At 43.0% G+C, this 144,179-nt stretch overlaps 1 protein-coding gene and 1 long non-coding RNA gene across 3 annotated transcripts; one reads left to right on the top strand and one right to left on the bottom strand.

Annotated features, from left to right (window-relative positions):
- Positions 1–33,011: 33,011 nt before the first annotated feature.
- Positions 33,012–123,582, bottom strand: PRKX (protein kinase cAMP-dependent X-linked catalytic subunit). The gene is made up of 9 exons (XM_069944444.1): positions 122,887–123,582; positions 66,997–67,165; positions 59,280–59,543; positions 50,357–50,476; positions 47,337–47,432; positions 39,893–39,950; positions 39,011–39,088; positions 37,312–37,441; positions 33,012–36,139 (listed from the first exon to the last, which is right to left on the bottom strand). The coding sequence occupies exons 1-8, from the start codon at positions 123,068–123,070 to the stop codon at positions 37,316–37,318; spliced, it is 1,095 nt and encodes a 364-aa protein (XP_069800545.1). The 5' UTR covers positions 123,071–123,582; the 3' UTR covers positions 33,012–36,139; positions 37,312–37,315.
- A 421-nt stretch (positions 123,583–124,003) lies between these two features.
- On the top strand, positions 124,004–138,214 carry LOC138768116 (uncharacterized). 2 transcript variants are annotated; one of them, XR_011358937.1, is made up of 3 exons: positions 124,004–124,076; positions 137,212–137,357; positions 137,902–138,214. It is a non-coding gene; the product is annotated as an uncharacterized lncRNA (long non-coding RNA). The 2 variants fall into 2 exon arrangements; XR_011358936.1 differs by lacking the exon at positions 124,004–124,076 and adding an exon at positions 124,161–124,300.
- Positions 138,215–144,179: the final 5,965 nt, after the last annotated feature.

Here is a 144,179-nt window from a genome sequence, read left to right as displayed (position 1 = left end):
ATGAATGCAATAGAGTGCACAAAACTATCCATATGACTCTTGATGTAGGATTGAAAACACATTGCGCTCAACAGATACTATAGCATGGGGACTCTTAGAAAGTTACTGTTTTTGTTACTTTGTTCTGCATTTATGGAATCTTTCAGAATTTTTGCTTTATACTTCTTGACAATACACTGTATGGCTGGGTTCACACTATGTATATTTGAGGCTGTATTTGGTCCTCATGTCAGGTCCTCATAGCAACCAAAACCAGGAGTGGATTGAAAACACAGAAAGGATCTGTTCACACAATGTTGAAATTGAGTGGATGGCCGCCATGTAACAGTAAATAACGGCCATTATTTCAATATAACAGCCGTGTTTTCAATCCACTCCTGGTTTTGGTTGCTATACAGCCTCACAAATACAGCCTCAAATATACATAGTGTGAACCCAGCCTATAGATGGATAAGTATTCTTGATAGGATACCCCTGCACCTGCAGTTCCATTTATACTTGGACTATGTCCATTCACACATGTCGGCCATAAAGTTGAAATAATAAAATATTTTCTATGAATCATTGATTAAGCAATAAATGAAAGCTATGATTCATCTGTTCACCTGATGCTCGTGGATTTTTTGAGTATGCAGAGTTCAGTTGTAGGGCTACGGACAATGTGGAACACATTTGTACACCATTTGTTGCCTACAAGACTAACATTGTATTTGAAGCACCGTACTTTCAATTTGGCAGTTTTGAACGTGAGTTCTCACTATCTGCTTTAGGCTTTATGCACATGGCAGAGCTGCATGCACAGAGCTAGCATGAAGGTACATAGAGGCACTCCATTAAGACACAAAACACAATAAGAATAGTCAGCAATCCAGGTCACAATGTACAGGCAGCAAAAGTACAAAATCAGGATCCAATAGGCATAGTCAAATAACAGGCAATAAGGTAAGGGGCAGGCAGCAAGCAAGGTAGATCAAAGATACTAAGCAAGAATCAGGAGATACCAGGATACAGAATCCACAGGCAGGCAGAGACTAACTCAATACCCGGCAAGGTATAGGCAAAAACAGAGACCTCAAATTGAAACCAAGAACCTGGTCCAGAAGGCAATTGGACCACAGACAGAACAGAAACGCAAAGGGAATGGAGAAACCAAATGTCAATCAAAGCCAAAACAGAGGTTAACCATAAGGTGGCCAGAAGGGAACTCAGCAGAGCAGAAACGGATGGGGCAGGGGAAACAATTAGCAGAACAGAAGGAGTAAGACAGAGTTCAGACACAGCTCAGAATGCAAACACAGAATTAACACAATTTATAGCCAAAAGCGGATTCTCAGTTGTACCTTGCGCCCTGAGGACCGCGCCAATGTCCCAACAGGTGTAGTCATTACAGCTACTTTTTAAAATGCTCTTGGTGGCTTTTATCATGCTGATTTGCTGGTGGACAATAAACGAATATTGAGTCATCAACAATTTTGAAATGTTTATTTATTTTTTACCATGTATTGAATTTTTGAGAGTTTTGAATCACATATTTCAAACAAATTAAAGAAGCACTTTCTATAGAAATTAGTGAGCGCCCGGGGAGTGAATCACACAGCCACCATGCTCTCTCCTCGACTATATCTCCTGGGCGGACCACTATGAAGAGGACTGTCCATACCATACTGTCCTCTGATGGAGAGGGTCCTGACAACCTACAGTCAGTTGTGGTAACTTAAAAGAGACTAGACTAGAGACTTGATAGTCATCAAGCTGTGATGAGTACATGGTAGTGCTTGACTCTAGTGTGTCATTAGAAAGAGTTGACTTTCGACCCTTGGATAGTAGGACTCAGAAAAAAAAAACACCGAGAAATGCAGGATTTGACTTGAAGACTGAAGACTTTAATATGAGGATGATGACCCTCTCAGTATGGAAAGAAGGTTCTCCTCAGGCCTAATCCGACATGGAGATAGAGGAATGGCTGCACATCACACCTATGGCTGATACTAATGCTGCTAAGCCTATTGTAAAAAAACAACTTCAGGATGTTGGAATATGAATTGATCAAGCCATATCGCCCCGTGTACCAACGTGCAGGTCTCCTGGTTCACACGGGTCCCTACGCTAACTCCACACCGTGTCGGTCAGTGAGCCCCCCCCACCCGCAAAGCGTGCACATGCAGGGAAGGGAGGTCATGGAGTGGCCCTGCAACCCCCATGTCACAGGACCAAACCCAAAGTGCCCCCCCAAAAAGTCCCAGCAGAGCATATACCTGTGCTCACACAACAGTACCTCCATGTTTTTCCCATTCTGTCTGCAGCAGTTTTTGGTGAGTGTAATACCATATCCATACTTGTGTTGTTTGGGGGCAGCCTTCCTCGCCGGTGGTGCTGGCTGGGACTTTTTGGGGGCGCTGTTCGATAAGTGGGTTCAGGTTAAAGAGGATGTACCAGGTGGTACATCCTCTTTAAGTATTACATCTTCAAAATCACACTAAGCACAGTAACAAATAAAAAAAAAATGTTTATATATATATATATACATACATACACACACAGCTATATATATATATATATATATATATATATATATATATATATATATATATATATACACACACACACACATATATATATATATATAGCTGCATGCAAGGGTCATCACAGGTAATACATTTAGTGACAATTCAAAGTAATTACAGTGAATTCAGAATACTGTATCAATAGGTTGGTAGCAGACATGAGAGGAGATGGCAACTATACATACAGTACATCAGCTATATTACACAAGTGGGTGTCCTCCTAAGCCTCTGTAGTCATTCTTGGCCCATACTTGTTGTGTGACCTTGTGACATTACAGCCATATGTTGAATTTTATGTGATTGTTAAAATGGCCATTTGGGAGACATCCTGGTATTTGTGTGTGTTCTCTCTGTGTTTTTCAGCAGTTTTGCAATAGGTGGATACAATGCAAAAACATTTCTCAGCATCATTATTTCTCATTAAAAAGACCCAAACTTCTGGGACTGTGGGCCATATCAGAAAAAGAAGTATTGCTTGCTAAAGATGTCAGTAATAGAAGATCCTCATCCATCACATTGAGCAATTTGGAATGCGAATGGACCATGGTCAGTAATAAACTAGGAGTATAATATGGATCTGTTTCTATATACAGTAACTGGTCCCGCAATACACTGTATTGTCCGAAATAACATTGAAACTAAACATTCAACTCTCATTACATATAATATTATAATATATAATGTACCTCCTGCCATAAATAGAAACTTGGCCTTGCTTCTGAATCCTTACAGAGACTAATCATGTGCAGTCTTCCTCCACGAAGTTCAGTCTTTTGTGCTTTAAACTTTCGGAAGGATCTACTTCCTGCCATCTATTTAAGCTGTCATAAGGCTGACATCAACCAAACAGCTATAAGCAATGCAGAGGCGGCAGTCGTATTCCAGACCGGGCGCCTGAAGTTTCTCAAAGGCCCCTCTGTCACGTAAAACACCAGTATTATAAATGACACATGGTAGGCAGAGGGCCTGTTACAGATTTATCATCAAGGTCCAGAAATTTCAAGTTACTGTATATCTAAAACATAGATATACATGAATAATATACTGTATTTATTAGAGATGAGCAAATTTACAGTATTAATGAAGCAAATCACTTTGTTAGCTTGGCAGTCGGCTTAATAGCCGTCTGCTTTTGAACTCCATGCCGCTCCACGCTGGGTGCCTGGAAAAGCTGGATCTAGTCGTGGATAACTGGAAGACGTTTTCCAGGACAGGATCCAGCTTTTCCAGTGACCCTGGGGAGAAACAGCATAGAGCTGCATGGAGTTCAAAAACAGCAATCTGATAAGCCAACTGCGAGCTAACAAAGCTATTCGCCTAGTTAATACTGTAAATTTGCTCATCTCTAGTCTGTAGCCAAGAACAGAGCTTACTAGTCTGCCAATATGCAATCTTGCTAGTAGTTACTATAGCCAATTTATTTTAGACTTTATGACAAGAAATATACGCAGCTCTCTGAAACTACCTTTTGGAGGTAGATTTACTGTCAAGTCAGTGTTTGACGAAGTTAAGAAGCCTTAGAACATGACTGGGGGTTTAATAAGCCAAACCAGAAAATCCCCAAAGGAGAGGTTACCCATCTTCCTAAGGAGTCTTCTGGCATGGCTTATTAAATCCCTAGTGGTAGTAAAATAATAGTAAGAGGGATGTTCACCTGTAAACCATCAATGCCATTTACATGCTGAAATGCCCATGTGGGCTAGTGTATGTAGGACAGACATCACGGGAGGTTAGAATTAGGATTAATGAGCACAGATCTGCCATTCGCACTTATGCACAGAAAATGTATGGTGAGACGTCAGTGGCACATCATTTCCATGACCATGGTCACAAGGTTTACGATCTTAAATGGACAGTATTGGAAGAAATCTATTTTTAAAGTAATTGTCGTTGTGGACCATGTGATATACGGTAATGGGCTATTTTAACAACATAGGCTACTTTTTAGTAAACAAGTGATTGACTTTGACAGTTTTGGTATCGCCAATGAGAATAAGTATTATGGAATAGCGTAAAAAGGATGAAATTATGCAACTTACCAGACTGGGTATGATGGTGTTATCTTCTGATAATTGTTTTTATGTTTTGTAGTGATATCATGTAATTTGTTTCTGCTATAAATATGGTGAAGGGTCTAATCTAATCAACAGCGCTTGACAAAGGAGGAACTCCCCGAAACAGACGTAGTGTACTGATGTCAATCACCTGTCTGGAGACGGAGGATACTGACCAGCACTGCCGCTGTGGTGTGAAGACCAGAACCTAGAACTCCTGTGCACTGTGGTGACATGCTTTAAATTTGCTGCTTTTGCTATATTCATGCGAATATTTTTCTAAATACAAAGTAACAAGATTTTTACAACTGAGAATTGGTTGTCCTGCTTTATATTTATACATTGCTAAATCCCTAGTCATGTCCTATAGGCCCCATTACATGGAGGGACAACAATCCGCTGAGGAGTGAGCAAGTGTTTGCTTCTTGGCTGATCATTGTCTTTCAACAAGTTTAAAAATTATCAAGCGCTGCATTGCTCCATGTATTAGCTGATGCTCAGCCAGAGGCTGACTAAAGGGGTACTCTGGCGTCGGTATATAGGAAATAATAAAGATGTTATGCTTACCTCTCCATGCTCCCCCAGTATCCTACTGCCCTGTCTCTGGGTCCCCGCTGACTGCAGTCACCACCAACGCTTCTGCAGATGAACTTGTTTCTGCAGTGACAGCGGCACTGTCCTGTCTAGGTCAGTGATTGGCTGGTTGGGCCATCATTGTCAACATGCGTTTATCTGTGGCGTCAGTGAGTGACCCAGAGACAAGGCAGGAGGACACCGGGGGTGCGTTGAGAGATAAGCATAACATCTTTATAATTTTCTATTGACTGATGCCAGATTACTCCTTTAAAATAAGGGCTGCACGGACATCACTAACAATGTCCATGCAGCCCTGTCCGGATGTTTATCCCTCCACATAATGGGCTTTCTAGCAGATAGACACCAAATTACCCAGTGGGTCGGGCTGTAGCCCTAAGTCTTCTTGTCGGAGTCAAACACTGAGTTGAGGGGAATAAAAGGTGACGTCAAAAAGCTGATGTATAAATCCTTTTTCCCAGAATTCCCAGGGCAGCATGAATGGCTTATAAGTCTCCATATGTCTTTTTTGTTGCTTTCTTAACGGAGAACCATTACCTCTGTGGTCCCAAAGCTTTATAACACAAAGCCAGAAGCTTTTCTTGTCCAGAGTACTGGAAATGTAACAATAAGACTAACTGCATTATTAAAAGAAACTTGGAAGAAGAACAGTTTCTCATTCATTTAACAGTCAGCATATGTTTTCTGTAATGCCACTCAATAGTGGACACAGAAGAAAGAAGGCCCCAAAGCAAAACTCAAAATAGGCCTCTTCATTTTTAACTTACTTATGTATACAGAAGAGAGCAGTCCGGACCCCAAACAACCCTCCCTGTCCAGTTTTATCTAAATAACGCTTATGAATTAGTAACTTTCTAACATAATTTAGATTTTTGGCACCTACCATCCTCACTGAAACTGGATAACAAACAATAGCAACTGGTATATCTACTAATGGGTTATGACTAGGGATGGTCTGAACTTGCCAAGGTTCGGGTTCGTACAAACCTGAACTCTCGGCAATGATTCCCGCTGTTTTCCACCTCTGTGCAGCGGGTGGATACAGCCGGAGGACTACCTAGAAAACTGGGATACAGCCATAGCCATAGGCTGTATCCCAGTTTTCCAGGCGGTCCTCCGGCTGTATCCCTCTCCATGGAGGTGGAAGACAGCGGGAATCATTGCCGAGAGTTCAGGTTCGTACAAACCCGAACCTTGGCAAGTTCGGACCATCCCTAGTCATAACCCATTAGTAGATATACCAGTTGCTATTGTTTGTTGACCATTAGTAGATATACTTATTGCTATTGTAGTTGACTAGTCTGCCATAGTGTAGTTCGTTTTTGAGCAAATGAATTTTACTTTAAAAGACAAATAATAGATAAAAGTAATGATATTTCTGGTGGAAAAAAAAAAAGGGATCAGCCTATGCAGCGCAATTGTGTCATGAAGCGATCATTGAATTTCAATGGAAACTTTAAATCAGGAGAGCATGGCAAAAGTAACACGTCACTTCTTGTTCTACACAGTATCATGTCTCTCAGAGGTATTTTTTCTTTTTTTTTTTTCAAGCTAAAACGTGGCACACTTTCAAAAACAGAGAGTTAACATCCACATGGTATTTGCACATGTGAACAAGGCTAAATACCACTCCTCATGCTTTTCTTATCTATAGTATTTTGTGGTCTCCAACATTTTTAGATGATGACAATAATACCAGCTATTAGGCCCCGTTCCCACTGAGCAAAACTAGCGGAATTCCGCCGCAGAATGCCGTTAGCCTCCTGCTCATAATGGGAGTCTATGGGAGGTGCGTGCTCCTGCTCTGTCCGCGCTGAAGAATGAACATGTTCTTTCTTCAGCACGGACAGGACAGAAGCACGCGCCTCCCATAGACTTCCATTATGAGCGGGAGGCTAACGGCATTCCGCGGTGGACAATTTCGCTGTGGAATTCTGCTAGTTTTGCTCAGTGGGAACGGGGCCTTACAGAGCACAAAGGAGCATTTGTCATTATGCGCCCCTGTCCTACGCTAGAGAAGTGGTACAGATTTATGTCTTTACTGTGGCGTACCCCTGGGGTAAGCCCTGCTTGCCTGATGGGCAGGCAGGGGGTGCACGGAAAGGTGGGGAGGAGGTGTTGCTCCCTTTAATGCCTAAGTCATGCCTGGAAACAGACCTAAACCATGTAGCACTGTACAACTGCCCTGGAGCAGGTGTAGATTTCTGCACAAGCCTTGCGACATGCAAAGGTCCCATCGGCTTTACTAATAGGCGTGCATGTCTTAGTAAATCCACCAAGGAAAATTGGAGCAGGGTTTTATTAAAAACCGGCATACAATTACATGTTCCCGAAAGAGTCTACGAAAAACTGCATAGCAACCCCTATGACCTATATAAGGGCCGACATCAATGTTTGTCACCCACGATATGATCTCCTTGGGAGACCATGAGAGTTCAGAAACAACTGAAACAAATAGGAAAAGATCTCCTACAATGAAACTTATTGATATTTACATTTAATTTCAATTTATTCAAGAAGTAGATCAAGACTAGAAAATATGCTAGAAAGAAAAGTTGTCAAAGAAAACTAGTAAGTCAATACTGTTAAATATAAAAATAATAACTAAACGGCTGTTACATGAGACGACAGAACCCTGGTCATAAAACACTACATGGTTCTTTATTGCCCTTGACGCTTACAAAACAAATGGGAAATACAAAATTTATCAGTGGACGTCCCCTGGGCACAGTGGGCTTCACTGTAATTGCATTACTTAAGTTTCCTGGAACGTTCTTAGAGGTGTTATGTGGTGTAAGTCAAGGTCTGGATTTCATAAAAGAATCTAATTCTTATACTTATTTTAAGCTCAACCTAATAGTCCTAGCTGATTCCCAGTCTTTTTGACAGCTTGATATGCATAAGACACACTTATCTGGAACATTGAGATTATGTTGTTGTTGTTGAGGATCACAATGATCAGTGCTATTTAGCAAATGTGAAATCGGTTGCAAGGTTTTCGACAGTGGTTGTGACTATTGATAATGGGGGAAATAAACTCTATTCTACCTAAAAAGTTTGTATTATTTGTAACAGAGATGCAACAGATGACAGCTTACCAGCTGCCATGGGCTATGTTTGCCAGCTAGGTGATGTCTCAGTATATTAGTACAGTACCACCTGGTGGGTGGTAAACCATAAAAAAACCCTGTATTAACAGTCTTCAGTCCAGTTCAGAATCAGATATCCTTCAATTTGCTATAATTGTTTTAGTTGTTTTTGTCAATCCAAAAGCAAGACTTGATTCTTTGAGTCAGTCACACTGCGTCACTCTGGCCCGTGGTTTGGCCAACATGAAAAGCTGACAGGTTCTTTTTAAGGCATTTGAGCCATGGACAGCATAACATGTCTTTACAATGGATTATGATTTCCTCTAAACTGTGGCATTTTAGAGAATCCACAGTGTTATTGATAAAGGCTATTCCCCGCAGTGCTGGGATTGGTTAATGAGATTAATGAGTATCTTTATAAGTTATATTCACAGGCGGAATGCCTGTCTATGGGAAAGCTCGCGCGCCTCCGCTCTCCACTCAAAGAATTGATATATCATTGCTTTCCCATAGACAGGCTATGGCACACAGGCGGGGTTCTGCCGCGAAATTCCGCCTGATTTGCTCAGTGTAAAAATGCGGCCCAGGCATGATAGGAGTTGTAGTTTTGGAGAGACCTATCAATGTAACACAACTGGGTGAAGGGTAACTGTTGGACAGCCTGACTAGTCTTTAAAATAACACATGATTAGAATGACTGGAAAGTCATGATGTAGATGATGTATAGAAAAGCATGCTCTTTATTATAATTATGACTGGATATGCACCACTGCATGGTTAATGGATACCTGTCGGATATTTCAGATATCCATTGAGACAACCACACAGGATCAGTACTGTGCGCAACCCATGTCTGATCCAATTGGCGTCTAACGTATTACCGACCCGTGGTCTGTAATGCATCATCTCCATGGATTCCTGAATTTCCAGCGGGAAATCCATTGCATACTGATTAAGTCCAGCATAATTTGTAACAAGTACCATTTAAAGCCACGCACTGTCAAAAGTTATAGCCACCACTAGGTGGCGCCAAAATTGGAATATAACAAACTCAAGGCACCATTCTGCAAATGAAATAGCACCTGCTACACAGTGTTACTAGGTCATCTCACGGATACTCCTTCTTAAAGGGTTTTGTCTAGCGACAGATCCCCTTTGAAGAGATATGATATTCTTAGTGGATGATGTATTGTATAAGATTTCCCTTTGTTTTTGCCTGTGTCATATGAGAAGCTGCTTTGTGTTTCCTTACAAAGTACAAAGTGTTACACAGCTCAGACGGGCCGCCGGCATCATGTTTTCTTTCAATTGTTATTCACTTACCAGATTCACAAATCAACATCCATAAGGTGTTATGTCTTGCTGCTGGAATATGTCCTTTGTTTCTTCATGAAAGCTAGCACTGTAACCTCTCATCATGTCACACATTGGCAGCACCAACTTCCACTCCGCTGCCATTTATAAATCCAATCAAATCGTTTTTGAAGATTGAAGAGAAAAATGAAAAGTGTTGAGAAGATAAACACAGTCCTTTCATCTGGCGTCAAATTCTACATGTCTCCAGTCAGCTGTGTTCCATCACTAAGGAATTTATTGCATGACATACAGACTTTTCTATTGTAACGTTATTAATACTTGAAAAGAAATCAGAGCGTTATGAGAAATGACATATAAAGGTGAGAAAATTAGGTGAGAAATTGTACATCTAACTGTGGTAGTCATACAAATAATAGACAATTGTTGCAATGGAAGGTTTTCGGGTAGCACAGGGCAGTTGAAACTTTCATCTGTTTGTAGTTTGAAATATTGTTGAATTTTGCCCCTTTAAGACCCATTGCCTACCAATATGCTTTGTTCTTGTTTATTATTATCACTGTACATAGTAAAAGGCAAAGAAGACAAAGATCATGTCCCCCTGTGTATAACGTTTCTAATCCTATAAAATAAAATCTCTCAGCCCTTTCCCATGGAAACCCACATCAGTATAAAGAAAAAAAAAAGTGCATGGGAGAGAACTATCTAGGACTTAAGAGTAAAAGGGTTTTAGTGAATTATTTTGTTACAAATCAAGGTATATTCAAATCATGAGATTTTTTAATTATTTGAATTAGACATGTATACATGACATATGATATCTTAATAGTGCCGAGGATTTAAAGGGTTTATCAACACATACCGTATTTTCCAGTGTATAAGACAACTGGGCATACAAGAAGACCCCCAACATTCCCAGTTAAAATATAGAGTTTGGGATATACTCGCCGTATAAGACTACCCCTCTTCCAACGCACACCAAATAAAAATGAATAAAAAACATCAGACCGCAGTAAGATCTGAGAGGCAGAGAAGGAGGTAGAGTAATACCAGTAGGATACAAGTGCGGGCTAGATGGATGGAAGAGGTGTGTTTTTCTGGGCACAGCGCCACTCTACCTTATATCTATTTTCCATACCCTAGACGCCTCCAGCTTGCTGCGTCCTTCATATGGTTGCTGCATACGGCGGAGATGCGGCAGTTTTTAGCTCCTCCTCCCGTATGCAGCTACCGCAGATTCTCTGGTTTGGTTCCGAAGTTCTTCAGCACCTGACATACAGTATAAGACGACCCCTGACTTATGAGAAGATTTTCCTGGGTTAAAAAGTAGCCTTATACGCAGGAAAATATAGCAATTCTTTTTTTATATATTTTGCTGGAGGTGTTATAAAAATATACTTACCAATCTTGGTCCCCCCTAGCTCCTGTTATGTCATCCGGCGCCATACTCATCTTTTCAGCAAGGAAGGCCTGCTAAGGCAACTGGCATCAGTGGTGTCATAGTCATAGAGAGGTAGGTCACTGTTGATGTCATTTTGGAAGTCAGAAGCAGATTGATGAGAAGAGGACCAGGTGGCTTCACAGCAGGAGACCAAGGTACCTTGTTTCCCCGAAAAAAAAGGGCATGCTCCGAAAATAAGGCATAGTCGAGGATTTACAGGATAGCTTAAAATAAGGCATCCCCCAAATGAAAGATCCCTGCCATCATGCCATCAGAGTTATGTCTGGTTATGCTGGTTTGTGATGGCAAGTACTATACAGTATATAATAAATGTTCTTTTTTTTTCTTCATTTTTTTGTTAATTCCTTATGGAAAAATAGGACATCCCCTGAAAATAAGACATTGCACATCTTTGGGAGCAAAAAATATAATATAATAATATAATATATACACCACAGGGGCGTAGCTAGGGGTTCAGCCTAGGGGGGGGCGAGTGAGTCTTAGTGGGCTCCCAACCGATTATGTTACCCATAGGGAACCTCAGCAGATGACAATGCTTTCCGAATAACAAAGGGTATTTTCTTCTACATTATTCATAGTGAACAGGGACTGAGCACAGTGGAAAAGACTTTTTACATTTCACAAACTGTATATAACCATGTAAAAATTACAGAGGTAATCCAGCATTGCAAATACATAGCTGCCTTTTTCCAGAAACAGCACCACTTTTCTCCAAAGCTTGGATGTGGTAGTGCAGCTCAGTTCCACTAAAAGAGAATGGAACCAAGTTGTAATACCACACACAACATAGAGGAAGTTATGGCGCTGTTTTTGTTTTCTAATTAGCCATCCATCCATTCTTCTATCTCTTTATCTCATATCTATCTAATATCTATTGGGCAGCATGAGGACTACACCATAGCTAATGGTCAATGACCAAATAGGCAACACCCAAAGGGTATACCCGCAGTACCAATAGAGTAAATGTATAGTTCAAATGCTGGGTAATAGCAATAAATAGTGCCATGCAGTTCAAGGCAACTGTACTAAATAACAAAAAAGCCAGACTACTACAACATAACTAAATGGAATAATTACTTTATTAATGCATAGAAACAATACATGACAATACATTAAATATGTAGGAGAAATCAGCCCCGATAATCATGGTGTATAGAGTTTATGAGAGCAGCCAATTCATGCCTCCATGTACTATTTAGACCCAATTTTAGCCCTTATATAGTTCGCAGGGTCACTCTACGCTCTCATATAGTATAAAGGCCACCATCTATACCCTAACATAGTAGATTATCCCCCCTTGTTTCTCCATATAGAAGATAGACACACCCTGTCCACCCCATATAGTAGTGAGGCCCCTCTGTACCTTCATATTGAAATTCAGCTTCTCTGTGCACCCATATGGTAGTTAGGCCTTCTGTGCCCCAATATAGTAATTATTTTCCCCTGTTTCCATGTAGTAGTTGTTAGGGCCTTCTGAGCCCTCATATAGAAGTTAGACTTCCCTCTGTGCACCTATCTAGTATTTAGACCGCTCTGTGCAGGCAACTCCCCCCCCCCACACAAAAAAAGGTAGTATCCTCCATGTAGGCATCCCCTCCAGCACAATCTCATGTAGGCAATCCCCCCGGTATGTATTCCCCATGCAGCCACCCCTTCCCCAGCAGTGATCTCCCTGGTAATCCTCCTGGTGGTTAGACACCACCACTGTGAGTAGAAGGTACCTCCAAATTAGGTACCCCCTTTTCAGTTAGCCAGCACATACCCCACCCCAATAGATAACATCCTTCCCTGGAGTTAGCCCCACCCACCTACATAGGTCTCCTCCTCTATAACCGCTGTGCAGTTGCAGTACTGAAGTCTTCTCATGTCAACTCTCCTGCTCTGTGAGCGCATGAGTGACATCACTCATGGCCCACAGCTCTAAGGGAGGAAATGGCCTCTTGTGGCAACAACAGTGATTGGCAGGGTGGAGAGCCAATGCTCTCCTCGCCTTGTCAATCACCCTGCTGCATTCAACTGTATGTTATCCTCGCATACAAGCGCATACAGCTAAATGGTCAGACACAACATTTGATAGCCGTGTGGGCCTGGCCAGGGGCCACCTACAGCCAATAGACATTTGTTAAGTCTGTCTGCAAAAGCAATAGCTTTTGCAGACAGCATTAACTGGCAAAATTTTCAGTGGGCCCCCAGCCTGCGTGGGCCCGGGAGCGTCCGCCCCCTCTGCCCCCACCAAATTAGGCTACTGATACACCATCTTATTTTCAGGGAAACAGTAGGTAAGTATGCCTGATTATATGCCTGATTTTAACCCTTTAACTTCTTTACCCACAATTTAGAACTGTTAGACTATAGACTATGCAAGAGAGCAAAGGATTTTTTTTTTTTTTAACAAAATCACCTAAAAGTAAACACAGAAAAAAATTAAGATACTGTAGTGTTTAGGTCTGAAAAAGTTCTGGGACCTGAGTCCACTGACAGCCAGTGACCCATCTGAGATTTAAGAATCATTGAGTTTAGCTTATAATACCTTTGAGGGACCTTGTACACTTGGTGATCCAACTTTTTAGCACTGATGATTGATAAAGGACAGGACAATGCTGGGGATACTGGTGCAGCAATGGACTATCTTTGTGATTAAGTAATTAAGCAGTTTATGGTCATGCAGCATATATTGTGTTTATAATTTTATTTATATATATATATATATATATATATATATATATAGCAATGTGTGTGCTGGAATGCCTATCTGTATGTGAAAACTATTCCATTAGGAATGTGAGTGTCTGTCTTTGTGGGTGTTTGTAGAGTATTGTTGTACCGTGTTAGCCGTAGAAATCAGTAGAATAGAGAAGAAATCAGGCGATACCTTTTGGAGGCTAACTGAGTATATTTGAGTGTAAGCTTTCGAGAGTCTAGCTCCCTTCGTCAGACAAGATGTTATACAGAACTGAAAAAAATCACAGACTTATATACACACTAAACAGAACTCATCAAAGGATTTTAGGAAACTTTGGAATTAACAAAATGTAATATATACACAGGGTCTGCTATTTACAACAGGTCCATAAACTATAGCTCATGAGGCGTGACAAGAGGATGGTGATCTCTTGTTGCTATCTGATTGTTGTCAGATTAATGGCCTAATAGTAATTAATGGTCTTCATAGCCAGAACAGGTCACACATAGGCCGACATGAAGCTGGCATGGATATTGAGACCATGTTGCAAAGTTTTAAATTTGAGCATTAGTTTATATTCCCATTCCCTTCTTTCTCTCTGTCTTAAAATGTCCCATTAATACTGTAACCCGCAGGTCTTCTACTGTGTGTCCCTCTCCAGAGAAATGTGCAGCCACAGGGAGATCTGTCCGGCCGTTGTTAATAGTAAATCGGTGTGAGTTCATACGTTGACTCAGTCTCTGCCCTGTTTCCCCCACATAGAGGCCTGTAGTGGGACATCGCACACACATGATCAGATACACCACATTGGAAGATCTGCACGAAAATGTTCCCTTGATTGTGTGTCCCTCCTGTGACTGTGGGACTGGTACACTGTCAGAGATATGGATATGTGTGCAGGTTTTGCACCGGTTTTGTAGGCAGGGTGAGGTGCCATTATCCGTTGGGGCCTTCAGAGCACTGCGGATAATGATTTGTCGCAGGTTTGGTGGTTGCCGAAATGAAAGCAGTGGGGGGACTGGGAATATTTCTTTTAGTCTGCTGTCCTTGTGTAGCACAGATTGGAGTTCCCTAGAAATCTTTCGTAGGATCTCCAGCTGTGGGTTGTAGGTGACAACTAGGGGCACTCGGGGTTCATCTTGGGTCTCCTTGTATGTGAGGAGAGTGTCCCTGTTGATGGCTGCTGCTTGGCTGATCTGTTTGTCCGTCATGTTTGGTTTGTAGCCCAATTGGAGGAATTCAGTCCTAAGATTATTGGTATTGAAAAGCTTATAAGGAAACCCACTAAGAACTCTACTTGGACACCACGACCTGGAACCAATTCAACACTTGATAAATACATTGACTGCTTCAGAAACAAAGTAAAATCTGAAATCCTGGAGAAAAGAAAAAAACAAGTACATAACCTTACTCTGCAAGAACAAAAGGCTATTAAGTCACTTAAAGGGAATCAGGACATAAAAATAAAACCTGCTGTTAAAGGGGGCGCAGTAGTCATCATGAACACCAGTGACTATATCCAGGAAGCAAACCGACAACTATCCAACCCCGTCCACTACTCTAAACTTGAAGGTGATCCCACAGAGGCCTACAAAAAACAACTCAAGGACATGATCAAGAAGTTTCCTAATAACATCCAGGAACAAATTAAACTGCTCCTTCCAGAAGATCCCAGACCAGGCTGCTTCTACATGCTCCCCAAGATCCACAAAGAAGGCAACCCAGGTAGACCCATAATCTCAGGCATTGGGACATTGACAGAAAATATCTCTGGTTGGATAGAAAATATCCTAAAACCCCTGGTCAGAGACACTCCCAGCTACATCCAGGACACTACTGACCTCTTAAACAAACTAAAAGCCTTAGGCCCACTACCTGACGACACCATATTGGCCACCATGGATGTAGAATCCTTGTACACTAACATCCCCCACAAAGATGGAATTGCAGCATGTCGAAAATACCTGGAGAAACAAGACCTCCCAATAAAACCAATCACACAACTCATTCAATTTCTGCTAACCCATAACCATTTTGCCTTTGGAGATGACCTATACCTCCAGCAAATGGGGACATCAATGGGCTCAAGATGTGCACCCCAGTATGCAAATCTTTTTATGGCAGAACTGGAAGGATCATACCTATCCACATGCACCATCAAACCTATGACTTACCTTCGATACATTGACGATATCCTGATTATCTGGACTGCAGGTGAGGAGGCCCTTCTTAAATTTCATGAAGACTTCAACGACTTTCACCCCACCATAAACCTTAAACTAAGCCATTCCCATAGTGAAATCAATTTTTTGGACACAACTATATGCATTAAAGACCACCGGATACTAACATCAATATACCGCAAACCGACAGACCGAACTGCTTACCTGAGAAGCGACAGCTTCCATCCCAAACATACAAAACAATCCATTATATACAGCCAGGCTATTCGATACAACCGTATCTGCTCAGAAAAAGCAGACCTGGACCAGCACCTCCTTAATCTTAGGACTGAATTCCTCCAATTGGGCTACAAACCAAACATGACGGACAAACAGATCAGCCAAGCAGCAGCCATCAACAGGGACACTCTCCTCACATACAAGGAGGCCCAAGATGAACCCCGAGTGCCCCTAGTTGTCACCTACAACCCACAGCTGGAGATCCTACGAAAGATTTCTAGGGAACTCCAATCTGTGCTACACAAGGACAGCAGACTAAAAGAAATATTCCCAGTCCCCCCACTGCTTTCATTTCGGCAACCACCAAACCTGCGACAAATCATTATCCGCAGTGCTCTGAAGGCCCCAACGGATAATGGCACCTCACCCTGCCTACAAAACCGGTGCAAAACCTGCACACATATCCATATCTCTGACAGTGTACCAGTCCCACAGTCACAGGAGGGACACACAATCAAGGGAACATTTTCGTGCAGATCTTCCAATGTGGTGTATCTGATCATGTGTGTGCGATGTCCCACTACAGGCCTCTATGTGGGGGAAACAGGGCAGAGACTGAGTCAACGTATGAACTCACACCGATTTACTATTAACAACGGCCGGACAGATCTCCCTGTGGCTGCACATTTCTCTGGAGAGGGACACACAGTAGAAGACCTGCGGGTTACAGTATTAATGGGACATTTTAAGACACAGAGAGAAAGAAGGGAATGGGAATATAAACTAATGCTCAAATTTAAAACTTTGCAACATGGTCTCAATATCCATGCCAGCTTCATGTCGGCCTATGTGTGACCTGTTCTGGCTATGAAGACCATTAATTACTATTAGGCCATTAATCTGACAACAATCAGATAGCAACAAGAGATCACCATCCTCTTGTCACGCCTCATGAGCTATAGTCTATGGACCTGTTGTAAATAGCAGACCCTGTGTATATATTACATTTTGTTAATTCCAAAGTTTCCTAAAATCCTTTGATGAGCTCTGTTTAGTGTGTATATAAGTCTGTGATTTTTTTCAGTTCTGTATAACATCTTGTCTGACGAAGGGAGCTAGACTCTCGAAAGCTTACACTCAAATATACTCAGTTAGCCTCCAAAAGGTATCGCCTGATTTCTTCTTTGTGGGTGTTTGTAAAGGTAATAAAGTTATCTGTTAAAAAAAACACTCTATTACAGAGGTGATAGAACAAACACAAGGAGAGATGTTCTTGTATGTAGACAGACAGACATGCTGAGGTGTTATACTATAATAAAGAGTGCTTCATAAGTTCTGCTCCTGAATAAACAACTGTTCACCTGTTTGAACAATGTCCTAAATAACCTCCAACTAACGACAGAATATTACATAAAGCTGCTGAAGCTTTGTTTTCCTAATTCCAGAGTTCTGAACCCTGTACAGTCCTGGTGGAAAGGTGTGTGTGTGTGTGTGTGTGTGTGTTGGGGGGGTTAGAACTCCAATAAATAGTACAGTTAAACTTCATTTGCTTCAACGGAACCGAGTTGCAAAGCTGCTCCTAAACTGCAGACAAGAGTGGTGCTGTCTCTGGAAGAAAGTGTCCATGTTTTTCCAATGCTGGATAACCCCTTTAAGGCATATGCGACACCAAATATCACAGGCCCTCCACAGGAGAAACAAGGGTCTTTAAAAATAGTGAGTTTTGTGTGGGCAGAGTCGTGTTCATGAATGCGAGTGGGATGCCCATGGTGATGGAGTGAGGTAGCTGATGAGCTGGATTACCAACTGTAGTAAAGCTGAGAGTCTATAACCAGCAGTCACTCCAGAAGACACTGTGGGTGGAGGGCTCTCCACTCCTACCCAAGTGAAAGAGAGTTGTGGCCAACTTTCTCCAGTGACCCCTGGACAGATGGAATGTGTATATCTGTGACAGTAAATGTGGCCTGTGAGCACTTCTAGTTGAAAATTTAGAACATTAAACCAATAACGAAAATGTTTTTCTGTGTTAAAAAAAAATAAAAAATTGTATGGTCTTCTAACACATCTAGCTTCCCCTAGCTCCCACAGTGGAGCCTGCCCCTAGTCATCATTAGGACCCTATTATACGGAGTGATAATCTGCCGAATCAGGCAGCTCATCAATCCATGTAATAAAGACAAGGATCAGCCATTGATGACGATCATCAGCCAAAAGGTGTTGACTGTGTAAAAAGAAGATATAGTTATACATACCTCTCCATTATGTCCTACTAGGTTCAGCCCGCTCCCCGTAGTGTCTGAAGTGACAAGCCGCTCAGCCAATCAGCGACTGTGGCACTGTTCCAGTGATTGGTTGAGCGTCACTTTAGACACTGCAGGGAGCGGCCCGAAGCTAGCAGGACACCAGGGAAGGCGAGGTATATATATTTATACAGCCCTTGCTGCAATATTATCGTGCTGTATATGGGCTCAGTAAGTGAGCGCCGATCTAGCAGAAGTAATCGGGCTGTGTAATATGGCTCTTACTGCTCTAGTAACAGTGATGGGTCAAGCTTACCATCACACACACATGGCCAGTTTGCAAAAGGTCATGTTTAGGACAATACCTGAAGCGGTACTCTGGGCATTAACATTTTTTTTTTTTTCGATGTTGCCGGGGTTGCACCAAAAATCATTAACAGCCCATTCTGACCTACCACACTCTCTCGGGGTCCTTCTGTCACTTATTTGAGTCTCCCACTCAACGCTCTGGACGCTATTTCTGAGACTTACTTCAGCAGTGACAGCACACACAACCAATCACTGACTGAAGCAGGACAGCATCGCTGGCAGTGATTGGATGAGCGGATTTACACTGGGAAGAGAAGTCAATGAACGGAAGTTGCGACCAGAGAGTTCACCGGGGGACTCAAAGACGTGACAGGAGGACCTAGGGGAGCATGGTAAGAGACAATAGGATGTTTAGTATTTTTTTATGCAACCCTAGCAATATATATTAAAAAAAAAAAAAAAAAAAAAAAAAAAATAACCCCTTTAAGAAGGAATGGACATTATATACTTCAGGTATTGAGGTATTGTCTGTATAAGCTGAAATTGTAGACAGTCATCCACCTTGGCAATTTTAAGAAATGGGCACATAGTGGTGATGTGAAGTTGGCGGTGTGTGTGGCTGACAGCTGAGCTCACAGGAGCTGATAATAGTCACAGTGCTTGATGTGGCAGGCAAGTGAGGTAGTCTGAGGCTTTAAGCAAGCTGCGTATCTGATTTCCCTTGTGGATGGGCGGGGAACCTTCGGCTATAACTCAGTAAAGACATATACAGTAAGTAAGGGATTACTATGGTTCATAAAATACATAGATGCTGGAATAACACTCACGTTTTAACTATCAACAGATGTTTATCTAGTTATTGCATTGTACGTGTATGAACTATATTGTTTGCACACATGAAACTCTTTGCAGCCTTAAAGGGATTTTATACTACTTACAACTAAACCTTACATATTTGTTGGCCTCAAAATTAAAACTACTCACAGTGTAAATTGATAGATGGCCAATAAATATGGTCACTTTGTAACCCATAGATAAAGTGATCCAATCTATAGCCTTTCATTGGCAAAGAATAACATCCCCATTCCCCAATATCTGTTTTCTTCAACATCTATATTTTATTCTGAAGACAAATGCCTTAGTAAGGTCATATGTGGTGACCTAAACAGGTCTGGACTCCATTATATGGAGTAGTTTGCATTACTTACAGCACACATAAGTTGTCAAGCATGTGTCCATACATACAATGGAAACCATATTTGCCAAAATGCAAAAAGTATGGGGCTTGGGCAATTGTTCAAGTTTGCATTATTTGCAGCATCTTTAAAACTAAAATCACCAGATTTATGGCATCCCTCTTATAATTGTCTCTAATTCTAAGCCTAAAACTATTCCAAACCAAGGGTTTCTTCACATGGGATGGATACATAGCATGTATTCTGCAATGGGTTTGTGTAAGGAAGATCCAAAGCATAGTAAAGCACCAGTAATCTCATAGTACTCTAGAATTTAGGAAACCTTATTCACATATTCTTTTTTTAGACACAAAAAATGGACCCACAGTGCAGATTTGTTGCTGGAGAACTACCTGTGAAAATGTTGCGGATTTTCCCTCTAAAACAATTATTATAAACTGCGCTCTGGGCCCACCTGGTGATTATAAGAGCATCTGACCTGAGATGGGGGAACTTTACAGATGGTGGAAATAAGCCAGTTATAAAAAGAAATTAATTTCGACCGTGTATGCAGCATTTGATTATCGGTGGCTAAAGAAGTTTGAGACAGCCCTGGGAAAATATGGATACAGCCATGTTTAGGGTCGGGTTTATGGCTCGAGAATCCTTTATCAATGTAACATTTCGTAAAGGAGAAGTGGCTTATTTGAGCCACAATTGGTTGGACGTTAGCTTGACTAGATTGCAAAAACTAAGGGATCCCGCTGTTCTTTTCCTTTAACCAATGCGAGGAGCTATGGGCTTTATGAATCAAATTGCAAGGTCTTGTTCTCCAGAATAGGTGCCGATCAGTGGCATTGTCAGGAAGAGGAGCAAGTAATCGCAAAGGTGAGGCAGGACTTATATCTAGTGACAAGGCTGAGGTCAAGGTCAGGATTAAAGGTAAGCGACCCACGAGCATGCTTAGGTCATCCAAATCTACATTTGATTTCCGGTGGCTAAAGAAGTTGGATACAGCCCTAGGGAGTTCTGGAAAACATGGATACAGCCTATCAGTTCTTCAGCCACCGGTATTCAAATGCAGAGTGCTCAGTTTCGGACAAACCCAAACATGCTTGAGGTTCGCTCATCTCTAGTCAGGATCAATAAGGAATTAGGATCAGTGGCACAGGAACGAGAATAAACTACAATGATTTTGTCCCAGCGAAACAATGTGCAGGGTATGTGGGCCTATTACGGTAGGTGGATATCAGAGATAAATATCCTGGTGGGGCTTTATCTATTAGAGCTGAGATGAGATGCACAAATCTAAAAATCATGTTGGGCAGACTCACTTGAATCAGCTGTCTGATTTGATTCAGATTCAACAACCAATATTTGTATAGGAGCAGTGAATGGTGACGCATACATATTCATCGATATGAGCATATAAGAGAGAAATAGTAACCGGCACTACTATATATGTATAGTCACACAAGCATAAGTGCAGGATGAGCATGATGTGGATGGCAGAGGTCCTCAATCAGTGCGGGAGCGTGACAGCTGTTTCGCGTGTCGGAACCACGCTTCTACAGACGTGCCGCTGTAGAAACAGCTGTCCCGCTGCGGCGCTGATTGAGGAGCTCTGGCATCCACATCATGCTCATCCTGCACTTATGTTTGTTCGCATTTTAAGAAGATTTAAATAAAAGGAAAATATGTTAATGGTGTGCCCTCTGAAACTTCTCTTCTTTTTCACTTGTACTCACTATGGATACATATTCATTGAAGTACAGCAAAAAAAAACAAAAAAAAACAATGCTAACAAATTGAACTCTCCAGCATTCTATGCTTGCATTTAGCATCCCTGTAATCTTTGCTTCAAACATAGCTTTGTTATGTATTATTATAATCTTACCAATGAGGGAAGAGGGTCATGAGTAAATTAGCCTTCTGTAAGCTAAAAAGGCTTTAATAGGACATACTTAGCCCCTCTAAAATCTATGTAAAATACAAGACTAATGAAGGGCTAGGAAAACAGCAGCCGGCCCTTAAGTAAACTGTAAAAATTCCACCTCTTCATCAGATAAGCAGAACATTCATTTAAAACCTGTAAAAGATAACTTGTCTCCATATTAATGGGAGGTGATAAACGCGGTCGCACATGTTCACAGCTCCGACCAGATGTTTCGCATTGTTTCGTTCCTATGTGTAAAGCATAGTGATATGTAATGATCTGGATTTCAGCCCGCTGGCCTATATGTTTAGTATAACGTCTTTTTGTTAAGGTTAATTCAAGTGTGCAATATTTTATAATTTATACTTGCTGTAATAAACCTTGAGGAGACCTGGATGACCACCTGGTTGGGTCTGCAGAGGGATCGCCGGTCAGCACGGGAGAGATGGAGACCTGGATCTGTACCCAAGCGTGACAACATCTGCGTGTAGTTTGGGTGTTCTTCCATCTTCACAATGATGGGCAGTTTTTGCCACCATCTAAATAAAAAGTTGCATAGTTCTATACATGGCTTAGGAGGTTGTTTCTGACTATTAAACACAATTACTAAAACGTTACAAATGTATCACTTAATAATGAAGTACGGAAGTCATCTCTATTCACTGTAGCCTGTAAATCCTGTCAAATACAGTGATTACTACCAGGCATCCAATATGTTTAAGATTTGACCAACTCATTCAGTAAATCCTAAGAGAGTCAAGCAATACTATTCAATCCAGAGTCTACATTCTGAATATGTAGATTAGGGAGTTTGTTCACAGCTTTTCCTAGCAATGCTATCAGCTATCCAACAGTGTCAGCAGTTTGAACCCTGAATTTCAGCTGACAGATTCCCTTTAATTAATCCCGGCTGCAATCAATTTGCACATTGTTTGCACCAAACTCATAAGCTCCCTCTAGTGGTAGCTGGAGGCAGCTAGAATTATCATGAGTCAGGAGAAGGTAGCTGTGACTGCAATGAAAATAATTAGCATAGAAGTTTGGGCCAACAGGATTTGGAATAGCTGAAAAGTTTGGATAGATTTAGAGAGAGGTCAGATGTCTTCCATATACTGCATTACTGGCAATAATAATAAAGAATGTTATTTACTTGCCAGATGCTGGCGATCAGTGCGCACCGCTGTGATAAATGTGACTACATAAGCAAATTAGCTCAATCATTAGTTTCCTGAGTATTATTGTTCTTGTCTATGCCTCTAGCCTGTTACTCCTTAATATCTATTATGTTTGTCCAAAGCTTTGATCTTAGACTCTGCCTTTACTTTGCTCTACGGACAATTTTATACCTGGCTCCTAACCTCAGCCTACTCCTAACTACGATCCTTCCACCTCACCTGGGACTTGTGGTGCTACTATGGTTCATCTTTACCAGTTCTCCTGGATCTGTCTGACTATGCTCTTGTGGCCACATTCTGGTCCAGTCACCGTGTCTGTGCCCTGTAGTCACTGCAGCGTCTGACCGCCACTTGGTAAATGTGACTTACAGTAGGAATATCTTAAAGCAAAGACCAATCTTCCTCATAAGAGGTAAAGGTGAAGATCAGGGCTCTTTTAGACTCTACACGCCATGGCTATGGGTATGTGAACACTTTGGCATCCGCATGAGTAATATCCCGCTGATTCATCTGCTTGCCCCGCGCGCTCCTGTTTTACTCTCCGCCCGTCCCATAGACTCCATTCTATGCTCAGTCGTCCACCAAAAGAATTGACGTGTCAAGGAAGAGCTGAAAACAGTAAAGGAATGGGGCTAACCTTTTAAAGAAAGCAATTTTGCTAATGCAAACCATTCTTTTGCATCCCCTATCACCTAACAAAAGTTTAGATCATGTGATTGCCCCTTTAATAAGCAATTTTGACCAGAGCTCACTAATATATGAAACCTGAGCTGTGATTGGTTGCTATGGACAAATGACACCAGCTTCTGCTTCACACTGTCTGTGTAATGTAGGACTCTCCAGTGTGGGAGTCCCTCTGCATTGTGGTCTAGGTACCCCCTCGATTTACTCCAGGTATATAAGGATGAATTTTGTAAACTGCATAATCCCTTTAAAAAAAACAAACAGATGACTTAAAAAGGAGCTAACAGCACATCCAAACTGCTCCATTACCTACATATATTATATTTCTTACCAAAATTGGTAGCAGATCCTACTATAGGAATGTAAGGAAACTTTCCATGCTTTTTTCGGATAGGATCAGCCGGTTATAGGCCTGAAATATACACACAGACCATGGCTACTGTGTCCTACAGGGAAGGTATTATATACACAACATTTGCAATACATTATCTTTGGAGTGTTATGGAGTTAAAGCTGTCTGCTGGTGCTAGCCTCCCCCCACTTCATAGTAATCACAGTAATAAAGGTACGGTAAACATCCTGTATTTGTAAAGTAAAACCACCAATTTTGTAAATGCATAAAATGTGTCTCTACTTTCCAGTGTCTACTATTATCTCTCTAAGGATCCTTTGATGGAGGAATGTTTGTATGGTTTGTATAATAAAGGTTCTCAGGCTACTTATGGATTTTTGTCTTTACGTTTCCCGGTATTTACATTTTCGCAGACTTTCCCTATATTGGAGTCACAGGTTCTTCTGTGTGCAGCATATGAATCATGGCACCCAGCAAATACTGTAAATTAATGACACACGTTTGGCCTGGCTCTATGAACTTTAAGGTACTCTGTGGAAATGAAAGACAGAGCTGGTGCCAGACTTTGTGAGTGTGAAGTTCACATATTCAGCTCCAACTAATTAAGTTGGAAGCTGAACAATGATATACAACATCGCACCGGGTATTACTGACAACTGGTGAACTGCAGAGTGACGGGCAGAAAATGATAGTCATTTTATAGATTTATGATACCATTAGAATTTAATCTACCTAAATAATATCACAATTGTATATATTATACATCCATTCTATCCCAATGGCTATTATAGTCCAAATTGCCCTATCCCTACCAATGCTCACACTGTAGGACATAGAGATACATTAGAAACAGTGTCCGGACCGCAACCAAAATGGAGAATGAGCTACGAGAAGTGGGTGTCTTACTCCGCTCTGTGTCTGTCCAATCTGGACAGCCCTATAGATTTAGGGCCCTATTCCACGGGACGATTATCGTTCAGATTATCGTTAAATTGTTCGAATCTAAACGATAATCGTTCAGTTGAAATGCATTTAACGATTAACGACCGAACAAGAAATCGTTGATCGCTTTATAAGACTTGGACCTATTTTTATCGTTGCTCGTTCGCATTGAATAAGATGTCGTTTGGTCGTTCGCAGTAGATACAAATGCAAAAGCGAAGAAATAGCGAAGAAAAAACGAACGCAAATACGATCATAAGTAACGATTATCGTTCCATGGAAATGAGTGAATCTTTTCAGGTCTTTCGCAATAGCGGCAGTTTGAGATAGTTAATTGTTAACGATTATGCGAACGATAATCGTCCTTTGGAATAGGGCCCTTAGGATGCCTTTACACAGAAAGATTATCTGCCAAAGATTTGAAGCCAAAGCCAGGAATGGACTATAAACAGAGATCAGGTCATAAAGGAAAGCCTGAGATTTTCCCCCTTTTCAAATCCATTCCTGGCTTTGGCTTCAAATCTTTGGCAGATAATCTGTCAGATAATCTTTCTGTGTAAATGGACCCAAACTCCGCTCTGTGTCTGTCCAATCTGGAAAGCCCCATAGACTAACGTTATTTAGCCGTCCGGGTCACATAACACAGAGCTGGGAAGATTGTGTGGCACAGACTTTACAGACTCGTTTTACTGATCAGTTGAGGTCTGAATTCTCAAACCGATCAAAACTTTTTTTTTTTTAAGATGACAAATATTTTAATTTATTTTTGATAACTTCAACAAATACCTGAACTTAAAATAGTTCCATGTGCCAGTTATATATATACGCTGTTTTAGATAGGCTGGTATCTCCTATTGGTTGCTGCACATTTCCAATACAGATTTAAACTTAAAATTAAAAAGTAAACTTCATTGCAGTGCAAGGAAATTTGGTTTTCCTGCTGACACATTGAACTATTAATATATGCAACCTGCTGTGGACTGGTAGCAATTTTGATCTACGTAATGGGAGAAAGTCATGGTCAAATCTGTGATTTTTGTGAAATTTGCTTGGATTTGCTAAAAACATACAATAAGGGGGCACACTTACCCTTGTCTGAGGCATAGAAAAACTAGAATTAAAAAACGCAGCTTTCATTCATCTGTCTTCTTTATGACTTTGAAACCAGCACTATTGCAGAGCTGGCTGGCCTTGCTGGATCATTGCCTGTACAGTGATGTCCTGTTTCTGCCAGAGATTGGGAGGTCTTGATACAAGCGCTTATCTTGGAAGCAGAAAAAAGGAGAGATCAGAGGGCAAAAAAGGAGAACGGGAGCTACAGGGGGCTAGCCGAGGACTGGGGCCTGGTAAGTATATATTTATATTCAATTCCCCCCACCCCCATCAGAATCTTATTTTTACAAAATGCTTGAATACCCCTTTGTAGTGGCCATGTAAGTGAAGAAAACCTGGTAGGTGTGTATATATATATATGTATTTCTATTTTAATGCAGTCCTAAGAAGTTGCAAAATAATTGGATAATTCGGACAACTTTAAGCATTCAATTTGTTATTGTTTTTCGCTCTTAATCTTTACATCATCTTCAAATGGTATACAAGCATGTTTCCATGAGCAACAAAAAAATAATAAAAAAAAATAATAAGTATCCTTACTGTAGACACAGCACCATCTAGTGGCAAGAGCATTAAGTTGCCTCTTCTGATGTAATGTTCTCTTCTGACTTTATTAAATTATTCAGTTTGATCATTTAAGCAAATGCGTATGTGTATGTTCATAAAAAAAAAAAAAAAATTCTATAAGCTTAGATACCCATTAAATTTGGCATGAAGCTTGTGGCGGTCAAGAGATTATGAATTTGTCAGTGTAATGATTAATAGATACTTACTTCCACATTGTACATTTTTGTGCTTTAGACGTGAATATTTTGCCCCCAGATAGATTGTAAGCTCTTGTGATCTGGGCTCTCCTTGTTTGAACTGTTAAACAGTCTGTCACTCGGTAATATTTGATGTTGCCGGTATATATGTACTCTCTCTGTAGGCTGCTGGGAAATATGTGGTGCTATAAAGAATAGTATTTGAAAAATCAAAATGTGGAGGTGCCATCTAGTGGAAGCTAAAAAAAATGCATTCCAGGTAAATGCAAAATAGAGAGTAACGCTATGGTTCTATAACATATATATCATAACACATACATCTACAACACACACCCTGGCAGAATAGGGGCAGAATTTGAGCAGAATGCAAGTGGAATACGAGCAAAATGCAAACAGAATTTTAGCCCCCCATTCACTTCAATAGGATTCCTCTAGCAGAATTCGCCCAAAGAATTGACATGTCACTTCTTTGGGCAGAAAGTGGATCTGGGCAGAAAATACTGCTCTAAAATTCTGCAGTGTGAACAACAGAGCGGAAATTCCATTCAACACAATGGGACATTGCTCTGTATATGTTTTACGAGAGGAATTTCAAGCTGAAATAAGAGTGGATTCCTCTTCAATTCCTCGCCTATTCTTCAGTGTGAACCTACCCTTAAAGGACCCTATCTCCTGAAATCAATCAGGTGGGGTGGGACCACCTGGAGAACAATGCAGTCATCTGTGCACTTCTCCCTGTATATCTAAGACATATTTAGACAGAAAGATTATCTGACAGATTATTTGCCAACGATTTGAAGCCAAAGCCAGGAACAGACTATAAACAGAGATCAGGTCATAAAGGAAAGTCTGAGATTTCTCCTCTTTCCAAATCCATTCCTGGCTTTGGCTTCAAATCTTTGGCAGATAATCTTTCCGTGTAAATGGACCATTTGTGATTGTGGGGTCTCAGCATTACAACCATGACTGATCAACACTTTGTCAAAACACAATAATGCTTTTTACCTCTTGGTGACATGTGATGTAGATTTACTACATAACCATCTAGAGCTTTTTGGGCGTTAAAACTTTGATGACCAGTTTTTTCTTCCTTGTATTAAAAAAAGTCCATAAAACTTGCATTTTTCCACCTACAGATCCACATGAGCCCTTATTTTTCGTGACATCACTTGTACTTTGCAATGACAGGCTTATTTATTCCATAAAATATGCTGCAGAACAGGAAAAGATTTGCACAGTGAAATTGAAAAAACAAAATAAAAACAATATTGTTTTCTGCAAACGAAATACCATTCTTTTCTGAAATAGTCATTTGTGTTATGTGTTATGAATTAGTCATTTTGATTTTAATTCTTTGGGCAGACAGAAAAATTTGCTGGCGAATATCATTGAGTCTATGGGACGGGTGGAACTTCAAGCGGAGTCCGCGTGGCGGAATCCACTTGAAGGCTCCGCACGTTTTCTGCAGTGTGCACATACCCCAATAGAGCAGACAGGCAGTCTGTAATGGGGGGGAAAAGAATGGAAATTAGCTCCCCTTGGCAGAGAGACTCCTTTCTAAGTTCACTCCTCTTTCTTCGAAACCATTTTGGTTTGAACGTTGAACTTGTTCCACCGGTTGATGACATTTTTTTTCCTCTGTTCACAAAATTATCAACGCTACCAATTTCTACAGTACTGCAAGTCTTGTTAGGCATTTAAAAATCACAGGGAAAAAAAAGGGATCCCTCTATTCTAACATTACAGTGTTGCATCAGATTTTCAAAAAAACTCATGGAAGTATTCCATGTAAATAAACAAAAAAAAAAAAAAAAAAAAAAAAAAATATTGACCTAGTCATTTGCCTATTGGGGATAACTATCTATTATTCCATCTGTGAAAGTCACAAGTACCTTTTGGTTGTCTCTTAAGACTAGAGATGATCGCAACAAGTCTGATTGTTCGGCATTTGAATACCAGTAGCTGAAGAAGTTGGATGCGGCCTATGGCTGTATCCATGTTTTCCAGGACTCCCTAAGGTTGTATCCAACTTCTTCAGCCACAGCTATTCAAATACCGAACAATCAGATTTGAGCATGCTTGAGTTGCAATTATCTCTATTAAGGACTTCAGAATAGTCAATGACGTTCAGACGTTGAGTTTGGACATCAATCCACAATCAGACAGACTGTATACAAATGGAGAAAGTTTAAGACTAGAGATGAGCGAACCTGGAGCATGCTCGAGTCGATCCGAACCCGAACTTTCGGCATTTGATTAGTGGTGGCTGCTGAAGTTGGATAAAGCCCTAAGGCTATGTGGAAAACATGGATATAGTCATTGGCTGTATACATGTTTTCCAGACAACCTTAGAGCTTTATCCAACTAAAGCAGCCCCAGCTAATCAAATGCCGAACGTTCGGGTTCGGATCGTCTTGAACCTGGTTCGCTTATCTCTATTTAAGACCATTTTAACATTCCTTAGAAGCGGTCCACCAACAAAGAGTATACCAAAAGTAAGGGGTGTAGTAGTCTGAAAGATTTCAAAGGAACCAAAAGTAACCTGCAAGCACATAAAGGCTTTTCTCACTTTAGCTAATGATAAGATTCAAGAGTCCATTATCAGGACGACGCTAAAGCATGGCTGGTCTGCAAGGAAAAAGCTGCTGCTTCCTGAAAACAACATTGCTGTCTGTCTGCAGTTTTCCAATGATTCCAAGGCAGGAGGCTACTGCTGCTGTTTTGTGGACAGATGAGACAAAAACAGTCTTTTGGTTTAAAAGAGAAGTCCAGCGAAAATCTTTATTTGATTATTGTATTACCCCCCAAAGTTTTACAAATCACCGATATACACATATTACGGGAAATCCTTATAAAGTGTTTTTTTCCCTGCACTTACTACTGCAGCAAGGCTTCACTTCCTGGATAACATGGCGATGTCACTTCCTGGATAACATGGCAATGTCACTTCTTGGATAAAATGGTGATGTCACAATCCGACTCCCAGAGCTGTGCGGGCTGTGGCTGCTGGAGAGGATGATGGCAGGGAGATGCTGTGTCCCTCCAGTGCCCTGTGTCCCTCAGTGTCCCCCTGCCATCATCCTCTCCAGCAGCCACAGCCGCACAGCTCTGGGAGTATATCATAGAAACACAATGGTGGTAGTATGATGGTTTGGGCCTGTTTGCTACATCAGGGCCAGAATTGTTTGCCAACATTGATGGAACAATGAACTCTAAATTACACCAGCAAATTTGAAAGGAAAATATCAGGACATCTGGCTGCGAGTTGTATCTTAAACGAACATAATTCATGCAGAAACACAACGACCCTAAGCATTCAAGTCATTCGACCATAGAAGGGTTAAGAATAAAAATGTAAAGTTGTTGAATGGCCTGACCTTAAAGGAGAAGCCCCACCAACTATAAAATCTGCTGGCAGACAGGGGAGCTGTGAAACAAACTAACAAGCTAACTCACCCGTCCCCTGTGCCGCGTCCCGTTTGCTGTAGCCGGGGTTGTGCAGCTCTATTAACTGCAACTCCACTACCCTGGCTGAGTGATTCCCCGCTCAGCCAATCAGTGACTGGGGTGGGCCACCGCTGGTCAGATGTTGCTGGTGCAGGGCTTCCTGCAGAAGATGATGTCTGAAGGCGGCACTAAGAGGCACGGGTAAGTTAACTTGTTAGTTATTTTCACACCCAACCCCGCCTGTCTGCAGATTTAAAAGTTGGTGGGACTTCTCCTTTAAAGAAGCACTTCCACAATTTTCTTTTTCCCACTCACTACCACTTTTCCTGCTGAGTCATCTGTTTCATCGCAGCTCTTCAATATCCACTCATTTCATTACTGCATTTGGGTCATGTTAATTTTCAGACCATCAGGTACATTGGCTTTAATATTACCCATGTATAGAATGGCGCTGGTCGGTTGTTTTTGGACAGCGCCATACACGGGAACCGGGCCGCGGTTATTCATGGGTACCGGGCCAGGGCTGAAGTACCCAGTGGGAGGAAACCCTTCCCCTCTGACGCGGCTCTATTACAATCAATTCAAAAATGGACCGCAGCACTTGCTTCCCCGCGCAAGTGCTGTTCTATACATGGGTAATATTAAGGTGAGTGTACCTGATGGTACATTTGCTTTAAAATTACATTTTCTTCCTTTCAAATCTACCACAAATCCCATGATGCATCTGCACAAAATCACATGGGAAGCTACATCCTATACCTCCTGGTGGGAGGACAGTGTAATAATCCTCCTCTCTATATATCTCTAAATAAGCTAAGAGACTGTACATCTGCGAGGCTGAACGGTCATTAATTTTATAATAACTGCGTGACAGGAGCGGCATAACCATCAGTAACTGTGATGAAAGTTTCTGCATCACCTAATCCTCTTTAAGAAGTCTGCTGCTGGGCTCGCAGCACTGTGAGTGACAGCACAGAGCTCTGAATGTCCCGCCCACATTTTTCATCAACAAATTCGTATTGACAACAGGCCGAGGAGGCGAAACAGTGACACCTAGTGGACAATGTTATAACTTTGATGGAGGCTTCACACACACAGCTTGTGTGTGGCATTCTTATGGCCTTCAAAAAAACAGAAAAGACAAATATTTTGGCTTTTTCTCTCACATTTTTTACTTTAGGTGTGAATGTTTGTTTTTTTTTGTTTTTTTTGCCTTTGCCATTTTGATGTGCTTCCAAGAGTGCCATTTTTGAGACAAACAGAAGTAATTGCATTGAACTCTATGGTAGAAAAACACCACAGTTTGCAGGGGGAAAAAAAACTGCTTAGCTAATGAAGCGCTTTGCTTTGTTAATACTGTAAATTTTCACCTCTCTACTTACAATAACATCTGGCTGCAGGCGTTTTTGCTCAAATAAACGCCAAGCATTTCATTTACAGTTTTTGCTAAAATTTAAGCCTGTGTAAAATAAGCCTAAATTACACACAAAAACATTTTTCTTAAAATAATCAGTGTTACAAATATGTTAGATGTTGGTGCCTCTTCCAAATACTGTTGTTTTAATGACGGTACACTTTAACCCTTTCACAACCTGGGTTCATTGATTCCTTAATGCCCAGGTCGTTTTAGGACATCAGCTTATAGGATCATAATGATCCCGAAAGCTGATGTCCTTATGTCTGCCCCCGGCTACTATCTTGGAACAGCGCCAGGGGAGAAAGAGGAGGAGGCAGAGCTCACAGGAACGCTCCTTTCTTCCTGAACCCGCCAGCTTCCGTAGCCAGGAAACCGGAAACCTGAGGCTGCCGGTCTCCATGGCTACCACCGGGGCTCTGTGATCACTTCGCAGAGCCCCGATTGACAGCGGACAGAGAATTCTCCCTCTGTAGAGGGAGAATTCTCTGTCAGAAGCCCTATAGATGCTGCTGTCGTGCTGACCGCAGTATCTATAGTGTTATCTCTCAGCACCGAATCGCGGCTCCGCTGCTGAGAGTTGTGCGGATCTCTGGCTAGCACTGATCAGCTCCTGCGCCTGAGTCATCCTGCGGCGTGAATTATTGTCGCTGCAGCATCATGCATAGGCTGCAGTGACGTTAATTTACTGCCCAGCGGCGGGAGAGGGTTAAGCGGTTTTGTATGGCAAAAAATAGAAAGAAAGATAGATCTATATTTCTGCAAAAAATGACTCCAAACCGACTAATCGACAATTACTGGAAATGTTTAAAATAAATTTTTTACAGTACAAGTGGATTATACCAGATACTGAAAGCAGAGGGTCACATACTGTTACCCCCTCACTGATACATGATATTTTCCTCGATAAAATCAATGACAAGGTCTAATATGTTTGAATATTTTGTTTGTTTTATCTACTGATTTAGTTTTAGGTCAAATATATGCAGAAATATAGAAAGTATTGAAGGGTTCACAAACTTTCAAGCACCAATGCAAATGTATAACAATAACAATATGACACTTCTCACTGTGCTGGTTATTTTCATCGTTTCCCTCTGGAAAAGAACAGGTCACTTTGATACATTGGTGATTATTTGTACATTTTTAATAAATAACGGGGGTAAAAATGGCTGCAAGTGATCAGCAATGTGGTAAAGGGGAAACATTGAACTGGAAATCATTAGTAACACTACTTTGTAGGCTACAACCAGCAAACTGAAGAGCAGATTGTGATATACACAGGTTGCACACACAACAAGTTTAACCAACTTTATTAAATCAATTGATACAAAGTAGCTACTAAACTTGACAATGCAAGTATCTGGATTGTAATCTCAATTAAACTGTCTTTAACTTGAATAAAAGTTAACTCAAAAGCACAGCGACCGATCCTGAGGAGAGTCCACTGCGTCATCGATAAAAGTACTGTACCTTGATAAAACCAGACAGTTCTGTAATGTAATAAACTGTGAAGTGTCTTGTCTTCATTCTAGTTACCTCAATTATGTTACTTTAGAAGGGGTCGTGCAAAATATTAGAAACTGTGCCTTTTTTTTTTTTAGTGGCTCTGACTGGTATTGCAGCTTAAAGTGAACTTATGACCCAGATTTATTATTATTATTTTTTTTTTTAGGGTGGGTTCACACGTAACTGATCCGCAGCAGATTTCACGCTGCGAGTTTGCAGAGAAATCCGCAGCGGATCCTTCTCTGTCACTTTCTATGAGATCATATGCTCAAAGCGGAATGGTCATCCTGCTGTATGTAAAAGTCAGCCCCCTTAACCCCCTGCAGCCCTGTACCTACATTACCGATCCACGTGCCTGGTTGCTTCAGCCGACTTGCTGATTGGCTGAGCCGGACGTCCAGACGCCTGGGATACCCTAAGTAAGAGCATGGAAAGGTAATTTAAGCTCCAGGGTGCGGGGGGGGGGGGGGCTTTGACCATTCCGCTGCGAATATGTAATGTCATTGAAAGTGACAGCAAAGGGATACGCAGCGGATACGTTACTTGTGTACCCACCCTTAAACTGACAAGAGCGATGTTCTTTATTTCTAACTTAAAGGGGTTATCCAGCGCTACAAAAACATGGCCCCATTTCCCCCTCTCTTGTCTCCAGTTCAGGTGTGGTTTGCAATTAAGCTCCATTTACTTCAATGGAACAGAGTTTGTAACCCCACCCAAACTGGAGACAGGATAGGGGAAAAAGTGGCCATGTTTTTGTAGCGCTGGATAACTCTTTATTTTTTTTTTGTCCACTATTATAGGGGCAGCCATCTTGCCAGAGCTATTTTGAAAATAAAACAAACTATACTTTCCGCCCATGTTTCCTCACTTCCACACAGCCCCAGTCCCAATGCACAGCACCTTCAGGATCTGGGTCGGCACAAGATATTGCTTGCTCAGCCAGTCAGCAGCTGGGCCTCTGCCGCCACTAACTGAATGAGCAAGCAAGGTCTTGTGTCAGCCTAGACACCAGAAGTGCTGTGCATCCAGGCAGAGGTGGTCGCAAGGGAAAAGGGAAGTTAAGTATAGCTTATTTTTCATGTTACCTTTTGCTTAAGCAAATATAGCAGGTATAGTATACAAGCAAACCCTTTGTAACCCAGACAAGCCCTCTAAAGTTTATCAGGCACACTTATTTATAAACTATGTATTTACAGGCATAAAACAATGTATCGTTTAGTAAAACAAATAAAAAAAAAAAAAAAACCTGCATTATAGCCAAAACCTGACCAGAGTCTTTAAAACAAATATTTAAAAAATAAAACTCGAACTTTGCAAAGTAGAAACATGTACATCTTTGCACAGGGGTTTGTGCTTATGGTCACATTATAATCTTTTATATACAGATACTGTGTGCTTACCAAGATTAAAGAGAAATAAAGGCCCCCTCCCTGCACACTCCCCTTTAGGACTACAGAAAGGCGTTGTGCTCAAGAGATAAACGTGACTGTATGAACATAGAATGTAGATATATATATATATATATATATATATATATATATATATATATATATGTATATATAAAACTGTAAATCTGGCTTATTGGATGCATCTGGGAAGGGAGACACTGTCGGTGACTGAGGACAGGGTGCCGGAGAGGACCCCATGGCAGTGCTGCAGGGCTGGGTTGTAGGTTTGCCTCTATTTGAAGGACAATTTCTCGGACACGCAGTCACAGGTGTAAAATCCAGAACAGTGCCGGAAGGCTGCACCTCCAGCAATATCTGCTGTCAAATCTGCAACAATACACAGGAGACTGTGCATGGGGCTTATGAAGCTAAAGTGTCACAAGAAGTTTATAAGTGCACTGTCACATGAAGGTTACAAGTATATTGTGACACCTAACAACAATAGCTGCAGGCAAACAATAGATCTTTGTACACTTTCACACCTCTTCTAACACCCAGTAACCCCAGATAACAATGGGCCACTGGGGAGGTAGACAGCAGCACTCTATAGTGTCTTGTGTGCATCGTGCTGATCGCCTGCGACATATGGCGTTCAATAGACTAAAAGTCACAGGTCATATTTAACCATGTTCTCATTGTGTCAAACAATGCTTCTTCTAGCCCGAAATATACAGTATCTACATACAAATTTCATAAGCATCATTCCATTTTATAATAAATATTCCCAAGCTTAGACAAGTCCCTTTCATATGTAATGTGCGGTTGGCACTGTACCTTCCTAGATGAAAGCTATTTACAATATCGATGTACGCAATGTGCCAAGGAAAAAGCCCTAAAGCTCTGCAATGCTTTTAGCAAATGGTCCAACTACTGCTGTCAGATGTACCTGTACTCCTGCATTATTGTGCCGCTTCCTGCTTACTTATATGAAACAGAAGTGAAGGGGCGGTGGCGGATAAGCCAAAAATTTAAAATTTACAAGTAAAAAAAAACCTCATGATTTGCATATTACACACAACCGCCTATACCCGGGTCAAAATACATTCCCTTTCAGCACCTAATTTGTACATGTTAATAAAAGTCAATCTACTAATAAAGCTGTAGGAGCGGAAGTGTTGCAGCCGCGCAACATCATAAAGCAGTCCGAATAGTCACGTGGTCTGCGGCCATCATGTGTTGTTCGCCAGCAGAGGCAGAGTTGTTCTCGTTCTACGGTCGGTACTCAAGCCAATATCAATAACCCGCATTCTAGTACTATAGGACTCTGGGTACTGGAATGTTCTGTTATAGGAAAGCATTGAAATTGTGCAGTGTCTCCAAGCTAAGAGAAAGGTCAATGGCTTGTTCTTTTGATCATATAAGCGTGTCTAACAGAGGTATCTTCTGTTTGTACCGAGGTTTCGGCCTCCACGCCCATGTGTATCCATTCTAAACAGCAAGTCTGAACTCTTTTTTTTTTCGCAGCTTTTCTGAAAAAGGCGGGAAAGAAAGAATGCATTGTGTTATTTATCAAAATAGTGAAACAATCTGCAACAAAATGTAAAAACAAAACTGAAGGAAAGAGATTGGTAAAAAAGAACACAAAAAAAAACAGATATCTTATGGCACTGTCAACCCTTCACCTTTCAGAGTGAAGGAGGAGCCGACAGAATGTAACCACTTCGCAATGAAGATAATTTGAGACGGCCGGGTTCACACTATTTTTTTGCAATCTGTTTGTTTCGTCAGCTTTTGCAAAAAAAAACTAATGGAAAAACGGATAGATTCGCGTGCTTCCGTTGTGATCTGTTTTTCCATTGACTTCCAATATACACACACACATATATATACACGCACACACACATATACCGCACAGATCAAAACGCATGTTTTTTTAACGTGCACAAAAATAAGGTAAGCTACGTCTTGATGCGTTTTGATCTTTTTTATTATAATGGAAGTCAATGCAAAAATGGATCAAAACGGATGCACACAAATGCATCAGTTTTTTCCAAAAACAGATGAAAAAAAATAAAAATAAATTCACACAAAACTCCAAAAATTAGCCTGACAAAATTATTGCCACTTTTCACATGTTTCAAACAACTTGATTTTTAGCATGTGATGCTTGTTCACACTCCTATGGCAAGGAAGAGATGTGGGCAATAGAAAAAAAATCACACCTGAGGCTAGATAAGGGGAGAAGTTGAATCAGTCATTGCACTGTGTCTGTGTGCCACACTAAGCATGGAGAACAGAAAAAGGGGAGAAGAACCAATATCTTGGAAAAATATCAACAATCTCCAGAGATCTTGATTAGGCATGAGCAAAATTACAATGCTAGCGAAGCGCTTGGCTAAAAGCTTGGCCGTTGGCTCATCAGCCGGCTGCCTTTTAACTCTGTGTCGCTCTGCTCAGAGTGCCTAGAAATGCTGGATGCAGTCCTGGGCCAAGTTCCTATAATCGCTTCCTATAACTATCAACAAGCTTCTTTAGAACTGGAATTATGGGCCACTCTTCTTTGTAACCTACTCTAGGTCTCTCATATTTGAAGGGTGCTGCCTTCTCCTAACAGCAATATGAAGATCTCTCCACAGAAAGATGAAGGCTTAATGGCTATATTACGGAAAGTTGAGCAATTTTCCAATATGGTAGAGCTTACCACTTCAGAAATTTTTAAACATTTCTAAGTCCTTTGGGGGTACAGGGGGTGCTTTGTTCCAATCGTCCTCAGGGTAAGCTTCAAAATTTGATGTGTCTCCTTCATGGGATACTTTTGGCATTATGGGAGGCTGCCGAGAGGAAGAAAGACAATAAAATAGATTTTAAAAATTGCAGTTGTTTATAGATTGTCCTTTCTTTTCTAAATAAATCTAAATTATTGGCTTGGAATGCTGCTACACAAAAAAAGAAGCTCCTCGCCCTGTAATGGGGTTGTCCCTGTATCGGCATTAGACAACCTTTAATATATTGCTGCTGTTATATAGAAAACAAAAAAAGCCTATGCTTACCTCTCTGCGTTCCTTCGGTGTTCCCCTATGGGTCTCTGGTTTCCCCGCTGATCATAGCTGCTTTGACTTACACAATAAACTTGTCTCTGGAGTGACAGTTTGCTCGACCCATCACTGGCCACGGTGCGGTTCCGTCTCTGATCGGATGGGCTGGCTGCCATTCCTGACAAGTTTGTTCCGGAAGTCAAAGCAGCTATGATCAACGGAGAAACAGGAAATCTATAGGGGGAAACTGGAGGAGCGTGGAGAGGTAAGCATTTTTGTCTTCAATATAACAGCAACAATATATTAAAAATTATCTAACGCCTGATAACTCCTTAAAGGCGCCATTGACATTACGTTTTGAGACTATGTTATGAGTGATATGTGTCAAAATACCTTCAAAATGTTTTTTTTTGTTTTTTTTTTGTTGTTGTCGTCTACTGTGTCACATCTATCAACTATATTATACCAAAATGACCTAATATTTCACTATATAGGCATATAATGGAAAACATGGGCTTTAGGACCTCATAGTGTAAAATACATAAATAAATACAACTCTATGGTGCATATCAACCCATTGTATACCAAAAGGTCATTCTTCTAGTATATGCCAGATTAAGGCAGCCTTATGTGTACACCAAACATGGCCTTATTCCACGCCTATTTAGAAGATTATCACTCCGTGTAATAAAGACAACGATCAGATAAAGAAAGGATCATTGGCTGATCGTTGTCTTCCAACATGTTAAAAAATAAATCTTCGACTGACCGCATATCACTATTACATGCTTTATACATACTGTGCCTGTCCTGGTGTGCTGGCTTCTGCCCGATCCCTGCAGCTGCCACATGAACTTCAGAGTCGGCAGTGACATGCCACTGAGCCGAATTACTGGCCAAGCAGGGAGGAGGAAGAAACTAGAACACCGGGGAGCGGGACCTGGTATGTATAAAGTTTATTATTTTACACCCAAAGCAAGGGCTGCATCATGATTATCGAGCCATGTAATAGGCTCAGTATAAGAGATCGGCGCTCACTTATGCTGCAAATCGGGCCATGTAAGACGGCCCCAAGTGTAATGTACAAATGCCTTAAAGGGATTGTCCGGGGACCACAAATTCAGTACAGATACCTGGTGGTAGTGAAAAAATAAAAAGTAATACTCCTTGGTCCTCTCAGCTACTTCCTGGTTCCTTATAACATGGTATAACAAGAGTATTTCCTGTGGGGATGCTTCACAAGGAAGTAGCCAAGAGGGGTTTAAGTGTTGGTTCATCAGCAGCGAAAGATGGCAGTAGGTGAGTATTACTTCTTTTTTAAACCCATTTAACAGTATAGACCATTTGGTTGCATCATCCTTGTACCTTTAATTTTCGCTGCGGTACAGCATCCCAGTCTATAGACCTAAACCACCGGTGACGTTTGACATCTTCTGCTCCATTCTGTAAAAGTATACATACATTTTCATCAATGTGTTTTATGCATATAGGGGGAGATTTATCAAACACGGTGTAAAGTGAAACTGGCTCAGTTGCCCCTAGCAACCAATCAGATTCCACTTTTCATTCCTCTCAGACTCTTTGGAAAATAAAAGGTGGAATCTGATTGGTTGCTAGGGGTAACTGAGCAACTTTCACTTTACACCATGTATGATAAATCTCCCCCATAATGTGTATACACACCCACACTATACATAAATAGAAAAAAAAAAAACTAAAAAGGAAATAAATACATTCCTATATTACTGAGCCGAGTGGCATAATTGAAAAAGGAAGGTAAGAACCACAACGGGGATAAAGAAATGCCAGTAGCGGGGGAAGGTTAATGTGCAGAATTTATTTCGATTGCACAGGGTGGTATATAACATAAGTATATATTATTCCAAAAAAAACCTTTAAATTCTGTTTTTTGTATTCTGCATGTAAAAGTATCATAGATTAGGAGTACACATTAACTATGGTAGATACAATACAATTAGTATAGACAGAGCAGCAAGAGCTGCAGTACCCACCACCGGGATTGACAGAACTATGTCTGGGAGATGACACCTGGTGCTCAGTGGCGGAGGCCCCTTAAAAACAGCAAAAAGGTGCTAACGCTGGTAGTCAGACTTTACAAATCTGAAATTGGTAACCAATCCAAAGGAAAGACTATTAAAGTCCCAGATAATCCCTTTAACAGGTTTCCATTACTGCTTGGTCAATGAACCAGTTATCTAAATATAGAAAACTTTTTTTTTTACTGACCTTCATGTTACCTAGTCGTCTAGTGCGGTCTACAACAAGCAATTTCTTTATCAGGTCTCTGCAAATAAAAATAAAATAAAAAAAATAATAAACTACATTTGTCACATTTCTTATCACAGGAACATTCATGTGAATACACTATAATATGTTTTTCTAGAAATCACTTACTGTTACCTTAGCACCATCATTTTAAAAGGACAACTCCGGCCAAAACAATTTTTTAATATGTTATTACTTACGGAAAGTTAGGAAAATTTCTAAATGTACATTAATTATGGGAAATGCACATGTAGGGCTATTTCCTTTAATTTAGTAGATCAGGGAGACTTCAGATTCTCGAAAATTACAATGGAGTGTAATTACAATGGAGTGTCCAGCAGGGGGCGCACTATATATATAGAAGTCAATGAGTACCATTGACTTCTATATATAGTGCGCCCCTGCTGGACACTCCATTGGAATTACAATGGATGTGTATGTAAGTGTAATATACAGTATGTTTTTGATTGAATACATTTATGGAATACTTTGGGGAGCAAGTGTCCTTGGTCCCCAAAGTAATCCATAAATGTATTTAACCAGTACATTTGGAGGGCACCGAGCAGGGAGGGAGAGAGGTGTATCTACCTCCCCCCTCCCTCCCTGCTCGGTGCTGCTGCCGCCACATGTACAGAGTACTATTCCTCGCATCATCTGCTCATAGTATGAGCAGATGATGGGGGAATAGTACCAGGGCTGAGTTCCATCACCTGTAAGCCCGCCAATCGCCCGCCCGCCGCCCTGGAAACATACCGACTCCCGGTGCTTCCTGGTGTCCCTGGCCGGCACGTGTGGGAGAGGGGAAGCACCGGGAGTCGGTATGTGAGAGTGGCAGCCAGGCGGGGAGTCAGCCATTAGATCCTGGAAGAAGAAGCAGGAGGAGGGGGGAGCGGGGGGCATGATGTCTCCTGCATGATGAGCGGCTCGCCCGGCGGCAGGCATGTCATAGGGGTAAGCCAGCTACAACTCCCATCACCTGCTCACACTATTAGCAGGTGATGAGAGTTGTAGTTCAGTGTATATACACCAGTCCAGGGCGGCGGGCGGGAGATCGGCGGGCTTACAGGTGATGGAACTCAGCCCTAGTACTATTCTCCCATCATCTGCTCATACTATGAGCAGATGATGGGAGGAATAGTACTGTGTATATGTGGTGGCAGCAGCACCAAGCAGGGAGGGAAGGGGGAGGTAGATACACCTCTCTCCCTCCCTGCTCGGTGCCCTCCAAACGTACTGGTTAAATACACTTATGGATTACTTTGGGGAGCAAGGGCACTTGCTCTCCAAAGTATTCCATAAATGTATTCAATCAAAAACACTGTATATTACACTTACATACACATCCATTGTGATTCCAAAGGAGTGTCCAGCAGGGGCCCACTATATATAGAAGTCAATGGTACTCATTGACTTCTATATATAGTGTGCCCCTGCTGGACACTCCATTGTAATTGCACCCCCGGTTAGTGACGTCACGTTTTATTTGAGAGAATCTTATGTCTCCCTGATCTACTAAATTAAGGGAAATAGCCCTACATGTGCATTTCCCATAATTAATGTACATTAGAAATTTGTCTAACTTTCCATAAGTAATAACATATTGAAAAACAGTTTTGGCCGGACTTCTCCTCTAATGTCACTGTATTTCCTTTGTAATAGGATATATATAGGGACACCAGCTGATCTTGCCAGCCTCCCGTCACAGTGGGAGAAGAAGACTCGTCATACAGTACTTGACTTATCCACCTATGTTCTCTGTTACTGGAGGTGTCATGCAGCTGCTTATCCCTCCTCCCTCCATAGAGGTGTGAATCATCTTTAACCTCAATGGAAACCTGATGTCGGGCACAATAGTGTTGGCTGCCAGTTAACTGGTATCTTTGTCAAACAATGAGCACAAACTACTGTATTTTCCGGCATATACGACGACCCCCAACTTTTTCAGTTAAAATAGAGTTTTGGACATACTCGTTGTATAAGACTTTGCCTCTTAATTAAAATGAATAAAAAAAACATCAGACAGCAGTGAGATCTGAGCGGCCGAGAAGGAGGTACAGTAACAGCGGTAGGATACAAGGGCGGGCCAGACGGGTAAAAGGTGTGTTTTTCTGGGCACAGCGCCACTCTACCATCTCTCTTTTTTTCCTATACCCAGACGCCTGCAGCTTGCTCTGTCCTTCATACGGCCGCAGCTTGCGGCAGGGATGCGGCCATTTTTGAGCTCCCCCCACACAGGAAAATACAGTACTTTGTGTCATAAACATTTGCGATACAATGACTTCAGTCAGCCTTGATTACTGACGGGACTGCTGTCAGATGTACAATTCATCTGTTACAAGAACTATGCTAGCAATATGGAGGGTTGTGATCTCTACCATCTATCTGGACTAATGGGTACTGAATTATACGCACTGGATACAGAACTAATGGCAATGAAGTTTAAACATGTGACATACTGAAAGTGTTCATGAACAAATAATTCTGATATAAGGGATCACAACTATGAGCGGAATTGATTTGGCGTGACATTATGGTGAAAATTCTATTATTTTAAGGCACCTGGAGAAATGTATACTTTGATACGGAGACTGCACTCATTCAGTCCTCTGAGGCTCCATAGCAAATAGTCTATGACCAATCTGTGCTGCACAGGTGTTTGATACTATATGGTGCATTTTTCAGGTGAATATTTATAGGCGCCTTCTATTTTAATCTGCTAACATCTGTGCTAGAGATTAGTCCAGGGCTACACCGGAGACAATCACTCACATACAGCCTGCAGCCATCCGCACTATTCTGTAACCCAGCCATTCCTTTCTGGTCCGGAGGTAACACCCTATTTATATTGTAGGGCCAGGTTCTATCACATCACCTAGTCACTGTGTGTTAAAAGTAAACCTATCACCTTCTGACCACTTACTAAGCTAGTGGCACCGCTGTATAGATATCAATGGAAGCATTCACAACATATCTTTGTTGCCTGTGCGTTTTAAAAAAAAAAAAAAATAAACTAACCAGCCTCTTTGCCTGTCAATAGCCGCAGCAGAGCGCACTAACAAGCAGAGAGCTGTGACTAGTCGCAACCTAAATGACTAGTTTCCCTTTTTCCCTGCCCTGCACGCCAGAATAAAAGACGTTTTGCCGGGATTTGATGTCTCAGACAGAGGAGTCCCAGACATGTTTGGGGGCTCTTTATAACAACCATTAGCCGCTGCTTGAAAAATACTCAGCAAAATTGTGCTGATTGGTTACCTTTCAAAGGAATTATCTCATTGAGAGGTGACAATCACTTATCACAGGATAGGTAAGTAGTGTGTGTTTGGTAGGTACAAGATCACTAGGATCCCTGCCGATCACAAGAATAGGGGTCTGTCCCTTTGTCAATGTAGCGACAACAGACGATGGGATGGGGGGGGGGGAGGATTATCAAGGTCAGCATCTACTACGCTGGTCTTAAAAATCCCTCACGCGCACAGATTCACTGGATTTATGTAGAAGTGCACGTCTGTATATAAATCCATGTGCACCAAAGTTCACTGGCTCCAAAAAGCCAGATAAAGCAGTGAGAGGCCATGAAACCGCTGATGCTCTTATACTGCATGTGACCATGGCTTCCATTAATTAAAAGATGATTACTTTACGGGTAATTTTTACATATTGTTACATAAATAGACCTATTCGTGCTCAGCTGAGCACTATCGGATTATATCAACTGCACCACATTTATTTCTTGGTCACTGTTCACACCATAAGGAGCAATATCAATAACAATTTCTGTGTGTGTGGATCTAAATACTGTAACACTGACTTAAAGGGAATCTCTCACTAGGTTTATGCCACCTTTAACAAGGGTAGCATAAACTAGAAATGCTGAACAGATCGTGAATTAATTACATCATTCTGTTCAGCCGTTCTCCTAATATGCAGGAGAATAGGATTCTTACCACACCCCACCCTCCAGCTGCTGATTAACAGTTGACTGCCTATATACAGCATGGATAGATAACTGCCAATCAGCAGCTAGTGGGCGGAGTTTTCTGCTTCTCATGGATATTGAGGACTATGGGACTGCACAAAATGGAGAGGACTACTTATTGTCCATGTTACTCAGGAGGATATCTCTGGATCAGCTGCACAGAACAATGTAAGTGATACATCATTCTGTTCAGCTTCTCTGTTACTAATTTATGCTACCCTGAGATAGGACACCATAAACCTACTAACAGAGTAATACGGTCACTCCCCTTACTCTATGTGCAGTGGACAGTGTCACCTAGGTGGGGCTTTATGGTAGTTGGGCCCCCACTCCCATAGGGAGAAGCTTAACTGCCATTAAGCCCCGCCCAGGTGCCACTGTCCACTGATTAAATGAAGCAATTTTAGAGCAGAAAGACGACACGGACAAGTGTTATACAGGTATATATGCTTGTGGATGGTTCAGTAAGCAGCACATAGAGTAAGGTGTGTGACAGTATCACTTTAACATCCCCCATGTTCTAGCTAAATAAAAAGAGAACGTTACTACAGCTCTTGTTCACTGTACCAGCACTTTAAGTGTTTACATGCCTTTAAAAAATAAAATATTCATACAGGAGAACATAGAAGCTTGAGATTCCCATGGGTCATGAAGCCTCCCTGCATAGATGTGTAAGTGTTTTCAGCGCGCAGGCATTGTGTAGGCATAGTTCCATGATTGCCTGGGCCACTTTATGAAAATGACTGCATAATAATACGTTTGTTGAACATAAATGCCAATCCGCACAGACAACTGCTAATACTAAGAGAAGGGCTTTGTCTGCATCCAATGCAAGTAGTACAGGTTCTACTGACCCACAACGATGAGCAGCTGAAGCACATAGTCATTGAAGTATAGTACTGACCCGGGAACACATGACTTCATTCAATGCCCAGTGCAAGAACGCCTCTGATTCATTCCTAAAAGCCTCTCCGGAGACATCATTTTAATCATTAGATGGAAAAACAAAATTCAATCCAGATATCTGGAGTAAATGCTGGTATCGATTTCCAGACTTTAAGGTCTTGATCTACGCTAATGTGCTGAACCTTTCCCCCCCCCTGGGTTCAGGAACTCTACTGTCTATGGAATGGAAAAGGCTCCACATCATGTACTAATGTAATGCTTACATAATCTGTAAAGAGCAAAACTAATGACAATTTACATTCATGTCATAGAAAGCAAGTGCAGAGCCAAGATACTAGACAGCCCTGAGCAGAATACAGGGAGGAAAGATCTCCCTTTCTGGGGAAAAAAAGTTCCATAGAGTACATATCCCCGGTATATGCTTCATAACCAAAACCATAGAGCTGACTATTAAGTAGCTGTGGTGGTGGGAAAATGTGCCACGTGTATGTATTTCTAGTATAGTTATTATGCTGCTAACCACACTGAAGAGGCCATGTCAAGTTCTTCTCTACTCTGAACTTCTAGATCCATAAATTACCGACTCTGATCTTGACTGTAAAATAAAGGATTAGTATGCAAGAATGCGGAAAACGAGTAAAGAGCCCACTTAATGTCATTGCTGGTTGAAGCAGACCTTCTGAACACTTCAGATGAGATTCATTCCCATTACAGTAAACCTGGTTATAAGAATTTATTTAAAGTAGAAGTCTGGCCATTTGATAATGAGTAGGCACTTTCCTCTCCATGTGCCCGTAGTGAGTGGCGGGACCGGCCCCAGGACCCCCGCCGGAAGGCATTTTTGTAGTTGTGGTGTCTGTCCCGGCTGATGAAACAGCCGATCAACCAGTCAGTGACTGGAGCAGCGTTCCGCCCCAGTCACTGACTAATTGAGCAGCCAGTCCATCAGCCGGGTCATGATGTGTCAGCGCTGGAGATCCGGGAGCCTGGTGGGGGTCACGAGGCAAGTCCCGCCGCTCATCACAGGTACGGGGAGAGGTAAGGTCGTACTCCTGATCAAATTCCCTACTGTCCCTGACAAATTTTAAAAATGGACGGATTTCTCCTCTAAAGTAATTAAAATACAAACTTGGATGCAAGGTGCTGCGCCTATGCATTCAAAGGGCTAGTCAGAAGAAAAAAAAAAAAAAAAGTCAAATCTTTCAGCACTTAACATCTTGCAGTAAGTGATATTTTTTTCTATCCAGTCACACACACTGCTCTCTGCTGCCACCTCTGTCCTTGATAGGAACTGTCCAGAGCAGGAGAGGTTTTCTATGCTACTACTGTGGACAGTTCCTGTCTCGGACAGAGGTGGCAGCAGAGAGCACTGAGTCAGCCTGGAAAGAAAACTCCACCTTCTGCAGGACACAAAGCAGTTGAAAAGTACTGGAAGATGAGTTTTTTTTCTCTTTTTTTATAATTTACAAATCTATATTACTTTCTGACACCAGTTGATTTAAAAATCTTTATTTTTTTCCCTCCGGAGTACCCCTTTAACTATGAGAGTTCATACGAAACCCTTACCAGAAAAAAACAGGGCACTGATAGACTCTTGCCTCTGGCCACAAGAGGCCACTGTGTTTTGCAGCTCAGGGACATAGACTACAGAAGGGGTTACCTACAGGGGCTGCTTACTACAGAGAGCTTTCCTACAAGGGGTGTGTGTGGGTTACTACAGGGAGGGATTGGCTACAGAAGGGCCTACTACAGAGTGATCACCTACATGGGGAATACAATTTACAGGGGGGTAACTACTATATAGATGATACACAGAGAAGACCTTACATACTAAATAGGAGCTCAGAGGGGCCTATACTATAGGGGCACATACTGGGCATATATAGGGGACAGAATTGCTACTGTAATTCTGTAAAGCAATACAGTTGCTGCCTCAACCACCATTAAAATAGTATCCACGGCATCTGTAAAGAAAAAAACAACTGTTTTACAAAAAAAAAAAGATTGGATTTTATTTTCCGCCAAATCACCCAGCCCTAGGTAGAAGTAATTTACAAATCTTATACATCTTGGTGGCACCAGTTGATTTGAAAACATTTTTTTCTCCTCCTTTAAGTAAAATAACAGCAGATTCAGAGAAGTTTAGAGAAATCTTCAGAAAATATAGCAGCTATGCAGTGTCAGCTATTAGATTGTCTAGAGATCTGATCAGAACTGTCAGCATCTGCCATAGTCTATAGCTACTTTTCTGGCTGTCATACACATTAGATAAATGTCAGTCAAACCTGCCAGGATCAGTCCTTGATTTATAGATGAGGGAAGCACCGTGGAAAGTAGTATCTGATATGTTGGGTTTTATCACGTCTTATTCGTGTGAAAGATTTTAGGGAAAACATGACGGAAATATTTTTTTAAAAAAAATACTCTGTTAATGTGCCCCAGATATTTTGCTATTGTTTTCATGTAAAAACAATCCACCCATTATATGAACTAACAAAATAGAATGCCGTAAAGGAAACTCACTTCACATATAAATCTAAATGTCTTGGAAAATCGATTTTGCCGGCCAGAATTTTCTGATATATTCCAAAGGGATTGTCGTCAAAAAATGGGGGGAACCTGTATGTAACAATAAAAGAATAGTTAAAACACATCAACATAATACATTAAAAAGGACATGAAAACATAGACTGGAACAAAGATACATCAATAAGTAAGTCATGGCAGATTTGAAGTAATACTGTAAGAGTAGCTTCACACATACCGTATCTGCGGTGGATTTCAAATCTGCTGCGGATACTAATTTGTCATTTTCAATGAGATTACATACTATTATCATCCCGCTGCAAGTATGTAAATGCCAGCCCCCTTAACCCACCGCTGCCCGCAGTATACTGTACCTGGTGCGCGATCCAGCTACATCTGAGACTCCCAGTTCCCGCAGGTCCCACCCAGCCAATCAGTGACTGCGGCGGGGCCATGCACGATTGGCTGAGCAGGACCTACAGGGACTGGGAGCCTCCAATGCCACCAGAGTGCGGACTAGGTACAGTATGCTCCGGGCAGCGGCAGGTTAAGGGGGCCGCCATTTACCTACTCATAGCAGGATAATCCCGCTGCTAGCATATAATCTCATTGAAAATGAGAGTTTGGTATTTGCAGCGGATTTAGCTGCAAACTGGTATGTGTGACTCTAGCCTTATACTATATACCCCCTGTACCAATAGTACTGTCCATTTGATGAGAGTAAGTTCTTCTGGGTCATCTTTTAAAATGCGCCTTGTACCCTGCTTAGGATAAAAATGTTTTTTTTAATCTGCGGCAGCCAAGTCAATGAGGCGTGGCTTAAAGAGTCTGTGGTGGATACAGTTTCACTCTAAAGGGGTATTCCCATCTCGTCATTTATGGCATGCCTACTTGATATGCTAGGTCTTATAGATGTAAATGCTATCCCCAGAACACCAACTCCAGAAGGCTTATAATGGGAGAGGTGGCGGGATTACAGAGCAGCAAAGCTTGCCGAGTTCTTGCTGTTCCTTTAACTCCCATAGAAATGAATTGAGGTCACATAAGCAGTGTGGCAGAGCGCACTCCACTGTTTCCATAACTTGGATATTCCAAAAACAGCATTGTGAGCTTCAGTTTCTTTAATTTAACTGATGTGTGTAGGAGTTACAGAAGCAGAAGACCACAGCACGCTTGGATGTTTCTGCAACTCCATCCATCTCTTGGTTCATTCCCTGACAGAGGTGGCCACCACATCTCTAAGACCAATGGCATTAAAGCAAAGAAAGGTTTATATGTTATAACTCAAATAAAAAAAGGTCATGAATTTTTCCTTATGCTTAACAAAGTGTTCCTTATGTTTTAACTGAATGGCCATGTTTCTACGACTGCTTCCTAACTGAAGGATTATATATAGGTGTCCACAAATTCAACAAATAAGAAACGGGCACATTCAGTAGTGAGACTCTGCAAAGCGGACCTGTTACTATGCAGATACACTGTACGTGCTACGGCCACACATGGGCTGGGGATATGTATGAGTGCACTTTTTTTTATATATATATTTTCCCCTTCCCCACAACGAAAACATCTGTTAGGAAAATTGCAATTTTCCAGTGGTTGACAAACATTATATGCAGTCCTGTATCCCTTCAATCCAATCATTGATTGTGGCTATGCGCCTTGTACATGGAAGTATGTTATAACAGGAAGAAATGACTAGCCCCAGCTGCATTACATTAGCATGATCTAAATGCGATATGTATCTAATGATACAATAATGTTCTTATATGCTCAGTTACCCGACTGCCTCCTCCACTATATTTCATCACAGTCCAGGCAATCTACCTCTAAACAAGGTAATGCCACAGTGTAGTATAATAGTATAGCAATATTTCTGGTTACTTCATCAGACTAGGACATCATGGTGGGAGGCATGGACACACTACTCCATGGTGTATCTTAGCCTAAGGGCGGGTCATTAGCCCTAAACGTTGAAAAACGAGGAGACAGTACGTGCAAAAAAGAATCCAGATTTAATATGACTCCAGTGGGCAACATTTCGGCTGTAGAAAGCCTTTTTCTAGCACTGCTTGGAAAAGGCTTTCTCCAGCTGAAAGGTTGCGCACTGGTGTCATATTTAACCTGGATTCTGTTTTGGACATGCTTTCTCACTCTTGTCTTTCTGGATTTATTACCAACCTTAGGCCGGTTTGGTGAGACAGGCAGCTACCCTCTCACTTATACTCAACTTGTGCTGCCGATTATCAATGTAAGGCAAAACATAACCCTAAATGTAAAAAAAAAAATCATACTTACCTCTGGTTAACAACTAATGATAGCATCACATGCATACACTGCAATCCTCTATGTTAAGCTGCGTTTTTGCTATCAGTTTAACATATATATTTAAAGAAGAAAAACATGCATTTTGTATGCCGTACAGCAGGATCTGTTTTCCACTTACATTATAAAAAAAAACAAACACACACATACAGATCAAAATGGATCCATGTTTTTCTGTACGTTAAAATTAAACGTACTAAAAACGGATCCAAAAACGCAGGGTGAACCCAATGTGATCAAACACAATACAGCAAAATTCCTTAAAGGGACTCTGTCACCTCCAACCCACCCTCCTCAAAACCCTAAACTAAAGTCATCTGTAAGTGGGATAAAGAATGGCAATTCTAAATCTGTAATTTGTAGCTTTCTACTGCTTTGTATTTCCGCTCTGTAAGCCTACAAACTGGGAATGCTGATGCATAGAGAGGACTACTTAGCTCAAGAATATAACCAAAAGGAATTCTCAGACTCCTTCATTTGTGGCAAAGGAATACAAGAACATAGAAAGATTACAGATATAGAATAAGCATTGTATACTCTGCTGATGTATAATCTACTGATAACTTAAGTTTAGCAGGTGTTTTGGAGGTGACAAAGTCCCTTTAAGTCCAGTATTCAACTGTCCGGAAAGTCAGATTATATTTATTAATGTGGGTCAATATTTACGAAACACATTAGAAAACCATTCTTACCCAGACAACATTTCAAATATTAGGATGCCCAGTGCCCACCAGTCCACTGCTCGCCCGTGACCTTTACTCTGAATGACCTCAGGTGCCAGGTATTCTGGTGTGCCGCACAGCGTCCATGTCCTGAGTAGAAGAGATGTGAAAAATGTAAGTCTTGTTCTGTTATTCTTTACATATTTACAAGATGACCATACACAAAGTCATGTTACACAAGGTTAATTGGGTGTCAAAACTAACAAATAAACTGATATCCAACTTGAAATGAGTTCAACTAGGCAGCAGAACATAGCGTGTCGTTGCTCAGTCATCTCACCTTTCCGTGGGCAACACGTTTGGCCCATTATAATCAATGCCAAACCACTTGCGCTCCAGGAAATAAAAAAATAGAGTGACAACAGAAGTGGTCACTTCATTCTAGAGGTTGGGGATGGTCACAGGAGTTGAATCCCTACAAGTCAGACATTAATGACCTATCCCTGGGACACTGATGACCTATCCCTGGGACATGCCATAGATGTGTGTAATGAGCCAATCCCTTTATTGATGGATATAAAAGGTTTGTATTGTTGGACAAATGGAACAAAAAATGCAATACAAAACAAATAAATTGGGTGATGGAGTTGTCTAACTTGCTCTGTAATATTTTAGCCATCCCAGCTATGGGAAGTCAGCTGTGTGGCATCTTAATTTTACCCATGGTCAAAAGCGTTTACGCCTGTCATGTTTCATCTTCCATAGAACTGCTATTTAAATAAAAGAAATTACAGGTTACATCCCTTTAACACATGATTTACAATGGCATTCAGCTTACTAGGTGTTGTCAAAATGGTTAACAAGACAGGTAGGAACACAGGAGGAAGCGACCTCTACTATTCCCTGAAAATAAACATCTGTTAGCCATTCATCAGTTATGTAATTTCATTGTTCACAAGCATGAACAACACCGCAAACATTTACAAGAAGGCAGAGTTATACGTCCGGCAGCGAACACGCACTACAGAAGAGCCATACAACTCGGGGGAAGCTGGGAGAGATCAGCATCCCAGGTGCACGTGTACGCTGTTACTCTTCTTAGGTCATATACATAAGGTCATCTCTAGGTCCAGCAAGAAGAGAAGAGAAAGACATTACTATTATAAATGATATATACATGCAGTCCATCCTGTATACATCTGCGTTTATCTGAAGGGAGAGAGAAAATGGGGGGGGGGGTTGTAGTAGATCAGCAAGAAAACACGCTGTTCTTGGACCATTCACCTATAAGAGTTGTGCAGTAGGTAGAACTCTATGTAGTATTTATCGGAAAACGGTGCAGATATCAGGGGACACTATCAGTATACCATCAAAGTGTACAGAATGCCAAGGATATCGCCAACCAGGACCAGGCCCGCAGGGTGTTTCTCTATACAAAAAAAGCTGCCAACTATATGAAAGAAAAACAAAAACTACTTCATGTGAACAAGCAGAAGATGCACTGGTAAGTATAAAACATATATAATAAATGTCTTAAGTTTCATACTTTCCATACTTGTTCACATGAAGCAGTTTTGGGTGAGTTTTTTTTCTATATCATCAGTTCTGCGTTTATGTGACACATTACGAACATGCAAGAGAAGAAGATAAAAAGGAAAAAAATGGGGGCACCTCTATGCCTTTGTTCACACTGCAGGCTGCATTATTTCTCTGAGGATACTTTAACGTGGTAACATGGCACACTCTGTTTGATCGTTTAATGGTTTGCTAAGCTCCTCATATTTTAATATCTAAAGAGCAGGTGTACACCAGGGGGAGTATATTCAGTAAGGGCATGCACCTGTAGGTTGCTGTTGCACTTTGTTTTTTTGTATGCAACAGAAGATGAATATATCTCTCATATACTGTATATATATCCCTCTCCTAGCATGTTGTAGGAGGCTACTTTTGGGTAGTGTACATCTTGGTGTGAAATTGTTCACTATTACACATGCCTCTACAACACACTCAGCAAACTTTGAGAGAAAATGCATCACTGGCCTGAGAGAAGTAGGAGGATGGTTTCAACTTAATACCCACCATCTAAGCTGTTCTGAGCAAGCTCTTGAGTAGTGGTTACTTAAAAAGAGTTATCCAGGATAAGAGTGTGTGTGTGTAGTATTACAATTCAGCTCCATTCACTTTAGTGGAACAGAGTTGTAAAAACCCACATACAAACGGAGGGCAGGAGTGGTGCTGTTTCTGGAAGGCACTAGTAAGACCACTAGTAAAGAGGACTGTTTTATCCGCTGACATGTACAAGTAACTCCCACAGTTTCTTGTCCACCATCCAGATATATTTGGAGCCTTCATTACACCTCTGTTTCTGCCCTGACCATTTCCAGGTGCTTAGCAAAGGGGAATTTGTCCTGCCATGCCAGCCAGCCACTATCACCTCCCTTTGCAAGAGGTGTGAGGAACAAGAAACCTGGACTTCCAAGGACACTAACTAGTCACTAGACTAAAATAGTCATTAGTAGAGATGAGCAAAACCTGAGCAAGCTTGAGTCTGTCCAAACTCAGAAATTTCGGCATTTGAATGCCGTTTGCTTAAAGGGGTTATCCATCGCTACAGAAACATGGCCACTTTTCCACCTCTCGTCTCCAGTTCAGGTGTAGTTTGCAATTAAAAAAAAACTGTCACTGCAGTTTTCGAGCCAAGGCCAGGAGTGGATCCAGTAGCAAGCAGAAGTATAATGCTACGTTTACACGAAACAATAATTCGCCCGATCGTACGATTAACAATGTCGAAGTAACAATGTGTTTTTCATAAGGATCAGCGTTTAGACGGTACGATATATCGTACGGAAAATTCGTTTTGCGATCGCTTAAGCCTATCTCACACGTTGGTTAAATCGGCGAACGACTGTTCACACGGAACGATCTGCAAATTTTTTGCGAACGATCAACGACGATTTAAGAAGTTGTTGAAAGATCAAAATGAACGATTTGTCGCTCGCTGTGTTTACACGTACGATTATCGTTCAAATTCAGCAGCATTAGTCCTTCCTATATATTTCCCATTCCTTTTTATTCCAGATCTGACTTTAGCATAATAACTGCAGGGGCGGTCTTGCAAAAAACTGCTATGTGTAAAACCAGCCCCAATCTAAAAGACATTTATTATGAATTCTGAACAGAGACCGGATTAGCAGACACCTTGTGCTAAAAGACACAATTCACACGGTGCTATACCGATAGGACAGCGTTTACTTACGCTTTAGATCAGGGGTAGGGAACCTTGGCTCTCCAGCTGTTGCAAAACTACAACTCCCATCATGCCTGGATGATGAAAGCTTTAGCTTTGGCTCTCCAAGTATGATGAGAGTTGTTGTTTTGCAACAGCTGGAGAGCCAAGGTTCCCTACCTCTGCTTTAGATCTAAAGAAATCTATGGCTACAAATGCACTGTAGTAAACCTTTTTGACCACAAGGTGGGGGTATAAGATAATGCTGTCATATGGATTACATTAACAGGTGCATTACATATGACTTGTAGCTACTTACTAAAACACTGAAATCCAAAAACTATAGCTGGCCTTTTAAAGGGTCATATTTTAATACAGACTCAATAGAATAATAGAGCACACCTAAAAACATGCAAAATAAAATAAAATAAAAAAGTATATTGTGCGGAGACAATCTAAACAGTTATGGAGTATGTTCAGACCAAGTGAACCTACCAATGCCAATATCCTGACTAGCGTCCAGGGAACTCGCCGAGCAGCAGCGTTCTCCAGACGCTGGGAGTTAAATGCTAAGCATTTAGGTTCGGACGGACATTGCAAAACCCGAACTTTCATCAAGTTCACTCCCAAGCTACTTCCTGGCCGAATAATGGGAAAATCCCTTTAAGGTTGGGTTCACACCAAAAGATCAATAGATCTAAATTTACACATTATGTGAAATATTTGTACAAGTCTTTCTGATAATGTACTGTGTGAGAGATACACACTTGCTAATCCCCCATGTGCCTTCTATATTGTGCCGTGTTGCCCTTGGTTATGACCGTCTTAGGGCAGCCACTGAGATGACTGCACATGCTCAGATCAGCTGCATCTCCGGGCCGTCCCAACAGTACTAGTAGCTAGTCTCTACTGTATACTCTATGCAAGCAAGTTAGCTTGTGGTGCAACAGCAACAGTTAGAGAGGAAACCAGGAAGTGATCGGATCCATGGTGGAGAAGACTAATTCATTCCATATTTGTTATTATCTAGTCTCCTTCCTCCAGTTCTCATCCTGCTCCTTTCTGCTGAAAACACAAGCAACTGTGTGTGAGCTTTTCTCTGTCTCCCCCCCCCCCCTTCTAAGACACCTGATGTAAACAAGTCCCTGTCTGCAACTTTGTAGCAACTCTGTAATGCAAAGAGGATTAATCCCAGTGAGTTCATCAGCAAACTGACTTTAGATTAACCGTCCCGGCATTACAAAGAACCTACAAAGTTGCAGATAATGCCTGACAAAGACTTATTTACATCAGCCATCTGGGAAGAGGGAGATGGAGAGAAAAGCGCATACACAATTTTTTGTGTCTTCAGCAGAAAGCAGCAGCTCAGAACTGGAGGAAGGAGACTGAATAGATAACAAGTATGGAAGGAATTGTCAGTCTCACCATAGGCAGCAACCAATAAAAAGTTATGTTTGAGCACAATACCCCTTCAACATACATCAAGTATGCCACACGGCTAATTACGTCAGGCATTTTACCGTCCTAAAGGAACCCCTGGTGCTAGATAGGTCATAGTAGGAAAACCCCTAGATAAGGCTTTGTTCACAATTGGTTTCTTCCTATCTTCTTTCTGATACAGAAGGTCACAAGTCCTGTATTTAGCCCCTATGTCTAATGTACAGCACATTATCTACAGTGCTGCAGAAAAAGCAGACAGGGTCATGTGACCAATCTTGGAATCAGCTGATTGGGGAGTCTGAAAGAAGGAGGTATAGCAGACTGCTCTTGGGATTGTTCAAAGGGAACCTATCACTATAAACATGCTGTCCAGTCTACTAATGCAAATGTTATTGCACAGAAGGCACATAATTCATTTATAACCAATATAACCTGTAACTTGCTGATTGAAATTTCTCATTCCGAGCTTAGCAGTCCAGTGGGCGGCCCTACCTTGTGATTGACAGCCCTTCCTGTATGAGTGCACATACAGAGATAACTGTCAATCACTGATTAGGACCACCCACTGGACTCCTTAGAATGAATAGGGAAAAAAGAAAGAATAAGATGAAGCGGAATCTCAGTAACCTCTATTCCTTGTGTACGCCAGTCTTGGGATGATATTCTTAGAGCTGGTTATATTTCTGAGGCTGGCATCAGGTACTCTGGATTTATTGACAGGCACCTACAACATGATCACCGCCTCCACTTGTTTCCAGAACTAAGAGGCTCTCTAGAGGCCTAAACCCCCTTTTTACATTAACTTTTTTAATCTCTAATAGTTATGGCTGTTCTGCATCTTTTTAAACCAGTCCGTAACCTATTTGGCACTGTGTGTCTGAAATTAGAAGTGCTGAGTGCCTGACACTTGGCGGTGATGTAAATCTGCTATGGTGCAGGCGGCCATACCTGCACTTGTTCTTATATGTGTCACAACTCCATCTATAATGGAAAACACAATGCAATGGAAGATATATTGGCATCACTGGCACCCAATGAATCCCATTCACTGATAATGTTGTTTGGTCCTGTCCTGGTGTTCATAGTTTTGACAGGAAAAAAAAAAAATATATATATATCTATATCTATATTTTATAAAGGGGGTGTTTTATCCCTGTACACAGTGGCGTAGCTACGATAGAGGCAGGGTAGGCAAGTGCTATGGGGCCCATGGGGTGAGGGGGCCCAGGATGCACAATGAAGATAAGAGCTCCTGTGTCCTTCTGCTTAACCCCTTATGTACTGCAGTGTGTAAGTGACCCAATATTCATTTACATGCTACAACACAAAAAAGGGTTAAAAGCAGAAGAGAAGGCGATCTCTGCTTCACTGCTCTGATAACCCCTGACCTCTGTTCTCCAGAGCTCCTGCAGAGGTCAGGGGCTATCAGTGCACTAGCCATCTTCTTCATTGTATTTCACTAAAAACATTAAAAGCAGAAGTGGACTGACAGAGCAGGCAACCATTGGCTCTCTGCTCTGCCAGTCACTCTTGTGACTGCCTCAGGCCACAAGAGATTTTATTTTTTGACCACATCAACGAGCCCATATATATGTGCAGTTTTTTTCTGCTATGGGGCCCCATGAACTGCTTGTGCACTTTTTCTTTTTTCCCCGTAAACAGTTGTGTAAATATTTGTTTTTGTTTTGTAAACATTTGTCAGTTCTTACAGTGTGATCACAGAGGCAGCCATGCAACTGACAGCTGTCCTAAGTGTAACCTCTATGCTCATAGCAGGAACTACTATCATGAATCAGAGGATCTTAAAGGATAACTCCAGGCAAAATGTATTTTTTAATAAGGAAAGTAAGACAAGTTTCTAAAATACACTGATTATGGGAAATGCACATAAAGTGCTACTTCCCTTAACTTAGCAGATCAGGCAGTCTTCAGTTCTCCAAAAAAACGTGATGTCACAAATCAGTTGTAATTCCTATGAAGTGTCCAGCAGGGGATGTATGCTGTGTATGGAGAAATGACATTGTAAGAATAACTATAATCACAAGCTCCAGCAGACCCCCAAACTTCCCCTATCACAGGTGGGTATTACAACCGATTTGTGACGTCACTTTTTTTTAGGAGAATTGAAGCCTGCCTGATCTACGAAATTGAGGGAAATAGCACTTTATGTGCATTTCCCATAATTAGTGTATATTAGAAATTTGTCTTACTTTCTTTATGTAATAACATATTAAAAAATACATTTTGCCTGGACATCTCCTTTAAGTCCTTATAGAAAAGTTTCACAAATTAAAAAGCAAAACAAAAACAGGACAACCATATACTGTATAAATCAGTTGGAAGGTGATTTACATTCAGATATTTGCCTTATTATTTCCATTCAGCAGTCAAAAAGTTCATTTTAGGTTTTACCATCATCTAATTGCAACTCTTTACTAGGCAACAACTAATAATCCGTTCCTCCAGGAAGCCAGCTGATCTATAAATAAGTAAACGGATGTGAAACTACAGACCGAGAAACACGAGCATCACAAAGGGGTGAAATCTAAAACTGTCACAGTAACCGGAGAGTGCATGCAAAAGAAGAATGCCATCTCTATTCATAAATATACAACACAAATCACAAGACAAAGGGAACCCCACCGCCAGCCGGTTAAGTAACTTAGAAAGCTTTCTAGTTGTAGGTCTGGTCAGTGAGACCTAATGGACATGCACCAAGAATCCTAGAAACCATAATAACAGTAAAGCTACAGATCAGGGAGTAACAGGAGCCCCCACAAGGGCAATGTTACAGTGAATGTAGCTAATAAGTTCAGGATGCTAAATAAATTTATTTTTTAGGGTCAGAGTTCAGGTTTCAAAACTTTAGGTCACACATCGGCAAATTTAAAAGCAATAGGTTTCTATGTGCCTATTCACACATTCACAATTTTTGCAGATCTGTGAATTATTCATGATCTGTGACCAAAATATAGGACACTTTGCATTGTGGATCCGCAATTACGGCACGGGCCAACACTCCAACACTGCCTTAAGGCCTTATTCCACGGAACGATTATCGGCTGCGTTCGGCCGATATTGGCCTTTACGGCAGAGAATCGTCCTGTGGAATAGAAGGCAACGATCAGCAGACATTGTTTATTCATATAGCAGCGAGCTACTGCCGTTACTCCGTGGAATAGGAGAGGCGGCAGCAGACTCTGCTATATGCTATGGGCTACCCGGACAATCTAGCAATCACCCAGGCAGCCCCCCGGAGCTACCCGAACCCCCACCCCCGGTGTTGGGATCCAATACTACTTTTCATTACAAAAATTAAATCTACATTAGGCCATGTTCACACATTGCATAACAGCGGCCAGTCTGTGACATAGTCGTGTCACAGAACGGCCGCTGTCTCAGATGTTCAACCCGGACGGTACTGCAGTTAACATCACTTCTTTTTAACTGGAATGCAGGCGCATTTGGGTGTGCCCGCGCTCCAATTAGCCATAGCAGACAATGTAGAGTATCGCCCAAAGCCGCACTTTACATTGTCCACCAAGTCTATTTCGGGCGGCCGCTATTCAATGAATAGCAACACAGCTTTCTGTGCGGCCACATGGAATCCCAGCCGGAGTGTATACAGTGTGTATACACTCCAGCTGGGATTCCATAGTAGTTAATATGATCTGCCGCTGTGATTTAACAACGGCCGTTGTTGCAAACTTGTAACAGCCATTCTTTAATCAAAAAATACAGTGTGAACAAGGCCTAAGATTGTATTTTCTATGCATGATGTGCATGGGGTCCAAGATTTTAGGGTACTGGAAAAAAAAAAATAAAAACATGAACTAGACAGTTTTGTCTCTTCTTCGGAAGACAAAATATTGCATAGTCCGCAGGTTCATTGCTTTCCATAAAACCAGAGGTTGGGACAAAGACAGACACACCATATTCTTTATGGCTCTAAGTGCCTACAGGACAGATCAGTGTAACTACCTCAACATCTCCTCAGTGTTACGAATGACAGAAATATTCTCTCTCGGGGGTATACTATTGTGACCAGTCTCTGTAGTTGACAAGCCTTACTTTTTTTCACAAATTACATAGAAAAAGGAAACACAAAAGAACAATAACATTACACGGATTATCGCACTGTTGCAGTATATTCCAATTATTATGGGGCATTATATGGGCAGGAAAATAGCTTTGGCTGTGGTAGATAAGCTAAATGCTGAAATGAAAGCCAAATCCCCAGCAGGACAAGTAATGAAGCAGAGGAAACGTTCAAAACGTAAGTGATACCTGTCTGAAAGCTTTTTCGCAAATCCAAAATCTGTAAGTTTGATGTGACCTTCCCGATCCAGCAATATATTCTCAGGCTTCAAGTCTCTGTAAACTATTTCTTTGGAGTGCAAGTATTCTATTGCACATATAATTTCTGAGGAGTAAAACAGTCCCGTGCCGTTGTTAAAACGTCCCATGTTACGCAAGTAGCTAAAGAGTTCTCCTCCGGGTACGTATTCCATCAACATATATAAGAAGCGATCATCGTGAGAGGTCCAGAACCTACAGGAATAGAAATGGTAAAGGCTCAGTTAGAAACATTGTGATCTTAGATTGCTGATGCCTATTTTACAGGATTAGGAAAAATCACAGCTAATTTCTTGCAAAAAACAGTGCCACCCCTGTGACCAGGTGATGTGTGGTATTACAATTCAGCTTTATTCACTTTAATAGAAATGAACTGCAAGACCCACACCCAAACTGAGAACAAGGGTCATGCTGTTTCTGGATAAAAGTGGAGTGAATAGCATACAAGAAGAATATAAGACCTTTAGCATCATAAGGATGAATAGGAACGGAAACATATACGGTATTCATTTATGTCCAAGAAGGGACAATTTTTTATATGCAATCTCACTGCCTGCAGGTGACAGGCTTCAAAGACTTATAATGGAGCCCAACCCCTGCAATGAGAAGACGGATTAAAACGTAACTGCGTGACCTGTCAACATTTTCTTAAATTCCAGTAAGGCTTTAACACAATGATAATTTTTTTTTTTTTTGGACTTCGCATTTAAAGTGTTACTGGTCATTTGAAATAACTTTTGACAGGTCACAGACACTTCAAAAGATTTGATCGGTGCTGGTCCGAGTGTTCATACCCATACAGATTGTGAGAACGATTGGGAAGAGGACCGCACTGCAGCATGGTCTGCTCCCCGCTCTGTCAGTGAAATGGTCAGGCTCCATAGACGTACATTAGGAGCCTGACTCATCACGTGACACAGAGCTGGGAGAGGGCCATGCTTAGCGCAGTCCTCTCCCAGCTTGTTCTCAAAAATCGGTACAGGTGTGAACAGTAAGACCCAGATTGATCAAAACTTATGACGTGTCTCTATGACCTGTCGAAAGTTTTTTCAAACTTTTTTCACTTTAAAGTGTCCCAGTCATTTAGGCTATGTTCATACACTGTGGAAATGAAGGCCGTTTTTATTGGATGGCTGTCATTCCACATCCTTTATTTAAAAAAAAACGGCCAATAAATAATAATAATGGCTGTTTAAAAATAACGGCTGTTATTTGCCTATGAATGACGTCCATCCAATAAAAATCTGTCTCAGTCTCTTTGACAGTGTGGGAACATCGCCTTATCACAACTTTTGACAAAAGTTTTGTTGGATTGCCACTTACGATGATAACAAGGGACAGAAAGATGCAAGAGGCTGAGCGCTCTCCCGAGACAGACTGCACAATATAGCCTGCAATGCCCTGCCTCAGTATGGAGATTACAGGAAGCAGGTAAGTGAAGGGTTACAGCCGTGCACTTCCCCTGACTCGAATGATTGGTGGGGTCTGAACACCCAGCCTTCGACCATTCACAACTTTTGACATCATAGAACTTTAAGCCAATAGCAAAACAGACACCTAGATGATGATAGACAAGGCTTCTGGACTAGACCGAGGGTGGGCACGGCTCACCAAAACTTCCAAATAAAAAACAATGTTTCCCCTATACATAATGGAAGTGATGGGGCCAACAAGGGACTTTTGTTTCCCTAACATACAATCATACACAGTCCCGGTTATATGAACCCGTCCATTACCATCCTGTAAAGACCACAGGCGTTAATGCAATTATAGCTCCTGTAACAGGATAGCCTTAATATTAAGACACAATATATAACTATAGAAACTCATTAACACTGTCAGATCAAATCACCCCAGCGTGAGGGCCGCTCTATAATACATCGCTTATATTTAACAGACCATTTTATTTTTTTATTATGTTTAATAATGTTTTTATGAGAACAACAAAAAGTAATTTTAACAGTGAGCCCTAATAGCTATCTATAGCCAGGCCGACGTAATACATAATACTTAGAAGGTGCCGGCTACTAGGCAGGTGCCAGGAGTAAAAGCAAAGACCGTCCTATACAGGTCTATACAGCTGGTAACTGATATTCTCCATAGAGCTGGTGGTGAAATAACAGGGATTCTAAAAACAAGGACTGAAGGTTTTTCTGTTTTTCAATGTCCTGTGCTGAAAAGTGCTGTGGCGGCCTTTATTATACAGTATGCAGTAATCTAGCGGATTAATCATCTTGTAAGCCGGCATGTATCCACTGCCGCTGGCAACACAAAAGGTCAAATGTATGACACTTGCGCCACTGTCCAAAAGCTCAGTGACAAGTCGCATAACAAAGTGCTCAGTGATGGATGCAGCTCTGGCAAGGAATAAAATCAGCTGCCATTTTTGGGAGGGAATGAAAACATCAAGTGTACAAAGCTTTGCCTGCTTTACAGGGAGACTTTCCTTATGGCCGGGCCATGGCTGTAACTATAGCTGTAGCAGCTACTAGGCGGCATATACGATTGGCAGAAAGTCACCTCCTTGTTATTCCCTACAGAAAAATACTATGTTCTTAGGTCGGTCTGTCTAGCACTAGTATCTGGCTTCTTGGATATACTTGTCACTACCAAATAGTAATTGTTAGGGGAGGTTCATGCTGCATTTTTTACACAGTCTGTTCAACCTACGCCTGCATAGCTGCGCTGCACCTGTGTCAACCGCAGCGGGACCCGGTTATCAGTGATAGCCAGGGACCCGCCATAACTGTCAGAGAGTTAACGCTATAGATACTGCGGTCAGCACGACCACAGCATCTATAGGGCTCCTGACAGAAGGAGAATTCTCTGCAGGTGTCTATAAGGGCTCTGCGAAGTGATCGCAGAGCCCCGATGGTAGCCATGGAAACCGGAAGCCTCAGGCTTCTAGTTTCCTAACAACGGAGGCCGGCAGGGGAGGGAGGGAAGGCTGGGCAGGCGGGGATCGAGCCCGTGAGCTCTGCCCTCTCCCCTCACTCCCCTGCCGCTGTCACAAGACTAACAGCAGCAGGGGACAGAGGAGAGGGGGCAGACATACAGACATCAGTTTATGGGATCATTATGACCCCATAAGCTGTTGTCCAAACACGACCTGGGCATTTAGGCATCAGTGACCCCAGGTCGTGAAAGGGTTAATGGGTCAATTTTTTTAATTGTTACTTTTAAACATACAGAAAAATGGGGAAAATAGATCTAAATAGATGGCACACAACTGCATCCAAATTTTCTATAAACATATATGTTAAACGGACTGCGAAAACACACTGTGGACATAGTGGCCGTCTGATGTTCCTGCTATGAGGTGAAGGGGGCTCTATGGATTCTAAGAAAGAAGAATAATGAGAGGCACTCACAGTCTAGTTTCATTTATTTATCTTTAGATCTTTAGCATAAAAAAAACATAGTCCATGCTAGCAGACCACGAGGACACCAACCACCTCACCGAATAGTGTGGTCGGCTGTTTCGCATGTATTTACATGCTTCTGCAGACACATGCGAAACAGCTGTCACACTATTCGGTGAGGTGGTTGGTGTCCTTGTGGTCTGCTAGCATGGACTATGTTTTTTTGCTGAAGACAATTAAATGATACTAGACAGTGAGTGCCTCTCATTATTCTTCTTTCTTGGATTGTGAATGGACTGTAATTTTTAGAAAATCACTTCTCCCAATGTGAACACTACACATGTCGACAAGAGGGTAGTGCAGGTTCTCTCTCTCAATTGTGTGCTCTATGAATTCTACTTACACCCCTGGACAAGGACTTATATATATATATATATACACATACATATTAAATGTGTATATACTATATGACCACCTTGTGCATGGGAGGGTGCAGTAGCTGTGTGTTTCCTCCAAGGGGAAAAGCAAGCAGCAGTTACAGTACAATGTTCATGCTATGTTATACGCCTTCCTCTTAGGAAGAAGTTAGTGTTACTATCACTTTAAAAAGAACAAAAAAAAAAAAAAAACTTTTCACACGTCAAACACATCAAAAGTTTTGACTGGTCGGAGTCTGGGTACTCAGATCGCCACTCCCCCCAATCTTGCTGCAAGAGATGGATTTTATAAGAAAGTCAATGGAGCCCTTCTTATGTAGTGAGACGGGGACAGAGGCACTTCGCTAAGCACTTCTCTTGGCTTGTTGTGGTGATCAGTGGCAACCAGAACATCTGACCCCCACCTTTCAAAACATTTGACATGTCTGTATGAATTTCTTTTTTTTTTTTTTAGTGACAGTAACACTAACCTTTTCTCAGGAAGAAGGCATACAAATGACAGTATAACAGTACTGCCGCCTCTCTTCCCCCTGGAAGGAGCACACAACTACTGCACCTTCCCATGCACAAAGTGGTCACAGGAGTCAGTCGTAAACCCCTAGTACCATGACTATAAACCCCAAAGATTAAAGGGGTTATCCAGCGTTAGAAAAACATGGTCGCTTTTTTCCAGAGACAGCACCACTCTTGTCTCCAGTTCAGGTGTGGCTTGTAATTAAAAGGAGTTGTCCAGCAAAATTTTTTCTTTCAAATCAACTGATATCAGAAAGTTATATAGATTTGTAATTTACTTCTATTAAAAATCACAAGTCGTCCCATACTTATCAGCTGCTGTATGTCCTGCAGGAAGTGTTGTTTTATTTTCAGTCTGACACAGTGCTCTCTACTGACACCTCTGGCCGAGACAGGAACTGTCCAGAGCAGGAGAGGTTTTCTATGGGGATTCATAGAAAACCGAGACAAAGTTCCTTTCTGGGCCAGAGATGTCAGCAGAGAGCAGTGTGTCAGAAAGAAAATAAAACATTTCCTGCAGGACATACAGCAGCTGATGGGAAGACTTGCAATTTTTTAATAGAAGTAAATTACAAATCTTTAAAACTTTCTGTTATCAGTTGATTTGAAAGAAAAATATTTTCGCTGGACAACCCCTTTAAGCCCCATTCACCTCAATGGAACTGAGTGGCAAAACCTATACCCAAACTGGGGACAAGAGTGGTGCTGTCTCTGAAAGAGAGTGGCCAGGTTTATCTAATGCTGGATAACCCCTTTAAGGGCAAAATAATTTTAAGATATGTTATTGCCCATCAAAAGTTATGAAAATTACTAATAGACACTTATTATGGGAAACACACCTATAGTGCATTTTCTCTGCACTTACTACAGCATGGCATGTTCTGGTCTCTGTAAAGTTGGGGATGTCACAAACTGCGACAGCTGCTGCAGCGGTGGGACAGACTGGAGCAGCAGGAGGTGCCAGTTTATGTGTCGTGACATCACCAACTTTACAGAGACCAGACGCCATGCTGTAGTAAGTGGAGGGAAAATGCACTATAGGTGCGTTTCCAATAAGTGTCTATTAGTAATTTTTATAACTTTTGTTGGTCAATATCATATCTTAAAATTATTTTGCCCGGACTTCCCCTTTAAAGACAACAATAAGCTGATGATCAGCTCCTAGGCTGACCGCTGTCTTTATTACACGGGGAGATATCTGCCCGATTCTGTTTAATCAGCAGTAGCCTCTAACAACAACATGGTATTAACCCGACAGGTGCACAGTACATAATACAGTTATTATTATTAATATATTTTACATATAAGACTGTAGGAGGCATAAAACAGTTGTCAGAACACATAAATGTGTTTAACATGATGTGCCATCAAATCTAATAATGTTCACAGCACAGACGCTAGGTCCTCACTTAGTCCATTATTGGAAACAGACATATTAAAGTGGATTGGGCATGAAAAGATGCCCAAGAAAGAACAGCGTCTTTTCAGGACAGCTCTGACTATCTGGTTTATACCAAAATGACAACAAATACTGGGCTGTTTCTATAATAGCCATGAAGAATAAGTACAGTGGACTCAAAGGAATCATAACTAGATTTGAGGATATTGGTAGACAGTAAACTTTAGTGACCACCAGCGCCAGGCAGCTGCTGCCAATGCCAACGATGTCATAGGAGGCATCAAGAGAGACATAGATCCTCATGAGAACAAAACAGTTTTCCCTATATACAAACCATTAAGACCCTTTACACATGCGGATTACCGTTAAATGGGTACTCTGGTGGGAAAATAAATAAATAAATAAACTGGTGTCAGAAAGTTATACACATTTGTGAATTACTTCTACTTGACCAATGGATTTGAAAAGATTTTTTCCCACCAGAGTACCCCTTGAAAGAACATTCCAAGAAATGCTCATTCACCCGATAATCGATCCATGTAAAAGGGCCATAATCGAAACAGGAGATATGAGGCCGATAACAACGCATTTTAATAGCTGAACAGTTAAAGGGGTTATCCAGTGCTGCAAAAACATGGCCACTTTCTTTCAGAGACAACACGACTCTTGTCTTTAGTTGAGGTGCGGTTTGCGATTAAAGAGGTTTTCCAGCGCTACAAAAACATGGCCACTTTTCCCCCCTCTCGTCTCCAGTTTGGGTGGGGTTTTGGAACTAAGTTCCATTGAAGTAAATGGAGCTTAATTGCAAACCACACCTGAACTGGAGACAAGAGAGGGGCAAAAGTGGCCATGTTTTTGTAGCGGTGGATAACCCCTTTAATATTGCCTTGTAAATGCACTGCTAGTGTGTACTGACCTTGTGGATCAACACTCATTTGTGGGCGTACATAGCCACACAAAAGGGCCTTTAGTCAGACCACGTATAGAATACTGTGGACAGTTGTAGGTTCCTGTATATAGGAAGGACATGGCTGAAGTGCAGTGGACCAAAATTAAAATTAAAACAGGTTGTCTAGAAAAAAAAAAAAGAATAGTCAGCCAGGCTGCAGGGGACGTGTGGGAAACGTATACTTACCTGTTTTATTACCCCACTAGTGCCTGATCCCAGGCCGCCAGCTCTATACTGCTGCTTGTTTTCAGAATATCCTATAACATTGCGCTCCTATAGAAAATTGGCTGCTCAGTATAGAGTCTACGCTGAGCGTCCATTTCCGGTGGGAGCGCAGTGTCATTGTAGGTTATAAAAGCACGGGAAGCGTCGCAGAGAGTGTGGCCTGGGATCTAGCAGCAGTGATGGAATGGGACAGGTAAGTATACATCACCCACATGTCCCCTGCATCCCGTCAGCCTGGCTCACTATTCATTTTTCCTGGACAACCCCTTTAAGGGAAGGGGTGGATTGCAGTGCAAAAAAATAGATTATCAAACTTGGGGTTTTTCAGTTTGGGGAAAAAAAAAAAAAAGAAAAAAAGATGACTTAGGGACATTGTTATTAAAATATAGAAACATATGAGTGGACAATACAGCTGTAGGAGATCAGAAGAGTGTAGCAAAAACATACTGACCAGTTACATTCGAATTTAGATAGTCAGCCCCAGTGAGGGCAAGGCCCAACGTCAGGGATTACTCCCTCTGTACAGAGCTGCAGAATATATTGGTTAGGTTGGATTTAATGAACCTTTGAACTATGTAACTATATAAAGAAAACATTTTCATGACAGATCTGTTTTGATAAAGAGAACAGATCTTGGTATGAAAAAGATACGTTACCCTGGCTATGTAAGTATACGCCTCCTTAGGTATCAAGAATGTACCTGTGTCAGATAACAGATAAAGCTGTCCCAAAAAAAGATCGGAGAAATGTTTGGAATACTTACAGTCTGACTAAAAACGGATGGTTCACTTCCTTCAAGACAGATTTCTCGTTGTGTACATGCTGCTCTTGTTTTAGGCGAATGACATCAGGAATGCTCATAACTTTTAGTGCAAAATAGTGCTTTGCCGTCTTCTCTTTCACTAAATGAACCCTTCCGAATGTTCCAGTTCCTGAGGAAAAAAAAATAAAATCAATGGTCACAAATGGTATAGTAATGGTCCAACCACTCTAGATAGGAGTCACCATTGTAGTTCCCACAGATTTGCCACCCAAACCTCAAAATAGCAATGCTTACTGTAATAACCGCAGCATAAAAAGACACATTTACATCCCCACAGCAGCATGTCGGGACTGTAACGGCAGCCATAATGGTTACCTACCTTTCCAAGAAATAAATATAAGTAAGAAGTTAAAGAGCTTGGTAACATTTTTTTTTATATAACCTGACAGATCTATATTACACTTAGAACTCAATGACAAGGGTGGGGATTATCCAACAGTAGCATGCTTGCCTCCTCCATCCCCCATTCTTTCCTGTATTAGTAATATACAGGGCTTGGCTGCCAGCACTGAGCCCTGTATATCACTCAAGGCTCGGAGTGGTGTTGGGAGGAGGAGGTGTGCATGGTGCGGCTCGAAACTGCCTCTGACATTTCCGCATAAAATGGAGCTGACTGATTCCCTTTAAAGGGGTTGTCCGGCGAAAAAAAATTATTCACAGAATAACACACATTACAAAGTTATACAACTTTGTAATGTATGTTATGTCTGTGAATGGCCCCCTTCCCCGTGTCCCACCACCCCCACCCGTGTACCCGGAAGTGTGGTGCGCTATACATTACCTGTCGCGTGCCGACCACGGTCTCCGATCGTCAGCAGTGACGTCTTCTTCGGGAGCTTGGCGGATCTTCCCGAGTGCCGGCCGCCCTCTGCAGCGTCATCCGAAGCTCAGCCGCGATTGGCTGAGCATAACTGTGCTCAGCCAATCGCGGCTGAGCAGCTGATGACGTGGCCGCGTCATCAGCCGCTCAGCCGCGATTGGCTGAGCACAGTTATGCTCAGCCAATCGCGGCTGAGCTTCGGATGACGCTGCAGAGGGCGGCCGGCACTCGGGAAGATCCGCCAAGCTCCCGAAGAAGACGTCACTGCTGACGATCGGAGACCGTGGACGACACGACATGCGGTGAGTATAATGCACCACACTTCCGGGTCTAGCGTGGGTGGGGGGAAACACGGGGAAGGGGGCCATTCACAGACATAACATACATTACAAAGTTGTATAACTTTATAATGTGTGTTATTCTGTGAATAATTTTTTTTCGCCGGACAACCCCTTTAAGGAGATGGTCACACACACTGTATATACAGCCGATCTTCTGCTGTGTAAATCAATATAAACAAATATCTGGATATAGTTTAAAAATCAACAGCATCTACAGTGCATGTGAACAAACGCTTACAAGGGATTTTGTTTCTTTATTTAGGGGTGATACTGAGGGTCTCTCCAAGACTGGATCATATAACAATATATCTATGTTTATCTCTCTCTCTCTCTCTCTCTCTCTCTCTCTCAAGAATAATACATAAACATAGCTACGGTATATATTCTGTACTGGTGTGCAACTAAACTAGAGAAAGCTGTAGAAAATGTGAAAGCAATGTAGTGAGTGCAGCTGTGTTACTTTGCATTTCCTCCATACATCTCAGCGAGGACTCTGAGGTCAGGCTAACCAGAAGCATTCCCCAGGGGGAGACACATTTTGATGTGATGTCAGACTATTAATAGAAAAATGTATGGCTATATTTACAAGTGCTGTCAGTAGCCCTTAGAGTCACAACTAGATGAAACAGGACACTTCTCTCTCGCTTATAGTCTATTACAGTGGACGAGCGGAGCAAAAAAAGATCTCAAATTCTCATAAAATAACGGTTTTATTTATAAGACTTTCCAGATTTATGTAATTAAACCTTTAAACTCGTTTACAGTTATTGTCGGGCCCCCATCGCCCTCTGTAATGCTGCGTTTACACGGAACAATTATTGTGCGAATTTGCACGATAACAATCGAATTTAAAAGATAATTGTATGTGTAGACGCAGCGAACGATCAAGCGATGAGCGAGAAATCGTTCATTTTGATCTTACACCATGTTCTAAAATCGTTTTTCGTCATTCGCAAAAAATTCGCAGATCGTTCCGTGTAAACAGTCGTTCACCGATTTTGGCTTAAGCGATCGCAAAACGAATTTTCCGTATGATATATCGTTCCATCTAAACGCTGATCGTTACTTCGAAATCGTTAATCGTACGATCGGGCGAATTATCATTCCGTGTAAACGCAGCATAATAGAACCCTCCCTCATTGTGACAGGGCATGGGAGGGGGGTGATGAAAGGCAGACGCCTCTCTGGCTACAGCTGTTTTGTGCAATCCATTGTTTTATCCTCGGCAACCTCATATTTACAATGTCTTCGAAAAAGACAATATATATAAATCTGCCCCACTTACTGTCATTGTAAGGAAACATTCTTTTTTTTTTTCTTTTCTTGAGGTTAAAAATCTGCGCTGACCTTGTGTTCCGTTCACATTGCTGTCATAGTTTCTGTTATAATGGAAATCACAACAACAGTGTCGTATCTGTCAAGTCACAGACACCAATGACGCCCAATGGACCCCACCAACTTGTAGGGGGGAGGGGTTATCACGGTTCAGTCAAAGTGTTAATGGTTTTGACAAGGAGAATTCTTCCCACCAAATCGGCACTTTACTCCATGTCAACTAGACTGAGCTCTGTTAAGCCTATAGCACACACCACTCATGGCTTCTTCTTTGAAGTCTGGGTGGCTACTAGAAAATCAAGTCTGAGGAGTCCACACAATGGATGTGTAGGCCCAATGACTCACTGTGTAAAGACTATGGGATTAAAATGCTCTTCAGGAAATATAAATAGATAGACATAACCACGTTCTACGCCGTCCTGCCTCTCGGCATAATATACGTCTTCGATTCACATCCCATACATTTTTATTCAAAGCTGCAGTTAATTTTTGACACATTTGACTTTCTCCAAAGATAAACTATGCGGCCTCGTAAAGCAATGTCAGCTTTGTTATATAAACCGACTTTCATCATCATTTTACTTCATTCAAATGGTATTTGCATTCTGATCACCGTGAAATCCTTAAAAAAAAAAAAAAATCTCAAAGCAACCGTAATAAATCCACCTGCTTGTTAGGAGGGATAAATATAGCTTCAAGCCCTGTCCAAGATTTCAACACCCTTCTCCGCACTGACTGGAGAAATAACACCAAGACGCTTACTGAGAAAATACAAGACTGCCGGACGATGGGAGCGTCTTCAATGTCAAGTGCGACTACGGGAGATATCGATCACATAAAAAACGTGTGAACTGTGTAGGAATGCAGAGTTATTCTTTTCCCAAGAACACTATGGTATGGAGGAGCTAGTACCTCGGGTATTGTTATTACGGTTTTTATTACCATCACTCCAGCAGCCATCATAAATTCACAGGATCGGGATATATACCAGTAGGTGATCTAGGATAGATATCCAGAAAGTTATTCTGGAGCAGCGACCGAGGTTAGATATAAGAAATCATTGAAACACAGACGATTCAGTGCCAAAAAAAAAAGAGAGGCAGGCAATGTGTTTCGTATCTATAAAGAACAATATATCAGTAAAGAAGGGGTTAATCAGTTATCTCTCCCTATACACACACACCTCCTGAGGTAGCTACAAACCTACTGGCCTTACTGTCAGCAGTCTGAGGGAACAAGCAGTCATAAACCATCCAGCACCACATGGCGGCAACACGTGCACGGCAGCAGCGGGAGATGTCTGGACTAGACCCTTGGGAGCTGAACCACTCACCACCTGGGTTACCTCTGTGCATGCAAGATCTGGGCTGCATGATCACCAGGGTAGGAGGGCGCCACAGCCTCACCCACACACAGTCCTCCAGCAGCAGGGAGAGGAAATAAGGCGGAGCTGCTCGCTTCCACAGGAGAGACTCTGACTCTGGGTCGCTGACATGGGCAGGCCCCGGGGCAAAGCCAGAAAGGGTCTATTTAAGAGTAGCAGTGGGTAAAGTGAGAGTGCTTTCTACCCAGTACACTATCAAGATGGGGTCCTGGTATTACCAAATCTTACTCATTTACACAGTATTTTTTTTCTAATTGTTAGTCTTTCTTGCAAAACGCACTCAGTCCAAGTTACTTGTAATGCAAGTTTTCACTGTATATAAAAAGAACATGAGTCCAATAAATCTAACAGCTACCTATCAGTGTCAGCAGTTTTGAACCTAAGTTGCAGCTTTAAGCAAATATATGTGAACAGAGCCTAATTCTAATAGTGAGTAACACAATAAACAGCCCATGTTTTCACATAGCTCAGCTGGGAATATTATACCTGGCACGAGAATACTGGTCAGGAAACTTAATCTGTGTTTTAAGGTTGTGCACAGTATTATAGTACTGTTCTCCAATCATCAGGACCACATTTGTGGCACACAGATTTAGTCATTCTAGAAATTCAGTTAATGATGGTAATATAATACCTTCCCTATAGGAAACAATCTTGGTATAGTACTGGTGACATGACAACTCCAGACACTCATACACCCATATCTCTTAGTATGTAAAGTATTTCAAAAACTATGTGAGGAGCTAAACTTGACATCAAGAAAAACCATGGTGACCTAAAAAAAGCCATGAAGATCTTTAGCATCTTAAGAGATCTATAGAAGGAATACTACCGTTAAAGGGGGTTATATCCAGCGTTTGAAATGGTTTTATATGTCGCTGCTCTGTTGATAAACATAATAAACTTGTTATGCTTACCTGAACTTGTCTAGGGAGTGGCAACCTGCTCAGCCAATCATTGGCCGCGTCCCATCTCAGCGGCCTGCCACTCCTACAAGTTTGTCTCGGAAGTAGTGGAGCTGTAGTCAGCGGGGGACACTGCAGAGGCCACATCGGGAAGCGCAGAGAGGCAAGTATAACATGTGTTATGTGTTAACCAACAGGGAAGCAGTATATAAAAAAGAAATAAATGCTGGAGCACCCCTTTAAAAAGAGGACCCGAATGATTCCACCATTTCTTAATGGTTACCATCGTTCAGTCCATTGGATAACTTCATTCCCGACATATTGGCAAATTACTTTATTTACCGAAAATTATTCCATGTCCAGAAAAAAAAAAGCCCTGAACTCCTAGCCACTATGTTATTGAGGTCTCTAAAATCTGCTGATCACAGTCTATTGTTAGGCTCAGTTCATAGCAGTCAGGCTCAGCTAGTGCTATGTGGAGGACAGAGGGAGAGAGGTGGTCTTGGCTGTCCAGGTCAGTCAGCCTGTTTCCCTCACACTGAATAAAAGGTAAAACAAGGTTTCTTCTCATCTCTGACAATCCATACAGTTCTAGGCAGCTGTGCTCTGGGTTCTTACTACTGTATGTGCACAGTGCTTAAAAGGAGAAGACCCACCAAATAAAAAACAGGTAGGGAGTGCCAGAAAATAAAAAAACAATGTAAACCCCCCCACCCCCCTGTGCCTCTGTAGCACTGCCCCCGGGCTGCCGAATGTCATTTTAGGCAGATCCACAGCAGATTTCATTTAAATAACTGAACACAGCATCAAATCTGCACCATCAAATCTGGTGCGGATCTGCTGTGGATCCTGTAGGTGTGAACGCACCCTTAAGCTGCAAACCGGGTAAGTCACATACCCAGCTGTGCCCACCCCAATCACTGATTGACTCAGAGGGCAATCACTCAGCTGGTTATGTGACGTTGCGGCTGGAAGAGCTGTAGGACGCTGGCGGCTGTTGGTTGGACCTCGCAGCAAATCTACAGGGCAGAAAGATAGGCAAGGTTAATGTTTATTATTTTCCCTCCACCCCCTGCCTTCCTGACATTTATGGATTTTGTGGGACTTCTCCTTTAATGTAACCCCTTATTTGCTGGGCTGTCGTGTATTTCCTATCTGCTCACATGGCATCTTTCAAAGCCAGTGCATCAGTAACCTCTCCTCCCTTCACATGCCATCTATAGTAATATACAGTACAGTCCAAGCCTGTTCAGCACTACAAACTCTCACCAGCATTATGTCATGGCATAGCTGTAAGGAGCAAGTGCTGAGCTGCGACTGGTCAGACAACTATGGAAATGAAATACCCGTCATGTACTACCCAGCCCCCTGAACTGGAGGGAATAAGAAACAGCTGTGCACCATAGAATGGGCTTCAAGGGGCTCAATAACAACTTGTCATATACTCACCCTTATAACTTATTGTAAGGCTACAGTCACGCCAGTATATTTTATGGTCATTTTAGCTGAATAAGGAACTAATGCGAGGCAATGCAGTTACCTATACTATTGTATTTCTTATGTCTGCATGCTATATACAGTTAACATATCTTCCCTTTAGAAGATAATGGACCCTGATCTGTCCATTTCTCCACCATTATTATAAATTTCAAAGTTAGTGAGAAAGTTCACCGGCACTAAGGCCTTTATTTTGGCTTACGTGCAGTCAATTAGACGTGTAATGTTGGCTTATGCCGGTCATCAACGGGGGTGCTCCTCACAAACAGTCACATCTACACAATCCAGTGAATAGAAGGAAAGCAGAGGGCACTCACCCATATGTTGCAAAACTCTTTATTCCAAAATGGAGTTAAAATCTCCATGATACATGTCACTCTTGGGCAGCCGCTGTACCACTTCAGAGTAGACATCATCAGGATAGCCATTTCACACGCATGCGCGCTTCATCAGATGAAGCGCACATGAGCGTAAAGTTGCGAGCATGATGATGTCTACCCTGTGAAGTGGTATATGGAGTCTGCCCAAGAGTGACATGTATCATGGAGATTTTAACTCCATTTTGGAATAAAGAGTTTTGCAACATATGGGTGAGTGCCCTTAGCTTTCCTTCTATTCACTGGATTATTATGAATTACATATGGTCATTCATAGCACTGAAAAGACAGAGTGAAGATAGATAGATAGATAGATAGATAGATAGATAGATAGATAGATAGATAGATAGATAGATATAGATCTAAACTTTGCTTGGATTTTATATTATTGCTTTTTCTGCCTCGCCTCAATACATGCATGTGATGGGGCGCTTAAAGGGAATGTACTTCTCCCCTACATACCATCAATGAATACCTTAAAAGACATTTAATGATTACAAACTTTTAACAGAGGTCAAAAAGACCAATGTGAATGCATCCTTCTGGACAGACAGCGACATCGGTCATAATATGCTTCAATCCAGTGACCCCAGTATATCATTTGTTACCACAGAAACATAATGCCTGCTGTGCACTCTTCTTTCTCTTTCCAAAACAACATGGAACCCTGGGAATATTAATATCGCATGCTCAGCTCATTTTCTACATACAAAATACAGACAGAATGGGGGAGATTTATCAAACATGGTGTAAAGTAGAACTGGCTCAGTTGCCCCTAGCAACCAATCAGATTCCATCTTTTATTTTCCAAAGAGTCTGTGGGGAATGAAAAGTGGAATCTGATTGGTTGCTAGGGGCAACTGAGCCATGTTTGATAAATTTCCCCCAATATTTTTAGCACTTTTTACAGATGTAATGAAGTGCGAATTCCTTGGTTAACCATAAAGGGAAGCTTTTTTAAAGGGGCACTCTGAAGGAAAAAATAAATAAATAAAATCAATTGTCAGAAACTGTCCAGAGCAGTAGCAAATCCCCATAGAAAACCTTTCCTGCTCTCCAGACTGGAAAGAATACACCACTTCTTGCAGGACATACAGCAGCTGATAAGTACTGGAACACAATTTAATTTACAAATCTCTGGCACCAGTGGATTTGAAAGAAAATGAGTCAGATAACAGGAAGTACCTGCAAGATCAGTGGTTTGCTTATGGTCTATAATCATAAGGACCCATGGCTCTGCACAAAAAACGGTCAGGTATTTGTAGTTATCTGCAAATTTGCCTTTTTTTTTTTTTTTTTTTAGTTTAGATGCACTGGAGCAATTATGGTACTTATTCCCATATCCATCTTTTTCTGTGCTTTCATCCATTTTTATTACTACCCATTACACCAATCTATTGGATGATATGGCACCTATGACTTACTATTGATGTCAGTCGGTAGATACTTAGGAACATTAGTGTATTAGTGCTGTAGTGTAAACTTCTCAGGACAATTCAACCCCGAGCAATTTCACTCTGGGGAAATATAAAAATGGCCACCTCCACTGTGTTACAAAGGAGAAAAGATACTTCTTAGCCTTATTTATTTTTCTAACTGTGAGCACAAGGTAAGAAGTTGTTTGGAAGAAACACTTTAAATGAAGGCAGATCGTGAACTTTATGACATCCAGTTAAGTTTGGTCCCCGGGGAAAGATAATTCACGGAGAATGATCGGAAGCTCACAGCTACTTATTACAAAGGTCCTGCCGGAATCATCGCAAGTCATTTACCCAAGAGATTAGGCCAGTGTCCAGCCGGCAGGGTTACAGCCGTGTCAATTGTAGCAACGACACAGAAACAAAAACGGCAGCACCTGAGAAGATAAAGCCGAGCGATTAAAGGGGTACTCAGCAAGAATCTTTTTCTTATAAATCAACTTGTTTCAGAAAGTTGTATAGATTTGTAATTTACTTCTATTTAAAAAATCTCCAGTCTTCCCATACTTATTAGCTGCTGTATGTCCTGCAGGAAACATCCTATGCTTTTCTGTCTGACACAGTGCTCTCTGCTGCCACCTCTGTCCGAGACAGGAACTGTCCTGAAGCAGGAGAGGTTTTCTATGGGGATTTGCTACTGCTCTTGACTGTTCCCGTTTCGGACAGAGGTGGCAGCAGAGAGCACTGTGTCAGAATGAAAAGAAAACAAACATTTCCTGCAGGACATACAACAGCTGATAAGTATGGGAAGAATTGAAAATTTTAAAATAGAAGTAAATTACAAAGCTATATAACTTTCTGACACCAGTGGATTTGAAAGAAAAAGATTTTCGCTGGACAACCCCTTTAACAAATACAAGTCTATGGAACTGGCACTTAGTCATGCTATTGGGGGCCCTTAAAGAGACTCTGTACCCACAATCTGACCCCCCCCCCCCAAACCACTTGTACCATCAGATAGCTGCTTTTAATCCAAGATCTGTCCTGGGGTCCGTTCGGCAGGTGATGCAGTTATTGTCCTAAAAAAACTGCTTAAAATTGTAGCCCTGTGCCCAACGGGAGTATCTGTGCTCTAACTTTGCACCACCCCTCCGTCCCTCGTCCCCACCCTCTTCATCATTAGGAATGCCACTGAAACATTTTCTTCATGCTGAACACTGCACAGGTGCTTAATGATCCAGGGCTGGGCTAAACAGGTGGGGAATAGGAGGCAATTTGCCTGGAGCATTCCTAATGATGAAAAGGGTGGAGAGGAGGGACTGAGGGCTGGTGCAAAGTTAGAGCACAGATACTCCTGTTTGGCACGGGGCTGCAAGTTTAAAAGTTGTTTTTTTGGACAATAACTGTATCACCTGCCGAACGGACCCCAGGACAGATCTTGGATTAAAAGCAGCTATCCGAAGGTACAAGCGGTTTGGGGGGACAGACTGTGGGTACAGAGTCACTTTAAGCAGAGAAGGAGTGCACAGACATCTGCCTATAGGTAAATCGTAGCTGCCTAGGGATATAAGACAATCATACTTAAATAAATCTCAGCATAGTATTATATTTGCCAGAAAACCCCCTTTTATCTTTTTATCCAGGCAGACACCAAAGTTTTATATTTGCCTGGAAAATCCCTTTTACTATAGTGACACATGTGGAATGTGTAAATCAGCCAAACTTGAGGATTATCTAATGTGTATAGTGGCCTCACCCTAGCCCGATGGTCCTCCCTGATGCGGGGCTATTAGAGAAAATACATCTGTTTCGAATTATACAGCTAGCTATAGGAAACTCCCTAGAAATCCAACACAATCCTGACAATTAGCCTTGTCTAAGTCGCTCCATAAGGCCATGTTCACATGTTGTAAGAGACCAGCCAATCCGTGACCCAGTAAGGTCACGGAATGGCCTGTCTCTGAAAAGATAGTACCGGCTGGATAATCTTTAGCGCATCAGAGTTCTGATGCCTGCGCATCTGTGCGTGCCCGTATAAGGACTCCCAACTGCACACAATGGAGCATGCGGACGGAGCCGCTCGCTCCACAGTGTGAACGGACAGGGTTTTCTGCGGCCCCTATTCAATGAATAGCGGCAGCAGAAAACGGACATGTCAGTTTATTGGACCACCGCCAGGGATCACGGCCGGAGTGTATACTATGTGTATACACTCCGGTCGGAATTCCATAGACGACAATGTTGCGTATATTTTCGTATTAATTACAGCAATCTGCAACAACGGCCACACTTTTACGAAAATATACGTAGTGTGAACATAAAGGTGTTGGATAACAAAAAATGGCAAAATATCTCTATCTATATATATTGTGGATCAGGTCACCCCTATTCTTTTAGTTGGGCCCCATTTGCCGTCTGGGTAGAGGGCCCAAGTGCCATGAAGCCCGGCCTAGGTGACACTGTCCACCAATGAAATGACACGATTTTAGAGCAGAAAGACGACACAGACAAGTGTTATACAGATATAGAATATAGAATGTGCAGCATCTAAGCGTGACAATATCACTTTAAGGATAGTCTTCAAAATATAACATTTAAAATGGGAAAGCTTCAGATTTTACAGATTTCAGCAATATGGGATTGCAGCACGGACATTTTTGTCTGCGATAGCAGCTTGGTCTCTAGATGTCTCATACCCCTGGCATTCGGCCTAGCCTGGATTACTAAGATTATGTTAGTACAAATGGAGACCTGCAGGCCAGATTCCCACTATGCCTGGCACCTTCCACTGACTCTATTGTACAACACGATCTTATAATAGTATCTGCAAGCACATGTTTGTACACACACAATATACAGACCCCTGCGTGACCTAGTTTAGTGTCGCTCAATGGCTGAAGCATTGTGGACATTTTAGTACAATCTGCCATCTTAAAGTTATGAACAAAATATGATCACTTTATAGAGACCAATATATTTATATGGAGGAAATGTGTGGTGCGAGGCTAGAGAACATTCAGGGAGAAATCCCAATATAACATCAAGACAAAATTTGTCATTATTCATTTATGTAATAAATCAGAAGCATTTTCTAATGATATCTTAATGATAAAAAAAAGGTGACAGAAGATCAGACTTCTTACTGTCAGAAAGAGATCAATTCCTTCCTTTCAAGCTGACAAGACTATAAAGTGATTCTGTACCCATAATCTGCCCCCAAACCACTTGTACCTTCGGATAGCTGCTTTTAATCCAAGATCTGTCCTGGGGCCCGTTCGGCAGGTGATGCGGTTATTGTCCTAAAAAACTACTTTTAAACTTGCAGCCCTGTGTCAAATTGGCGTGGCCTAAAGTGTCTATACCCTAACCTTGCACAGCCTCTTCGTCCCTCCTCCCCACCCTCTTTACCATTAGGAATGGCCCTGGACCATGGACACCTTAGCTGGAGCTTAGCTATTGTGTAGCGGTTGTAGTTTTATATATATAGTTTTAGTGAAGCTTTTGGTTCAACTTTTTTTTTTTATGGTCAATCATAAGAAGATATAAAAATTCACAACCTCTTCCTGTATACACCCAGACTTTTGCGAGAAAGCCTGTCCATAATCCCATACACAGCGTACAAGACAACCGTTCAACATGAATCATATCACGGCGCAGTGTAAATGACAGGGAAGGCGTAGCATGAATTAAGGTAGCTTTCCCATCTCCCATTGTAGCACCAAACGCTTTGTGCAAATATTTGTTGCATAATTACTGTTCAGGATAATAATGTCCTTAACACGCAAGGCTGAATGGCTGGGTGTATACGTCGAAGCCTTTTAAGCAGCAAGAAACTCAGCTGGACGGTGGAATAAAGAGGAAATGAACAGCATTTAGAAGGAGCTGCCCGTACTAACGTGCTAAATGGTTAGAAAATTACCAGCTAAAAGATAAAACTAGATGGTTGGATGTGATCCACATAGCAATCAACTAAAATTTACACAGAACTTCTACCTAGTAAAAGGTCAGCAGCATGCCGGTTAAAGTGTTCGGGTACAGCCTAGTAATATGGTCAGAATCAGTGTTGGGGGCTTTATAGCACTGTATGTAACACTGCAGGGCCGTTCTGGCGGTGACCGATTGCCTTTAAGTTTAGTGCTGAATACTATACAGTATTCTTCTCAGTCCCCAGCATGGCTCCCCTCTACTCCTTGGTTTCCGGGATAACTCCCCTCTCCTCACAGTGAATAAGGTCTAAGATTGGCTGCAATCTGTTCTTTTAGTCTTTACATCCAGCATAAAAGTTCTAAAAACAAGTAATTTTAGGCCACCTAGCCCTAACCTAAGGGCCGAATTACACGGGCCGATGTTCCGGATAAGTGAGCACTGAACTTTTAGACTGACTCGCTTACTGAGCCTATTACACGGCTCAATAATCCTGCAGTAAGGGCTGTATATATATATTATATATATATGCTAGTGATGTCCATGCAGCCCTTGCATTTATTGTTCATAATAAACTATATACATACCCGTCCAAGCTTCCCGTTGTTCTTCTCGCTTCTGCCTGGTACCTGCAGCTGAGCTTCTGAGCCAGTCTGAGGTAACAGGCTGCTCAGCCAATCACTGGCTGAGATGGGACACCGCAGCAGTCAGCGATTGGCTGAGTGGTGTGTTAATTCAAAGTCCGGTGTAGAGGCTTCAAGAGTGGCAAGAAGCTGGAACACTGTGAAGCATGGACAGGTATGTATAAAGTTGTTGTTGTTTTTTTTTAACACAGTCATGAGCCCCCGGCCTGCCATAGCTATCACAAGTAGCAATGTGCGCCTGACGGCCTATGATATTTAGGCCAGACCAAAAGACGCGATCAGTCAACACTTTCATCGGCTGATCAGTGTCTTTACTACACAGAGCGATAATCTGCCAAAATCGGCCTGATTCTGTGTAATAGGCCCCTAAACCCGGAGGGCTTCTAACCAATATCTTAAACCAATATCTCAAACACATGTTACTTGGATCCCAAGAGAATTAAGTAATAAGATTGTGTGAAACAGAGCTATAACTTTGTCCAGGAACAGATCTTGGAGTAGTCGGGGGCAGCGGCTTGATCGATAGATCTCTCTCTATTAGCGTATAGGAACATAATAAATGGAATGGCTGGCAGGGGAGGGAAAAGCCACAGGGAATCGCCCTAATAACCTGGAGCCCAAGTTAGAAGTATGGATCCTCTGAAATGGCACGGCCATTCACAGTGCTTCATATATCACTGTGATAAGGGAGCCTATATTTTAGTAGCATGAAACTAGCGTCAGGTTCCCTTTAAACCTCCTTTAATCTTTATTTAGTTGAAATCTTTTCTTAAACTGGTAGAGGTTATGGTCTCAATTTACACACAGCAATTATTTCTAAAATTTGATCGCCTTTAGTCCTAGCAGCAAAGCTGAAGCCTTACATCACGGTGGTTAGTTTTCCCCTGAGACCGGCGCAATGAGCACCAAACATTATAATAATAAAAAAATCATTCAATTTATAACTTCCACTGATAAGTGTCAATTCTAAAAATGGCGCATGGTAGAAATAAAAGTGAGTTTAGAATAATAAGCAAGAGAAGAAAGGAGGATTTTTTTTGTTCATTCATTTGGTATTTAAAACTAGTTAGATCCCGGGAGAAATGAATCATGTGATAAAATCCCAAAGCACAGAAGCCTTACATGACTAAACCTGTAAACAACATTGTTTTTACTGTACTTGAGAAGTGAACGCGGCAATGCTATTAAACTTTTATTAGCTTAGCAGTCTGATTTCTGGATGACATGGGGATTGTCCCACCTTCACAAAGGAGAGCAGTAGAGTATTAGGGATTGTGAGGTAATAAAGGGAGAACCTTGGGAACCAGCGATGCCTTGTTCTGGATGTCGTTCCTGACAGAATATTTCTATTATTTAATATTCCTGTAGATTATGGCTGCAATATTCCAATTTCATTTCCAAATTAGACTGCTTTGTTACTAGGTGAGCTAGAGGAACTACTGTACATCAGTCATCTGACACTTAACATTACAGCTCTGTGTTGGTAGATTACCTATTTATACTGTTCACCTAGTAGAATCATCTCTTTGATTCTACGATCCAACGATTTCTAAAAGCCGGCGGCCTGCAGGGGGGAAATTGATTACAAGTAGGAACTTACCTCTCCCCGTGCTCGCGGTGAGCGGCTGCAGGACTCCGCAGAAGTCTTCACCTCTGAGTTGTTTTAACGTCACGACTCGGGGCAAATGCCTGTCCCAGCTGATGGACTGGCCACTCAGCCAATCAGTGACTGGAGTGGCGTCCCACTCTATTCACTGACTGGCTGAGCAGCCAGTCCATCAGCCGGGTCGTGACATGGACACCCCGGAGATCCTGGAGCCTAGCGGGGTTCCCCTGGCCCCTCACTGCGGGCATGGGGAGAGGTGCGTGCCTACTTGTAATCAATACCCCTGCTTTTACAAATGGCCAGACTTTCCCTTTAATGCTGGGTTCACACTTAGTATTTTGCGTAGTATCTGGTCCTTGTTTTCAAACAAAGCCAGCAGTGGGCCAAAAAAAATAAATAAATAAATAAATAAAAAAGCACAAATCTTTCCATTGTAAGTCTTCACAGTGTTAGTTCCACTACTAGTTTTGGTTAAATTTAGTTCCAAAATGAGGAACAAATACGGACCAAATGCGGACCATAAGATGGACCAGCTTCCGGGCCTAATGAAAATCAAATAAATTAAAAAGTATCACCTGCCACCAAAATGCTCCACAAGAGTTTCATGCAGACACAAGAAATGGTATAATCCAACCAAACTTTAAAATCATTTCAGAGCTCCTGGCATTCATAATGATTTGTGATGCCGGGAGCTCCGGTCCACAGAACACTGTCCATACAATGTTTGTGGATGTGTGAATGCCCCCTTAGACTGCTATTAAAGTCAATGACCGCTATATAAATGCATACACAAGAAAATATTCCAACAGCTTTGAAACTTGTTTGTTCTGTCAGCAGTGCAGAAGATCCTACATATTAGGTATGTTATTATTACCAAGGATTCTTGGCATTTATGGGTTGGCAATCTGTCAAAAAACACACCCTGGACTTCAATGACACATGTAGTCAGCCTTTTATTTCCAGAATGTACAGTGGTAGTTAAAGGTTTTGAGTCGGACACAAATTTTGTTTTTCAAAAACTTTGTTGTTTTGGTGTTTTTAGATCTTTGAAGGGCTGGAGTAATGAAGCAAGGGAGATAAAAATTAGATGTGCACCATGTATATTACATGTATATTTAAAGGGAGAACTAATGTGCTATTTTTAGATAAGGAGTTAATACCCTGTACCATGCTATGACCCTGCTGTTGCCATGCAATGGTGCAGACACTTTCCCACGATCACTCTTGTTTGCATGTGTAGTAAAAATCAACTGTCAGTACTAATGGGACAGGGCAGGAGACTGAGCTGAGCATGCGAGCATCATTGGGAGAAGTTGGCATCTAAATATCCTCCAAGAGCATTCTTCATTCACAGTAATGTTCTTAGGCAAAATTGTGAGCCCTCGCCCTCGGATGAAAGACACCACCACACTAGTGTTGAGCGGACCTGGCAAACTGTTCAGGTTCAGCAACGTTCTCCAAACCTAAGCGCTCAGCATTTGATCCTCTGCGGCTGCCCTAGGGCTGCTAGTAAAACATAGATACAGAATGTTTCCTGGGACTCCTTAGGGGGGCATCAAACTTCTGCAGCCACAGGGAATCAAATGAAGAGGATTCAGGGTTGGACAATGTTGCCGAACCTCAACAGTCTGACAGGTCCACCCAACACTATCCACACATAAATGGTCTCAGCATGCTTTATTCTTGGCTCGACAATGGACTCATGCTGGTGTGCACCTTTTCTCCTCCAATCATTCTTTCAAATGTCCCAGTCTAAATGAGGCTTCATCAGAGAAAAGAACTTTGCCCAGTCCCCCTAAAGTCAAATCCCTGTACTTCTCACAGAATATCAGTCTGTACTTGATGTTTTTTCTTGGGGAGAAGAGACTTCTTTGCTATCACTTTAGACACCAGACTGGCCTCCAAAATGCTTCACCAGCCTGTTCCCATTCCTTGTTCCCAAGCTCTGCGTTAAACTGATCCCATATTTCTTGAGAATCCTGGAGCCATCTTCACAGCAGCTGAACTTCTCGCCTTGAAGTTCTTGATGATTAGGTAAACGATTGATTTAGGGGCAAATTTACAAGCATGTCTTCCTTGTAAACCCTGTTTATTGCAAAGCAATGATGACTGCATGTGTCTCTTTGGCGGTAACCATGGTTAAAGGACAAGTGCCATGAAAAACTTTTTCCCAGTAATTGAAGCACATTACAAAGTTATATAACTCTGTAATATGCTTCAATAACCTATCTGCCTCCCTTCCCTGTCTTTTCCCCCCTCCACCCCCCGCCAGGAAGTGTCCTAACTCACACAGACCTAATTACTGTCGCCACCAAGCTCTTCTCTCAGCTCCTTCTCCTGTTACAGCAGCCCCCCCACCCCTGCCTTGTCAAGTGACTCAGCTTGCTCAGCTCCCATTGGCTGAACTGCAAGCCATCACTTGCAGAGGGGGGGGGGGGGGGGCTGCTGTAACAGGACCTAGAGCTGGACTGGACGCAGCCACATTATATCCATGTGAAACCAGCTTTAAAGTGATATTTTTGACTATTTATTAAGAAGGGGAACTAAAGGAACTCATGACCATGGCCTTACATATAATTACACTACTCTGCTTCCTCTTTGACTTGCCCTCATAAATTATCCTTTACACGAGTCAAATACTTTGGTTTGTAGCTCGCTCGCTTGATAAGTCTGTTCAGGTGACTGGGCAAACAAAAACAGTCAATTTTACAATTATGGGTGGAAGATTTTAGCGCTGGGGTTCTGTAAACAGCAAAGTAATAAAATGATACAATGCCTCCCGGTAGACTGTAAGCAGTCCAGCATCATGAAGATGGTTGGTTTTATCACATTGTTTGCCAGGGCTGGCATCTTGTCTATGTGGAGCCTGAGCTGACAAAACTTTAGTTTACTTCGGAAAGAAGATTATTAGTTTTTTTAATTTAATAAAAGGGTCCATGGGGGTTCTCTGGGGCATTTTATTTCAATAAAGATCTATTTAAAGTTATGTTTCTTACTTATTTTTGGCTTAGTAGTTAAGCGGTTTAATATGGCATCCAATACTTATCTGGAGCTTAGCGCCAGCCGGTAGAGTGGCGAACACTGAGGCCCTATGTACATGTCCCCTAAACTATGGTCCATAAGGCCGGGGAAGCACTGTCATGGATTGTTTCCCCGGCCGGCATGATGTATCAATATCATGCTGGCAGTGGGGAAACCCTTTAAATTCCCGCGGCCGGGGTCATTACAGTGACGGAGCGATTCAAAGAGTTTCTCCGCTGCCAGCATTATATTGATACATCATGTCGGCAGGAAGAAACATTCCATGACAGCGCTTCCCCGGCCTTATGGACCATAGTTTAGGGGATAGTGCATGCAGCCTTACCCCCCAATTCAGTACCCACCACCACCAGGGGTCTGCGCCGTGACACTCCACACTTGCTGGGTGCTGCCGATGCCGTTCCTTGCTTCAGTCTGTGCGGAGACTTCCTGCTGTGAGATAGTGAGTTGCTCACATGATCGTTGAACAGGGGAACATTTTATATAAAATTTCTGCGGGGGGTTAAATTTTCATTCAGATTATTGAGTGTTTTCCTTGTCAATTCTCACAATATAAAAAGGTCAATCTGGGTCAGTGTAAAAGAATGTGTCCAAGCAGAAATTAAAAGTATTCATTTCTTTTTATCAAATGTTCATGCAACCATAGTTGCAGGAAGAACTTTATTTGACTAAATTTTCAAGCTCCCTTTCCCAAGGTGACATTTTAAGTAAAATACAGACCGCTTCCTACAAGCATGCTTCAATGCAAAGCCTCCTGTTCACTCATGTCATTTTCACCTGAACTTGCCAAACAGTAGCTCAAAGAGAAGGGATATTCTGACGCGAGTGAAGGGGGAGACGGCTTTGCAGCTGCTCAGATGTGAAGACACCTGTCGAATTTAAATTGGAAATGGTTCCATGGAAATGCATTCCCCTGCAGCGCTCGCCTCGTGCTGAACCTGCTCCGGGCCGCTCACTGCCTCTCCGCTTCACCTGGGCTCACTTGGATTTAAGCTGCTTGTATGCTTTAAGTAAATCTACTATTTATTTCTGAATTATGACATTGGTACACTATGACTTAGAGAAGGAACATTCTATAAATACATAAGCAAAACCTACAAATGATTCAATGAGAAGCCTTCCTACTGAATCACTGTGCATGATTAAAGATGGCTACCGTACAACGGCCTGAGGGTTGACGTCTACTTCTCTACATTTACTACAGAGCAAAAGAAATGGTTGTACAAATTCATATTTTCCGCCAGCATTTCCTCTTACATAAGTAACCATCCTCTGAGCAGACAGAGAGCACCCCTTCCCAACCACACCACTCCACTAGCTCTATGCTGGAGTGTTTCTTTAAGGGTAGCTTCACACGTACCGTATCGCACCAGATTTGACTAAATGAATGAACACAGCATCAAATCTGCTGCGGATCCGCAGCAGATTTTACAGTGCAGATTTACTGATGTGTGAATTCCTTCAGTCAAATCTGGTGCGATACGGCACATGTGAAGCTACCCTGAGCGTAGCTTCACACACACACCGGATCCGCAGCAGATTTGACTAAAGGAATTAGGCTGGGTTCACACTGCACACACACGTTTTTGCAATCCATTTTTTTCATCCGTTTTTTTTTGCAAAAAACGGATGTATTTGTGTGCATCCATTTTGATCCGTTTTTCCATTGACTTCCGTTTTTTTTTTAACGCACACAAAAGTAGTGTCAGCTACGTTTTGTGTCCATAAAAAAAAAAAAACAGATCCGTTTTGATCCGTTTTTTTTTTTACAATGGATCTGTTTTTTTTTGACGGACACAAAAACGTAGCTGACCCTACTTTTGTGTTCGTTAAAAAAAACGGATCCATTTTTTTTTTTTTTACAATGGAAGTCAATGGAAAAACGGATCAAAATGGATACACACAAATGCATCTGTTTTTTATCAGTTTTTTGCAAAAAACGGATGAAAAAAAATGGATTGCAAAAACGCAGTGTAAACCCAGCCTTACACAGCATTAACACCGCAGCGGATTTGCTACTGGACAGTTCCTATCTCGAACAGAGGTGGCAGCAGAGAGCGCTGTGTCAGACTGGAAAGGATACACCCCTTCCTGCAGGACATACAGCAGATAAGCACTGAGATTTTTTTAATAGAGGTAATTTAAAAAAAAAAAAAGTAAAACTTTCAGGCACTGGTTAATTTAAAGGGGATTATAAGCAGGTAAGGGTCCATTTACACAGAAAGATTATCTGACAGATTATCTGCCAACGATTTAAAAGCCAAAGCCAGAAACAGACTATAAACAGGGAACAGGTTATAAAGAAAAGACTGGGATTTTTCCTCTTTTCAAATCCATTCCTTGCTTTGGCAGATAGACTGTCAGATAATCTGTGTAAATTGATGCTTAAGGCCCAACTGAGACTGGGAGGAGACTGGGAGGAGCTCCTTGTTCCCCGCTCGCTGCCGCAGCAGCAAGCAGGTGGGTGTGGTAGGGGCTGGGGGGGGGGGGGCTGCCCGGGTGATCGCTAGATTGTCCGGGCAGCCCATAGCATACAGCAGTGGTCTGCTGCCGCCGCTCCTATTCCATGGAGCGAGGTCAGCAGATCGTTGCTGTATGAGTCGTTTGTCCTTCAACATGTTTGAAAGACAAACGACGCAACAATCAGCCGACACGAACTATGTCAGCTGATAGTTGCCTTCTATTCCACGGGACAATTATCGGCCGTAACGCCTGATAATCGTTCTGTAGAATAGGGCCTTTAGACGAACCTGCTGATTGCTCCCAGGTGGGCACTGTGAGCAGTTAGGTGCGCTAGGGTTGGGGCTACTGCCCCTCCGAGCACTGATCAAGACTGCCCTCGGTTGCCCCCTTCCTTGATAATCATAGTATGGGATGGACAGACCAGGGACCCTGACCCCTGCTAGCCCCCTTCATTAATAATCATTGGGGGGGGGGGGGGGGGAAATCACTGCATAATAATAATAATAATAATAATAATAATAATAATAATAATAATCCCACCAAGGGCAACATCTGCAAAGAGTTTGTATGTTCTCTCCGTGTTTGCATGGGTTTCCTCCGGGTACTCCGGTTTCCTCCCACACCAAAAACATACAGATAGGTGGATTTAGATTGTAAGCCCTATTGGGGACAGGGAACAATAATTGGCAAAACTATGTAAAGTGCTGCGGAATCTGTGTGTACTATACAAATAATAATAATAATAATAATAATAATAAAAAAAGTAATAATAATAATAATAATTTCAAGATTTAACAAAGAGTACCGTGAAGAGTAGCTCTTTACAGACCACATACCCTCATCTTTGTATGTGACATCACAGCAACATAATAAGTGATGCATTAAGAAGTGTTGCTTATTCTAATGTCAAAACCAGGACACAAAGATGGGGCAGCTTCTGCTCCGTCACCCATGTAGTATGTTCAGCCTAAGTAAACAAATGAGGAATGAGCAATGTATTGCTGTCCTTAGTAAGTCAGTGCTCCCTGGTGATGCCCTACATTCCAGTACCTACATTGTATACTATAGGCACTGCATGCATGACAAATGGCCTCCTGTTACATGTCTTCCAGAACACGGAAAGGAATTCTCTATAAATATTTATGCAAATCACTTGACACCACAAGTTACACATATACTTTTATTTAAAAGAACGCAAGCCTTCCAGTACTTGTTAGCGGACGTAAGAGATAGAGGAAGTCAGGCAGTTCTTTCCAATCCAACACTACACTCTCTGCTGCCACCTCTGTCTGTGTCAGGAACCGTCCAGAGCAGCAGTGGTTTGCTTCAATTCTGGACAGTTCCTGACAGTGACAGAGGTGGCAGCAGAGAGCATAGTGCTGGATTATTATAGGGAACCTTCAGCCCTTCACCTGTTGCAAAACTACAATTCCCATCATGCCTGGCCAGCCAAAGCTAAAGCTTTGGCTGTCCAGGCAAAATGGGAATTGTAGTTTTGAAACAGCTGGAGGGCCAAAGGTTCCCCATCCCTGGATTAGAAAGAACTGCATGACTTTCTCTGGGGTATGGAAGCAGCTGATCTGTATTCTGTATAGCCGATTTGAAGGGGGGACCTCCTTTGGAATACTCCTTTAAAAAAAAAAAAAAAGTATACATTCTGCAGTTTTGGTACTTCTATTTTCTAGCAATAATCTTAAAGGGCTTACCCAGCAAAAATCTTTTTCTTTCAAATCAACTGGTTTAAGAAAGTTATATAGATGTGTCTTCCCATACTTATCAGCTGCAGGAAATGGTGTTTTCGCTTCAGTCTGGTACAGTGCTCTCTGCTGCCACCTCTGTCCGAGACAGGAACTGTCCAGAGCAGGAGAAGTGTTCTAAGGGAATTCACTGTTGCTCTGGACAGTTCCTGTCTCGGACAGAGGTGGCAGCAGAGAGCACTGTGTCAGGTTGAAAAGTAAACATCATTTCCTGCAGGACATACAGCAGCTGATAAGTATGGGAAGACTTGAGATAGATTTTTAAACAGAAGTAAATTACAAATCTGTATAACTTTCTATAACCAGTTGATTTGAAAGAAAAACGTTTTTGCTTTAAGAGATTCATGGAGCTTATTATGGAAAGGTGGCTCTTTGTCCATTGATGACCTGCCTATGGTGACTGCCATAAGCACATAAACAAACACCCTTCCTTCCTACAATAAAATGGTCTTACAGACTAAAAGTTAGGAAAATCAGAAATTCCACGGATACTGAAATTGATGAAAAAAATTAATCATACATGAACCACATATTAACAGAGGTAACACTGTAATAGCAGTCTGGAAATTCCAGCGGACACAGTAAACTATAATTACGTGACTGACTAATCCGCCAGTTTACACTCCTGTTATGTCTATGCGTGAGATCACCACAATAAAGCGGTGATGCACTAGAAAATGTTGCTCCATAGGATGCCAAAAACAGGCCGGTGTATGATCCGTCACCCACAGAATATGTACAAGGCAAATAAATAAGAGGAATGAGCAAGGTGGTTTTTGTCCTTTGTGAGTAAACATTCCCTAGAGGTAGTAGGATGCTGTATACTAAAATGACACTACAGTATCCGATCTGTATTCACTGTATACAGTGCACATACCAAGAAAAATGGGTCACCTTGACATCCTGTTCCTATTCTTCAAGGAATAAGACACTTTTCTTCATTATAGTTTTCACTCCCGGCCAGAGACATTACTGACACTGAGCATAATGCAGTGGCTACTCTAATGTTTAAAGGGGTTTTCAGGGCAAAAAAAAAAGTCTTAAAGTGTACCTGTTATAACACAAAAAACAAACAAAAAAAAAGAAAACACAACAAATATGTAGATAACGCTTGCATTATGTATGTTGTCCATTTTTATTATAATTTCTCAGCTCCAGAGATCTATTTAGTGCCCTATTGTCCAGCTCATGCTTCTGCACTCCCCTCTGAACCGGTTGGAGTCCCTTTTATCAGTTTACACATCTGCAGCAGTGCACAAGGGGCGTGTACAGCTGCTGGCCAATCAGCATTCATCTTCCATGGGCCAACTGACATCACTTCCTGCATTTGGTCTTTTTATTGCCATTACTAAAGACAAAATGGCCTTAGTGATGAAGCCTCGACTGCAGTTTTGAGTAAGTGGAAAAATAAGGGGGGGGGGGAATTTATCAAACTGGTGTAGAACTGGTTCAGTTGTCCCTAGTAACCAATTAGATTCGACCTTTTATTCCTTACAGATTCCTTGGAAAATGAAATGCAGAATATGATTGGTTGGCTGCTAGGACCAACTGAGCCAAATCTACTTTACACAATGTTTGATAACTCTCCCTACTAGTGACCAAATGTATGGGACCGTATTTCATATAGAAAACAGGGAAAAAAATAAAAATTTCTAGTTAAATTTCAAACATCTAGGATATCACCTCCCTTGCTGTTATTTGTAAAGACAGTGCCCATTTAGCTGTCTATCCACAGAAGATGCCATCAACAATTAATTTCTTGGGTGCGAACACCAGACACCAGAAAAGACTATATGGGAGATGGAAGCCTTAGCTCCATACGTTGCTATCTAACTGCAGAGCAGCTCTATATTAAAGGGGTTATCCAGCACTACAAAAACATGGCCACTTTCTTCCAGAGACAGCCCCGCTCTTATCTCCAGCTTGGGTGGGGTTTGGCTGCTCACTTCCATTGAAGTGAATGGAGCTTAATTGCAAACCGCACCTGAACTAGAGACAAGAGTGGGGCTGTCTCTGAAAGAAAGCGGATATGTTTTTGTAGCACTGGATAACCCCTTTAAGTGAATGGGAGCTGCTCAGATGTGACAATCAGCTGATCAGTAGGGGTGTCAGGTGAAAGTCTATCCATGCCGGAACCCTGGAATGTTTGGGAGAGAGATCTGGTAGGACAGACTAACCGTAAGTGCATTTACCTGTTGGCGCAATGATTTAGGGCCTTATGATTAAACATTCCATGCGACTTACCACCTCCCATTACAAGCAATATTACCATTAAATCTGTCAGTAGAAGACAGATTCTCTCTGGACGGCTCTTCCATACTGTTTTGTCAAAGACACAGTTATCTGATAAAATCCATAATAATTTAAGTATCCAATGGAAGGGATGACAATTTTACATATAGTAAATCACGGTATGACGTACATTAGCAAGTCAGTGACGACAAAGTCATACGAGCCTTCGGGTTTATGCTTTGAAAATGTGCAGATATTCCAGGTATTATCAGCGCACACAAGCCATAAAGTAGACAGGTCCCGCACTCATGTGTCATAATAAAAAGCCTGGGTCTTATTTCAGGGCAACCTGAAATTTCATTAAATCTTCAACACAGGCCACCAGTGCAATAATTATCCAATAACCTTCATTTGCCACCGTTTGGTATCGTCACTCCGGGGGGGCCTAGAGACATGTGAAAAAATATATATAGTGTTTTAGACCCAGAAAAAATTTCTGGGCTTTCAGCTCACCACAATCTCAGTCTGGCAACAAAACAAAGGGCTTCCCAGAATTATAATGGAGGCCATCTCCCGCAAAACATCAAAAACGGCAATAGTCCCTTTGTCGCTTGTGTATTCACACTTCATCGACCAATGTTATCGTTGATACCTGGAATATAGTACACGCTGATTTTCAGGCTGAGATTTACCGGGCCACAAGACCAAATTATTAAAGGAGCCAAGTCTACTCTTTGTAAGTCAACTTTAAAGGACTTCTCCAAGGAACTGTGCCTCCTCATGCAGTAAAACAATAGAAAACCACACACTTACAGAACCTTCCGGGCATTACAGCTATCTGCAGCCCATGTTATTCTTCCCGCTTCTGATGACGCCCCGTTCCCCGGTCAGCCAATCACAGAGAAGAGATCGGGAAAGCAGGACGCCCTCAGACGGTGGTAGAGAAGGAACATAGTGGGGAATAAAAGGTGCAAATCTTCCCATAATAATTTCCCTATCAGTTCCAGTCCTGGTTTTGGCTAAAAACGTTGACCTAAAAATACTACTGACGGGATTTTTCAAGATCAACCAGAACACGGCATGTTGGATTTATGTAGAGGCGCAGGTCTGGGCTGGCTTGGATTTCAGCTACAATTTACACCAGTAGAAAGGCATTAGTTATCATTGGAGATGAGCGAACCTCAAGCACACTCAGGCGCCAATAAAAATTTGGTTTAAAAAAAAAAAAAAAAAAAGTCTCAGCATATGATTACCGGTGGCTGAAAAAGTTGGATACAGCCCTAGGGAGCCCTGGAAAACCTGAATACAGTCACAGGCTGCATCAAGGCTTTCCAGGACTCGATAGGGCTGCATCAAACTTCTTTAAGCACCAGTAACCAAAAGAAGAAACCTTCGGGTTTCATGTTCTAGTTGTCATAAATGGCAACAGGTTTAGACTATTTTGGAACTCTTTTGTCATCTGCGCCTGGTAAGCAGCTTATTTTATCTTCCACCGTGTGTGAACTCAGTCTAACACTGGAATTAGTCTTTTTTATTTTGAACTTTGAAAATAGCAGCCAGCCACTTGTACATCAACTCTGTAGCAGCTGTTTAAAATTATAAAGGCCATATTACACAGGCCGATTCAGAGGAGCAAGCGAGCGCCGACCTGGTCAGGTCAGCGCTCGCTGCCGGCGCTATTACATGTGCCGACAGCAAGCGGGTAAGTGTAGGAAGGAGGCGCAGGGAGGGCTCCTAAAGATCTAAACATTGTCCGGGGAGCCAATAGGACACAGTCTGCTGCTGCCGCTCCTATTGCTCAGGCCGACAGCAGCAGATCGCTGCCAGGCTGATCATTGCCATTTCAGTCTGTTGAAAGACAATGATCAGCCGACCCGAATTTGCAGTTGCACATGACACAGCAGACAGCATAGCGCTGGAGTGTCGACTACAAATAAGGCTTAATTTTGGACTAAGGCTTCTATTTCAAGCCTACTCCAAAAACCCTACAAAATCAAGCTAGGGCTTATTTTCGAGGTAGGGCTTATTTTTGGATAACCAGGATCGTTGCCACTTCAGTCTGTTGAAAAACAACGATCAGCCGACCTTGTGCATGTCAACTGCTGTCTTGTATTACACAAATTGATTATTGGCTGTAACGGCCGATTATCACTTTGTGTAATAGGGCCTTAGGACAGGCCAGCAGTGGAGTGACATATAGAGGAGGGTCTCTTGATATCCATACGTTCTAATAAGTGACAAACCCTAGAATATCAGGTATGCCCTAGTGATAAAATCATACATCACTTTTTCCTCATCTACAATTCTTCCTTCTTGACTAATGGATCAAACTGTTCTCTGCAAAATGCGGTGTTAATATTAATGATACATGGAAGTGAATGGCATTATTAATGTGAAGGGCAGCTCTTCTATTAGTCTTGTTCACGATAGACTAGGCCTAAAGATGATTTATTCTTGTTAAGTAGGGGTTAACAGAACACAGAACAGACTTGTGAATTATGTCACTGAAATAATTGCAATCCTCCTGTAATTCCATTGAGAATTTCAGCTAAAATTGGAATACCCAGTCTGCTGCGCCGTATCCAGGGCCTATTAGTTTCATCACTTGCTAATTTGCCATTAGGAAATTCATACTAGTGTGCCTAGTGCTCCCTCCCGACATGTAGGCGATAAGAGACGGACAGCTGTAAAACAGCAAAGTGGGGGAAGAATACAAAAAAGAAGACGCATGTATGATACTATAGCGGCACTATGTAATGAATAAGCATGGCCATGTCCTAGCAGTTACAAAGCAGACACACCATTTTATTTTTGCTGTATTATAATAATCCCACATATATATGTTTATTTTATTAATTTCCTATCCACATTATATCGCAAATAGACATTAGTAGGATTATTATTAGGGTACGTTCACACATACCAGATCCGCAGATTTCATCTAAATAACTGAACACAGCATCAAATCTGCACCATCAAACCTGCTGCGGATCCTGTACATGTGAACACACCCTAAATGGAGCCCATACAACTTCTACCATGTAGATAAAGGATAATAATAAAATAGAACAGGTCCAAAGACGGGCTACAAAAAGAGTGGAGGATGTCAGGCAAAAAACATCAGGAAAGACTAAAGGATTTGAATCTGTATAGTCTGGAGGAAAAGAGAAAGGGGGCCATTATCGAAACCTTTATGTATGTTTAAGGACTAAATGAGGTTCAGGAGGGAAGGGTTTTTGGTAAAAAAAAAAAAACGAACTCAAGAACAAGAGGACACAGTGGTTATCTGGGGGAAAGATCAGAAGCAACGTGAGAAAATATTACTTTACTGAAAGAGTAGTAGATGCTTGGAACAAACTTCCAGCAGATGTGGCTGGTAAATCTACAGTAAGTGAATGGAAACCTACATGGAATAAATACATCTATCCTAAGATAATAAGAAAGGAAAATACTAAAAGGGCCGACTAGATGGACCCAGTGGTCTTTTTCTGCCGACAATCTTCTATGTTTGGCTGGGTTCCCACTACGAAATGCACACAGATAAGTTCCGGTGGATTCCATCGCTCGTACCAGCTCACGAGCCGGGCAGATTCCGTCGTTCGACAAAAGAACTGACATCAGTTCTTTCGGTAGCAGGCGGAAGCAGTCCGGCCGACGGTTGGGTTCACACTATCGAATCCGCACAAGTAATTTCCGGCAGATTCCATCGCTGGTACCAGCACATGGCCGTGCACATCTCCGCCCTTGCCATAGACTCCATTCTATGGCAGGGCCGATTCTGCTGTCTGTCAGTTCTTTCGCGGACAGCGGAATCTGCCTAGCCATAGAATGGTGTCTATGGCATAAGCACTGTGAGTAGGTACGAGCGCCGGGATCCACTGGAACTTATCCACACGGATTCAGTAGTGTGAACCTAGCCTAACTATGTATTGTTTAGAAAACATAATAATCCAAACGATATTCTACACACAATGCACACAACACAGAAAGAAATTAAAGTACAACTATAATAAAGCTCTCTATACCAACATCTCAAGCAAGTGACAAGTTTTAACTCTACCGGGATGGGTGTCTGGTAAGGGTTAACCTCTACTCCCAGTCTGCTTATGGGATGTACTACGCACAGCTTATTTGCCCTCCAGTGATCCTTCAGGATCTGTTCAGCTCCATTTGATAAGAAATACTACCATCTACAACCTCCATGATATTTCTGTTCGCTTAGGGAACCCTATACAGTTTTATGTCAGCGATTTCATCTGACTTGGGAGCCAGGTGGCAACCAGAGTTCAGCTTTAAGTGCTATTCCCCAGAGCGCAGAGGTGTTGAAGTGCCGAATGTCAACAATGTTCACATGGTAGTGAGAGACGTCTGCTGTCAAATCGGCGAAACGGTGCTATGAAGCTCATAAATAATAAACAGCGGAAATGGTCTTTTCCATTCCGCACATTTAAGCATATGAAGCGCTGTCACCAGCTAATAAAGTGGACCTGTCACCACTGCACAACCCTTACTGGCAATACATATCCCCTTGGGAGTTATAACCGAGATGGCGGCATAGGATAGAAGGGAGACTGAGCTCGGGGATGTACACTCTTCCAGGATTCGATTAGTGTTTTCCTATAAGAATCCTGCCAGTCTACTTCCCACCGCCCACAAGGAGTGATTGACAGCTCTCCCTGTAAACAAACTCATTCAGGAAAAGCTGTCAATCACGCAAAGCTGACGGGAAGAGGCTCTCTCTAGGAATCTTGGCAGCATATAAAAAGCTTTTTGTATGAATATATATATGTAACCACGTGGTCTGTCTATGCCAGGAGTGCACAACATGCACCTTTATTTTCCATTAAGGTAATGAACTCCATACCTCTCCTTATTTATAAGTAGTAGACACTAGGAACAAACTTCCAGCAGATGTGGTAGGTAAATCTATAGTAAGTGAACGGAAACCTGCCTGGGATAAACATATATCTATACTAAGATAATAAGGAAATTATTTAAAAGGACAACTCCGGCATTACAAGAAAAAAAAAAAAAAAAACAGACACAAAATTTTATAGTCCCCATCCCTCCGGCGAGGAATTAAAGTAAAATGAAATGACAAAAATGCATCAAAGCAATCTAGATCAAAGCCGAGGAAAGTGACTTTCCGAAAGACTAAATGCTATTTCAGGATCCACCCCTGTGTACTTAGGCATCATAGACTCCTAGCTGGCTAGCGTGCAGTCTAAATGGTATGACCTATCCTCCTCTAATGGTAGCAGGGCTGAAACGTACCCAATAACATGTGCAATATAACAGAGATAGCACCGTATAACTTAGACTATGCTTCTCCCTAGACTATATGACAGGTTGTTGTGTACTTATTGTTGGGAAATAGAAGGACAGCTGTTGACCTTTCCAGAATTAAGAAAATATCTTACTCCCACCAAGACTTATCACTTTCCCCTTTATTGTGCAAGCCAAGTCTATTAGACCTCTGCTGCCTGTTACACTGCATGATGCCGAGGAGGGGGAGTAGAATCCGGAGTACTTAGTAAGCGCAGAACTTTGCAGAACTCCATATGTTACATCTAGTTATCAATATGACAGGCTCTTTGCAGTGACTGGCACACAGCATTTTATGCTTTTCTGCAAGTTTTAGTGTAATACTGTTTTATTACCAATAAAGCGATTCAAGGATATATTCCACTCCGCTACAGCAATGTGGCAGTGTGACAATGATGCATGGCTCCGCTGTACCATCATACTGCAGCTGTACCGCATCCATTGTCTGCAGACACAATGAGATTCCCGACCATAGAAGATAAGGTTCCCATAGTAAACTGCACTAGATCTATTGTGGCGCCTTCTGTCCAAAAATTTGGATGACACTTATTCTCCTCTCCATATGCAAATATACAAATCAAACCAATCTGACATGTTTAAGGGGGGGGGAGGTTGTCAGAGAGATAGCTGTCCCCCCAATGTCAGATGGCTAGGAAAATCTATTGTAGACAGCAGCCCAAATGTGTTCAAGACTTGCAGCCAGTAGGTGACAACCCTGAACTCCTCAAACTCTTGTAGAGCAATTTTACTTCCAGAGTATGATGGCTGCCATTTCCCAGCACATGATGGGCCATAGGAAGAGAAAACTAATGATGCCTCTGGAATTTTCTCTTTGAAGCTAAAGTGTCACAAAAATGATGCCAAGCCACAGCATGCACGCCTTCTCCCAAACCCTCCCTGCCTCGGCTCAGTCTCCTGTATGTTAATTGGTCAAGACAGGTATGAACTATTAGGCATCAGCTCTGTACTATCTACAGCTCTTGTACTTGAAGTGAATCTGTACCCACAATCTGCCCACACCAAACCGCTTGTACCTTCAGATAGCGGCTTTTAATCCATGATTAATCCATGCAGTTATTGTCCTAAAAACAACTTTTAAACTTGAGGCCCTGTGCCAAACAGCCGTAGCCTAGAGTGTCTGTGCATTAGGCTGGCACACCCTCTCTGTTCCTCCTCCCCGCCCTCATCATCATTAGGAATGCCCCAGGCAGATATTCTCCTATTCATCACCTGTGTGAGCACAGCACATGGGCTAGATCGTTAAGGCACCTGTGCAAAGTTCACTGCAGAGAATTAGAAAAAAACTGCCAGTGTCATTCCTTATGGTGAAGAGGGTGGGGAGGAGGGACGGAGGGGTGGTGCAAAGTTAGGGCACAGACACACTAGGCCACGGCAGTTTGGCACAGGGCTGCAAGTTTAAAAGTTGTTTTTTAGGACAATAACTGCATCACCTGCCAAACAGACCCCAGGGACAGATCTTGGATTAAAAGCAGCTATCCGAAGGTACAAGTGTTTTTTTGGGGTCAGATTGTGGGTACAGAGTCACTTTAAAACACTGATGTAGGACCTGGTATAGGGACTGGAGGAAAAAATTGAAAATTAAATAGTCAGGGTCTTGTTGTCCTGCTGGAGACTTGAAGAATAGAAACAAGGTCATCAATAAAGTGATATGATCTTATGTTAAACATAGAAAAAAAAAAAGTAAAAAAAAAAAAAAAAAAAAAAAAAAAAAAGAGAATAAAAACTTTAGTGATTCACTTCAAAGTCCTTATTTACTTCAATAGGAGCTAAGGCCTCAGTACCATGGTGCTGCTACAAAGAGCCACTGAGTGGAGGGGGAGGGGGGGGGGGCAACTGGGTGTTTGCACTTTACTGATCAACTCTTGATAGCCTATCAACGGATTTCTCCTGGAACATCTCTTTAGGGTGCCTTCATACGTACCAGATCTGCAGCAAAGTTTACACTGAGTTTGCAGCGAAATCAGCTGTGAATCCATGTAGTGTGAAGTTCAATGGGGTTACATACCCGCAGTGTAACCCAGCCCCTTTAACCCCCCAGCCCGCCGCATCCATTACCTGCTTCTGTCGGTCCCCATCAGCCAATCAGTGCTGCCCGGACAGCGGAATGAAAATTCTGCTGTCGGTATGTAACCCCATTAAACTTAACACTACATGTATTCGCAGCAGATTTCACAGCAAACTCGCAGTGTGAAATCCACTGGGAATCCAGTACCTGTGAAGGCACCCTAATATACATAGATCTTAATACATAACGTTTTAATAACAAACACCAAAGCGGCTCTAACCATTAAACATCAGTTGCAAAATGACAGATTAAGGGTGCGTTCACACGTACAGGATCTGCAGCAGATTTGATGGTGCAGATTTGAAGCTGCAGATTCAAAGCAAATCAATTCAGGGCCATCAAATCTGCTGCAGCTTCAAATCTGCGCCATCAAATCTGCTGCAGATCCTGTGCGTGTGAACGCACCCTTAAACTTCTCTGGCCCAAATCTGTACAAATGCGCAAAAGGTAACAGCATCCAGATGTTGTAAAGTGCAAAAAAGTAAAATGCTTTAGGCCGGGTTTACATATGTCCGGCGGTGCGGCGGTGTTTCCCTCCGGCGCAGGAGAAAAGCGCCGGAGGGAAACGCATCTTTGAACTGATCCCATTGTTTTCAATGGGATCGTTCAAAATGTGCGGCGTGAACTAGTGGCCGCCGCATCACCGGACCGTTGGTGCGTTAGGACGCATCTTGCAGCGTCCTGGCGGACCGCCGCTCCGGTGATGCGGCGCCGCACCAATTCAATCGAATAGAGCGCCGGATGCCTCGCCGGGCAGGACGCATGCCATTCGGCTCTGGCATCCGGCGTTCAGGCAAATAGTAGCACAAAATAAACATATATCTCCCCCTGTGTGCTCTCCCCCTCCCCTATAGTCCCCCCCTTGGTCCCCCAGTAGTATATCACCCCCCCTGTTTCTCCTCCAGTAGTATATAGCCCCCCTGTTGCCCCCCCCCAGTAATATTTAGCTTCCCTGTGTGCTCTCCCCCAATTAGTATACAGCATTGCTGTGCGCTCTCCCCCAATAGTATATAGCCCCCCTGTGCGCTCTCCCCCTCCCATATAGCCCCCCTGTGCGCTCTCCCCCTCCCATATAGCCCCCTGTGCGCTCTCCCCTTGTAGTATATAGCCCCCCTGTTGCCCCCCAGTAGTATATAGCCCCCCTGTGCGCTCTCCCCCCTCCCATATAGCCCCTGTGCGCTCTCCCCTTTTAGTATATAGCCCCCCTGTGAGCTCCCCCAATTTAGTATATAGCCCCCGTGCGCTCCCCCGCAAATCCCATTGAAAATGACAGGAAAACATACTGGGGAAAAAAATGTCAACTGATGAGCGCAACTTGTGACAACTGATGGCAACTGATGGAAACTGATGGCAACTGATGGTTTTTAATGAAAAGACGGATAGAAAAACTGATCACAACTGATGCATTTTTGGCATCAGTTGTGACATCAGTTGTGGTCAGTTTTTAGGCAAAAACCGCAACTGATGCCAACTTATATATGTAAACCCAGCCTTATTCAATCACGGCAACAACAAAGCAGCAAGGTTTTAATCTGAGCATACTGTAGGTGATGGGATCTAAAAACAGCCAGGTCATCTTCTAAAAGACAAAACAAAACTCTAGTTTGTCGGCATTTGTGTGTAATTGCTGGATACAGTGGAACGGTCATTTGTTCTTTATTTACAAATTTCAGCGAGGACGGTCAGAGATGTCATCAATGGGGGAGATTTATCACACATGGTGTAAAGTGAAACTGGCTCAGTTGCCCCTAGCAACCAATCAGATTCCACTTTTCATTCCTCACAGACGCTTTGGAAAATAAAAGGTGGAATCTGATTGGTTGCTAGGGGCAACTGAGCCAGTCTCACTTTACACCCTGTTTGATAAATCTCCCCCAGTGTTCGCATTACCATTGCCCCAAGCAGCTTTTTCCTGCGACTTATCCGAACACCCTGATTTCTGTTTATATAGACATGTGCGCAGGTCTGAGTGACGTGTGACAGTACACTCCCACTAGAAATACTCTGAGCTAGCAAAGCACTTGAGGTAACAACTACTTGAGAGCACACTTCCATGGACTATGTCTTTTGAAAACTGACAGGACTGTGACCAAAAGGCATTCTTCACATACCCGAGGCTACAAATAGTCACGGCATATTTAACAGAAGAGGACACTTCAAAACTTCCCCTCCCATAAAAAAGTTAATTTTAGCTAGTAATTGTTGAGCAGGTCATGGAACCATTGTGGACAGTAGTTAGGGGTCATGGTTGAAAACCAGTGCCAACTAAACATATTCTTCATGAAACATGAAGTAGCCACTTATTCTATTCCTGCAGGTATCTACCTCATCTACACTTAAAGGGTTTGTCCAGCAAAAAATCTTTTTCTTTCAAATCAACTATCTTAAAAGTAAATTACAAATCTGTATAACTGTTTTATTAAAAAATCTCAAGTCTTCCCATATGTCCTGCAGGAAATGTTTTATTTTCAGTCTGACACACTGCTCTCTGCTGAAATCTCTGGCCGAGACAGGAATTCTGTCTCAGTTTTCTATGAATCCCCATAAAAAAACCTCTCCTGCTCTGGCCAGTTCCTGTCTCGGACAGAGATGTCAGCAAAGAGCACTGTGTCAGACTGAAAATAAAACAACATTTCCTGCAGGACATACAGCAGCTGATAAGTATGCGAAGATTTGAGATTTTTAAATAGAAGTAAATTACAGATCTGTATAACTTCCTGACACTAGTTTATATGAAAGAAAAGGACAAACCCTTTGAAGATCCTGAAGGATGGCTCAGATGTATCAATGACTTACAGGACTCTGAGGAATAATATCTCAGATGCAACATTAAATCCCTCATCCCCTGTGTAAGCTTTTAGAGCAGAGTGGTGGTCAGTAACCTAGACAAGAGCTGTCCACAGTGAAAGGGAAAGAGCGGCATAATAGGAGGAGACGGCAAGTCTATTAAAGAGGACCTGTCACCACCCGTGCCAGGGTGACAGGCTCCCGACCCCCAGTTAGATCCCCTTATATGTACCTCATCTCTGCAGCGCGCACGTCTCCATTCATTCTCTATGGACGCCGGAACCCTCTCCACAGCGCGCGCGCGCTGGCTTCTGACCGGGATATCTCCGTCCCAGGACCGGCTCCGGCAGCGGAACTCGGCGGGATGAGGTACGTATAAGGGGATCTAACTGGGGGCTGGGAGCCTGTAGGCCTGTAGATTAAAGGTCTCCTTTAAATGAATGAATTTCCCACAATTTTTAATTGACGAGCCCTACAAGTACAACTTGGGTAGGGGAGATGGGAATACGCCTTTAAGAGGTAAAACACTTAGGGTGCTATTAGACAAAGCAATTTTTACCAATTAACTATCGCAAACGAGAGTGTTTAATCGGTAACCTGAAATCGTCCACAATATGGACACAAAACGATAGTCGTTAGTTACGATGGTTATAAAGATTGATACTATGGTGGTTTACTCCATCTGATCCCAGCAAAAGGAAGGACAATGTGCAATTACACTGAACGATTAGGGAACAAATGCGGAACTACAGCGAACGATTAACAATGGGTCAGATCTAAAGCAACAATCAATGACATACAAACGATTTTTTGGATTGTTGCCTGCAGTTACTCAGCACGATTATCGTTTAAATTTGAACAATATAATGATTTTCCGTATGATAATCGTCCCATATCAGTGCTTATGACAATGTAACCAGATGTAGTTTACCTGATGGTTAAGATCATGGCACTGGCATTGGCACAGCTGATCTCAATGCCAATAAACACGTCACCTTTGTTACAGCACAGTACTGGCATCATGGCATTACTCCCTGATGGTGGTATGGTGGTATTCTGGCATCAGAGCCAATGCTTTATAGTGATATTCCCAGTGGTTAGCTGCTCTTCTCCTTTAGGAAAAGAATGCAAACTAGCTGTTGTTAAAGCAGTATATGTATAGCTGGAAACAAACATCCTAATATGTGTAAATAACCTCAATTCTCAGGCCTTAAAGATGAAGTGGAAGAGAAGAAAGTAGGGGGCTACCTCACAGGGGTGACTGGGTGGAGTGTGGACAGGCTCAGTGTCCAGCTTGCGGAGGGATCTAAACAAACTTATTAAAGGGGTTGTCCAGCAAAAATGTTTTTCTTAGAAAGTGCCAGAGAAGTGTTATATTCTTTTCAGTCTGGAGAGCAGGAGAGGCTATGGGGATTTGTTCCTGACATGGACAGATGTGGCAGCAGGATATACAGCAGCTGATAAGTAGTGGAACACTGGAGAATTTCTTTTTTTATTAGGGCTGTGGAGTCGGAGTTCCAAAAAAAAACAAAAAAAAAAACTTTCAAAGTATTATAATTTAATTTTCATATTAATTTTATAAATGTTCCTCATTAATATATTATATTTATTATCAACCTTAGGACCTTACTTCTAACAACCAGAAAACCCCTTTCACATACATTTAGCTTCCTCCATACAGTATATCAGTAATTTGTCTCTATTTGGCAGTTTGTTTCTGAGCTGGAAGAGTCCATTGTGTGTGGGGGGGAGATCTGTGCTGTTCTTTTTCTGGATGCTGGATGACTGTATATGAGCAGCAGTGTAATATGAAGATATCCTGTGTACTACAGAGGAGGAGGAGAAGAAGCCCCAAGTAACATCGCAGTAGCCTCTGTGTTCAATGTGGTGTTTTCTTTTTGGGAGAATATTGTGTGTTTTTCTTCAGTGTGCTATGGCTGCAGGTGTGTGTGTGTGTGTGTGTGTGCGCGCAAGCATGCATGCATGCATTATGGCTGCAGCAGGCTGCTTATGTGTGAGAGAGAGAGAGAGAGAGAGAGAGAGAGAGAGAGAGAGAGAGAGAGAGAGAGAGAGAGAGAGAGAGAAGAAATTTAAGGGGTATTCTGGGCAACAGTGAAAAATACAGGAGGGACAGGGGGTGGTGGGATCATAATAAAGAAGTTCTATTTACCCATCGCCATGGCTCATGGTCCCTCAATCCTGTGACATCACAGCCCCACTCAGAAATGCCCAGTCAGCCAATCAGTGAGTAAATCGGGGCACAGCTGTAGTCACTGACTGGCTGAGCAGGTAGTTCCTGTGGGGCAGAGATGATTATGAGCACAAATGCTGACAGAGAGCTGATAAATCTGGGCCTATGTCTGACACCTATATCACTATGGCTGACCCCTCTAAATCACAGGTAACTGGCATTGTCAGCAGTTTTCCTTTGTGTATGGTGAACATCAGTTAGTAGTAAGTTGTTCTTGGTGACTGAAGACTGTCTGCATCCACTGCACACACACACACACACACACAGAGGAGAATCTGCTTTATATCTTTGCCTTATTCATTTAGAAGTGGCCCCAGGATCAAGTAGGACATTAGGGAAAAGCTGCTGAGCCAGTTCTACCTTATACTAGTTTGATAATAACTGGTGTCTGATTGGCCATTTATGAAGGAGTTGGAGTCAGACTTTTAAACAAGACTAGAAGTGACCAATACACACAATGCTTAGGGCCCTATTCCACCGGACGATTATCGTTCAGATTATCGTTAAATCGTTCGAATCTAAACAATAATCGTTCGGTTGAAATGCAGTTAACGATTAACGACCGAACGAGAAATCGTTAATCGCTTTATAAGACCTGGACCTATTTTTATCGTTGCTCGTTCACAAAACGTTCGCAAATCGTTTGCATTGAATAAGACGTCGTTCGCAATAGATACAAACGCAATAGCGAATAAATAGCGAAGAAAAACGATCGCAATTACGATCATAAGTAACTATTATCGTTCCATGGAAATGAGTAAACTTTTTCAGGTCTTTCGCAATAGCGGTCGTCTGAGATCGTTAATCATTAACGATTATGCAAACGATAATCATCCTGTGGAATAGTGCCCTTAGGCTAGGTTCACACTGTTTTTGCAATGCGTTCTTTTCATCCGTTTTTTGCAAAAAAAATGAAAAACGTATGAAAAAAACTGATGCATTAGTGTGCATCCGTTTTTTTTTTTTTTAACGGACACAAAAGTAGTGTCAGCTACGTTTTTGCGTCAGTCAAAAAAAACGGATTCGTTTTGATCTTTTTTTTTTTTTTTTTTTTTAATGGAAGTCAATGGAAAAAACAGATCAAAACGGATGGACACAAATGCATCCGTTTTTTGCAGTGTGAACCCAGCCTTACAGGGTTGTGTACATAGTATTTTATGATCTTACAAGCGGGATACAATGGCGGCAGCAGCACTCTAGCCAGTCTGGTCCTATAAGCAATGTCATACATCTTCACATTTAGACTAATAAACAGCAAGGAAATATAGATGTAGGGCGACACCATAAATCCCTTCTAAGCCTACCTAGACATTTCATTAGACAAGTCATCCCATCTGCCCTCTGTCTACCATATCCTAGGCTGTAGTCCATCAGAGTGATACTGCTAATGCACAGTCTAATAGGCATTATGCCCGACTCCTTTTCAATAGATACGGGTTCTTGAAGAGCTGATAATGTACAGTGGTATAAATATTGGATGAGGTCACATAGCCGCTGTCTGCACCATATAGCTGATAGGGGATATCCCCTTTATAAATAGGATGAAAAGCAAACTCTGCCTTGGAACGATACACAACACCACCTTCCCAAGGTATAATCAACATAGTATAATGTGTAAAGCTTTTATAAAGATCTCAAGTTACTGAAGATTTTTTAGTTTTTTTTTTGGTACTGGAAAGGACTACAGAGATGTACATCTACCTTACATGTTACGTCAATGACACACTGTTGTGGAAACAGCAATGGTCTGGTTGTGTAGTTTTAGCAGGTTAAACATCTCCCTATGTCACAGGGTGGATGAGGAATGATATAAAGGCCGCACGAGCGATCCAGTAATGGTTTCTGCCCTGCCTGCACAATAACAGAGCCGTGTAAAGGCTCACTAACCAAGCACCTTTCAACAAGACCAGTGCCTGTGCAGACAAGAGGGGCCATCAGTTAACCGGCTCTCTGGTGATGTTGATCTCTCCTTACAGCTGTGGAAGGGGGGCGGGGCGGAGATTTCTGTCTGTTGGAACCAGTATGAGGGAATCTAGGAACTCATATGAAAAGAACTACAATATATTTGCAAAAAGTTTTTAGAAATTCTAATCAGTTATGATGCATGGGAAACAAAACGTATTCATGGAAAATATGCTATTACAATGTTATGACTACTATACTGTAAATCAGTTATATATACTTTTCTCTGCATCTCAATGTTTTTTTTAACATTATGTATGGTTCTGAATTCTCAATTTTCTCCTTTTTCTGCTTCTTGCAGGCTGCCTCACATACTATTTTCATAGTGTTTAAGGCAGCAAGTGAAAAAAGTAAACCACCATTATAGCAGCCAAAAGCATGAATACTTTGTGGCACTCACTATATAAAGACCAGTATTCTTCTTATTCAACGACCATATAGAAATAGATCACGCTGTATATGGGTTCTGCAGACCTTATATGTGATTACAGTGCAGTTACATCCAGTGACTCACAGGGGACATCTTCTCTACATGTTAGCCAGCCCAGTAAGTTGCGTCCTCCATGTGGCTATCCCCCATTTAGGTAGTCGTCCCCCCCCAAAAAAAAAAAAAAAATTGTATCCACTATGTAGGTAAACACTGTATTAAGCCCCCTCATCTGTAGGCAATTCCCCCTGTACCAAGCCGAGAGGAAGCGTGCATCACGTGAGCATGCGAAACGATCATCGCCCGTTGATCTACATCCCTAGTTTACCAAAGACTGTATATTGGAGTTGAGCACCACCATGCTATTGCAATAGCCGCCTCCGGGAAGTCAGACTATTACTGCTGCCTGGAAGCCACAGCCGGTAGTGCCGAGACTTCTTTCATTGTATGCTCTATTGATTCTAATGGAAGTACCACAGCACCAGCATCCCCGCGCAAGTCTATTCATGTAAAAAAAAAACAAAAAACAAACAAACTTTAAACTATGTAAAGTACCCAATGTAACATTCGCTTTATAGAGGACCACTTTATTTGGCTGTGCTGTCTCACACGGATATGGATCAGGTCCGGTGAGGTGTGCACCACATACAAGCCTTCCGATGCTGCTATATTTATCTGTGTTGCTTATTTAATACAACTCTGACACACAGAAGATTAGATGTTGTCACATTGAAGTACGGAGCAAATTTTGTGCCTATAATAAATTATGGGAGGAAACTCACTTTGTGTTGCACAAGTTATAATTAAGTTAATTAGGTTAATCGTTTCCTAAGCCGTGTAACAAGTGTGATACCTGTGTATTTTCTCCTGGAAACATGGGAAACCTGTTCACAAACACAGGATCTGGCAGTATAAAACAAAGCATGAGGAAGTGGTGCAGCTGTTTAATCTCCTTTATCATGGCCTTTCATCACACGCTTACTGTACTTCCTTCATGATTCACATGTACAGATGCAACGGTTAGGAAAACATGAGAGACGATTGCCACATCAGTCACATCGCAAATCGCAATATTTTTCTTGATTTTCATTTCTTAAAGTTTGAGCAGGATCAAAATATAAGACAATTTCTAACCGCTAATGTATTCATCTGCCATTCCCATGATTCAGTTTTGTCTTCAGTACATAATACGAAGCCCAAATTACTGCTGTAGCTTTACCATGTATATTCATATGCATTGGTGTATAGACTGCTCCAGCTGTGGTTGACTCTAATGTGTGGGGTTAGAAGTACCACTTATCTCAATGTAGGACCAAACAGGTTAAAATGCCCACACAGGAGGAGGCCCACTGAGGTCTCCACTGGGTTTTGGGGGCCTGTGACTTCCCGACTATCTCGCTCAGGCACACTATCGGAGAGGATGAGGAAAGGAGGGGTGTGTTCGCTAACTAACGGAACCAAATGTGGGGGGTACAATCTACTGGGAGATGCCACATGGGGTGTATACATGTGCACATACTGTTGAGTATGAGATGCCTAGACGTTGACAAATACATATTGAGGTGATGGGATCAGTTGGGGGGTTTCACGGATTACAGAGCAAGGTAGTGGACTCACTAATCCCAGTCATTAAAAATAACTGGACATGTGAATGAGGCCTTAGGGCCCTATTCCACAGGAACGATAATCGGCCGAATCGGCCGATTATCGCTTGGTGGAATAGAGCGAACGATCAGCCGATGATCGTGTCATCGGCTGATCGTTCATTTAGGGCCAGACCTAAAATCATAGTTCCCCCACCGCGCATCGCTACGGTGGAATAACGGTGCGCGGCGGGCGACCGACGATTTGAGAATCAAAATACATTACCTGCAGGGCTTCTCCTCCGCTTTGTGTCTTCCTCCCCGGGTCCCGCGCCCTCTACCTGCATAGTGGTCTGTCAGCTGATGGAGCGCTCAGCCTATCACAGGCCGGGACCCCCGCGGCCTGAGATTGGCTGAGTGACCTGTCAGCTGACAGGCCATTCTAAAGCTAGAATGTGCAGGACCCGGGGAGGAAGACAGAGCGGAGGAGAAGAACTGACATGTAATGTATGCTGCAAGGACATCGGTAACGATGTCCCTGCAGCCCCCGCTCAACGATCATCGGGCCGTGGAATAGGCCCATTAGAGTCCAGAATGCAACAATAATCAGAGAAATCTCTATAAAACCAAGCAGTAGAAGAAAAAAAAATTGAAAAAGTATATGTGGGGGGGGGGGGAAGGAGTAGAAAATTAGGCAGATGGGGAAAGGAAGCGATAGGGAAAAAAGGGGAGTGTGGGGGAGAAAGTTTCACCTGCAGTTATGAAGATATCAGGGTTTTATATTCATCAGAATTAGAATCTAGTAGAACCCGGTAGGGCAAAAGCGGTAATTTGATCATAAAGTTGAGCAGTTAGATCCTCCACTTGATAACAAAGATTAACCTTGCATCACCACAGGGTGACAGAGGGTGGTTCCAGATGTTACTGCTAGCAGTGTTTTTTTCATCTTTTTTTTGCGCCCCTCCCCCTTAATACAATCAACTAATGCTGCGTTTACACAGAACGATTATTGTTCGAATTTTCGCAACAACAATCGCATTTCAGTGATAATCGGCTCGTGTAAACACAGTGAATGATCAAGCGATGAGCGAGAAATCGGTCAACATGTTCCCAAATCATTGTTGGTCGTTCGCCAAAAATTCACAGATCGCTTCGTGTAAGCAGTCTTACACAGAGGTGTGAGAAAGGCTTAAGCGATCTTAAAACGATGACAATAACGAATTTTCCAAATGATATAGGTGTTTGAGGTAACACATTGTTACCTCAAAATCGTTAATCGTTCATCTGGGCGAATTATTGTTCCGTGTAAACGGAGCATAAGATTGGCCTATTAGGTTCAATAAACTTGAAAATCTTGTACCACCACCAAAGGTGAGCCCGACAGGTGTCCAGTCCTGGTGTTTGATATACAGAGTAGAAATCATACAAGAGAGAACTGACAAGGTACAGTCTAGTCAATGAGAGCAAACAGCATGGAAATTCCTAATAATGAAGTAATATTCTACCTAATAAACTAGTCTGAATTCTAGACATAAATTGTGCTGTTGCATTTAACACAACAACAACAAGCAGCACTGGGTAAAACAAGGTGCAAAGCTTCCACCTTCTTGATAACTCTTTTCGACAATGCTTTACTAGGACATCAAAGAGGGGGGAGCCGAGAGACACCACCAGCTAGTCCATCCCTCTACTCCAATGCCTACATGCCAAAAAGCGGTAGACAACAACGTTCCGGATATTCTGTGCCAGAACATTAAATTATTAAAAAGGGACTGTACGACGATACAACCTTTCTGAAAGTGAAGAGCCAAAAGATATAGTAGAACGGTCTGACAGTCCTGTTCCTAACAATAAGTGAGATCACTCTGAAATGTGTCCTAACTAGTTCTGGGTGTTTATTGGTAAACAAAGCTAAAAATGGACCCCAGGGGTCATCGTCACATTGGACAAGCGGGCGTCAAGTATAGGCCTTAGGCTCCTCACTCTAAGAGAGAAACTTTTATTTACAAAACATGCCAAACCCTGGGAGTCACCATGTGAAGACTGGAGAGCCGATATGTTCTATGGCACAGAATATACCACTGTAACTTTAGGGACCACTGTGGCCCATACCACCACAGCATTATCAAAGGAAGAATAAAACATGGACTGCAATGAGTGAGTGCACCCTTTCAGTGCAGCCAGTGACATTATTATATTTACTTATGTCACTTATTTGACACAAACACATTGGTCATTATCTTTAAACCCTTCTGCCAGACGTTCACACAGTCATTGCTGTTATACAGCTAAGGACACGACATGTGAGGGCCTGAAATGACCCCATGACTTTCTTCCTGGTTTACAGACCATTATAAAATAGTGTTCTAGGCAAAACAGACTGATGGGTTATCCACAGGACAGGTCGTCATTCACCGATCGTCAGGGTCCGCACCATGCGGTTAATAGGGCCGGAAGCAGCTGGCTCCAATCACTGTGTAGTGGCCGGACCTGGTTACTACAGCTCAGCTGCCGCTCACATGAACAGGGAATGGGCTGCAGTTATGCAGTCAACTGCTTCTGGCCCCATTCACTGTGTAGTGCAGGTGTTTTTTTGTGGCAATTCTTAAGGCCCTATTACACGGAGTGATAACTGGCCGAATCAGGGCGACTCAGGCAATTATTGCTCTGTGTAATAGAGACAATGATCAGCCGATGACAATGATCGTTTCTTTTGGTCCGGACCTAAAATAATTGGCTGCCGACCACGCATTACTATGTGTATTAGCGATGCACAGCCAAAGGCTGACAATTGTGTAAAAAAAAAAAAAAAAAAAAAATAATAAACTGTATACATTACCTCTCTATGGTCCCGGTGTTGTCCTGCCCTCTGCTTGCTTCCCGGAGCCGCCACTATAGCTTCAGAGCGGTCTCTGAACTGACAGACCGCTCAGCCAATCACTAGCCGCGGCGGTCCTGGCTAGTGATTGGCTGGGCAGCCTGTCATTTTATAGACCACTCTGAAAGCCACAGTGGCGGCTCCAGGAAGCAAGGAGAGGGCAGACCACCACTGGGGCAGTGGAGAAATATGTATATAGTTTAAAGGCAAGGGCTGCGTGGACATCGCTAACAACATCCGTGAAGTCCTTGCAAAATGATTATGGAGCAGTGTAACGGGCTTGGTAAGCGAACACCGATCTAGCAGATTGTGTAATAGGCTCGGTACTCGCTTACAGGAGACATCGGGCCATGTAATAGGAGGATCCTAACGCCTCACTCACATCATCATTAGGGCAGCCCACAACTGCATACTGCTATACAAATGTGCTTCACAGACCACTACATAAAAGACAGATCTCTGCCACAAATTCGGGTCTGTGCTTTTTTTGGCAGCATGGATCACGGCCCCGTACAGATGTGTGAACATGACCATTTAAACCCATTGGTCCCATGTTCTGGGACTGCGGACGGAACCACGGACGTGTGACTAGGGCCCAGCTGTTGGGCACCACATTGTGATGCATTAATAGCTAGCTAATCTGGGCTACTAGATGACAATGGTATGTATATAGTGTGATATGAGCTCTACAAGCTACCCAGCCACTCTAATATTCCAAATGTTTCCAAAATATTGTATTGATAATTTACACTTTTTGCACATTAGGTAAGATAGAAATATCAGTATGTGCTAATGGACAGGCCAGGATAGTAGTGTACGGGCATAATCTACTCCAGCCCCTGGTTTATAATGTGCAGTGCTGCGCTGGGTTCTGGTACATGGCACACAACGATAAGGATCGGCATCTGCTGTTTAAATACTAGATGATGTGTTACATGTCTCTTCTCCAAATGCAATCCTCACGAGTCACTCGCAGGCCAAGTTTTTAGGGCAGGAGATATTTAAACATATTGCTTTGTGATCTGCACAGCAAAGATAATTAATGTAATGTGGAAATGCTGACACTTGCCTGGTCACTGAGGGCTGCCGGACCGTCCTGTCTGCCTTGTGAGACCCAGCCACTGCACTATTTTATCTAATCCTATGCGCCACACCATTAACTCCTTATTGGGCTGAGCAATATGGCCAAATAATAAACTGCAGTAAACTTTATTCAAATACCCCCCCCCCCCCATAAGGGATCCTCCCTGCTGTAAGCCCACCCCACCAAGACAAACCCTACGCAGTAGGAAACACCCTCACCTGCATGTAATCCCCCGTCTGTAGGCCCCCTGCTCACCTCATAGGCATCACCCCCTTTATTAAAAAAATAAATAAACACACATACTCACCTGGTTTTTGGCAGGCAGAAGAGCAACTGACAGTTCAGGGAGCCAATGACTCCTTACTCTGTCAGTGCACTGTATTTAAACTATAAAGGCATCCCCCCCCCCCCAAACAGGAGAGGGGAGTACCAATTCTTTATTATGTCCGCCCCTGCTTGTTTTAAATTTTTTTTAAATTGCCAGACTTTTCCTTAAGATCAAACTTTTTTGTGGCCTTAATTTTGTGGCCTGCATTTTCAAGTTATCAATTTTTTTTAAACTCTCTCCATAGAAATAGTCTCACTTACCTGAATGGGAGTGCATAGGATGTCCTGCATTCTCACCCTTGACAAATACAACCTAACCTGAACCTCAACTATTATCATGGTGAGGAGGTGCAGCAGGGGGGCCCAGCTGCTGACATGTCACAGGGACAGACGCACTTAGCTGAGCACGTTGTCTCTTCATGTCTGCTTGGCATTCCTAAGAAAGCTTTCCAAGGAAACAAGCTCTGTCCCTACATTCTAGTAACCAGTGAGGGCCTCAGTAACCACCCCCACACCCACACAGTTTTTTTTTTTTTTTTTTTACACATTGCTGCAACAGAAGTTGGATAAAACAGCTTGTTCAGTACTGTAGTAACATCCCTATCAAGTTTTATTTACATTGATGCAGAGAAGACCACTAATGTCAGTGACTGGCTGTAGTGGTAACGTAGGATACAAGGAGGTGGTATACTACACTACTGTTGGGAGCCCACTTGGCTATGGCAGAGGCTACTTTACTGAATGTGCTATAAGATACCCTATCCCATAAAACAGGTAAGGCTGGGTTCACACTACGTTTTTGCAATCCTTTTTTTTTTTTTGCAAAAAAAAAACAGATGAAAAAAACGGATGCAATTGTGTGCACCCGTTTTGATCTGTTCTTTTTAACTAATACAAAAATAAGGTCGACCACGTTCTTGTGGACGCTATAAGAAACAGATAAGTTTTGAGCCTTTTTTTTATAATGGAAGTCATAGGAAAAACGGATAAAACGGATGCACACACTTGCTTCTGTTTTTTTTTTTATCAAAGTTGATAGCAAAAACGTAGTGTGAACCCAGCCTACATGCTAAGAAAGTAACCAATAGTATGTGTTGGCCCCATTACAATATATTTACAATTCTCCTTATTGCTTTGATACCACCGTTTGCCCTTCGTGACTTTCAATACACTACAAAAGCCGACTGATATTCCAGATCATGTGGTTGCTATTAACCTTGAAAAGATTTGTTGAAGCCTGATCTCCTATGTCACAGAGCTCAGGGATTTATCTTTTTGATATGCCGCTTATGCTGAAAATATACTGTTTTTATTGCACCTCTTTTTTCTTTGAAGGAAGAACTGATGAGTCGCGTCTCAGATCTTTGTATCTTTCCTTTATTTTTATTAAATCGTAGGGTTTCATCTTAAGATATTCTAGGAAAGTGACTATTTTTTTTTCGTGGTTATACATTCCCTTTATGTATTGTAATCTGAGGCATGTGGTTTCCAACCATAGGCTTACCTCTCCTTGCTAAATCTTTGACTTACAAATAGTCACATGCTTTACTCAAACACGTCTTGTTATCACTACAAAAGCCGATAGACAATCATGTGTACTTGTGGTATACTCAAACACACACACCATAAACCTACCTGAACAATTCTGCTGTGAAGGTTGAAGAACATATTATTTGAGTATAACCCATAATAAAGTTGTAGACAGGCTGGTACATCCATATGAGCAAAATATTATGAAAACAAATGAAATGAACATAAATATTTTAGGTAAAACATTCACTGTGTCCATGTAACAACGCTGGACTAACACCAGAGACAAAAATAAAATAAAAAAATTATATATATCCATCTTTTACCTTTACCTTGTATCTCAAAACATGGATTAAAAAGTCAATCTGGCTCCTGGATATGCCTGGCCGCCACCTACCATCTATTCTATTCTGCCTTAAAGACTTACGCTATATAAACTCAGTCGATAAATCTGCAGTCCATAAAATCTCTGCTTGAAATTTGTAAATAAAGTTGTGTTCCAAATGTATTTTGCCTAAGGGATAAAACCAGAGATGGACAAATGACTACAGACTTTAGACAACTGCAGGATAAGTCTTGTGTAGCAGCCAGACGTGAAAAAGTTCTGTACGCGGTATAGTAATAGAAAAAAACTTCTAAGTGCCAGAAGAAACTTTCTAGGCACGTTTGCTAGCTGGCTCTTGAGGTTTTCCCTTCCTTGGCACAGACCTTCACTTAAAGAATTTGGACAGATTTACTATTGCAAGTATGGCACAAAAAGGCGGCGTACTATACTTTTTTATTTTAATGAAAGTACAAACTTGGTTATGATGGCTTTTAAAAAAGCATAATAAACCCAATGAAAACTTATCACTGGTGTGAACAAAGCCACTTAGCCAATGGCATCATACCACAGTGTCCGATACCAATGGGTCACACACAAAGTGCATGGGGGCCTATGGGTGCCTTTCATGTGTATACACTAAATGTAAGCAAAAGAATAAGCTTGAACGAGATACCCATACACTTCAATAACTAATGGCTGACATTAATCTGTTGCCTCCCCATACAGTGCCAAACGCTCATATGTGAGGGGTAAGCCATAGCCAAGACAACTCTGGCACTGGCTTATCCTTAAGTGCAAAATGGTTATAAATAGTGTTGGCTGTGTCCATGTTTTCCTGGCAGCTGTAGAGCGGCACCCAAGTTCTCCACCTGCCGGGAATCAAATGCAGAGCGCTTGAGTTCGGCGAACATTGCAGAACCCAAACATTTAGGGCCCTATTACACGGGACGATTATGGTACAAAAAAAAGTTATATAGTTTGAATTTAAAAGATAATTATTCTGTGTATTTGCAGGCAACGATCGAGAAATCGTTTGTATGTCATTGATCTTTGATTTAGATCGTAACCTAAAATTATCGTTAATTGTTTGCTGTAATTCCACATTCGTTCGCTCAAGTTCCGCATTTTTTTACTAATTGTTCAGTGTAATAGCACATTGTACATTGTTTTGCTGGGATCAGAAGGAATAAACGATCATAGTAACGATCGCAATAATGATCGTAGTAACAATCGTATCTAACTACTACCGATCTGCGTAATATGGTGAACGATTTCTGGTTAACGATAAACAATCTTGTTTGCGATCGTTTATCGTTAAAATAGGACCCTTAGGGTGCATTTACACAGAAAGATTTATCTGACAGATTTTGGAAGCCAAAGCCAGGAATGGATTTAAAAAGAGGATGGATCCCAGTCTTTCCTTTACCACCTGTTCCCTGTTTATAGTCTGTTCCTGGTTTTGGCTTCAAAGATCTGTCAGATAAATCTGTCTGTGTAAACGCAGCATAAGGGAAGTCCACTCAACACTAGTCATAAAGTGAAAATCCACCCCACCCAACCCTTCTCTCCAATATCTGTTGGTGGAGAGTCAGGAGGCCAGAAGTGGGTTCCACTTAATATGTTATAAAGTTTATGGGTACCAAAAGACTAAAGGCCCTATTACACGGAACAATTATTGGCCGTATTCGGCTGATCATGTCAGTCGTTTAGTCATATAGCAGCAATCTGCTGCCGTTGGTCTGTGGAATAGGAGCGACAGCTATCCTCTATGGGCTGCCCGGACGATTTAATGATCTGCGCAATGTTTATGCTAAGGTGTATGAAGATGTATGGCCATAACAAGTGCCACAATGGGACACTTGCCAAAACTGTTGCCACTTAACCTGTAGCTTACCTTTATTTATAAGCCAAATATTTATGTGTAGCGTACAAAGACCTTGGAAGCAATAATAATCCTACAGGACTGCTGGGCACAAAGATTGTGTTAGAAGGCTGCAAGGCCTTATTTACGGCAGCTGGCACCCACTCTGTAGAATGGCAGGCACAGGAGATCACTCCAGTAATAGCACCATAGTGACCCATCACAGAGAGAAATGTTGCAGGGAAACCAATACTGCTAGGACCAAGCTCTTAAACCGGTGACATATAAAATGATAAAACAGTCGGTGACTATTTCTGACTTTTATTAGAACCTTTGTGAATTATTTCTTTTATACATCAAGCTGTTTATCTGCTTTTATGCCATGCAATTGAACTTACACATTGGATATAAATTACAATATACCATGTTACGGTATTTCTGACTCCCCTAGTCAACAAAGACTGAGGGCAATAACCAGTCAGTAGAGCTCAGTAAGTTCAGTTCTACTGACTGGTTATTGCCCTCATTTTTTGTTGAATAGGGGAGCAAACATCCTAGGAGACATCTTTTAAATGGCTGAATAAGACACTGGGAAAATAGCCTTTGGCTTTATCCATGTTTACCAGGTAGTCCTTGGGCTGCATCAACCTTCTCCAAGCAGCGAAGGATTTGTGCAAACCCTAAGGCCTTATTCACACGATCGGTGCCGCGATCCACTCAACGATGACCGGGCCAGGATTGTGGTACTGATCCACTAGAAGTGCAGTCTTCCCCCGCTGCCTGGCTTCAGAGACGACAGGAGCCCATAATGTGCGCTCCTATCAATGCATCTGAAAACTACTCCCCTTCTCCCCCGTCCCAGCCAGCTTACACATGCTCATCGGGAGTGGTGTGGACTACACTGGTTCGTGCTGGTGCCAGGAGGAGAAGGTACCCCACTTCTAGTGAACATGTACTTGCCGGCACGGGGGGGTTGGGGATCCATAGTAGGACATGCCCTATTTTTTGTGGTGGAGGTCGCGGCACGGATCATATGAATGGCTGCATTAACTTGAATGAATCCTAAAACTGTCCGTGGTTGCGGATCCGCGACCAGACAATTTTACGGGACGTGTGAATGCAGCCTAAATTTCAGCAAGTTTGCTCATCTCTATTGATGAACAAGAGATCTTTATTGAAGGAATGATCTTTCATCTAAACATTTCCAACACAGTCGACTTACTTTCAGTTGATAATCTGTCATTGGTCGGATACAACAACCGTTCCTGATAAATTTCAACCGACAATCAATCATCTTGGTTGAAATCGTTCAGTGAGGGTTAAGTGTACAAGCACCTAATCGACATATAGACTGTAACACCCCCATGACGGCTAACGCTGCCTTACTTTAGCCTATAAGTGTGAACACATCTGGCCAAGGTTACAACAACACTACACAAACATGTTTGGCCAAGCAGCACGAACACTGCAAAAGTGTGTAACATACAAATTTAACACAAGCTGCCAATCATTTGCATATAGCCTACAAAAATATATATATGCAAAAGCTTTATCCCCTGTGGGTAAGGGCTGGTAATAGTGGTGAGGGCATCAAAAGACAAGTCTGTGCCCTATGGCATATCCTCATCAAAAATAAGACAAAGCGCCCAAAAGAACACGGCATAAAACCCTTTCTCTCTTTTTTTTACAACAATATAACTTCAATGCTGTGAAGTAGGAAAAATTATCCAACAAACGTCGAGTCAAAATGATCTCTTGTGTATGTAGGACACATCAGATGATCATCCTGACTGGATATCCTATAGGAAATGAGGGATAAGCTGCTGCAGAACGTCAATCCAAAAGAAGAACAATGTAAAAAAAAAAATAATAATAATTTTATTTTATTAAATAAGTGGGATCCATTAGTCTTTGTCAGGGCTATAGATATTACATTACTAGTAGATCGCATTGGTTGGTAGTGCCAAGAAATCCTACGTCTGTGGACACAGTATGACCTGAACTGGCTTCAGTGGTTGGTTTAGCATTGTACATTGTAAATTATGTGTAGGCAGGTTGCTATGGTCAAATACTAACATACTAACCAGCACACCATACTATATGAATAAGAAGGCGATTCTGTGCCCTTTCTCATTCCAAAGATCATTAATCTAATCCCTCAAGATGGACCCTATATTTTCTAATAATTTCCAGCGATTTCCATGTGGAATATCCAATCACAGGCCTCTCACGTTCTTCTCGCGGCACAATAAGCGCTATGTATCAGCTACACATGGCAAGGCTCTGTTCACATGGTGAGCCGCTGTGCAATGGTCAACTTTGGTTAGTCAGTAATTGTTACTTTAGTTTTTACTGATCTGAACCTACAAAATGTGTGTCACGAGCTCATATCACTCTGTATGACCTGTAACTAAGAGGCTGAAGGGAAGTGACAACTGTGCGAGTACATTTCCAGGAGCGGATAGCAGATATCTCATGTAGCCAAGGGTTTATCTCAGCTGAATATCTTTACCGTACCAGTGCCAACTAAAATACTACACCCTAAAACAAGAATGTGGACCTGAAGAGGTAGGGTGACTTTCACATCTTATTGACTAAGTGGTCTTAAAATAACATAGCTGCCCGAAAAGACCTCTCAAGAATCGTGATGACCATTTTCGGCACGGCAAGAACCAAACTTTGCATGGCGCCATAAGACGGCCATCTTGATTATCATACGCGACCAATGACATCTTATCCATCATCCATGCTCCATATAGCTTTATGCTAATAAAGTTGCTGCGGGTAGCACCTATGGCAATGCTCTCTAGTAGGCACATAGAAGCAGTACACAGCCCTGTGGCATCTCTTCTGCCCAAACTTGCCCTTCTGGCATATGCAAAGGCTGGTTCCTCTCCTGGTTGTAGTAAAACATGGACCAATGAATTCCAAATACTGACCAAAATACTAAGGGGTAGAAAAGACTAGAAATGTATGACTCCACCAACAGAGTGCTACCAGATGGGAAGTGGCACTACAGTCTGCGCTCTGATTGGATGGTGTCAGACAGTGTAGAGACACGCCCCTAATTAGTAACACCCTATTGGCTATTGAGTCACACATTTCCATTTAGGGCCCTATTCCACCGGACGATTATCGTTTGCATAATCGTTAACGATTAACGATCGCTATAGCGAAAGACCTGAAAATGTTCAGTCATTTCCATGGAACGATAATCGTTACTTATGATCGTAATTGCTATCGTTCTTTCTTCGCTATTTATTCGCTATTGCGTTCGTATCTATTGCGAACGACCAAACAATGTCTTATTCAATGCAAACGATTTGCGAACGAGCAACAATAAAAATAGGTCCAGGTCTTATAAAGCGATCAACGATTTCTCGTTCGGTCGTTAATCGTTAACTGCATTTCAACCGAACGATTAACGTTTAGATTCGAACGATTTAACGATAATCGTCCGGTGGAATAGGGCCCTAAGAAGAACAGAGGAACAACTCAGAGCTATAAGAATAGGTGATCCTGAACAGTCGTGTCTTGGTCAGTAGACATAACATGACAATGAGTGGTGATGGGTCTTCTAGGATACAGAGCTGTGTTCTTGGTACCAACTGGTGGCTCATGGATTAGCTGTGTGTGGTGTTCAGGAAGCCTGCTATAGGTCTACACATACTAGTAGGCCAGAGGTGGTCTGCATTGTGAGAGACAAGTGAAGCTGGAGTGGCTGACCACTGGCGGATAGCAGTGACAACAGGGTTCTGAAAGTGACAGCAGGTCTTTGCAGGTTGTCCACCTTAGCATTAGACAGTCACTCTCACAGCGTATACCTTGAGACGTTGCCAACAGCAACCTGCAGAATGTCAAGAGAGGATGGCGAGCTGACTGGTTGTGTGGGACGCCTTTGGGTTAGGACCGTAGGGTCTTTGCCACAGAGCTCAGTAGTTTATAGGGATTGGTGTCAGCCGTCACAAAGATGGGGGAGACTGAGCGTATTATGGCCGACTAAGGGGTGAGCAAGAAGAGTTTCAGGTGTAAAGGTGCCAAGGCTGGTTTGTTGGGAACTAGGCCCACACTTGGTAACACTGAGTGTAAGGCCGTAGAGACAGGTGATGGAGGCTTCTAGGGTGTAGAAGTGGCAGTCTACAGTATACCTAGAGGGATGTACTGGCTGTTGGAGATGCAGGGAGATGACAGTATACACTAGTAGTAGTTGGATCATAGACTCTCACCAGGTAGTGACCCCGATTATCTTGGGATTAGTCTGAATTTGGGTGCAGTTTCTTCCCAGGTCCGTTAGTTGCACATGGAGAGTTTCCTATATAACCTGAGTATTGTCTGAAACAGTCTCATCTTACTAGAGGACATTTCTGGTCCCATATAGGCCCAAAACAGAAACTCCTCACTAAAGCAGAACCCTACAGAACTAGCTGATGAATGCCCACGCACATAATAAATAGCCGCATACCCACAGACAGTGTAATGAGTATGGAGGCATCACACCTGCCCACCAGGGAGAGCTAACCAGTCCAGCTGCTCGGAGTGTGTACATTCATGGGGGTGGGTGGGGGGGGGGGGTAGTGATGGAGCTATTTGGTGCAGCATGTATGGGCAACATTCATCTTTTGACCACAGTCCTTTATCACTGGGCTACAAACACCTCAGAAGCCAATGGATTTCTAAATACCAAGCAGTCACAAATATGGCGAGGGATACACAGCGTGGATGGCTGCCGCCATGACCGGACAGTTACAAGGAATCCATGGAAGATGCATTGGTCCATGAGAGATGTACTGTCAGATCACGACCACTTGTAGGCACAACCCGACCCCGGTCACAGTACAGTCTCTGGAGTGATATTTGGCTGCACAACCTGTGTTACAGCCATCATCATCATCTTCTCGCAGCAGCAGCCTACATGGGAGTAATACGTTGTCCTCCTCCTGGTTACATAGACGCTGGGGACATGTGACACACATGCAACTTTTTGCTCACTGTGTAACGTTCCCTCCATATGACACTATCCCCCCACTGAAGGGGGAATCCCATATATACAGGATACTACCAGAGGAACACAATGCGGCCGCACAGAGGAAGAGATCCCCAGGCTCTCTATACAGGAGAGTCTCCGCAGCTGGTGCAGTACTACATCTCCCATCATAGTCAGCCTCCCGCTGTCTGGGGAAAATGGGGATTGTAGTCTGGCAGCTGTTGGGGGGGGGGGGGGGCACAGGTTGTAGTCTGGCAGCTGTTGGGGGGGGGGCACAGTCTGTGTAGTCTGTGGTTGGGGGGCAGTGGTAGGACAGGCACAGGCTGTAATCTGGCAGCGGTAGGACACGCACAGGTTGTAGTCTGTGGTTGGGGGGGCACAGGTTGTAGTCTGGCAGCGGTAGGACACACACAGGTTGTAGTCTGTGGTTGGGGGGCAGTGGTAAGACAGGCACAGGTTGTAGTCTGTGGTTGGGGGGGCACAGGTTGTAGTCTGTGGTTGGGGGGGGGCACAGGTTATAGACTGTGGTTGGGGGGGGGCACAGGTTATAGACTGTGGTTGGGGGGGGGCACAGGTTATAGACTGTGGTTGGGGGGGGCACAGGTTATAGTCTGTGGTTGGGGGGGCACAGGTTATAGTCTGTGGTTGGGGGGGGGGGGGGGCACAGGTTATAGTGTGTGGTGGGGGGGGGGGGGGCACAGGTTGTAGTCTGTGGTTGGGGGGGGGCACAGGTTATAGTCTGTGGTTGGGGGGGGGCACAGGTTATAGTCAGTGGTTGGGGGGGGGCACAGGTTATAGTCTGTGGTTGGGGGGGGGCACAGGTTATAGTCTGTGGTTGGGGGGGGCACAGGTTATAGTCTGTGGTTGGGGGGGGCACAGGTTATAGTCTGTGGTTGGGGGGGGGCACAGGTTATAGTCTGTGGTTGGGGGGGGGCACAGGTTATAGTCTGTGGTTGGGGGGGCACAGGTTATAGTCTGTGGTTGGGGGGGGCACAGGTTATAGTCTGTGGTTGGGGGGGGCACAGGTTATAGTCTGTGGTTGGGGGGGGCACAGGTTATAGTCTGTGGTTGGGGGGGGCACAGGTTGTAGTCTGTGGTTGGGGGGGCACAGGTTGTAGTCTGTGGTTGGGGGGGCACAGGTTGTAGTCTGTGGTTGGGGGGGGCACAGGTTGTAGTCTGTGGTTGGGGGGGGGGCACAGGTTGTAGTCTGTGGTGGGGGGGGCACAGGTTGTAGTCTGTGGTTGGGGGGGGCACAGGTTGTAGTCTGTGGTTGGGGGGGGCACAGGTTGTAGTCTGTGGTTGGGGGGGGGCACAGGTTGTAGTCTGTGGTTGGGGGGGGCACAGGTTGTAGTCTGTGGTTGGGGGGGGGCACAGGTTGTAGTCTGTGGTTGGGGGGGGGCACAGGTTGTAGTCTGTGGTTGGGGGGGGGCACAGGTTGTAGTCTGTGGTTGGGGGGGGGGGGGCACAGGTTGTAGTCTGTGGTTGGGGGGGGGCACAGGTTGTAGTCTGTGGTTGGGGGGGGGCACAGGTTGTAGTCTGTGGTTGGGGGGGGGGCACAGGTTGTAGTCTGTGGTTGGGGGGGGCACAGGTTGTAGTCTGGTTGGGGGGGGGGGGCACAGGTTGTAGTCTGTGGTTGGGGGGGGGCACAGGTTGTAGTCTGTGGTTGGGGGGGGGCACAGGTTGTAGTCTGTGGTTGGGGGGGGGCACAGGTTGCAGTCTGTGGTTGGGGGGCAGTGTCAGCACAGGTTGCAGTCAGTGTTTGGGGGCAGTGGTAGCACAGGTTGCAGTCAGTGTTTGGGGGCAGTGGTAGCACAGGTTGCAGTCAGTGGTTGGGGGGGCACAGGTTGCAGTCTGTGGTTGGGGGGGGCACAGGTTGCAGTCTGTGGTTGGGGGGGGGCACAGGTTGTAGTCTGTGGTTGGGGGGGGGCACAGGTTGTAGTCTGTGGTGGGGGGGGGGGGGCACAGGTTGCAGTCTGTGGTTGGGGGGCAGTGTCAGCACAGGTTGCAGTCAGTGTTTGGGGGCAGTGGTAGCACAGGTTGCAGTCAGTGTTTGGGGGCAGTGGTAGCACAGGTTGCAGTCAGTGTTTGGGGGCAGTGGTAGCACAGGTTGCAGTCTGTGGTTGGGGGGGGGCACAGGTTGCAGTCTGTGGTTGGGGGGGGCACAGGTTGCAGTCTGTGGTTGGGGGGGGGCACAGGTTGCAGTCTGTGGTTGGGGGGGCACAGGTTGCAGTCTGTGGTTGGGGGGGCACAGGTTGCAGTCTGTGGTTGGGGGGGCACAGGTTGCAGTCTGTGGTTGGGGGGGGCACAGGTTGCAGTCTGTGGTTGGGGGGGGCACAGGTTGCAGTCTGTGGTTGGGGGGGGCACAGGTTGCAGTCAGTGGTTGGGGGGGCACAGGTTGCAGTCAGTCAGTGGTTGGGGGGGCACAGGTTGCAGTCAGTCAGTGGTTGGGGGGGCACAGGTTGCAGTCTGTGGTTGGGGGGGCACAGGTTGCAGTCTGTGGTTGGGGGGGCACAGGTTGCAGTCTGTGGTTGGGGGGGCACAGGTTGCAGTCTGTGGTTGGGGGGGCACAGGTTGCAGTCAGTGGTTGGGGGGGGCACAGGTTGCAGTCAGTCAGTGGTTGGGGGGCAGTGGTAGGACAGGCACAGATAGGGGACACCATACATCACAGTGTAACTCACCCACAGTCGCCACCGTGTCGAGGTCCTCCAGCTTGTAGTGCTGCTGCTGGGGGTCCGGTCCGGGCGGGGGGCTGTGCCCGCTCAGGCAGCCGGGGCTCGGGCTGGGGACCCCCCCGTCGCTGCTGCCCTTGCTGGCGCCCCTGGAGCCGGTCCTGGCTGTCCCCGCTCCGGCTGCCGCCTCCATCCGATGCGTCGTGCGATCTCCGAGCGGTGAGCGATCAGCGGGCTCCGGCGGGGCTGCGCGGCATCTGAGGGCACCGGAGCGGTGCGGGCACGGTAACCGGACACGGGGGACACCGGAGCCTCTCACTGAAGCTGTCCCGGCTCCGGGCAGGTGGCAGTGCCGGCAGCGAGCAGTCTGTCAGCAGTCATTGTGTCTGGAGCCTGGCACTGCCACACACACAGGTACTAGACAATGGCACTGCTCATCCCACACAGCCGGTGCCAGGGGAGCCCGCCGGTGCCCGGCCTCTGCCCCGGGAGGCTGACGGATCACCCGGCACTAGCGGAGAGGTCTCCCGGCTGCTCCCGGGATGGCCGTCAGTCCTGAGGCGTCTGCCCGTCTCCCGGCCCCGCACTCGGGCAGCGTTACACTGCGGGCAGTAGTAGTGAGAGCTTGTGCCACTTTCTGTGTCCGCTTCACCACATTGCCGCTGACTCCTCCCCTTCCCTGCAGATTCAAACTGCAGCTTATTCACACAAGGAAAGCGTCCAGAAAAGGCGGGGCCAAGTCGTCTGACTCCGCCCACATCCTCAAGCAGTAGGGCGTGTCTCCGTGTCACCACGCTGTCAATCTGATACAAGCTCCGCCCCGCTTTTTAGCACTTTCACCCGCACCACAGAGCCCAAAGCAAAACGACCCGCCCACCGGCCGTCTCTGTTCCACAAGACACGCCTACTTGTGACCCGCCCACCCCTTGTCATCTCACACAAGCCACGCCCACCGCCGGTCTCCTCCCACAAGTGCCGCGCTTTCAAAGGGCTTCCTCACTTTTCTAGCCTATCCGTCATGTGACACGCCCACGTGCTGTCACTGTACAGCGAGGCGACGCCCACTTACTAGTCTGTCGCCTCCGCTTTGTTTGTGTTCGCGTACAGCCCGGCGCGGAGGGGAAGGGGGCGGGGCTTAGTGTAACCAATCCCGAGGGCTGAACCTATCCACCTGCGCCGCCTCAGACACGCCCGGCCAGGTGAGCACGTGACGTCAGATGAAACACCTGGAGGGGCTCCGGCTGTGCAGCTGGGAGGCCGCGGTACTGTGCAGGACGTGTCACCTGTGTGTGGAGCAGGGACAATGGCCTGGACACAGTGCCTGGGTGTCCCCTCCCCAGCTGTGCCCGCACAGACTCCATAGAGAAGGGTCACTGCTGTGATAACCAGAGCTAACACATGTCACATCAGGTTATTGTGCCAAGTAAGTGGCTGCTGGGAGTTGTTGTTCCATCACTCAGCAATGATGGGAGGCAGAATACCAGTGACTCCCAGTGATGTGATCCCTACAAGGATGAGTCTGCACAGGCCACTCACATTAGTCACAATCACATGCAGGAATAATTATTGGCTTCAGTCAGTGACAACCAGTGGGAAAGACAAGGACACAGACAGTGAACCCTGCTCTGTTCCCGCCCAATGGCCCTGCCTACTCGCCACAGACAGCCCTAGGCGGCTGCGGATAACCACAAGGACGGTCCCTGCACTGATATAGGTGGTACACGAAGCACAGACAAACACAATAATTCTTAGTGGACAATCCGGGTCAGCAAAAGTACAAGATCGGGGGCAGTCGGGAAGTCAATAGGTCAGACAGGGAAGTCAAAGAACAAAGCCAAAGAGATTCACAGACAGATCACAGAGGTACAAGCTAAAGCAGAGATAAAACTCTTATATAAAAAAACCCTTGTGGCCACCAATTGTAACCAGTCTCTGCTCAGAATATACACCATTACCAACAACCCTCTGGTATCCAGGGCCGGCCTTTGTGGTGTGCGACCTGTGCGCTTGCAAAGGGCGCCTCACTCCCAGCCAGCTAGGGGGCGCTCCAGCACAGGGCTGCTCTGCATATCTATCTACAAATAGAAGTTAGATGTGCTGTGTTTCTGCCAGAGAGCCCCCTCCCCCACCCTCCGGCAGACACCCAGCACATCTAACTTCTATTTGTAGTTAGATATGCAGAGCAGCCCTCTGCCGGAGCGCCCTAGCCCCCCTCCTCCCGGAGCACTCAGCTTCTCTCCTCCCCTGTGCGGCGCTGGAGCATGACGTCACCCGGACCGCACGTCCAGCCTATCAGTAAGGGGACGTGCGGGCTGGGTGCAGTCATGCTCCGGTGCTCAGGTAAGAGAACTCTCATCAAGGGGGGACTGTGTGATGTCCCCTGGTTAGCTGTGCAGGACGTTTGTCCTGACACTAGCTAGCCAGGGGAGAACGGATGTTTGTAGAAATGCCGGGGAACACCCACCAGCAGGGGGCGGCAGTAGAGTGAGCAGCGAGAGAGAGAAAGGGGGAGGTAAAGCATGGCTGCCCCCTTTCCCTCTGTCACTGCCTGGAGCCTCCTCTGCTCCTGCTGCAGCTAGAGGCCGCTCTGCTGTCTGGCCTGTCAGCTGCCTGTACAGAGGAGCATCCTGCCAGGTAGGATGACCTCTGACCCCCAGCCCTCTCCTGCCGGGACCTGCAGAGAGACAGTGACAGCTCCTTCCTCCTGTAAGTACACACTAGCACTGATAGTGTGGGGGAGGGGGATATGCTGGCTGCTAGCTTACAAAGAAGCATAAGTGTGTGTTTTTTTTTTATTTCTACAGGAGCTTTGACATTATAGGACTACAACTCCCAATGTGGTCTGTCTGCTGTCAGTGCCCCCCCCCCTCAAACACACAGACAGATCACACTGGGAGTTGTAGTCCCACACAGTCTATATAGAAAGCTGTCCTCTGCAGCTCCTGTAGGACTAAACAAACTCCTCCTTATGCATAATAGTCACCCCTCATACAGTGTTAGAATAATTAGAATTGTCCCATTTTACCTTGCAGTGCCAGAATGGATATATATATATATATATATATATATATATATATATATATATATAGATATATATATATATATATATATATGCAGTAGCAAACTGGTAGGTAGGCAAGCAGGTCTGGTATGGCAGTGCTTATTCAGTCTTGGTATGGTGGTATTGTTCAGGTCCGGTATGGTGCAGTTATCCAGTCACAGTATGGCGGTATCAGGTCCGGTATGGTGCAGTTATCCAGTCACAGTATGTTGGTATCAGGTCCGGTATAGTGCAGTTATCCAGTCACAGTATGTTGGTATCAGGTCCGGTATGGTGCAGTTATCCAGTCACAGTATGGCGGTATCAGGTCCGGTATGGTGCAGTTATCCAGTCACAGTATGTTGGTATCAGGTCCGGTATGGTGCAGTTATCCAGTCATAGTATGTTGGTATCAGGTCTGGTATGGCGGTGTTATCCAGTCATAGTATGGTGGTATAGTTCAGGTCTGCTACGTTGGTGTTATCCAGCCACAGTATGGTGGTATTGTTTAGGGCTGGTATGCAGAATTTAATATGCAACCTTGTTTATATTTTAAGCAGTTAAAAACCATGTAGAAAAAAAGATTCAGACAATGCATGTGGCCGAAACCATGCATCCATTTCTTCCCTAGTAGCCGAGAGGAGGGCCCCGTTAAAAAGTTTGCTATGTGGCCCAGACATTTCTAGTTAGACCCCTGGCAGGGGTGATGGTTGTGGGGGAGGGCTGGGGGTGGTAGTTGTTTGGGGAGCTGTAGTTGGGTGGGGGCTGGGGTGTTAGTTGTTTGGGGGGGCTGGGGATGGTAGTTGTGTGAATGGCTGGGGGGTAGTTGTGTGTATGGGGGGGTGTCGGGTGGTGGGTGTTGTCTGGAGGCATGGGAGGCTGAAGGAGCTTTATGTTACCTTAAGGGGGGGGGGGGGCAAAAAGAGGTTTCGCACAGGGTGCCATTTACCCTAAAGCCGGCCCTGCTGGTATCTATCCTTCAGCCAACCACAAATCCACTGAACCATCCAGTCCTGGCTAAGTATGGCAGTATTTTGAGCACTGTGCAGTGTGATCTCTTCCTGTGCGGCTGTGGTGAAAGTGTATTGTGAGTGGATACAGAGGACCACTGTGAATAACCGACGTAGAAACTGCAAAGCACCACGTCCCATTGATGTGAGAGGTAAATATGTGTGAGGGCAGGCTGACATGCTAAAGTGGAATAAACCCCCTGCAGCCCTTGCTGGAAGAAGACAAGTTGGCGGTGGTAGAAGTGTTATGGTCTGGCATTTTCTGGGCACACTTTTAGAGATGAGTGAACATGCTAGTCCGAGCTCATTATATGCTCAAATATCGGGGTAGTCAAAATTCGACCGTATACTGTGTGTGCTTGAGTAAAGTTGGTAGTCTCCTTCCCACGTGTTTGGCGGCTTTAATCAACCAATAAACATGCGAACTAGGCACTGGAAGATCTGGCTACATAGCATCTATGTTGGCTGCCGGCAGAGCAGTGATTAGCCGGTTGCATCAGGTGACCTGGGTGTATATTAATATATATATATATATATATATATATATATATATATATATATATACAGATGCTGCATTCAGATGCTTTGTGATAGTTGTCAGGGAGAGGTGCTTGGGCAGGGAGAGAAGTAGTGTAGGCTCAGTGTGGTTAGTCAGACAGGTGATTAGGTTCACCAAACGCCTAACAGTCCTTTTGAGGACTAGTAGTATGACTGAAAAAAGCTAATTCCATACAATATACCAGTATTGTATATAGGTACAGTGGTGCCTTGGATTAGGAGCATAATTCTTTCCGGGACCATGCTTGTAATCCAAATCCGCTCTTAAACCAAAGCAAAACTTCCCATAAAAAAATCACTGAAATGCAGATGATTGGTTCCACGCCCCAAAAATATTGATATATTATTCTGAATAACATGTAAAACAGATGAAACAAACATTTAGAAACAGCAGAATCTGTGATATTATAAGTTACTGTACAGTATAGCAATCAGCATGTGGTGTATAATGTATAGTAAGTGCATAAACCTGATAATACAGCAGCAGTTTGTATATACAGGATGGAGCTGCAGATCCCCATAATACAGTAGTGTAGTTTAACATTCTAGAATAGAGAAGCAGGGCTGCTGTCAGAGGTCTGTGTGGTCACATGACTGCAGTGGGGAAGGGGTGTGTTCAGCATGGACCAATCAGGACTGACAGAGACTGCAGGGAGCATGAAGGAATGAGCAGGGCAGATGTGGGCACATACATGCAGCACTCTCTGTCCGGGGAGAGAGGGGTTACAGCTATGAAGAGATTACCTCCACAGTCCTGTCCCCTGATGTAAGCCCCAGCCTGAAGTGGATCTGCTATGATTTGAAAGGTGAGGGAGACTTCTTGGGTCAGAGTACAGGGCTGTAGACCACCTATGCAGACCATGTCCCTCCCCCGTACCCCTCCCACCCAGTACAGGGAGCTCTTAAACCAAAGCAATGCTCTCAAACCAAGTGACAATTTTGAAAAACTGTGTTACTCTTAAACCAAGGCACCGCTATATATAGCTAGTAATAGTCAATAATCCACAAGTAGTCAAAATTTAACAGGAAAAAAATGAGGGCACCTCTATGCCTCTGTTTACACTGCTGGTTGCACACTGCCTGTGGCTAAAGTACAGACAAAAATTCAGAAAGTGCAACAGCAACCCACAGGTGCAAGCACTTACCGTTTATACTCCCCCCGCTGTACACACAATAAAAACCTACTGTGTAGATATTAGTATTATATACAGTCTAACCAGTGTCCTAGCGTGACAGTATAGTGGTTGTGGCTCAGTATATGCCGTTGTATACTGTGTTACACTTTTTTTTCTGACAATAGTATACTCAATACTATCCAAAAGATGACAACAGTTCTGACACGACCATAGGTGGGGAAGCCTGAGAAGGGGCGCGGAAAGACACAGACAGTAAATCATAATCTGATCCCACCAGCTGACCCTTCCTACTTGCTTCAACAGTCCTGGGCGACTGCGGACAACCATTGAGATGGTCCCTATTTGCAGTAAGGCGGAAACAAAGACAAACTTATGTATAAGGGGTAGTCAACAGGTCAGGGTCAAAGCAAATGAGTAGCAATGTACAAAAACAGAATCCCAAAAAGTAGTCAGGTAATAGAGCCAAAGTCAGGTAATGCCAGGTAACAATATAGGAAAAGATAAGGAGATGCTGGCACTCTAGTAAATTAGTCTGATAACCAGAAACATTATATAGGAGGTCAGGTGTCCGGTCCAATACATGATTGGACTGGATCCCTGATCCTAGAAGCAAACACACAATTAGAGCTAATTTGAATGGCAAGGAGACCTCCCAGTCGCACAATACATTGCACCACAGCTGCTCAAAGTTGTAATTCTCCTGCTGGTGACACAGCCCATTCCTAGGTAGCTAGGGACCCTGTCGGGTATCTGTGACATGACGTGGCCAGGAGCGAGACCTAGACTATCCAGAGCACGCTTCTGTAACGCACCCATAGTGTGGCTGCAGGGTACGCTGATTACAGCTGATTCCATTGCAATCAGCATCCATTCTTTACTGAACATAACCTTAGAGTGCCTTTATACATGGAGATTTATCTGACAGATTTTTGAAGCCAAAGCCAGGAATGGATTTGAAAAGAGGAGAAATCTCAGTCTTTCCTTTATAGAGAGAGTCTTTAGACGGCACTTCTGTGTCTGTGGGTGGTGCAGTGGGAAAAAATCCCAGCAATACAGTAAAAGTTCAATCTCAGCACTCACCATAAATGCTTCATAATTTTATTTTAGAAAATTCATATCCATCAAAAATACAACAGGATGATGTTTTGGCGTTAGCCTTTCTCAGCTGACAGCTCAGAAAGGCTAACGCCAAAACGTCTTGTTGTACTTGTGATGGATATAAAGTTTCAAAAATAATAATAATTATGAAGTGTTTATGGTGAGTGCCGAGACTGAACTTTCATAGTCTTTGCTTTATGACCTGTTCCCTGTTTATAGTCTGTTCCTTGCTTTGGCTTCAAAAATCTGTCAGATAAATCTCTCTGTGTAAAGGCCCCCTAAGTGCCAGTGTCAGAGAATCCTCAACCTAGCAGTTTAGCCCCTGACATGCCTTGCCCAAATAATAACCATGGCATGTAAGGGATTAGAGGAGGGCTGTTTAATACCCCCAGAATTATTATTATTTTTTTAAATGCATACAGTACATTTCCCTTGATTTTTTTTTTATTTTTATACAAAACAATAAAAAATGCAGACTGAGCATACAGTATCTGGTATTGCCAAGCCAAACAATAAAAGTTTATCATTATTTATTACACATGGTAAGGCTATGTTTACACAACATTTTTTTTTTAATGACAAGAACGGCCGTTGTTAGCAATTAAAACAAAGTCCGCAAACATTTTTCATTGTTCACACTGTATTGTACAACGGCCGTTGTTTCAATTATTTAATGGAAATCAATGCAGTTTTCAGTGCAACAACGGACATTGTTTGACACTCAGTACAACGGCCATTGTTCATGCTTTGTGTGAACATAGCCTAAAGGTTAAAAAAAAAAAAAATTGAAAAAAAAAATGTATGGGAGTGGTAGTATTTTGTTAATCCCCCAACCAAAATACAGAAAAGATAGCTGTGATACATGGTTGGAGACACATAGACAAGGAGACCCTGACGCTGCATCCGCCAACTTTCCCTTCCTTTTGTGGAACCTTGACTCCTTAACAGGCCGGCCCCCAACCTGAAAACTGCAGCTACTCTGGCTAGGTGCAAAACACAAGACAAGGACAGGACAGACAAAACACAGTAGAGGCAAGGTCAGTAAACAGGGTCAGCAACAAGTGGTCAGAAGGCAGAGGTAGGGTCAAAGATACAAAGCCAAGGTCCAGGTAACACAGAGTTAAAGGAGAAGTCAGACGAAAATTTTTATTAAAGTATTGTATTGCCCCCCCAAAAGTTATACAAAATACCAATATACACTTATTAAATGAACATAAATGCACATAAACTGCTTTTTTTTCCATTCACTTTCTACTGTATCAAGGCTTCACTTCCTGTATAAAATGGTGATGTCACTTCCTGAATAAAATGGTGATGTCACGACCCGAATCCCAGAGCTGAGGGACACAGGGCACTGGAGGGACACTGAGCATCCCCCTGCCATCAACCTCTCCAGCAGCCACAGCCCGCACAGCTCTGGGAGTTGGGTCATGACATCACCATGTTATCCAGGAAGTGAAGCCTTGATGCAGTAGAAAGTGCAGGAAAAAAAGCACTTTATGTGCATTTCCTGTAATTTTGTATAACTTTGGGGGGCAATACTATACTTTAATAAGTATACTTTAAGTCAGTCAGAATAAACGCTAGCATAGGCTCTCCAAATGTAGGCTTTATAGCAGGCAACCAGGGATGATGGGTGTTGTATTTTATAGGAACTGGAGTCCCAGCCCCTTGCCCTGATTGGGGCAGAGACTACAGCCCCCTACAACACTTTCAGGGCTGACTGGCAGTGCTCTCTGCCAGTCAGCAAGGAAACTATACAATTCAGCCGAGCGCCGCAGCTGGGGAGCAACGTGGCTGTGACGCTAGTAACCAGGGTTAAAAAGGTCATATGTATTCAAAAATAATGCTAATATTAACAATGTGTTTCCTAAAAAAAGGTAAAACAAGGCCCCCCTCCCCAATAAAAATAATTTGTTTATTAACCCCTTAACGACATCGGGCGTAAACTTACGCCCTGGCGCCATGGTACTTAGCGCATCAGGGCGTAAATTTACGCCCGATGTTTCCCCGATCGCTGCGTGTTCACACACAGCGGTCGGGGAAGATGGCCTGCTATAAATCATAGCAGGCCATCATAGCTTCTCGGCACGGGGGGTGGTTAACACCCCCCGTGCTTACGATCGCTGCTATAGGCTGATCAATTCAGATCAGCCAATAGCGGCGATCGGAACCTTTCCGGGTCATCGGGTCATGGGGTCATGGCCGAGGACGGCACCGACCGCCATTACTGTAAAAAGTAATGTTGATCGCCGTGCCACCGGCCCGATCGCCGTGAACGGCCGGCCGGCCGTTCACGGCGATCGGGCCGGTGGCACGGCGATCAGAGTCCCACAAAATAGTAAATACCTGCCCTGGACCCCTCAGCTAGGTAGCCGAGGGGTCCAGAGCAGGTATTTGTACATTACTCACCTGTCCCGGGCTCCTGATCGGCGTCTTCCGGGTTCGCGGCGTCCTCCGTCATTCCGTTCGGTCTTCGGGTCTTTCCGGCGGTCCTCGTCGTCTTCTTTCGGCTATTTTCGGCTCCAGCCTCGTCATTTTCCGGATTTTGCGCTCTGCTGCCCCCTAGCGGCTGATATGTGTAATACACTTATCAGCAGCTACAGGGATATTCAGAATATAAAAAAAAAATATTTTTTTTTCCCAATTTTTTTTTTTTCTATTTTCCGCACCCTATCGCCGCTGAGTGTTGATCAGCATCGCACGAAAGTGCGCTGCTAATCAGCAACTCCTCCTTTTTGGCGTAGGGTGTTTTTTTTCTATATTCTACTGCCACGGTCTGCTTATAAGTGCCGCACATTGCGGCATTTATCAGCAACTCCTTTGTTGGCGTAGGTTTTTTTTTTATACTTACTGTAAAAAAACACGTAAAAAACACTACATTACACCACACTACATTGAATAAAGTTTGACACTACACCACTACATACCCCATATACTAGTCCCCGTATAAAGATGGCCACCAAGGTTTTTTCGGCGTCAGAAGGGATACGTTATTATTGCCTCCGACACCAAAACAGCCAGTGAGGATGAATGGGGGGATCCTTCTTTCCTCCATTCATCCTCATCATCCAGTGACGTGTCTGGGAGTAGCGTAGCGTACGCTGCCCCCCAGACACGTCTTTTCCGCCAGTACCGTCCCAATAAGAGATGACGGCATGGTGTGAAATTCTACACACTCTGTGACAGTACCTCAGGGTACACTTACAGATTTCGGGTACGTGCAAACTGCGGAATGGCGAAGGATAACCCTTTGTGCATTCCGCAGCTGGCACCCACCGGCGGACTGATGCGGGCGCATGTCTCCACCCGTGTCATAGACTCCATTCTATGCACGGGCGGAATCCGTCGTCTATCCAAAGAATGAACACGTTGGACGGAGAGCGGAATCCGCCCGTGCATAGAATGGAGTATATGACACGGACGGAGACGTGCGCCTGCATCAGTCCGCCGGTGGGTGCCAGCTGTGGAATGCACGAAGGGTTATCTGTCGCGATTCCGCAGTGTGCACGTACCCTTAGAGTGTATGTAGGAAGGGACACCCGAATCCAGCCCCCAGATGCCCCCTTCCCCCCCATCCTTGGAGTTAGTGGGGAGATCGTCCGGGAACTGATCTTCCCACTGCTGGATAAAGGTCACCACCTGTACGGGGATAACTTTTATACCAGCACCCCCTCTTCTGGTCCCTCGCTACCTGAGCTACTGTAGCTTGCGGCACGATCCGAACATATCAGAAGTAGTAATAAAGCCCTAATATTTAGCAGCCATGGAGCGGACCCAGCGCTTCTGGATATGAAGGACCCCGTATCGCACCAGGACAACATTTTCCAGGTGACGTCCCCCACATTGGAGAAAGGGAGACCCCAGAAGAAGTGCAGAGTGTGGGGTAACAGGGGGATCAGGAAGGACACCATTTTCCAGTGTGACACCTGTCCTGATCACCCCGGCCTCTGCATACTGGATCGCTTCAAGGCGTACCACACGTCACTGGGGTTCTACATTATCTAAATTCTGTCCCTTATTCCTATTTCAGGGGTCACGTTGGTCCGGGGATTATTCTGATCGCCATTATGGAGTCAGGAAGGAATTTTTCCCCTGTGATGAGGCTACTGTCGTCTGCCTCACGAGGGGTTTTTGCCTTCCTCTGGATCAACACAGGTTGAATTTGATGGACACCTGTCATTTCCAACCTTATAAACTAATAATTGGCCTAATACCCCCAAATAAATTAGAATTGTCCCTTTTCCCCAGCTAAATAGGTATGGCCGCCATTCCCATTAGAGGATGCCATGATGCAATTACAAAGCCTCTGTGCGGCCAGGACAGTAGAAACCCCCCACAAGTGACCCCATTCTGGAAACTACACCCCATAAGGAATCTAAGAAGGAGGGCAGCGGGGATATGGCCCCCTGGTGACGGCCACATTTGGGACGTGAAAATGAAAAAAATTGTATTTTTTATTTTCTCGGCACATGTTCTACGTAAGTGCCCGTCACCAGTGGGGTCCATATGCTCACTGCACCCCTTGTTAGATTCCTTATGGGGTGTAGTTTCCAGAATAGGGTCACTTGTCGGGGGTTTCTACTGTCCTGGCAGCACAGGAGCTTTGTAATTGCGACATGGCCTCCATCCTCCATTCCAGCCTCTAAATGGCGCTCTGTCCCTTTGGTGACTTGCCCTGTGCCCATATGGCACATTATGCCCACATGTGGGGTATTTTCGTACTCAGGGGACACTACCCTACACGTTTTGTGTTCATTTTCTTTTTTAACCCCTTGTGGAAATGGAAAAAAATCAAGGCTAGACCAACATTTAGTGTAATTTTTGTAAAATTTTTACTCTAAATTATTAATCTTGTCATGTTTTTTCATTTTCACAAGGGGTTAAAAGATAAAAAAAAACATTTAATGTGTAGAGCAATTTCCCCTGAGTACGGAAATACCCCACATGTGGACATAAAGCGCCATGCGGGTGCAGGGTAAGCCTCCGAAGGGAAGAAGCGCCATTTGGTTTTTGAAGGCTGGATTTGGATGGAATGGATTTCGAGGGGCCATGTTGCATTCAAAAGGCCCCTGTGTTGCCAAGACAGTTGAAACCCCCCACAAGTGACCCCATTATGGAAACTGCACCCCTCAAGGAATGTAACAAGGGGTGTAGTGAGCATATGGACCCCACTGGTGACGGACACAAATGTGGAACAATGTGGCGTGAAAATGAAATATTACATTTTTTACACTATAATGTTGGTTTAGCCTTGAATATATCATTTTCACAAGGGGTTAAAAGAGGAGAAAAAAAACAAAATGTGTAGCGCAATTTCCCCCGAGTCCGTAAATACCCCACATGTGGACATAAAGCGCCATGTGGGCGCAGGGCAAGCCTCCGAAGGGAAGGAGCGCCATTTCGTTTTTGAAGGCTGGATTTGGATGGAATGGATTTTGAGGGGCCATGTTGCATTCAAAAGGCCTCTGTGTTGCCAAGACAGTTGAAACCCCCCACAAGTGACCCCATTATGGAAACTACACCCCTCAAGGAATGTAACAAGGGGTGTAGTGAGCATATGGACCCCACTGGTGACGGGCACAAATGTGGAACAATGTGGCGTGAAAATGAAATATTACATTTTTTACACTATAATGTTGGTTTAGCCTTGAATTTATCATTTTCACAAGGGGTTAAAAGAGAAAAAAACACACAATATATGTAGAGCAATTTCCCCCGAGTCCGTAAATACCCCACATGTAGACATAAAGCGTCATGTGGGCGCAGGGCAAGCCTCCGAAGGGAAGGAGCGCCATTTGGATTTTGGAGGTTGGATTTGGCTAGAATGGATGATGAACGCCATGTCGCATTTACAGAGCCCTCGTGCTGCCAGGACAGTGGAAACCCCCCACAAGTGACCCCATTCTGGAAACTGCACCCCTCAAGGAATCTAACAAGGGGTGCAGTGAGGATATGAACCCCTTGATGACGGGCACATTTGTGCCATGAAAGTGAAAAAATGAAATTTTTCCCTTTCACGTCATATTGTTCCACATTTGTGCCCGTCACCAGTGGGGTCCATATGCTCACTGCACCCCTTGTTAGATTCCTTGAGGGGTGTAGTTTCCAGAATGGAATCACTTGTGGGGGGTTTCCAGTGTCTTGGCAGCACCAGGGCTCTGTAAATGCGACATGGCCCTTGAAATCCTTTTCAGTGAAATTCAGCTTCCAAAAGCCAATTGGCGCTCCTTCCCTTTGGAGGCTCGTCCTGCGCCCCCTTGGCACTCTATCGCCACATGTGGGGTATTTCTGTACTCGGGAGAAACTGCGCTACACATTTTTTGTCTTTTTTTGCCTCTTATCCCTTTAAGAAAATGAAAAATTGAAGGCTAGAACAACGTTTTAGTGTAAAAAATAAATTTTTCTTTTTTCACGCCACATTGTTCGGAAAATCTGTGAAGCACCTGTGGGGTCCAGATGCTCACCGCACCCCTTGTTACATTCCTTGAGGGGTGTAGTTTTCTAAATGGTGTCCCTTTAGGGGTGTTTTTTAGGTTTTGACACCCCAGAGCCTCTGCCAACCTGAAGTGGTACAGTCAAAAATGACCAAATATAACGGAGGCGTTGAAATTCACTAGGCGCTCCCTTATATCTGAGGCTTGTGGTTGCGTCAAATAGCGCAATAGGGTCACATATGGGATATTTCTATAAACTGCAGAAACGGGGCAATAATTATTGGGGTGCATTTCTCTGGTAATAGGTTTATAATTATGAAAAATATTGGATTACAATAAAATCTCTGCACAGAAAATTAAAATTTTCAAATTCCTTACACACTTCGCTTTTATTTCTGTGACTCCCCTAAAGGGTTAAAACACTTTCTGGATGTGCTTTTGCAGAGTTTGGGGGGTGCAGTTTCTGAAATGTGGTGCTTTGTGGGGCTTTCTAACATACAGGCCCCTCAAATACACTTTAAACCTGAACAGGTCCCTAAAAATATCTGATTTTGAAATTTTACTGAAAATTTGGAAATTTGCTGCTAATGTTTTAAGCTTTCTATTGTCTAAAAAAAAATGAAAGATAGTTTAATAAATGCTGCCAACATAAAGTAGACATGTTGCTAATGCTATTTAATATATAATTTATGTGGTATAACCACTTTCTGTATACGCAAAAAAGTTTCAAAGTTGGAAAAATGCATTTTTTAAAATTTTTTCACATTATTTGGTTTTTTTTCATAAAGATTTGTTATGAGTATCGACTCCAATTTACCAGAAATGTAAAGTACAATATGTCACGAGAAAACAATCTCAGAATCAGCCGGATAGGTAAAAGCATCCCGAAGGTATTAATGACTAAAGTGACACTGGTCATATTCATAAAATTTGTCTCTGTCATTAAGGCCATTTCAGGCTCTGTCCTTAAGGGGTTAAACATTGTTTCTATTGTGTATTTATTGTATTTGGTATTTGACAAAGAGAATAAAATTAGGTCGTTTTTTTTCCCACAGAAACAACAAAAATATAGAGGCAACTGTTTCTGAAGACTCAGGACAGGAGAAGGCCGACAGGTTACAGAGCTCATAAATTCAGAAAACTCATAAGCTATATGTGCACTACAGAGCTCCCACAGAAGCTCCAGCATGTAGACTGATAGGTAAAACATTCATATGTTCTAATCAGAAATTCCTCAGCGGTACAGAATGAGGTGTACTATTACTGATCTGTACCACACCACATTGGAAACAAACATTGACTTTAATGGTTAATTCCCTTTTTTTTTTTTTTTTTTTTTTTTTCAAATCAACTGGTGCCAGAAAGTGACAGAGATGTGTAATTTACTTTACTTCAAGTCCTGCAAGAAGTGGTGTATTCTTTCCAGTCTAAAACTCTCTGCTGCCACCTGTGTCCATGTCAAGAATTGTCCAGAGCAGCAGAAATCCCTATAGAAAACTCTCTCCAGACTGGAAAGAATACACCACTTCCTGCATGGCATACAGCAGCTGATAAGTACTGGAGGATTTGAGATTTTTGTGTGTGCTGTGAGCATCACAAAGTCTGTGTATTTAGTTTGTATATGCAACCAAATTGAGAGCAGTGATGTTAAAGATGATGAGAAATTAAAACAAAGGAAATTAAAAAGCTGGACAACTTTCTTTTTATTATTATACAATGATTTATCTTTTTTTATATTAAAACAGAAAACCCTGTCATCTCCTCAGTCCCAGCAGGAGAAACCTGAGTGATGGGATCTATTGAGTGGTTCATTTTCGTTCCTGCACTCTTTCATCAAGTTCAGTATTGACTTTGATATTGCAGCGTGGAGAAATCTATTTGCCTCCATCACATATGTTTTCAGATGGAACCATTGTACTTTTGCTGAAGTATCCCTGTACATCAATATGTGTCAGCTGCTTGGTTATAACTGCAATGTCTGCATAAAGTATTAGCGTCTATGTGTGGTAGACATCCTATACTACATTGAACTAGACAGCGGCTTCCTGCTTCTTGATCTCCGAGTGCAAATGATTTTTCTGCCAGAAAAAGGACCACGATATGTTACTGTATGTGTGAATCTATATGTGTTATAATAGCACCTTGTGAGTACTATAAATCAATGCGATGGGAAAACTGACTTAACCTCAGACAGGAAAACTGAAGAATAGAGAGTAGTAAAACTTATCGATGGCCTTAGATAAATATGTTTTATGTGGTTTACTAGAAGGACGAAATATGGTCCTACATCTAGTGAAGTGTGTTGTACAGCTAAGTAAGCCTTTCATATATATTAAAAAGGTACTCCGGAGACTTAAAGGAGAAGTCTGGCAGACCCGTTTTTTTAGCAAGTGCTGGGGAGAATAAAAGAAATAAAGTGCTCTTACCTCCCCCGCTCCAGCATTGGCGGCCACATACCACGGCTCTGGTTCCCGGGTCCCTGGACGCTTCCTAGTCTGAGCGGGGACTCGACGTAGGGTGCCACCTTGGCTGAGTGGACTTCACACGTCACGACCCGGGTCCCTGCTAAGACCAGGAAGCGTCCGGGGCCCAGAGCTGCGGTATGCAGCCACCAGCAGCTGGGGAGGTAAGAGCATGGTATTTCTTTTATCCTCCCCCTCCCCAGTACTTGCTAAAAAAAAAGGTCCTGGTCAGGTTTCTCCTTTACATTATATTTCTAATACATTGCTTTATTAAAGTTATATTACTTTTGTCATAACTTTATTAAAATAAATGCTTATTTTTTTATTTACATGTGCACTCCTGAAGACTGGGAGCAGTAAGGGGCAACACAGGATCCTCTGCTGCCACCAACATTTGTGTCGGGAACTGTAAGGCTCCGGTGCTGAGAGTTCCGGCAGGTCCCCGGCTATCACTGATGATAATGATTATGACCGCTGATGATACAGGCGTAGCTCCTACACCTGTGTCGTCCTCTGCAGTAAATTAACGTTGCTGCAGCACCAGGCATAGGCTGCAGCATTGTTAATTTACTGTGCAGCGGCAGGAGGGGGTTCATTTACTCTTCTAAGTGTAAATTTTTCTTATGGGGCAGCCATCTTGTCTGAGCTTCCTGTAGGCTGAGAGTTTTTATGCCCTATGATCTGTGCAGAGCTCACTATGATGGGAGGCCACTTAGTGACCATCAACTTTTGTGAATTATGGATCCCATGTTATGTATAGACTGGTGTCACATTTCACTGTAATCCTGCCTGTGATGATAAGGAGGAGACTGCTGAAAATTATATATATGGTGGCTCAAAAGTAGATGGACAATATGTGTAATAGGGTTATGAAAGGGGGAGATTTATCAAACATATTATATTATATTTATTTATAATATATTATAATTATTTTTTTAAAACAATAGGCAATTTTCTGATGACACAGGCCCTATAATAACATTATATAGTGGAATTGCTAAGATACTACACTGAGTTCAAATTGTTAAAGAAACAATAAGTTATGGCTAATAATACAATGAGTTATGTCTAATGCGAGACCTGAGGGGGCATGGCGCAAGACACAGGAATTGGAAGAACACCGCAGATATTCCTTGTGTCTTCCATTGACCCCTCAGGCCCTGAAATAGGCGTAACAGTGCATAGATACATTGTTATATCACAGCTTCCTGGTATTCTTGTATGCATTCTTCTATGCCGCCATGGAATTTCCCCTTTAAAAACAAAGTAGACAAAGAGAGAAGAAAAAATAGAAGGAATATGGCATTCTATTTGTAAAAAATAGCAGCATTCTCTAGAAGCAATGTAGTTTTCAGAAGTGTAGTTTTTTTTTTCTTTTATAAATATCGCCTATCTAGGATCTGCATCCATTGTAAATGTAGCACAATTGACCCACATTCAACGAGGCTAAAATATCACCCCAAATCATTTTGTGAATAAGAGGTTATGGAGCATGGACATGTAGAGCCTGTAACGGACTCTCCCCCGTCCGGGCACAATCTGTGGTAAGATGTTGGGAGCGGGGAAACTGTACAGATATGCACCGCTCTGAAATGACAGATCCGCACGGTTGTTTCATTACAGCGCGCCACATATCTGTACAATTCCCCCTCTCCCAGCATCTTACCACAGATGCTGCCCGGGCGGGGGAGAGTCCGTTACAGGCATTCCACGTCCGTGTTCTGTGGGGAACACTGAACGTGGAAATACAGCCTAAGTCTCTGTGCTGGCCATATTAGCTATACATATGAGTCTTCCTTAGACAGGCTGTGCTAGCAGAGTGCCAATCTTATTGCATTGGTCAGTATAAACAATCCAATAAATTCTTATAATAGTCCCACAGGGGGTCTTAAAAATGTATATACTGTATTTTCCAGCGTATAAGACAACTTTTTAGCCCAGGAAAATCTTCTCAAAAGTCTGGGGTCGTCTTATAGGGAATCAGTGGTTGCCACATATAGGGTGGGAGGAGCTAAAAAATGACCCCCATCTCCACAATATGTGGCGACCGTATGAAGGGCAGAGCAAGCTACAGGCAACAGGGGTATGGGAAAAAGAGATATGGTAGAGTGGCGCTGTGCCCAGAAAAAACACACCTCTTTTTCCTGTCTGGCCTCCCTTGTAGCATACCGACATCACTATATATATATCTATCTATATATATATAGTCTTATATGACGAGTATATCCCAAACTATATTTTAACTGGTAAAGTTGGGGTCATCTTATACACTGGACCTCACATGGCCCTGTAGATGGAAAAATAAGAGTTATGGCTCTTAGAAGCCGAGGAGGAAAAAGGAAAATGCAAAAATGAAAATTGGCCCGGTCCTTAGGGTAGCTTTACACGTATCGGATCCACAGCGGATTTCACGCTGTGAGTTTGCAGCGAAATCCGGATAATGGTAGTGTGAAGGTCTATGGGGTTACATATCCACAGCGGAATTTTCATTCCACTGCGGATAAGTAACCCAGCCACTTTAAGCCCCCGCCGCCCCCGGCCTGGAGCATACAGCTCACACACAGCTGCGGCGCCAAGTAGGTAATGTATGCTCCAGGCCAGGGGCAGCGGGGGGTTAAAGTGACCGGGTTACATATTTTACAGTAAAACTGACATTTTATCTTTATTCTATAGGTCCGTCTGAATACAGCAATATGCATGTTTACATAGCTTTTCTAATGTTTAACGTTTTTTATTAACAGTAAAATATATTTTTTAAATAGGTATATTTAAAATAGCCCTATTGTGACTCTTATGATGCTTTTATTTTTTGACCTACGGGGCTGTATGGGGCGTCATTTTTTGCTCCATGATCTCTAGTTGTTATTTGTATCCCATTTGTGTAGATGGGACGTATTGATTACTTTTTTTTTTAATATATAAAATGTAATAAGAAATCTGCAATCCTGGCATTTTTTACCGCTTTTTGTTTACGTAGTTCACCATATTATTTTATTGTGTATTATTATATGTGTATTATTTATTAAAATTGGAAGGGGGGTGATTTCAACCTTTATTGAGGGAGGGGCTATGGTGTGTTTTTTAAAAACAATTATCCTTTTTTTTTTTTTAACACACTTTTAAAGACTTTTACATTGATACTTTGGAATACATACAGGGATCAGTGTTATTGCGATCTTCTGATAGAGCCTGCCTGTCAGAGTGAAGTGATCAGACTGCGATGAGGTAAGCTTTATACCTCCGACAGTCAGGCCATGTGATCGGGACCCCCACAGACACACTGCGGAAGTCCCGATCGGTAAGTGACAGGAGATGCTACTGTCACTTAGCATTGCAGCGTTCAAGGGGTTAATGACGGTTGCTCGTCATTAACGATGAGGGCCTGATGGCTGATTGAAGCCGGTCCCCACCTGCTAGGAAGCGAGCTCAGCCCCTAAGCTCGCTCCATAGTGCAGCCCCCCGGCAGGGCGTACATTTATGCCCTTTTGCGTTAAGGCCCAGCCTGTGTGGGCGTAAATGTACGCCTTTGGTCCTTAAGGGGGTAAAAAGAAAAACTCTCTCCTACTAAAAGTTCAAATCACCTTCTTTTCTCATTTTTCTGATGACATGTCCCCTTTAAACCAACAGTATTGTGCCCTTGAGTCTAGACTAAATTTGTATCCGTGAACAAACGACAATTTGGCACCCACACATTGAAGTCAGCGAGCTGTTTGGCTCTGTATACATCAAGAAGGACTTTTTAATGAGCTAATTGTATGTGAAAATGAACTAACAAACCAATGACGCACATGTGCGCTGTATTTAAAGTAAGGAAACCTCTTTTTGCAAGGATATTAACATATTTACTTTGTATGAATATCTCCCTATTCTATGACATGTTTATGTATCCCAATTGCTTTGCTTGCTCGTGTCTTGGATTTCTTTGCAGCTTTCATGAGCTGTAGAACCGGACACCTGTTGTATGAGTCATCGTATTCCTAACACTCTGCAGAGTAGTACATCCAATCTTCCTTCCGTACTCATGCCGAAGATTCTGAAACTGCAAGACAGTGGGTGTTTGTGCCGCTCTGCCATTTACTGATATTTATGAAGGAAACTCTTAATTGCTCTTGTGGGCGAAAATCTGCATGTTAAACAGGTTTTAACTTTAAGTTATCAACACATCAAGATTGGAAAAAAATTACAGGGACAAGCTGAGTATTATGAAGAAGTGCTACAGGGTTCTATTCAATTCTGACTAGCTACAATCACTGGGGAGCAGCTTAAAGTTAAAATTTGTTCCAGTGATTGAATTTGAAAAGGGAAACAAGGCCTAAATATGAACATCATTTATTGTAGCCTATTTGCATATTAAGTCATTTTCTCAGCGCCACGGTAAAGCCTGTTTATGTCTGCAAATGGTGCATAAAAATGATGATAAAGTGGCGGTAACTAGAAGAACAAATAGATATTTTAGAGAAAAATGGAAGCAATGGATTAAAGGGCAACTCTGGTGATTTATTTTTCCGGTAATTTAAACACTTTACAAAGTTATATAAATTCATAATGTGTCTTTTTTACCGTCCTACCTCCTTCCCTATCCCCCCGGAAGTATTAAAACACATGCGTACCTGATCCCTGTCGACACGTAAAAGGGCCTTATTTTGTCCAATGTTTAACTTACGTACTCCCGATGGATTTCTGAACACTCAGACCTCGACTAATCAAAACTTTCACTGTCACTATGAGATGTCAAAGGATTTTGGAAATAACAGTGCCCATTTACATCTTATTTTGTACAAAATTGTCATATTATAAATGTGTCTAAAAATTGGCTGAGCAGAAAACCACTTCCACTTCTACAAACTGGCACAAAAGGATGAAAATTGAATAGCTTGGTGTGGCCTTCAATAGCCTGTTCGATTGGCACGGCATTGATGTGTATAAGCAATCTAATGATTGTTTGTAATAGTCCCCTGGGGAAACTCAAAGCGAAAAAAACAAAAAAACAAAGCCCCTCCCCTTATAAAAGTTTAAATCACCCCCTTCACATTTTACAACTAACACATGTTAAAATAAACATATTTTGTAAATCAAGATTTTATTAATAGATTTTCAAAGTAAAACAAGCAAAGAAGGAATAGTACAATCGCAATCTTAAAAGGTACCAGCATGAAAACAATGGATAAGAGAGAGAAAATAAACATACCATGAAAGGCCATCTAGGTTGGTCCACTCTTCGTTGAGAGGCAGACGGGAGGTAACAAGGCCTCTCATAAACAGCATATACAAAGAAATGTCGCCTCAACATGGCAAAACAGATGTTAGTTTGGAGGGTCACCCAGTGACCTAATAAAAATACGTAAACTGCAGAAATAGCAAACAAATAAACTTGTGGGAGCAAAGTGAGAGAAAAGATGTAGAAAAGAGAAGCAGAGAATGAAAGGAAAGAGAGAAGAGAGAGAAAAAGAGGGAGGGGGATGAGGGGGGGGGGAGAGGAGGGGGAACATCCACCTCAAGACACCTCAGAATGTCAGGAACACGCGCCAGTCGCCCACAGAGGGCTATTATGCCAGCCATCG

This window comes from Dendropsophus ebraccatus, chromosome 11 (assembly GCF_027789765.1).
Source record: "Dendropsophus ebraccatus isolate aDenEbr1 chromosome 11, aDenEbr1.pat, whole genome shotgun sequence".
Classification (NCBI taxonomy): domain Eukaryota; kingdom Metazoa; phylum Chordata; class Amphibia; order Anura; family Hylidae; genus Dendropsophus; species Dendropsophus ebraccatus.
This window is presented reverse-complemented; position numbering and strand designations above follow the sequence as displayed.

What these genes read in the sequence shown, in the direction of transcription:
- PRKX (XM_069944444.1), bottom strand. Translation starts at nt 123,070, where the DNA reads ATGGAGGCGGCAGCCGGAGCGGGGACAGCCAGGACCGGCTCCAGGGGC. An exon ending in CATCCGTTTTTAGTCAGACT is followed by an intron (nt 59,544 to 66,996) that starts GTAAGTATTCCA and finishes CTATTCCTGTAG; the next exon opens with GTTCTGGACCTCTCACGATG. An exon ending in CATTTAGATTTATATGTGAA is followed by an intron (nt 39,951 to 47,336) that starts GTGAGTTTCCTT and finishes TTTTATTTGCAG; the next exon opens with AGACCTGATAAAGAAATTGC.